This window comes from Arvicanthis niloticus, chromosome 26, assembly GCF_011762505.2.
Source record: "Arvicanthis niloticus isolate mArvNil1 chromosome 26, mArvNil1.pat.X, whole genome shotgun sequence".
In the NCBI taxonomy this organism is placed as follows: domain Eukaryota; kingdom Metazoa; phylum Chordata; class Mammalia; order Rodentia; family Muridae; genus Arvicanthis; species Arvicanthis niloticus.
The window spans coordinates 1,506,657-1,635,000 of NC_133434.1; the positions used below are offsets into that span (position 1 = coordinate 1,506,657).

At 41.7% G+C, this 128,344-nt stretch overlaps 1 protein-coding gene across 1 annotated transcript; it reads right to left on the minus strand.

The window, feature by feature from the left end:
- Positions 1 to 46,325: 46,325 nt before the first annotated feature.
- Positions 46,326 to 115,037, minus strand: Barx2 (BARX homeobox 2). Its single transcript, XM_076924590.1, has 4 exons — positions 114,468 to 115,037; positions 59,919 to 60,231; positions 55,121 to 55,205; positions 46,326 to 47,058 (listed from the first exon to the last, which is right to left on the minus strand). The coding sequence occupies exons 1-4, from the start codon at positions 114,652 to 114,654 to the stop codon at positions 46,792 to 46,794; spliced, it is 852 nt and encodes a 283-aa protein (XP_076780705.1). The 5' UTR covers positions 114,655 to 115,037; the 3' UTR covers positions 46,326 to 46,791.
- Between the last annotated feature and the right edge of the window lie 13,307 nt (positions 115,038 to 128,344).

Consider the following 128,344-nt stretch of genomic DNA (forward strand, 5'->3'; position numbering starts at 1 on the left):
TATACTTAAATTAATATTGATAATACCTAATGTCACATAAGTGCTGTCAATCTCTCCTTTCCTGTATCATTCAGAGAATAAGTTAAGAGAACAACAACAAAAACCAACCAACCAAACAAACAAAAAATCAGCCTTCTGTGTTCACTACACATGTAATTTTTTCTGAATATTTCCCACCTACATTTGGTTAACTCCACAGATAGTAATATACAGACAAGGGACCAGCTGTGCATGTGTTTATTCCTATGAAGCATAAAAGGGTCAAGTGAGCTCCCTGGAAAGCTGTTGTCTTCTGGCTTCACATCAGCTTAACAACTACAGAGGGCCTTTCTCACAGATGGCTTGTGGGGCTGAAGTGGCCCCTGTGGGTTTGGCCTTAACTCAGGGTTACATTTAAGTATCAGACCTGAAGTGTTCTTTAGAAATTCACTAACCCCAGGATCTCCTTGCATCATTTTTGCCTTTATCTTTGTGCAGAAAAGGAGCAGAGAAAAAAATAAGTGGACAGACCACAGACATTTTTGCATTTGTTTATTTATTCATTATTTTTTCCTTGTATGTGTGTGCGAGGTGAATGCTAATACCAGCGTGCATTAGCCGGAATGGAGAGGTCAGAAGATAACTCTGTGGAGTTGCTATATTCCTTCCAGCATTTGCACCCCAAAGACCAATTCAAGTCTTCATGTTTGTCAGCAAACACCTTTTGATCCACTGAGCAATCTCACCTGCCTGCCCTTTTGACCTTTTGCTTTTTGGGTTTTTTTTTTTTTTGAGGCAAGGTCTCTTCATGTAGCCTAGGTTGTCAAACTGATAGTCCTCCTGCTTCAGCATCCTAAATACTGGAATTACAGGTTATGCCACACCCAGCAAACCCATGAATTAGGTTTAAGTCTTGATTCTAATATGACTAATCTGATCTTAGCAAGCTATTAAACTGTACCTAGTTCCTCATCTAAAAATGGGAATATCATTAATCTTCACAGGATTGCCAGTCATTCAGTATTATAACCAAGATAGTCTGGTGATAGCTAGTCACAACAAATGCTACCTGTCATTATTGTCTCACAGCATGAAATCTGTTAAATAGGAAACAAAGAATATCATTATGAACAAAAGTAGGGAAAGTTTGCTTAATGAGACTCAGAGAGCAGTAGCTTGCATGAACTATTTCATGACTAGACCTCACCAAGATGGAAAATTTCTGCTCAAGAAAAGAACTACAGATCAGGAGAAAACACTCACAGCACACACACACACACACACACACACACACGCACACACACCTACACATACACTCACATACACATTCACATAAACACACACTCACACACAGTCACATACAGAGACACTCATATAAACACACACACACACATTCACACAGACATTCACATAAATACACACATACATTCATACTCACACAAACACTGACATACATGCATACTCACACAAACACACATAGCACACACACATTCACATACATACTCACATAAACACACATTCACACACATACACACATACAGCACACACACAAAGACACATTCACATACTCACATACATACTCACATAAACACACACACGCATACACACACTCTTACACATATGCACACACACATTCACATACATATACACACACACATATATATACACACACACTTGCACATACATACACACATACTCATACACACACACAACTCACCACCACACCTGAAAAACGGAATCATACTTCAATTGTCTTTGATGGTTGAAGACCCTGCAGATTTCAGTACCAGTACACTTGATGTTTGCTCTCACTGTGGACCCAATTTAGGTAGAAACTCTGAAAAGGTGTGTTTAAGTACCTGAGAGTACCGTACTGCCCAACTCCAATTGTGTGCTTATTTTTGAGAAAATGTCCCTCATTTATTTCCCTTCCTCGCTATAGAAGCTAGAAGGAGCCTACTTAAAAATGCATGCCTGAGGGTTTTGTTGAACTAGTTAGGGTTTGTATTTACAGACAAGATCCACCCTGGCTGGCTTACACAAAACAGAATGTGTAGACTTGGTTAAATAACATTAGGTAGACAGCAGGATATCCAGGACAGCCACAGAGATGGATCTAGGGCTGGACAGTTTTCATATGGAGAGCTTCTCTAGAAAAAAAAAAAAAAAAAAAAAAAAAAAAAAAACCTAAACATTGTGCTTGTCATAAATCATGGCTGGAGCCAGATGTCAGAACCCAGGTCACAAACCTCTGAACACAGTTGCCTTCCATCTTAGAATGGTGATCTTCAGATACAGGAAAATTGAAAAATATAGGAGGGCAGCTGATAACGCTGGCTGCCAGGATAAGAGAAGGTCATTCACTCTTCTTCTACAGCAAAATCTAAAAAGCTAAACATGGAATTTCTTAGGCACCTTTGTAACTGTGATCCAGAATGTAACTCAAGACTCATCAGTCTGTTGAGCCTCCATGTGATTTTGAAGCCAAGGTGGAGGTGGAAGCTATGATCTTGCTGCTTTAGCTGCTTTAGACCTAGCATCCTCTGTGCATCCTGAGGGGCCCTTTGGTTATTTGTTTGTTTGGTTGGTTGGTTGCTTGGTTGGTTCTTTGGCCAGTTAGTTGATTTGTTAGCTGTACATATTTGAAAAGAGTTTGTCATCCTGCTGTGTCCTAGAAATGGCAGAGTATCAGGATGCCACATTGCTTAGGGACTCCACGTCCTCACTAGTTTTCTCTTTGCTTTATCAGTTGTGGTGTAGCATGTCTGTTTTTCCATAATCACCATAAATTTGCCCACATCCCTTTAAGTTCTATCGAATTTTACTTTCCATATTTCAAATAATGTTTTTTTAGATTTATTTATTTTATGTGTGTGAGTGTTTTTTTGCCTGCCTGCATGTATACGTGTGCACTGTGTGCCTGGTGCACAATGATTTATTCACTCCTTAGAGGTTGCTTCAAGGTTTATAGCATACCTCACTGACTCATTACAAACACTATTGTGCTATTTTATAGCAAGTACAGAAACAATATCAACTCTTGTCTCTTAAACTTTGTTGCCATACATATCACACATTTTATCTTTATGTTGTAAATTACATAATGCATTGTTATGATTTTGCCTAGTCAGTTATATTTTTAAAGTAACTTTTATTGCATTTGTTCTTTGGCAGTCTCATAAAATGTAGAACATGCACTCTAACTAGCATAGCCCCCTACCTGTCTAGTCCGCATCCCACTCCTATTACCCATCCTAAAACAAGTCCCTTTCCCACACACATCTCTTGTTTTGGCTTTTATTTTGTTGTTGTTTGTTGAGACACCGAGTTTAACTAGCATCACCTGTGTGACCCTGAGTGGTAGAGCTATCCATGGGAGCCTGGTGGGTTCCTCACTGAGTACAAAACTGAAGACAATGACATGCCTGTCTCAAGAACCCTAGAGAACTGATTGTAGGAATCTCCAAAGTTAAGAAAGTCAGTTCCAAATGTTTATTTTTTCTGTTATTAAACTTTCCTAAAGAAGGTTGATATATAGCTGAATAGTAGTGTTTGCCTAGCATTCATTATAAAGGACTAATTTTGATCACTAGCACCACATACAAAACAAAACACATCCGTGGCCTGTTCATTTTCCAGTCACTCCTTATGAAGATCAAAGCCCAAATCAGGGGTAGGTTAGTTGATAACTTAGGTAATTATTAAATCACTGTCTATCCTGTTATCCCCAGATCCTAGAATCCCATCCTAAAGTGGATCGGTCATTATCTTGTCTTTCAGGCCATCCATGTGTGATAACTGACCTGCTGTTCTCCATCCCCTTGAAGATCCATTGTTGAAATTCATTCCCAGTACCAATTATGCTGCTCTGCCAGGGTCTTAGATGCAAGTAGCAGAATCTAGCCTAAAATTTTAAGCAAGAAAAATGACTCAAGAATATTAGATAACTCATAGACTTTTCTGAAGGCCAAGAAATCCAGACCATGTTAAATGGACAACCAGCAATGTTGGTCTTGTAACTGTTTATTGGATGACAGAAACCCACCTCTGCCACTCCCAAGGCTACAGAAACCCCTGCCACTACACATGCTTGGAGATCAATTGGTTGTGAGTGGTCAACTCCATACATTGCTTATTTCTGAATTCCTCTCTTATTAGGGGCAGTGTCTGACTGCTAGAACCTGACTTGCTGATTGTACCACATTCACATAGGATTGCAGTTGTCAGTTTTATGCCTCTTACCTTGGAAAAGAGAATTCATAATATGAAAAGTTATGAAGCACAAGCCAGAGTTTAAAGCTGTGGGATTCATAGCCACTTCAGTCATCAATAGTATGAGTGAATGCACACAGATACACAACTCAAGTTATCTAGTTCTGAATACTAGGTATCAGTAAGAGGGCCCATTTACATGTCTCCACATTGTCTCCACATGCATTGCTTTTCTTCTGTTAAATGAAAGTACAAGTGATATGGAATGCAGCTAAATTAGCTTGTGGTCCAGTCTTCCTTGGAACAAGAAGCCTGTATCTAATGCCAAGAATGCCTTCCCTGCCCCTTGAAATACCATCACTTTATAACTGTGTGATATCCCTCAGTAACCCTTGCTACAGTCTTGCATACTGGTCCCTCTATTTATAAAGCAGAATTGCTGGGTAGGAGATCCTTGGCAAATATGAGGAAGCCTCTCTGCCAAGAGAGGATTAGGGTTCTCTGCATCTTGGTCATACCAAGTGCTCTTAGAAGGGACAGAAGGTTGGAGATAAAATTACAGGGTCCAGCCCCACCTGACTTTTAGCAACCAATCCCATCCTACCCACATTTGGAAAAGCTAATGTTCCCTACCCTTCTAAAGGTCGGGTGGCTAAGGACAACAGCCAGAGCTCTTCTGATAGTGATGTGGAAGTCAAGGTTAGCAGTGGCTGTAATGTCCACTGGGATCAAAAGGTTGCCACCTCTTTAAATTTGACCTTCCAGAGTTATTAGCAGGTCATTCTTTGGCCCTTTCTTCTACCATTCTTCATTCAAGATGTAATTTGATACCAAGAAATAAATCTCTGTGTTCAGGAGTCTTCTCTAGCAAGAAGGGCTCTACAAGAAGATCATTTAGCAAGACACACTCATCAAATACTTTCTCACCGAGCTCCACTCGGACTCTGAGAAACAGAAGCAGGAGGCATGGCCCTTGGCTCAAGGACATGGAACTAAAGACAGATATAGGGGCTTGGACAAATCTGTAAGGAACAGACATGTGATGATGTTCATGAGGCAGCTGACACACAGAAAGACTACAAACTGTTGTACTGGCATCAAATCCTTTGTGCTCAGCCCCTTTCAGGTCCTCACTACTTCATCCTGAATCTATGTGAATGTCCCTCACCATGTGAGACCTCCAGTGGCTCTCTTCCTGGGTCTACCCTGAGCATGGTATATTGCTCAGAGACTACCCTCTACATCCCCATGTCTTTCTTAACCTTAACTTAAAAAGAAAATGAGAAACAGAGTCTTCCCTTATCATAAAAGATTATAGTCTCATGATTTTCCAAAATAACCAAAAGCTAACCATAATCCATGAAATTTTCCATTAAGTTGTATTTTATTACTCCACGCAGTACCCACCTTCCTTCACATTTAGGTGGGACCTATGTGTTCTGCCTAAAGACAATTGACTTTCTTTTACAGGCCCTTTATCCTCATTGATACACAGCTCATTTCTAAGCTTCTTTCCCAGAGTCCACACCTTTGCTCACAGTTTGTCCTCTGAAAATCACTTCCTGCCACTATATGATTTCTGTCCTCATGTAACTAACCCCCCCCCCAGTAATGTAAAGCATAACTCAAATACTTCACAGGGTAGTCTGTGCACTGTCAATAAAAACATGGGTTTCCATGGTTTTCACCTCACAGTTCATTGGTTCTTGGTTAGGATCAGGAATTATATTTTTATTTCCAGGTCAGTAGACAGTGAGAGATGGTTAGCATAATACATGTGGAGAAAATTGACTTCTACCACTAAGCTAACAACATTTAATGAGGTGATGGCAAATATCTCATCAAGAAAGAAGCAGCTGTAAAACAGAGAGAAGGGCAGGTTCCTCATCTTGAGGCTTTGGACATTTACAAAGAAATGGCCCAATGAACTTAAAGAGAATAATGCTCATATGATGCCCAGGAAAATACAAACATAAGCCTGCTGATGAAGACAAGTTAGGATTGAAAACTAGAATTCGATAAAGAAACAGAGGACAGTGGTAACATGTGCCTTTAGTTCCAGCACTCAGGTAGCAAAAGCAGGCTGATCCCTAACGAGTTCAGGGCCAGCCTGGTCTATAGAGTGAGCTCCTGAGCTCCAAGACAGCAAAAACCACACAGGGAGTCTTGAAAAAACAAAAACAAAACAAAAACCAGAAAAAAATTGAAGAAGACTCCAGCTGAAAAAAAGAAGGAACAGAAAAACTCAATAGTCCAACTAGAAAACTCAAAGAGAAAGTCTTACAAATAAGTTGAATCAAACAAAAGATAGAATACCAGAATATCATGTCTCAAAGATAAACTAGGGAATAAGCAAATAAACAAACAAATACACAATTTTTTAAAACACAGAAGTGAAACATTAAGGAAACATGGGAAATTGAGAGGAAAAAAACAACCTTCAAAGGACAGGCATGGATGAGGGGGGCCTATCCCAAATCAATGGCATAGATCAGCTCTTCAACAAGATCATAGAAGAAAACTTCCCCAAACTAAAGAAAGATATACCCATACTGATACAAGCAGCACACAGAACATCAAACAGGCAATGTCAGAGAAAATCCCCATGGCATATTATAGTTAAAACTTCTTAAGTATAGGGAATGAAAAAGTGTATTAAAAGCTACAAGAGAGAAAATACAAGTCACATACAAAGGAAAACTTATCAGAGTAACAGCTGATTTCTCAGTGAAAACTATAAAAGCCACAAGAGTCTGGAGCAATGCATTCCATGTCCTAGATGACTATGATTGCTAAGCTAGACTAATACACCCAGCAAAACTATTTACCATTGTTATTTGAGGAAGAAAAGCTTTCTACAATACAAACAGCCTTAAAATATATATACATACAAAAAACAAATCTAAAGAGAATACAGTAAATGGTATTTTGGGCATAAGAGAGGAATGAGCCAAAAGACTGTGTAAAGAAACATGAAGTTATGATTACTAAAACACAAAATGCTATTGAGAATGCAAATAACAGCACCAAAAACAATCAATACATTGATCACAATTAATACACACATTTCAATAACTCTGAATAGTAATGACCTCAAGTCTCCCATCAACAGATACAAACTGATTGAATAGATCAAGAAACAAAATCCATTTATTGTCTACAAGAAACACATCTTGCTGGGTGGTGATAGTGCATGCCTTTAATCCTAGCACTCAGGAATCAGGAGCAGGTATATCTCTATGAGTTGGAGGCCAGCCTGGTGTACATGGTGAGTTCCAGGCCAACCAAGACTACACAGATAAATCCTATCTCAAAAAACAAACAAACAAACAAAAGAAGGAGGAGGAGAAAAGAAAAAGAAAGAAGGAAAGAAAGAAGAGAGAAAGAGAAGGGGAGGAAGGGAGGGAGGCATGGAGGGAGGGAAGAAGGAGGGAGGCAGAGAGGGAGGGAGGCAGGGAGAAAGACAAAGCTTTAAATGTAGGCACTACCTTAGAGTAAAGGATAAAAGAACTTCAATCAAATAGGACCAGGATGCAAGAAACATCTCTATCCTAATATCAGACAAGATAGACTTCAAACTAAAGTGAATTGGAAGAGATGAAGAAACTTCATTCTAATCAAGGGAATAATTAACCAGTGAGACATTACTATCCTGAACATGTAAGCAGCAAGCCCTGGTGAACCCAGTTTCATTAAAAGAAAGAAGGAGAAAGAAGAAGAAAGAAGAAGGAGGAGGAGGAGAAGGAGGAGGAGGAGGAGGAGGAGGAGGAGGAGGAGGAGGAGGAGGAGGAGGAGGAGGAGGAGGAGGAGGAGGAGGAGAAAAAGAAGAAGAGGAGGAGGGGGAGGGGGAGGGGGAGGAGGAACTGGATTTAAAGACACAGATCTAAAAATTTAAAGACATCAACCCCCAAATAGTAGGTGATTTCACTACCCTACTTTCTCCAATACAAAGGCCATCTGGACAAAAATTCAAACAGAGAAGCAGAAGGAGCAGTCCTAAACTACTTCTTCAAGCCCAGTATCACTTTAATCTCAAAACCAGGTAAAGACAAAACAAAAACAGAAAGCTGCAGGCCAGTATCCCTGATGAACATTGATTCAGAATGTTTTTTAAAAGATGGTAAAAAGTACCCAGTGTGGCCTGAGATCACACTCACCTGGTGCCATGGGGCCCTGGGTGGTCAGAAGAAGAAGCCTGAGGTGACCCTGAGCCCAGTGCAATTAGACCTGGGCAAGCAGACCATACCCTAGACAATCCCTGCCTGGTGACACACAGAGGCCCTGGGTGCCACTAACATGAGCAAGTAAGTGGTGGAGAGATAGAAGAAAAGGAGATACAGAAGGATGAGTACACAATGAAGAGAGGTAGAACCAGAGTCTTGAAGATAGTGAGGAACAGCCTGATGTGACTAGCCAGTGATGACACCTAAGGCCATCTTGAGGTTCTAGCCCATGCTTTCATCACGTTTGGGTCTGTGTCCCTGAGGCAGTGGAGGTCTGTTACCACCAAAGGTCAAGTGGACATACCTTGTCTGGGCTGCCACCTAGGGCCATATTGATGTCTGAAGGCTGTGCAGAGCAGGTCCCACGCCTTACCTGAGCATCGTGGTAGAACTGCCTTTATGGCATCAGAGCAGGAGAGTTGACACACCCCAACATCTACCCCACCTATAAACTGTTAGAGCATGTGAAGGGCTCAGTCTTGTGAATCCAGAGCTGTAGTGTCTCCATGATGCAGAACAATAGAGTGTCTGAGAGGAGTCTTGATGAGGATCTAGTATTGATGATGTTGGTGGTAGTGGTCAAAGACCTGAAGATAGATCAATGATGACATTTGCAAGTAAAGAGGTGTGGGAGGCAGGGGAGGTATTCTGTGGCATACACTGTGGTACACAATATCTTTCACAAAAAGATTTTTTTTTTCCTTTGGGGTAGAAGTTGCAGGGGAAAGAGGGCGGGTGTGGGGGACAAGGGGACGAACATGGAGTTCATGAAGAATGTATGGGAGGTTGAATTTTAAAAATACCTAGTTTGTCATATGTTTGATATACGTATTATACTGTTGCAAGTATTTGATCACATTGTGAACCCCAGTATTGTAAACTGAAAAAAAAAAAAAAAAAAACCTTGTTGTCGTGTGGTTCAGCCTCAGCACACACTTTTAATCCAAGAGTCAACCCTAGGTCAAGAGGTGGAGCAAGTGCTAGGGTTCAGGAATCACCACACAAGCTTATGGATACGAATCTCAATTGAAAAAGAATATTTTACTGATTACACACCCAAGACTGATCAATCAGACCACAAAAAAGGACTCAGGAGCCTTCTTCTTAGAGGAAAAACCAAGTTCAGAAGCTCAGAAGGCAAGGGTGAAGGCAGTACTAGATTCTGGCTTACTAGACAAAGTAGTATCCACTGACTTTTAAGCAATTTGTTACTAAGTGTGAGATAAAAGGGGTGATGGGTGGGTGGTTTCGGAGCATTGAGATAACAGAGCATAAGTAATACAACCATAGCATTATGACCTTTCGGGAGAGTGTTTCAGTGTCAGCTATGGAAGTGGAATCTGAGAAGCTGAACTTAATTTCACTTTATAAGCAAAATGGAGACTAAATACAAAATACAATACAGTTATGTTAAAAGAAGCGGGTCTCAACAGCAAGTAACCAGCTGACAGGGAGTGAACACAACAGAGTAGGAAGGAAGAATGTTGAGTTCAAGGGTATTTAAGAAAGAGTGAACTAGAAAGTAGGGACATTGGGTTCAAGGGTATTTAAGACAGAGTGGAGAAGAAACTTTCCTTCTGGGACGACAGCGGAGGAGGAAGGTCAGCTGGGTGTCTTCTCAGCCTCTCTGAGCTTTCAGCCATTCACCACAGAGTCCAGCTCCTGAATCTTCATTGGTAAAATCTAATAGCTAGGGTTTTTGTTTTAATAAAACAACATTTTGGTGTCCAACATGGGGTACCAGACATAAAAATATCTTTTATTCACCTAATGTAATTTTTTTTCTAGAGGCTTATTCCCTCTGTCTGACGAGTCCTGGAAGGTTCTAGCCTCCATACAGTCTTATCTAGGCCTAGGATGTTTTCAGCCTCTGAAACTTGCTGCTGAATAAGCACAACTTTTCTATTTCTTTCTGAGCTCTGACTGGAGGCTCAAACTCTGCTGTTCTGACTCAAAACTCCTCTCAAGCTGACTGATTCAATCTAGTGTCTCTCAGTTTCTTACTGAATTGCTCTGCTTAGCGTCATACTAACTTCGACAATCTGTTCTGATCTTCTGGCTCCTTCTCCTTCTCTGACTCATTCTGTCTTCACCTGTGTCTAACTTGTTCTCTCTCTCTCTGCAACCTGTCTCTGTACAAACGTCCCAATAAAATTGCCTTTTTTTCTCTCCTTGTCTTCATTACCCCTAAGTAGCTTCCCTTTTCTTCCTCTTCTCATGAAAGTTGTACATATCCTATCATGTCAAATCTTTCTCTGATTCATCACTTTGTCTGAGACTCAACTAGAAATTACTTTCAAACATGGGTGCTTCTTTCTACAAACTAACTTTACCTTCAGCGTTTGTGATTAAAAGTATATACTAAGGACATGCCTATATTCCAGACAGAGGGATTAAAGGTGTGTGCTAAGGGCTGAGCCACACCACAACTAAAAATCATTATTTTCAGTTAATAACACAATCTCAGGGTTCAAACTATAATCAAATATCCTGTGACATTCCCACCTTTTTGCCTAAACTAAAGATTTTTACACAGTTTAGCTTTTTCAAACAGAAACAATTATTGATCCCATAAACCTAACAGTCTGAATGTCCTTATGAAGATCTATTGATACAACGATTCTTCATAACTGCAGTCCTGATCATCTGTCCTTGGCAACAGTCCACTTCAGTATCAAGGTTTTCAGTCTGCCAGTCTGATGAATGATTTGTCCTTCTTCAGATGGTTTGTTGAGCTGTCTCCATAAAGGCAGATCAGCAGTTGCTGTCTTTCTGCATCTCTTCCTTGAGTCCTGCCATTCATGCGGAAGATTCTCTGACTCAGATCAGATCTTTATCAATTTTGATTGAACACCTAGTCTTTCATCAACTGTGGAAATACACACAAAACCTCTTCCCTAACATAACACATTCCCTGACTTCTCTTCTGATGTTAAAACATCTTTAAAGTATACAGCTTGATCTACCTCAGCAGTTTATTTTTCTGCAATCCAGTGTCTTTCAGCTATTCTTTATTCCCCCTTTCTGTTTATTAAGGAACAATTAAAGCTTTATGAATCCACACAGAAACTAGACATTTAAGCATATATGAGGAATAAATAAACAAACCACCCAAAAAATGGGTCTGTAAACTGGACAGAGTGTTCTCAAAAGAAAAACGGGAAGTGAGGAACTAACCCCAAAAAAGCACTCTTTTGAGTTGTTGGCCAGGGTTATCTGAGAGCCTCCTAAAATATAAGCTATTGCTATTGTTTTTTATTGCCCCCCCCCCAGAAGGGAGAAGGTACATCCCTACTGCTGAAGACACTATGCACTTCAGACACAGGGCCCAGAGGCTCCTCAGCTGGAACTGACATAAATGCATCCTCCCTGATGACTTGGTTTTATATTACCAGAAGGCACCATGCAAGCTTCCCAAGGAGGGAAACAACCAGTGGTTCTACCCAGCTATGATACCTATGAACCACAATAGCAACCAGCATGGCAAGATGGCCCTAGGGGGGCAAGGGTACAGTAGTGGCACGAATATCCTGGTGGTAACCAACAGCTCTCTTATTGGACTTAAGACCCACTCAAAAGAGAGGAAATTTTTGTCTGGTACCAGAAATCTAGCCAATAATCCAGGGATAGGAAAGTCAAGGATCTTGGAAGAGGACCTATAACCACTGCTTTATTAAGCCAGCATAATCCCTATCTACATTCTAAATATTTGTCCTCACAACTAGGTGTAGTCCTCAACCCTCACCAAGGAAACTTCTCATTGCAAAGGATCACAGCTAATTTAGAAAACCACAACCAACCACAATCAAAATGTAGACTTATGGAACTCAGTCCCAACTGATACATCTACAATATAACTCCTGCACCCAAGGTTCAGGGATCATTGAAGAGGTAGAAAGACTCCAAAAAACAGAAGAATAGGAAGTTTGCATCTCCCAAGAATCTCAGAAGCTACAACCATAAAGTCTCTGCAACATGACTACCTAAACTTGACCTGGACAAGTGCAGTATCAATAGGCAAGCTAATGTAGAAGGGAGAAAGATTCAGGAGGCCTCAGTCATACAGAAGGAAGTACAGGCAACAAAGAAATGCTAAGAACAGGAGAGGTATTCTTCCCCACATGAACACACACACACACATTTGTATGTGTGTATATATACATATATATGTATACACACACACACACACACACACACACACATATATATATATATATATATATATATATATATATATATATATATATATACAGCTGATGAAAAAAGAGGCCATGAGGTTGAAAGAAAACAAGGAACAAAGGGAGGGAGGAATGTTATAATTATAATCTCAAAAATATAATCTCAAAATAAATAATGTCAGAAGAAAGAAAGAAAGTTACAGAGCAATCTATCTGTCCCAAAAGCAAGGATGAAACCATTCCCCCCCCAAAAAAACCTTGCAAATCAAATGCCAACATATTAAAAAGATTATTCACCATGAGTACATTTGTTTAACTCCAGAGATGCAAGTTTGGTACAACATGTACACATCAATGAATGTCATGTAGCATATACACATACACATATACATATACATCACACGCATATGTATATGCATATACATTAAATGAGCATGCATTTTCATGAAGGTAAACAAAAGACTAGTGAAGTACATGATTATAAGGTTCCCTACAGACAGCCAGACAGACGTACACATGTGTCTTATAAGGCATTACAAACTGGTGAAAACTGGATTAGCTATTTAATGAATGACATATCTGTACAAGAGCAAAACTGTATCTTACTTTATGTGATACACAAAGATAGCAGTAGTTACAAAAGAAACCTGGGGATTGCAGAAGAAAACAGAAGGTGAAAACAAACCACTTACTAAAGTTTTGAAATTTTCGTAATCTACTGTATGTAAGAATAAAAAAATACAAATTTAAATTTAGACAAAAACTATTTTCAGATAACTCATAGAGGAAGAGCCCTAAATGACAAATATGTGAAAGCACGCCCCCACCTAATAAACAATTAAATACAATTTCATGGCAATTAGATTGCATAAGAGTGACTCTGATAACTTTCTCATTTTCTCCTGCCTACTGCGCAATTTGGAGAATCATTTGGCTCGGTCATTGTAAATAGGATAGAACTGTCTGCTAGAATAGCTATTGACTAGAAGTTGTGAATACAGTAGACATTAGCAATTCTTCCTTCTCTGTGTGTAGAGATAATCTCTTGTGCACTATGTAAACACACTCACCCGTCAATAAAATGCTGATTGGCCAGTGAGCTGAGGGAAGATTGGAAGGTGGAACATCCAGCAAAAAAAAGAGAAATTCTGGGACTGAGTCAGGTGGAGGAGATTGGCAGGACACAGAGGAAAATGGTCTCATGAAACTGAGGACCAGATAACCAGCCACATGGCATGACTTAGACTATCTTATTAGGATAATGGAGTTATGAGCTAGTTGGGTAACAGGCCCAAGCTTATGGCCTGAGCATTTATTCATAAATACATTAAATCTCAGGGTTGTTATTTGGGGAATGTATGTGCAGGTAGAAAAGCCCACAGTTATGTGGGTATCAGTTCCAGAGATTCACAAATATGCTGTGTACCAGTTTTGTAGATTCTGTGTTGTAAACTTCAATGACATGCCCTAGTGTTCATCTTTCTTCATCCATGAGCTAGATGACCAGCAAGCTTTTCTTTGTGTGTGTGGTGTAGAGATTGAATGCAGAGCCTTATGAATTCAGGCAAGTGCTCTACTACCCAGCTAAATCCCCAGGTTGTCTTCAAACTCAATTAAGAGGGAGGGGCACATCTGGTGGCAGGGGAGGAATTCTGGGAAAAAGTTAGAGACATGGGAAAGATTCACCTCGAACTCCAGAGGGGATGGTTGCATAAAACTGTAATCAGTTTTTTAAAAAGTAACCACCCATGTGGCAGAACTTAAAATATAGTAAATGTGATATTACATTACAAGCTAATCAGAGAACACACTGAAGCTGTTGGACTAGGCATTTATTCATATAATAATTCAGTCTCAGAGACACTATATTGTGATTGACTCAATTCTTTAATATGCAGGCATCTCATTTTCCATTTGCTGTTCAACTTCATCTCTGTTTTAAATCTGTCATAACCCTGGAAGTAGCTAGTATAATTTGGAAAGAAATTGTGTAAGTGTGTGTTAATATTAAACACAAAGTTTAAAGTCATAGACACCTCACTTCTTCTGTAGTTGTGTTTATAGCTAGATCCTTTCTATGGTCATATTTTTATCCTTCTTCTTTCATTCTGAACAAACCAGTTAAAGAGATGCCTTTCTCTAGAGATGTCATGGAGGTGGCTTTAACTAGAGAGGCCTACTGAATGACTGGTTACCAATATTTAAGACTTTGCTTTACCCAATCTACCCAAGGCTTGGATTTCTAAAGACATGCTTTGGAAGTGACTAATTTTTATATTTTCAATCTATGGTGGGTGAAAGACATAGCTCAGTTAGGTGACTGTTTGTCTGGTATGAACAAAATCCTGGGTTGAATTACCAAGATGCCATAAAAATAGATAAAACCAGGAATGTAATACATGTCTGTAATCTCAGCACTAAGAAGGTAGAATCAGGGGGATCAGGAGTTCATGACAATCCTTGGCTATATAGTGAGTTCAAAGCCAGCTTCGGATACAAAAGAACCTATCTCAAAAAAAGAAAAAAGTGTGGGTTACTTAGAGTGACCCAACCAAGACTGAAAAGAGGAAAATAGTGTCAGAGAGACAAAGATGGACTCTATCAACGTCCTATCGAGGGCCGCAGACCTTAGTAGGCCCCAAGACTTCAACATAACTGACTCCATGTTGGAAGTACCATTCAGGCTGTAAAACTGAGCATGTAGGCAACACCACCTGCCAAAATTAAAACAAAGACCTAATCCACCAAAGTTATGGGAAAGTCTTTAAATGTACTAGCCTTGCTTTTTGGCTTCTATCGTTCCAATTCTGGCTAATTGTTCTTGCTAACCGAAGTGTATCAACCTGGGACCTGGTTTTTGTGCTTAAAAGCTCTCCCTGAAAAAGACTCAGGGCTACACCGAGATCCTGAACACCTAGTACAGTTGCTGCCTGACTAATAAAGAGTTTCTATTGGCTTAAACCCATGTCTGAGTAGTCTTCTCTGGTGAATACCCTACAACATTAGGTTGTGTTGCTGGAAGACCTGCATAAATAATGTTTTAGTATTCCTAAGTATTATTTTTCCCTTAATGTTACAGCATTGGGATTATCCTGTTCTTTTATCTCTTTGTGAAACCTGTGTTTGATAATGGCACAGGGCCCATTATGGGGTCTTAATAATCTGGCTCTACATGGTTATCATTATATTCTTTTATCGGTGGTGTTCTTGTCTCAAAGGATGGTCCCAAAGAAGGAAGCTATTAGCAAAGCTTGATACACTACATTTGTTGTGAGGCATGTGAGCTGGCTGGGGGTGAAGCAAGACCTGATTTCCCCCCCACTTTTTAAAGTTTGGTTATTTCTACAACAAAGAAGACCCCTCCCCAACACTAAGTCAAACCAAGCAATAAGCCAGCACCGGGATGGTTGCCAATCTGCCCAAGGTCACTGTCTCAACAGTGAGATTTCTAAGAACTTCTGGCCATTCTTTCACCCAATTTCATTGCAACTTCTTCAACATCTTTTCCTGATCTACTGTCCTGTCCTTTTTGCCACACTTTAAACCAGGTACTTCTCAGCAGTAGGGTATTTCCCTAGTGTGGGTGAGGCCCTGGTTCTATCTTTAGCATGCTGCAAAAATAAAAAGTCAAACTGACTTATGGCCATCTTTTCTCAGTTAAAACTGCATCTTTCTCTCACCTCAACCGCTGCATTGCCTTCTAAAGGAGAAAAAAAAATATCAAACTTGTATGAGCTAGTATCTCCCTCCTTGGGTCTTCTACCTTCTGTCCTTTTCCCATCTAAGTGATTCACAGCTGAGCCTTGTTTATTTCTTCCTTGTCATTCTGTTACTAGTCACTGAAACACAACAAGAGGGTGAAAATGGAGCCTCCAGACGAGCTGTCCCAAGCTTTAGTTAATAGATGAGGCCCCAAAATCATTTACAAGAAGAACTGTTTTAAGCAATTCATTGATAAATAGCAGGATCAAAATTGCTGTGTGTGTCCTGCCTGTCGACCTGCCCCAGGCTTCTTTCTGTCCTGTGAGTCACTGGATTTAGAAGGGTGGGATATTCTGGTAAGTGTGGGAGGCTCTTCTCAGAGCTCTTCCCACACCCCGGCCCAAAATAATTCACCATTTCTCATCTTACATCAACACAGCTTTTGTTTTTAGCTGAGCATCAGTGTCACCTCATTTCAGCCATACATTCATTATTCATTTGGTGAACATCTTCAGGCACCAGGATCGGCTCTTGGGAAACAAGAGGACCATGAGAAATGTTCTTTCTCTCAAAAAAGCTTATGGTCTTGATGGCAAGGAGGAAGAAGACATCAACATAAATTATCATCAATGAGACATTAGAACCAGGAAGATATTTGAGACAAATTTAGTATCTATGGAAAAAAAATATCCAGAAGCAACTTAAGCCTGAAACTCTAGGGTATAAAGGAAACTCCAGATAGCTTATTGTGGCTGGTGTATGTAGAGGAGTCTTAAAGACTGGAAGAAGTGTGTAAACCCAACAGTGCAAAGTCAAATCATGAAGGCCCTGTGGGCCATGCACAAAACTCTACAGATTGTCTTTCGACATAACAGGAACCTTAAAGGTATATAAGCTTGGGAGTTAAGTGTCTAGACATGTACTTTTGACTGAGAAGGAAGTGACACCAGAGACCAGGAAATAATTTGACAGGTTGTTGTCATAGCAAAAGTCAACAAGGGCCCACGTGGATTCACCCACCAGCAGTTTTAAGAAGAGTTGGCCCCAAGTTGGGTATAGAAGCCTAAATAATGAGAGAAGATTTAAGGATAGCTGTCAGGATTTGATAAAGGTGATTGAATGAATTGTGGTTCGTTTTATCAAAAAGCAGACAAAGGAGAAAAGGTCAAAGGTGAGGCTTGGAAGGGAATGATTGTAAGACGGCTCAGCAATTGAAGCCCTAGGAGGGAAAGACATTATCCAGTAGACGGAAGACTGTGCAAAATCTTAGAAGATGCCAATACTAGGATGGAAACAGAAAGGGGAGGGGTCTTAAAGACAGACTCAGAAGCTGTTGCTAAGTAGTGAAGAGAATAGGCAGTGGAGGTCATAAAGGACACACAGGGAGAGCTCAGGAAGCCTATTCCATTGATGTCCACCCTAGAGAGGTCAAGTTATGTGCTGTATATACATAATGTAATCATATCAGCCATGAAGAAGAATGAAGTTAAATCAGTTGCAAGAAAAAAAATGGACACAACTTAAAATAATCCCATTAAGCAAATTTAGTCAGTCTCTGAAAGATACATGTTACACGTTTTCTCTATTTATGGACCCTAGATTCTGTATAGATACATAGAATTATATACATTTCTTAGGGTTTCTATTGTAATAAAACACCATGACCAAATGAAACATGGATAGGAACGAGTGTATTTCATCTTACAGCTTGTACACCATCATCCAAGGGAGCCAGGGCAGGAACCGGGAGGCGGGAGCTGATACAGAGACCTTAGAAAAGCTTTTTTTCTTGTGATTTGTTTAGCTTGCTCTTTCATAGCACTTAGGACCATGAATCCAGGAGAGGTACCACTTAGAGTAAGCTGGACCCTCCCCGTTAATCACCAGTGAAAACAATGCACCACAGACTTGCCTACAGGCTAACCTGGTGGGGTCATTTTCTCTTTGAGACTCGCTCTTCCCAGATGACTCTAGCTTGTATCAAATTGGCATAAAACTAGGCGTTGTGTCAGATAATACAGATGACATAAAAGTAGAAGTGACATTGTCTACGGGGACAAAGGAACAATGAGATATAGAGAGATCAGGAAGGAGAAAGCAACAGAGACTTGGGGAAATATGCCAAAAGTACATTACACACTTATATAAAAATAGCCTTATGAAATCTAATTACAATAATAGAAACATATTTTAAACAATATTAATATATGCTCCAGAAATCATTTTGGACATTTATTCAAAGCAATTGGAAATAGGTCCTCACAAAAACCATACAAATGACATGGTCTTCGTAATTTAACAAAACTTGAAAGCAAGCAGGATGTTCTTCAGTATATGAGCAAACATCCTTCAGAAGATAGACAAACTAGGGTCAATCCAGACAGAGGACTACTTTGCCATCCTAAAAAGTATGACTTCTCAAGGCCCCAAAGCATAGGAAAGAACACACCCTACTAAAGTATCTGATCTGAAAAGACTGCCATCATATGGCTCCAACTGTGTAATGTGTAAAATAAGCAAAACTATAAAGATGGAGCATTATGGTTGCCAAGGGTTACAGAAAGATAGAGGAACAGGGAAGCAAACAGAATTTCAAGGCAGAGAAAGATCTCTACAAGGTGGTATGGGTGGATGCATTCACGCTTGTGTGTGTTGATTGGGGGAAAGGCCATGGTTCCAGTTAACTGCTTTTCATTCCTCTACCACTCATAACCCACTTTGGAAACTAGCCACGAGGATTAGATAGACATTCAAAAATAGAACGAACTTTACACAGAAGGAGAGAAGTGCAAAGGCCTGGCAGCTTTGCCTTGGCACACACAAATGGGCAGGTGGGTGGCTCTGCACTTCCTGGTATTAGTGATGGGTAGGTGGGAGGGCTGAGGACAGATGGAAACAACTGAATGGTGGTTGTGTCTGGAGAGATGGAGACTTCCTTACCATTAGGAATTTGGTGTCAATACAAGACTTGTCCCTGTCACTGTGAAATTGATGCTTGAGAGGAGCTATAACTGTAATTACCACCTGGCTCTTGTTATTAAGGATGGGTCCTAAATTCTTACCCATTCACTTATTCAAGAAAATACCAAGTGTCTGACATTAGTCAGGGAGGTATTGAGGCTTTAAAATTATAAAGATAAGCAAAATTAGGCAGTACCTCTACCACTTTAGTACTTACAGTCCAGACAGTGAACAGAAGAAATTATATATATATATATATATATATATATATATATATATTTGCAAACATGCTTAGAACTTCAAAGCCAAGATAAGCAGCAAAGAAAAGTAACTACTGAGCTAGTCTAGAAAGTCTGTGATGATTGATTCCCTGAAACCAATAATGTGTGATGGGAGAGGCAGAACATTGAGCAGAGCTTAACCAGGAAGGGGGAGGAGGTGGCAGTATTTCAGGAGATTGGAAGAGCACAAGTGGCCAATGAAAGACAAGATGATGCTCTCAAAGAGCCCAGAGAAGGCCGATGGAACTGGAGTCCACAGCAGATGGAGGGAGAGTAGAGGGAGAAGGAGCCGGGAAGGTGGGCCAAGTCACGTCTTGCCAGACAATAAAGGCCCTCATAAAGAAGGGGAGAAGGAATGGAGTCTCAGTTACTGCATATTTAATAAAGCTACTCACACAGGCGCAGCAAACTCTCCTTTTCTTATTTTGTTTTACAAGAAGAATGAGCCTGGGAGGATATTATAAGTTAATTTTGGGATATAATGAGCTTTTGATGTATTTTTTTCAGCCACTTAGTACACATGCCTAGCAGATAGCTGAGTTCTCTTTGAAGCTATGTGTTATAGGAGATAGCTCCTATACACATAAATACACATAATATATAAATGTAGTAATAAATACACATAATAGAGAAAGCAAGAGGACATGCAGAGAATCTAGAGACAGACAAGAATTAATGACCATCATAGATGGTGACCTTTCAAAGGGACCCAAGAGAAAGATGGGAGAAAAGATGAGTCAACAGAGAAAATCTAAGAGTGACAGATGGCTTATATGTGTGGAAAAAGTAAACAAGATTGGGCCTAAAAACTACTCCCAGCTTTAGAGATGGCTCAGTATTTATAAACTCCTACGAAGATGTGATGAGCCAGAATCCAGACTGGAGCTAATAAAAGAGAGGAAAGTAAAGAAATCTCAACTTTGAATCCAGACAACTTTCCCCAGAAGTTATGGCTGCAAAAAAGGCAAGAGCTGTAGCTAAAGATAAAAGCATACTCAAGAGGGTATTTTATTCCATGTGTTTAAATGCTAATAAAAAAAGATTTCTGTTCTACCTGTGATGGAGTAACAGAGACCAGATTTACCTTTCTGCCTGATACAACAGCATCAACACTATATAAATGCATGTTGAATTATCTTGTATATAAAGTGTTCTGGACCAAAAGTGCTTCAGATTTCAGAGATTTATAGATTTTGGAATATTCATATATACATAATGAGATATATTGTGAGTGAAGCTTAAGTCTACATGCAAACATCATTTATGTTCATATTAATTTATACTCATAAGCAGAAGGTACTATCACAGAATATTTTCTATATGCCTGTGTTTTGACTGTGTTTGACTTGGCACATGAGGCCCAATTCAACACCATTTCAACACCTTAGTGTCATGTGAGTATTCCAAGGAGTTTAAGTTTGGAATTTTTGAATTCACAGATTCTGGATTTTTAGATTAAGGATACTTAATGTGTATATGAAAAACAAAAGGTTTTCTTAGACACTGGACAGAGAAGAAAAAAAATGACAGATTTCAGAATCATGGATGGCCACAATTTATGACCTTGACTATGTTTCCAGGCTGTAGTGAATGGCAAGATGGTGCATATGGTGGACTTACATTGAATAGACAAAGTCAAGAGCCTAGAGAGACCAATAGAGCCAAAGTTAGCAGCCCAGAAGAGAAAAAGGGACAAAACTTTATAGAAGGGGACTCCAGAAAACTGTGGAATACCCTGATGAATATCCAGCAGAATACCAACAGTTTCACAAATATGAAATACTTAACAGATAAATCAGACCAATGATATGAAAGACCTGCATGCTAAAACTGAAAAGCATTATTGATGGAAACTGAAGAAGGCCTAAGTACACTTGGGTGGAGAGAAATGGCTCTAAAATATCTATCTATGTGCGTTAGTAACTCTCTATTGCTGTGACAAAATACCTTTTAGAAGCAAGCTAATGAAGAAAAGCTTTGTTGAGAAAGAACAGCTGGACTGGTTCTGCCCACGGAGGCAGGAGCTCACAGAGTAGCTTGCTATATCCTGGTGAAGAAGAACTTAGGAAAAATCTGGAGGCAGGTGTAACCTTTAAGACCTGCTCCCTAGTGGCCCACTTTTGCTAGCTGGGGCCAAGCCCCCAAAGTCTACAACCTAGCAAGCCTAGCACCCCACCAGCTTTGGACTGGGTGTTCCAACAAACAAATTCACACACAACATTTCACACACAAACGTTGACATTCTACCCTTGATCTTCACACGCATGTGGCCATCTCATAATGCAAAATGCACTTAATACAAACTCGGAAGAACTTCTCACAGTCTCAATACTGTTCAATGATTCAAATATTTTTCGGAGCTTCGAGATAAACTCTTACCTGTGAATTCCTGTAAAGCCAAAACAAAGCACATGCTTTCAATATACGATGTCACATAATGAATATTTAGATCCCCAAATGGAGGGATCAAGGGAGAATAAGGATAGACAAGACCAAAGCACACTAAAAATACAACAAGGTAGACATCAAAACCAGCATGTCACATCCAGTGTCTGAGGCTCAATGCGGCATTATCTAGGATATGATGGACTTAGGTAACTCCATTTCTGTTCCTTGCAATACACATGGCCGCTCTCTTGGGCCTGCTCCACTTGATGCCTGCAGCTTTCACTGGGATGTGTACCACATGCCTGATATTTCCAACACTCTGGGGTATGTGATGAAACTTGAGATTCACTCTTACAGCTTTATACATCTGTACTGTAGGGTCTTTCTTCGGAGAATCTCACCCTACTGTTGATTGCCAGTCACCATTGCTTTCCTTTGCTGGGATCTTGGTGCAGCAATCAGTGGCCTTGTAACTATTGTGTTCTGGTGCCTGCAAAGAGAGCACTATAAGAACAGTGTCTAGTTCTGCTGATAGCTTGAGAAGTAGCCTACCCTCTTTAATGCATGATGCCAATGGCCTATGAGTTTCTATGTGGACAAACCAGGAAAAACACTTCTACTGGTACCCCCTGTTCAAAAAGGTGCCCTGCAGGCTCTCTTTGTCCAAAAGACTCCCCTTTCTAATTAATTCACATTTTTTTACACCTTGGAGACATCATGGGTGGGGTCTTACCCTAAAGTCACCTTAGCTGTTATCCTAGTTAAGTCTGAGGTGACTCTTTAACAACACTAATCTGTTTAACTACTACAACCAATTTGTCTGCTCTTTTAAATGCCTGTGTGTTTGTTTCCTTGCCAAACTCCATGTCTTTTATATTTTTATGCTCCACTTTTTGCTTTGAAGTCTCGTGATCAATCTGACTGGGAATAATAGCAAGTAGGAACTTACCACAATCTAAATTTGTGCTGACTTAAATTTTTCCTCTGCCAAATTAACTATTTAATTATTTTTTTTAATTAATCTCAAAATTTGAGGTCCTGGACAGCATAAAAATTTCTTAGCATAATGTAACATAAATAGCCTCCACTGAATTTCCTTTTAAACTCCCTGCTTCTGCCTGAGAATGCTAGCACAATCTTTACTGTCCTCATTTCTATAGACATTATATTTTTCCAGACTCCCGCTAGAATGACTCATTAAACTCTAGCTACATTTCTGCATCCCTCCTGTCAATCAGCTCTTAGAGACGTAGGAATCACATACTGTTGTGCATTGCAGCAATGGTCCCACTTCTGGACACCAATTTTCTCCCTTAGTAAGTTTTGTGCCACTGTGACAAACACAAAACAAAACAAAAATGCCTGAGAGAGCAATTTAATGAAAATAAGGCTTTTTGGATCATAGTTTTAAGATGTGTTGTTTCATTCATTGTGGTGGGAAACTTATGTGGGCTCAGGTGGCTCTGTCCATGGTGGTGAGAGCTTGCCACATGGATTGTTATATGGGGCATATGAGGAAGCAAAGAGCTTGGGAAGAACTGAAGACTGGTAAACCTTCAAAATCTGTCCCCAGTATCATACGTCTTCTAGATATGCCAAAATCTCAAAGATTCTGTGGCCTCCTAAAACAATGCCACCAGCCAGAGACCAAGTGTATAAACATCAGCCTACGAGAAGAAATTTCACAATCAAACCATTTGACTACTTCAATTTATCTGTATATTAAATGTCATTGCAGTTAAACTCTTACCAATATTGTATAAATTAACAAAGCAATACTAATACATATATATATTCTAATATATATAATTGGATTTTTTTCTCAGAAATCTAGACACAACCCAAAATAACCCTATAACTCTTATATGCTGGTGCCCTCAAAGCAAGCACTACATGAGCAATACCTATTTCTGCTCACAGATTAAGAAGTAACCTAGCATCTTTGTTGCATGGTAACAACAGCTTCTGAATATCTATGTGGATGAACCAGAAATCACTTCCATAGGTAGCTCTATTCAAACAGGATCCTGCCCTGCACTGTAGAAAAGCTTCAAGCTCTAAATGAAGCTGACCCAAGAGACCATATATGCTTCAGGAATCTCTGAGTACACATGTGTGGGTGTGTATACATACAGGTGCATGTGCATGTACATGTGGAGGCCTAAAGTCAATGTTAGGTACTTTCTTCAGTCCCTTCCTCCATCGTTCCCTGAGGCAGGTCTCTCAACTGAACCCACAGTTCACAGACATGACTAGTCTAGCTCATCAGATTGATTCAGGGACCCCTGCCTGTGCCTCCTGAGTGCTGAGATTACAGGTAAGCTGATACATGGACCTAGCATTTATTTTGTGGTGGTCTGAACTCAGGTCTTTATGCTTGTACAGAAAGCACATAAACAGCCATTTTCTTGTTTAAATGTTAAAAAGTCTTAAATACAACCCCCCCGCTGTAAAAAAGAACAAAGAGGTGCAATGCTACCTTAGTTCAATGCTTATTATAAAACTAGAGAGACTAACACAATGTGATGTTGGTACAATGATAGAAAACAGACCAGCAAAACAGAATAGACACTCTAGACATGTTATGGACAGCTGACTTTTGAAAAAAATCTAAAAGCACTTAGTAGTCACTGTAGGAGGAGCTAAGGTGGGAAGAGTAAGGAGAGGAAGAGGAAAAGGAAGAGGAAGAGTGAGAGGAGTGGAGGGCAGAGATGTAGGAGGATGAAGAGCCACGCAGGTATGGAGAACAGTCCTGGGTAACAACTTATATTTAGGTTAGCTAATTGGGAAACAACTCTAATTGTATGGGCATATTGTTATTGAGCATTACCAAACATATAAAGCCCTTGATTAATATTTAAACATTAGAGTCTCATTTCCTACTGGACCCACATGGATGGCAGGATGGTCTGGGCAGAGCCCAGCCTTCAGAGACAGCATGGGAGATTGGCAGAGCCATCTCCCACGCTGGCATCTCGTGGGTGGCAGGGCCGGTGTCTCTGGCCACCTGAGTAGACAGCCTATGCTGAGCAGCAGCAGTAAGCTGCTTCCACTCATAGCTGCAGGCCTAGGCTTGTTGGGAACATGGCGGCTGATTGAGAAAAGCCAGATTGGATGCAGCTACTTAAAATACCTCCTGCTACAAGTAGTGCCTAATATGAGGCATGAATTCACTAGAAATTTAAGTCTATTTCACCTGAGAGTAAAAGTTGTATTTTTAAAAAAAGAAAGAAAGGAAGGAAGGAAGAGAGGAAGGGAGAGGGAGAGGGAGAGAGGGAGAGAGGGAGAGAGGGAGAGAGAGAGAGAGAGAGAGAGAGAGAGAGAGAGAGAGAGAGAGAGCACAGAGATAAATCACATGACTCCTAGTGTGGGCACACTGAACAAAAAAAAGTGCAGCTGAGCTCTCCTGCTGTGGGGAAACTCAGGTTGCTTTTTGTTAGGAAAAGAAGAAAGTAGCTGACTCTAGAGTAGAGAGTACAGTGTATAATTAAAATTGAGATTATTAGTTTTTAGGAAAGATTTATAAACAGATTTGTCCAAATCATGTGGGGATTATCGCCCGTGGTTTGGAACTTAGATAGGGAAAATTGTCACTGGTTCTAGAGTAAAGAGTGCAGTATGTAAGTGGAAGCTGCTTCGGGGTACAGAGCCAAACAGATAGATGGTATAAATAAAAAGCTGTTCTAGGCAGAGAGCCAAACAGAAAGATAGTGTAAGTCAGGTGTATTCAGACAATATAAAGTTATTTTGCCTCAAAGGAGACTCAGGTTCTGTCTAATGTGGGCCCCACGGGAAATCTGGGTTCATTTCCTGGTTGGCAAAATAGGGGAGGCCTAAAAAATAGGCACATACACTATTTTAGTTATTAAATTGATTTTATTTTCAAGATGGGTGTGATTTTCAGTTTCGTGGTTATATTTTTCCTCTGGGAAAAAGGTCAAGATAAAGGTATTTTCTGGTTATTGGCTCAAGGATATTCTGTTTTGGGAAAAAGTTTTTGTCTGTGTGTTTTCAGAAGACACGATTAAGTTATTTCTACCTCCAAGAATTATATGGATTAGACATGACAGAGGCAGGCTGCCAGAAGACTAGATTCCAGAATTTAAAAAAAAAATTATCTTGATACTAAAATTTGTTTTGAGAATTGTATACTGCAGAATACACAGCCTTGGTGTATCTACTTATCAAACAAGTGGAGCAGACCTGCTTGAACCTCTGATGTCCTGGAATTTCAGCTGGACGCAGTGAAGAGACTTATGCAGACACCAGAGGCTTATCAATTTACCCTTCCTCCCCACCCCTCTTCTAATATGTCAATGCCCAAATTCAACTTGAAAAAGTTAATGAAGAGTCGGCACCTCTATTCCCTGGGCTTGGGGACTGAGGTGGTTAATATTATGTTGTCCTTCTAGGGAAAAGTAATGGTTTTTATTGGAACAGGGAGGAATACATAGAATTAACTACAAAGCCATAACCTATTTGGTAGAAATCTGTATAATTGTTATTAAGCTAAAGTTATATTTCTTAAATGGTATAAAATTTATTTTGATTTCAAATTCAAGGGTTTCATTGGTATATTTTCTTCTATTAAGACAAAATTTGTGGATACAAGGCTTAGACCTAGTCCTGCTTTAATTTTTTTAACTGATCTGAGATGTTAGCCTGTGAGTTAAGGGCCTATAGCAAATTCATGGCTCTGAGTTTATTGTTAGGGTGTTTCTATATTTTAATTAGAAATAGTTGAGAGGAGTTAACAGACAATAGTCCAGATTGCCTTACATGGATAGTTGGTTTTCAAAACCAACTATCAGAAGTCCACAGAATAGACGTTACAAATTTTTCTGTATTAATGTTCATTTTGACTAGAGACCAGTCTGCTCCTGACAGCATCCCTGTCTTGGATCCTAAGAAGAAACTGAGCATCTTTGGAGTTACTCCAGTTGTGGTGAGATAGCCACTAGGTAATAATTGCCTCTTTTCATTTACAGACAAATTACTGTCCAGAAAAGGACACACTTGCAAGATAGTTGACTGATTATATCTGCCAAGACAGAGTAATCACCTCTTAATAATTCTGCATTACTAGGTCTATCAGATGATCCTGGGCCAGAAGGCTGAAGATCAGATGTTCCAACGTTTTGAAGTATAGGGACTGTCCAGGTGTTCAGCAGTCTCTATAAATTGGCTAAGTTTTAGAAGCTATGCTTTGTGCTTCCCATAATTTCAGTTAATCCAGTCATTCTGAATTTCTGACATGGTTGAAGACTTACAGTCTCATAGCCAACCCAGGCTATTTACTTTGAGAGAATAGATTTGAGAGGATGGTTTTCAGTTGACATTCATTCTAAAGCCAGGAAAAAAGCCATGTTCAGAACTAAGTCTTTTAGTTAGGAGAGATGATGGAGGTTCTGTTTAGTTGGCAAAATTAATGAACTGGGTATTAGGTCTATTTTGTACCTTACTGATTTAAATTGGTATAATGGTACTCTAATTGTATTTTGAAAGAAAGTTTTTTTTAACAGGAAGGGTGATAAACTTTATAACAAACAGTTACTGAGCAATTGGATATTAATATTCAAAAAGCGAAAGACTAGAAACTAAGAACTTTGATATCTTCTTTGTACCTTATACAAAATCTAACTCATAAACAGATATAAGGCAAAATGTAAGGTCTATGACCTTAAGATTCCTAGAAGAAAACATGAAAAAAAAATCTTTGTGACCTTGAGTAAGACAAAAGTGTTTTAGATTTGATATGAAAGGCACAATCCATAAAACATGAGGCATCTGTTTATCAAAAGATACTGGTGAATAAATGAAAAAGATAAAAGTATTTATAAACTATATAACTCTTGAGCACAGAATATGAGACAGCCTCTAACATCCTAATAATAAGAAAACAAATCAGTTAAAAATGGACCAAACATTTTACAAAGTAAGATATACAGATAGCAGATAATCATCTGAAAGAAATTCAATACAGCTATTCATTAAGGAAATGCATATTAAAACTACATCAGGAGTCCTCTAAAGACTCCAAATGTAGAGAGAGAGATTGTCCAACTGGAAGACCGTTAATTCTCATGTACTTCAAGAAGAGGTTTCTCTGATGAGGGTTAAGCAATGCTCTGTTTATGGGTGTAACAGAATGCCATTGGAAGTCAATTTATAGCTGTGTTTCTGTAGCCAAATAATAGCATTATATTTTTCTTTAGGCCAGTGATCTAATAGGTCTGTTCTCGACCCCTTTAGCAGTGTCAAAGATAGGTTCCATCTCATGAAGTGGGCTTAAATCCAATGTTTAAAAGTAAGTAGCTACTCCCATAACATGTGTGCCACTGTTACATCAGTCTAGTTTACAGGCAGGTCACTGTTACAGGTATCAGGGTTTGTATCTGGGTGATATTGACAGTTACCTTTCTCCTCCAGTAGCATGCAGAGTACCCCCGAGCACCATGAATGCTAATAAGAGTAAAGCATCTAGTTAGGCACCAGTTTGGCTTCTCCTTGTTAAACTATATAAATAAGTGTGTTCTTCAGCAATAGGGTCTTAACCATCATGTTGTATAAAATAACCAACAGCCATGGCAATAACCTGTGACGTTTGGGGTATTTCTGAGACCCATTTGGCTAATACCTCAATAACGTGTAATCCATTCCTGGCACTTGAGGTTTCATTTGGCTTTATAAGATGTCTAGTTGAGGCATTGACTTCCCTATTATTTGATGACTCCTTACGTGTGTGTGTGTGTGTGTGTGTGTGTGTGTGTGTGTGTTTTCTAAAGTAGTAGATTTCTATGTGGTTTTTCAAATGTCTGTTAGTATTAGTTGCTTCTCCCAATATTCCCTCCATTATCCTTCTTTCTCACCCCTTCCCCTATTTAAACCTCCTATTTCAGTTTCTCCTTTATTTCTCCATAACACTATATTCTACTTCCCCTTCCTTGGGAGACTCCCCTATTTTTCCTACTCCTTTACCAGATACGTCATCTGACCCTTGGGGTTATTCAGATTGTAGCTTACATCTCAAAAGCTCAAAAGCTAACATTTACATATAAAATATGCAATATTTGTCTTTTGGGGTCTGGGTTACCTCACTGAGGATGATTCTTTTATAGCTTCCTTCATTTACCTGCATGTTTCATAATTTAATTTTTCTTAATAGCTGGATAATATTTCATTGTGTAAATGTACCACATTTTTGTTATCCATTCCTCAGTTGATGGACATCTAGACTGTTTCCAATCCTTCAGGGATCAGGGATCTATGAAGAACAGGAGACAGAAAGATTCTAAGGGCCAGAGGTGATTGAAAACTCCAAAGGAACACTGTCTTTCATACACAACAGGACTGGAACACATATGACCTCATGCAAATATGGATCCATGCATAGGTTCAACCTAGGTGGGGTTCTAGCACTAAAAACAGGAAGTAGAAGCTATTTGCAACTAATACTTCTGGTAAAGGACAAAATCAGTTTCCTCCAATGGAGTGTCACTGGGTATATCAACCACACTTTAGGGTAGGAACTATGCCCAGGAGTAGTTGATCAACATAAAATTACCTTCATGGATTTTGGGGGACAAATGCTTTGTTTTCTTTTGTTTGTGTATTTCTTATCTTACTGATGTTTTCTTGTTTATTTTGATTTCTATTTTTGTGAGATTTTTCTTATTTTTTTGAAAGAGAGACAGAGATAAAATCGATAAAGTTGGGTTAGTAGAGAGGTAGAATGTATCTGAAGGGAGTTGGGAGAGGGAAAATGATCAGAATGTATGAAAATTTCAATTAAAAATAATAAAATAAAAGTATGTATAAAAACAAGCACACAGTAATTGGGCCAGGTATGGTGACATACACCTTTAATCCAGCGCTCTACAAGTAGAGCAGCCATGTGGCTCCTACTTTGAGACCTGTCAGGACTACATAGTAAGTTCTAGACCAGTCATGGCTTCAAAGTGAGACCCTGTCTCAAAAATAAAATAAGATACAAACTATGATTATAAAAAATAATACAGACTTATAAACTACAAGTAGAAAGAGTGACTATGGTGTGTCAGTGTGACTGCGGAGGGCAGGAACTCTCACACTGTTGATAGGAATGAAAACTAGTACAACCACTTTGGAAAACAGTTTGGCAGATTTGTAAGAAGTTAAACAAGAAGTTACACAATAGCCAGCCATTTTTAGGTGCTTACCTATGAGAAAAGAATGCAGGTGGTAAATTAATATCCATACAGGCTTCATCCATAATGGCATGAAAATAGAAACACCTCCGGTGTCCATCAACTGGTAAATGGATAAATTAATTTTGTTTCTATATACTTTACAGTGTTACTCAGCAATAAAAAATGATTTATTATAAACAACATGAACCTCAAAATAATTACGCTGACTTAAAGAAGCCGGACAAAAAGTACATAAAGCATGATTCACTTCTATAAATCTTTAGAAAGCAAACTAATCTATAATGACAGAAGACAGATCAGTGGTTATTTGAGGATGACAGGCAGGGAGGAGCTAGAGAAAGGGATTAAAAAGGGGCATGAAGAAACCTTTTGGGATGTTGGATATATTCACTATCTTGATTGTGGTGATGGCTTTTATGCATATATGTCAAAGCTTGTCAAATGATACACCTGCAATATTTACAATCTATTGTATGTCAATTATCCCTCTGTAAAACTATTTAAAAATAATAGTTCTGAAGTAGGCATAGTGATTAAAGGGGAGTGAATTAAAAGTTGTAATCTCTATGGTAAGTTTCCAAAAGTTGAGAAAGGGGCATCCAACACACAGGTGGAAGAAATAGTTTTTCAAAGAGGAAGAACTCCTTTTAGCAACAGGAGCGGGGAAAGAGCAGGCAAGCGGAGATAATGCCATGTAGATTTTGAAACAGGAAATTGAAGGAGTCCCATCTATTTTTTTTAGTGAAGAATTATAAATAAAATAATCTGCTGAACATGAGGTGTGGCGTGAACTAGTCATTACAGACAGAAGGCAAAGTTTTCTTAAGCAAAAACAACAGTGTTCGGGTGTGGCAAAGAGGATCGTCGTGAATAGGTAACTATGCCTGCTCTTTGTGTGATTTTCTCCAGAGCAACCAGACTCCTTCTGTAGACAGTGATGGCAAAAATATAAAAGGGGACAGCAGATCATATACCAGCAGGATGTAGAGTCTAAGATAAATTCAAAGCAAAAAGGACAAAGCTTATTATCTGACGAATTCACCTATGGATGGGGTGAAGGTTCCAATGATCTCTGAGAATGGCTATAGGATTTGTTAAACCCACTGCTACTTCATAACAGTCATTTTGAATTCTTATAAATTACAATGTGAATATTTTGGGATAGAGGTTTGAGAAAGATTCCAAATTTTTGGATGTTATGACCCGTAAGATGACAACCACTGCTCTAGAATACCGTGATTTAAATGTTTTTATTCAAAAGACATGATGCTTGAGGTGTATGCTACTAGTTGCTCTGGCCTTGTCATTCCAGAATAAAGATAAATTTGGAAAAAACATTGTTCTTATTATTTTTTAAAAAACCTATGTACATGTGTTCATGTGAATTTATGTCTGTGACTGTGTGTGCAAATGTATGTATATACATGCATTATTTTTAAAATAAATCAAATTACATGGGGCTGGGTTACAGAAACACTTTAAAAATGGAAAGAGTTAAAAGTCATTATGAAACTATTCACTGTTGCTCCACTCACAATAGCCAGAAATTGGAAACAACCCAGATGTCCCTCAACCAGAAAGATGGATAAAGAAAATATGGTAGATTTACACAATGAAGTATTTACTGTTTTAAGAAAATAGCATCATGAAATTTGTAGGTAAATGGAGGGAACTAGAAAAAAAAATCACCCTGAACGAGATGCCCTAGACCTAGAAAGACAAATATCATATATATTCACTTGTATGTGGATGTTAGCTGTTAAGTCAATGATAACCAAGTTACAATCTGCAGAGCCGCAGAGTGTAGGCACAGAGTAAGGGACTAGACAGACCTTGCTAGGAAAGAGAAATAGGATAGTTATGGATGGATGAGGGGTGCTAAAGATGATTGAGGGTGGAGTGGGGGAAGAGAGGGGACTGATGGAGGGAATACAGGGGAGAGACATCAAAAAATAAGGGCTATCTGAAGGATAGTGTGAAGACCTAATACAGCAGAAGCTTCCTAAAATATATACATATATGAAGCTGATCCTAGTGAAGCCACCAAATAATGGAGAGACAGAGTCCTGGATAACCATCTCTTGTCACCAAATGAAGTTTCCAATACCAGGATTGGGTTACATCTAATTGAGTTGTTGGCCAAGGGGGGTTCATGTGAATCCCCAAACAACCCTGGCTGTTGCCAGGACTGACAGCAAGTCTATATTTGTCTGAAGACAACATCGACAATACTCCTTTAACATGACAAAGTCAAGCCTGTGCCTACAAAGAGCCTTCACCCCTGCATTCCAGTATCTTTGACACACGAAGGTACTCAGCACATGACCAAAGAAGAAACATAAACACCAATCCAGCCACAACCCCTTTGATCATTACAATAGTGTCCTCCCTGCAAAATATGGCACCAAGCTGGTGGGAATAACCAATCAATATCAAATTTGACTTACGACTCACTCCATGAGATGGAACCCATAACTGACACAGAGTGGGTGACCAAGAATCTGAGCCTAGATAGCCCTGGAACCTAGGGTGAAATTAAAATCAACTGTTGAGAGAGAGAAAGACAGAGAGAGAGAGACAGAGAGAGAGGGGAAGGCAGACAGACAGACAGACAGACAGGTGGTAATAGAATGACTTCTAATGACATTCTTCTATACCCGATGCCTTGCTCAGCCATCATCAGAGAAGTTTCCTCCTGGAGCAGATAGGAACAAATACAGAGACCCACAGCCAGACATTATGCAGAGATTGAGATACCTTGTTACACTCAGCCTTAAATGGGAAGTCTCCATCAAACCCTCCCCTTAGGGCTTAGGAAATCCTCCATAGAGGAGGAGACAGAGAGCATGTAAGAGACAGAGGAGACAGAGGCCACCAAGAAAACATGGCTTTCTAAATCAGCATGATCATAGCTCATTGAACTCACAGGGACTGGGTAGCATACACAGGGCCTGCCCAGGTCTGCACCAGGGCCTCTGCATATATATGGACTTCCAGTTGGAAATTCAATCCCCAATTCAAGTTCCACTGAACATTTAGTGGTATGGAAGTGATAAATAAAACTTTAAAAAGTAGAGGCCACTGTGATACCTGATCTCAGGCCAATGGATTTGGGCCTCTGATTGGCCTCTGGCTTCTTGTCTGGTGATCTTTTACTCCCTGCCATCTTTCATTTGTGGTAACAGAGGCAGGGGAGTCCCTCAGATGAGCCTGATGTTTGTATTTCAGCTACCAAAGCTGTAAACTAAATTTTATTTATTCACTAAAAAGCCCATGCAGTGTTTTATTATAGTAACAGAAAAGAAACCAGGCCAGACATCAAGGATGAGTTGATCTGAGAGAATGAAGTTATGAAAGTCTACATAAAATATGTTATTAGAAAGGCTGTCTGGATACTGCAGGCCATGTCTTTGGAGCCTGTTTTAACATCCTTTTATATTATATATATTGACATTTCTATCTAGAAGTTTGATCAGATTTCTCGTTTGGTTTCTATTGTGCAGGAGTTCTTTATAAGTAATGTTGTATACTTTTGCTGGGACAGAGTTAATGTCTGATTATCTCTCCATGGCTCTGATAGTCTGATAGTGGTGGTTACTGCCCACATTATTTCTCATTCACTTAGCTTCTCCAGAGAACAGCTCTCTGCAACCAGCTATTTAGCTATAGAGAAGGACCTTTCATAGAAGACAAATGCCTCCTGTTTTCTCTTTATTGGTTCTCAAAAACATGAGTTAGTTTCATATCATTGATCTACAGGGGATGAATTAATTTTACATTTTAAATTCTGGACACACGAATTTGTGCATATCCAGTGTACTTCAACTCATGGTTATAATCATTACTGTTTCAACTCACATCATCCGCATCAGTCAATGACAGCCTCTTGAATCCAGCTCCCATGTGCCCCATTCCTTTGGCATGACCTAGTGGTATTTTACAACCCCACTGCTTTATGGCCTAACAAAACATTCCAAGCCAGACTTACAAAAGTCCAGTCCTAGATTTGGGATGAGACATTTCTCTAAGACTCCTAGTTATTATTTGGAGGGGAGATATTTTAGGGAGGACACACTGCCACCAACAGTCAATGGTTGAAGCTCATACATCCATGGAAACAATGCATCCAATTCACAAATCAATTAGAAAAGGACTGAAGAGACAATATGGAGACATCCACAGATAAAAAGAAACATAGAGGACATAGTTGCTCTTAAGATCAGGCCAGTTCTTTATCCCAGGCCAATACTAGCTATATTTTCCTAATCCACCTTGTAAAAATTAATCTTTAGGATCAACTATAAATGGAAATACCACTTAATTAAACCTTTGGAATCCAAAGAAGGTGTTGTAAGAGGGAAGTTCATAGCTGTGTCAAGATTAACATGTCAGGTCTCATAACTTAATGATGCATCTCTAAGACTTAGAAAAATAAAAGCAAGCCAAATTCAAAATTAGTAGATTTTAAAATATAATAAGGATGTGTCAGAAAGTAATTAAATAAAACAATAGAAAGAATCAAGAAATTGGGTTTTTAAAAGATAAATGAAATTAATAAACTCAACAGATCCAAACTGATATTAAGAGACAAAAGGTGGGTATTATAACATGCCAGTAAAATACAGGACATTTTTAGGGAATATTTTTACTTTAAGGAATTATATTTAATATTATATATAATATTTAAATATTTAAATAATGTTTTAATGTTTTTAATATTAAAATATTTTAATTTTTAGAGAATCTTTTACATTATATTATAATAATTGAAATACCCAGAACAATTTAAAATGTTTCTAGACACACACTTCAATGACCACACTGAATCAAGAAGACATTAACAATATAAACAAACAGTAATGTAGCAAGCAATAAGAGTAAAGCATTAATAAAATGTCTCCCAGCAGAGGCCAAACCAGGATTGAATGAATTCACTGCTAAATTCTTTAAAAAAGAAGGAGCAGGAACAATGCTCCTCAAACTATCATACTGCATACAAGTGCAAGAAAGACTTCTGAGCTTATCCTGTGGGCCAGCATTAGTGACACCACAATTAGATAAAGATACAGGCAGGAAAGGACAGAGGAGAGAGAGAAAGAGAGAGAGAGAGAGAGAGAGAGAGAGAGAGAGAGAGAGAGAGAGAGAGGAGGGAGAGAATGAAAAAGAGAGAGAATAAAAAAGAGAGAGAGGAGAAAGGAGAGAGAGACTTTAGACTAATTTTTTATTAACACAAACACAATACTCAATAAAATATCAACACATTCAGAACACATGATCAAACTGCTTTCGTTATGGAAGCAAAGACAGTCCAGCTTTTGCAGATCGATAACGTAAAGAGCACACAAACAGAATCACAGACAAAAATCACACGATCATATCAATATATGCAGCAGAAGTCTTGACAAAATTAGTACCCAAGGACACTAGGAGGAGGAGCACCTTGCCTCAACATAATAGAGACTGTGTATAGCAAACCACAGTCAACATTGTACCAAATGGGGGAAAAACTGAAAGCATTTCCTATAAAACCAGTAAGGCGGTGTCTATTCTCTGCACTCTTACTGAACATCCTAGTTAAATTCTTATCCAAAACAGTAAGCTGACATAAAGAAATAAAGGGAGAATTAATAGGAAATGAGGAGAGTAAATCCTGTTTATTTCCAGGCATTAAAATCCTATACTGAAAGGATCCTAATATCTTTACCAGAACACACAGGTCTAATGAATAGTTAGTTGAACTAACATAGTAGGATACTAAATCAACACACAAAAAAAATTAGTGGCTTTTCTACATACTAGCCACAAACAGGTTGAGACAGAAATTGGAAAATTCATTTCATTCACAAGAACCTAAAACACAAAAATAAACTGGGAATAAACACAGCCAAGGAGGCTAAAGACCTCTATAAAGAAACTGTAAAGCACAGAGGAAAGAAAGAAGGCACTGGAAGATAGAAAGACTATTCATGTTCAGGGCCAGTCTTCTATAGGAATGAGTACCCTGACATAGCATGCAATCCCAAATGGCCATCCCTAAACATATAAACATATATATAAGAACAGTGATAAACAGAATCAGTAGGATGTGTATGTGTGTGTTGTGTGTATTGTGTGTGGGTGAGTGTGTATGTGTGAGTGTGAGTGAGTCAGTGTGAGTGTGTGTGTATTGTATGTTTGTGTATGTGTGAGTGTGGGTGAGTCAGTGTGAGTGCACGTGTGAGTGTGTAAGTATGTATGTGTATGAGTGTGTGTATGAGTGTGTAAGTATGTATGTGTATAAGTGTGTGTATGAGTGTGTGAGTGTGGGTGAGTATGTGTGAGTGTGAGTGAGTCAGTGTGTGTGTGTATGTGCGAGAGTGTGTATGAGTGTGTGTGAGTGTATATGAGTGGTGTGTGTGTGTTTCTAAAAAATAATTATAGATACGGTCAAAAACTTAACAGGGGGTTGTTTGCAGAAGACCCAAGGAAAGTTAGCAGGCAGAGGTAGAAATTCTGTAAATACAGTACTTACTCATGTATGAAATTCTAAAAGAATTTAAAATTTTTATTTTTAAAAAAAGTAATCAAAAAGAAGGCTGAATATGTTGCTCAGTTGGTGGCACACTTGTGAAGAATGCATAGAGTTCAATTCTTAGCATCATATAAACTGGGCATGCTGGTCCATGTCTGTCTGCCCAGAACTTGGGAAATGGCATCAAGGAGATTTTCAGCCGCGTAGTAAATTTCAAGTGATTTTCAGCCACATAGTAAATTCCAGGCCTGTTTCGAATGCATGAGACCCCAACTAAAAGACAGTGATAGGAATGAACACAAGGCCAGGGAAATGGTTTACCAGCTAAGAACAATTGCTCTTGCAAAAGACCAGGCTTTAAGTCCCAGCACCCGCATGGTGGCTCTCTCAGGCATCCATAACTCACATTCCGGGAGGAGCCGACGCCCTCTTCTGACCTCTTCCAGCAGTGGCCACACACATGGTACACAGACATTCATGCAATCAAAACTCATACATATAAAATCAATAAATCTAAAACAACAAAAAAAATGTTTAAAGAAAAGACAATGAATCAAAAAATGCTTTGTTTGGAGTGATCCTTATCACTGATGATTAATGCAAACGGTTACAGACACTGTGGAAATGAGTGTGGTGTTTCCTCAAAAGCTAAACAGGAGCTGGATCCTGATCTCAGTCCATTATTGAGGAAGTCAGGGTATGAGTTCAAACAAGGCTGCTTGCTAGCTTGCTCTTTATGCTTGCTCAGCTTGCTTTCTTCTACAATGAGGGACCCAAGGTTAGCACTGCTTACAGTGGACTGGACCCTCCCACCATCCATTACTAATCAAGAAAATGTCATCACAACTACACCCATCATGCAGTTCTCTAATTGAGATTCCCTTTTCCAGCTGACATCAGTTTGTGTCAAACTGACCAAAAGCTAACCAACACCCTGCTCTCACAGAGGACCAGGTTTGGTTTCTAGCTCACAACCACCTGTAGCTCCACTTCCGAGGGATCTGATACTCTCTGGCTTCAGAGAACACGTGCACAAACAAGATGTACACAGACTGAAGCAGACAAACATATATACAAACTTATACACAAATACATCCATTTTAGAAATAAATCTTTAAAGCTAACAAGAGCAATGTATGTCTCCTGCTGCAATCCTTGTTATTCACCCAAGTGAATCAGTCAGCATGAGGAGTCCCCTCATACCTGTTTATTGTGCCAGTATTGGCAATGCCAGGGCTATCAGATCAGCCTACATGTCCATCAACAGGTAAACTGGTAGATAAAAATGTGATATATACATAATTAATTAAATATTATTCAACCATAAAGAATAAAATTCTGGCCTTTACAGAATATTAGAAGGAACTGGAAATCCTCAGAGTTAACTGAATAAGCCAGACCCAGAAAGGCAATATTATGTGTTTTCTCTTGTGTGCAGAATCTAGATTTTTAAAGTAAAAACATGGGAATAAAAAAATAAATGTTTAGGAAGAGACAGGGGGACAGAGATGAGGGGAAAGGGACAAGGGAGGGTGGTAGAGTCTGAATACACTCACCAGCATTGTGTACATATATGAAGGTGTCATAATAAAACTCCCAGATTGTACCACTGTCCACTAATAGAAACGACTGAAAATGTTTTAAAGAAAATTCACCTGAACTCAGCTCACAGATCCTTCACTACCCTGTTTCTGTGAATACTTTATACTTTTTAGTCCTCATGAAGTGAGAAACAGGCTGCCTTAGGAGTCCTGAGCTGGTGTTTAGCATGTTGTTTGATACTAAGTCTAAAACTAACCTGATTCTGGAAAGCTCAGTTTCCACAGTTGCCTTTGTGTGAAGACACCTTTTTTTTTTTTCTTTTAAAGAAACATGTTCTCACTGAAGTCTTTGGTTCTGGTGACCACACAGCAATGTCCCAGGATGCAGACAGACACAGCTGCCCTGATAACAAAAGCCAGTGTTTGCCATCCTAGAAAACAGAACAACCAACTCCCACACATCTCAGGCGGCTGTGTCCCTGGACAGTCTTCCTTTTTGCACTGGGAACAGCTGTTTTCATTGGCTGCTGCAGAGTGAGTGGTTCATACTGTGTACCGTGTTTGCCTTGAATACGAACTGAAAACCAAGTTCACATGAAAGCAGCAGCTGAAATCAAAACTGAAAAGCCAGTGGACAGAGGCAGTAGACAGTGGGAGATAGAAGAAAGAGCCCTGGGGTGACTGAGAGACAGGGACAAGATAATCCTGGGAGTGGGACCAGGACACTAAGGCTGGTGGGACCTCAGAGGTCACTCCAAGGATACCTGGAGAAGAATGACCTCTGTAGCTATAACAAGGGATTCTGTATTTTAGTGGTCCCCAGGACAACATCCAAAGTCCCACACTTCCTCACACATTTCCTCCCACCCTGGTGTAAGCTGTCACATCCTTGAACATTAAGAGTAGGCAAGCCTACTACAGAGCTTCAGATATGTCTCCTCCCTCCTTCATCCAGATGTTAAACACCTACTTCCAAGGTTCCTGAGAATGACAACCCACTTCAGTGCCCCTTAACACTTTTAAGCCTCTGGATATACAACAGAAGAGGTGAGAAGCCAGGCAGTGGTGGCGCACGCCTTTAATCCCAGCACTTGGGAGGCAGAGGCAGGCAGATTTCTGAGTTCGAGGCTAGCCTGGTCTACAGTGTGAGTTCCAGGACAGCCAGAGCTACACAGAGAAACCCTGTCAAAAAAAAAAAAAAAAAAAAAAAAAAAAAGAGGTGAGAAAAAACCTGGACATGTCATTTGGAGGGGCAGATTGTACCCCAACCTATGAAGAATAATGCCTGTATATCAGCTGTGTGGGAGCAAAGGCAAGGGGTGTTTGTAGGAAGGGCCAGGGTACACAGATTCTGCCAGCCCCTATGCTTTGTCCTGGGATCAGCCTTGCTCAACTTTGTCCTAAGAGCGGCCTCCTTATAAGCAAGCTGCCAAAAGCTAGAGTGGAGCAAGAGCAGAGCTCCAGCTACATCAAGTAGCTGTGCGAGCTACCTAATCCCTAGCGCATTGTCGGGGTGCATTAAAAAGTCAGCAGACTTGGACATTGTTACTTTCAGTCAAGCAATTTGTATGAATGAGAATCCAGGTGCTTGGGAAGAAAGGCCACCTGAAGGAGAGAAAGCCTGAAAGAACACTGGGAGTTTGGATCAAGAGAGTTGGTTTCTGATCCCAAAGGGTTGAGGATTCAGCCTGACATGTCTTGAGGTTCTTGGCAGGCATTTTTGAGCAGGTGCACAGCCAACACTCAGCCTGTCTCAAACTGTGTGCTCTCTAACAGGCAAGACAAAAGAATGAACTCTAGACCCCAGCATCCGAGGGAGAGATGACACATGTCTTGATGAGCAAGGTAAATCCAGGCACCTCTGAAGGCCCTTGTTACATTCTTGAGCTGTAGGAGGGGCCTCTGCTTGGGTTTCGGGTGTTCTTGGCCTCCTCACTGACCTGGGGCACTATTTCCTCCTCCTCTCCCCTGTGCCTCCCCCACCTTCTTTCAAAAAAAAAATTGTTTAAAGGGTTTTGTCCATGAATGATCTTATTCATGAGGCAGGCATGATGACAGTTTGCAGAGTTAAATGGGCACTTTAACTGTGTATCTAATAAATCCACAACCAAAATAAACACACTGAAAGAGGGTTCGGGAAAGAAAGGAATCGGGCAGGCTGGCAGGCACCAGTGGAGCCTGACACACTGATTTACACAGCCCCTTAGAAAGCAGGCTGTCCCCGCTTCCCTCCCAGGCCTGGCTGACCTGAGGGCCAGTCCAAAACAGCCAGGTAGAGGCCAATGTCAAAGCACACCTTGAGGGACTGTGAATGGTGGGTGGGAAATGGAGCAGGAAGGGCCATGCTGTCCACTGCCTGTCAGAGAGACAAGAACCAAATACAAGGAGGCAAAACCGGACTGGTGCTGAACCACTGCAGGATCCACACCCAGATTACAAATGGCATCACCAGACTCTTTCTGCCCACTCCAAATCACCCTCCACCCAGGATTTGGGAGACAAACTGGGATTAGAAACATATTCAGGTGAACTTGACAAACACTTCTTGCTCCAGAGCTAATCACAATTCCAGGGGCACAAGGGGCCCACCTAAGACCTTGACCCTTTCTTAGCCAGCCTAGCACGCTAAGGACATGCTTTGGGGTGTACCTGCCATGAATCACCTTCCTTGCCCAGAAAGAACGCCGTCACACAGGGAAAGGAAAATTCCTCTAATATTTGAATAGGTTTGAGGGTAGAGGCAATCTTCCTTTTCCCTCGTTGTCCACCCCTACTTGCTGCTATTTTAGGACGAGGCAAAACAAAACAAAACAAACGTTAAAATGTTTATTGGTTTATGGCTATGGCCTACTGCACCTGGCCCTCCAGAGCCTCAGATGGCCTTGCTTCTGGTTCTCCAGGCGCTGAGACCTCTTTCAGATGACTGTTGTCTCTAGCACCTTCTACTCTGCAGAATTATCTTCACACTTCAGTCCTTGGTATTACAGGCCACACAGCCTCAGGACCCTCCCCTCCACCGGCTATCCAGTATCAGTTTGTCCTAGAATGATTTTAATTTGGGTTTTAGGTAAATACTCAGTAGGCATTGTCTTTCCCCAGGCCACACACTGCCTGATGCAAAGCACTTTGGGGATACCTTCAAAACCCTGTCCACACTTTCTCCAGGAGATAGCACAATCAGTGACCTTTGTCCTTGCCCCCAGAGACCTTCAAATGTGGATTCTCTGCCTCCCTTCTTTATGAATAGCTTCCTCAAGAGAAAGTGATCCAGCATTATTTTCTTGGGTTCTGAGAGAATTTCAGTAAACAATGAAGCTCTTTTCTTCGTCTTCTTGTCTCTGGAAAAGGTACACAACCCCACAGCCCATGGACAGACCTGCTGCTCTGAGGACGGCTGGGGTCCAGGAGAGGTACTTTGTGATGAGGGGCTGGGTTTCGTGGAAGTAAGCAGTGCAAATTTCTGTAGAGACAACAACAACAACAGTAACTAAACAGGAAGCCAGGAGAACACAGACCCTCTAACTGCACAGCTGCAGACCTTTGGAGACCTTAGCAGAGAAAGAGGAAGTGCCAGCAGCCTCTAGCCACTGAAAAAACAGCCTCAAGGAAGTTATGCTCTATTAGGGGAACAAAAAAGAATCCATGTCCTTCTTGGGAAAATGGCAGGATGCAGTCACAAAAGGTACATTAAGAAGAGGTGAGAGAAGAATGAACAGGTTGGACCAGAGAAAAGGCAGGGTTGTTTAGGAGCACTCTTAAGAGAAAGTGGCTTCCCCCTGTCTTAAGAGGAGATGTAAGAGAGAGGAGAAAGGAAACTGTCTCTTGGGCACAGAACCCATTGGTATCCAGAGTCTCAGAGACAGAGTTGCCTGATCCAAGGAAGAAGGATGTCTCTGTGCCTGGAAGGAGTGCAACAAGCCACAAACAGAACCCAGCAGAGAGCAGTGAGGATCTCAGAAGGGGATCAAAAGTCACCAGATCCTCCAGGCTTTAGACTGCAGGCAATAAAATGTGTGGAAACCCCAAAAGGGGAGTTTCTGCACACAGTGCATTTCAACTCTGCCCCCAACACATTCTGCCCCCCTCTCTGGTTCCTTTCAAATAGATGGAAGGGTAAAAGTAAAGAAGGACCTACAGACAATTTTGAAAGGGTTTGCTCTTGACCTAGCCATAGACTTAGGCAGGAGAGAAAACTTCAAACTTGTCTGCTTAAGACTTGTTTCTGATAAGCCTATTTAGATGAGTTTGAGGATTTATAGCTCATACTGTCAGAGCCGATGCATTACTGAATCCTGTGTGGTTAGGTCCATCTTAGCAAACCTTTAAAGATAGAGTGGGAGCCATGTGGCACACACAGTGACCCAGAGCACAATCACGTGCTTAAGTGGACACTACTGACAGCCTACAGTGGGTTCTACACCAGGAGTCTGTTTTCTACCAGAAAGAGTGCCCAAGGTGGGAGCGAGCCAGGGAGACCCCCTAAAAATCCTCACTGGAACAAACAGCCTGCCCTTGACAGGTGCTTGTCAGAGAAGAGAAGCCATGCTTATGAGGAAGACTCTGCAGGGGCTGCTAGGTCCTCAGTGTGGCTCATGAGCCATGCAGGACCCAGAAAATGGTATTGGTCTTTCTCTGGTTAATGGGCTTATATAAAACTGAAAGAATCCACCCACTTCACAGTCTAATTGGACAGCAGTCAGAAAAAAAAAAAAAAAATTGTGTGTGAATTGGCTCTCTCCAAGCTTGCCAGAGCAGTCACTCGACTAAGCTCTTTTTCTTCCTCTGAAAAAACTTCAAAAATTGACCAGTGACCATCTCTTACATTAAAATCTGAACACTCGGTGGCCATTGTTGTGTATTCCAGAGAAGGACAATGCACTCACTTAGCAAGGCCTGCAAATGGAAAAGCATGGAAGAAAAGAGTCACTAAGAAATGCCAGGGGGCGGGGGCCGGGGGCGGGGGGGGGGGGAGACAATGCCAATGCCAGGGGAATTGCTCAGTAATTCCTTCCAGAGTTGCTTAGAACAACCTACCTACTGTGACATTCCTGAGGAAACTTGTGAAGCTGGTACCTGGATGCTTATCCCAGGGCACAGAGAAAGATAAAGCTGCAGGAAGAACAGGGCTGGGTGTCCAGAAAAGGCATAAGCAAAAGGCCTAACTCTTCCCTTCCCACTGCTGGAGAAAGAGACATTTGCATGGCCACGTTCATGTCGGCACTACTCACAATAACAGAGATGGGTATCAACCAAAGGCTCCAACTGGCAGGTGGATAAAGAAACTGGTACATGACCACTGTGGAATACTACTTGGCACAAAAGTGGAGGAAATTTTATTATTTGAGAGAAAATAAATAGACCTGAAGGTCAACATCTTATGTGGGGACAGATACACAAGACGACCGCAATGTATTCTTACTTGGTATGTAGCTGCTGAGGAAGTTGAGGCTATGATGGAGGAGAGTATAGCCGTGGTACATGTTACCACATGTTCAGGATGGGAGACTAGGCCTTTAGAGAGATGCTGGGTAAAACATAAAAGGTTTCATGGGGTTGGAGAGATGGCTCAGTAGCTAAAAATACTGGCTGCTCTTCCAGAGGACACGGGATCAATTCCCAACACCCACATGGCAGCTAACAACTGTCTGCAACTACAGAGGATCCCACACCCTCATACAGACATACATGCAGGCCAAATACCTAGGCCCATAAATTAAAAATAAACATTTTATTTAAAAATTTTCAGTTATGATGACTAGGTTCAATAGAGATCTACTGTACAACTTGGTGATTACAGGTTTCAGAGTATTATGTGATCAAAAACTGCCGAGAGTGGGTTTTCATATTCTGACTACAAAATAGTGGCATATGAGATAATGCAAAGGCCAACTTGTCTAATGTAGCCATTCTACAGTGTGTGCAGATTTTAAAGTATCAGGTATGCCTTAAGTGTGAATAATTTGTATCTGTCAGTTAAAAAAATAACAATGAATGCCTAGGTTGGCACATCTTTGATTCACCAAAAAATAAAGAAAAGGATAAAAGAAACATGCACATCTTAGGTTGGAGGATAAGCCAGGAGATTGCAAGTGAAGGTACTCTTGGGCTGGGCCTTACCAAACACAAGGAAAGATAATCCCAGGTCTTAAATCGACCAGTGAAATGTCTTCAACCCCTCAAGGCAAGAAACAAACCAAAGAGAATGGGCCAAGGAGTAAGCTGGAGTCAGAAGCACCAGGAACCCAGCACATGGGAGAACCCACATGTGTGTGCACAAACAGGTCCATACTGTTACATCAGCTGTCAGACAGTAAAGACAGTAAAGAACATCATGGGCATGTAGAACAAAAGACCCTCATAGATCACAGAGAGAGAGAGAGAGAGAGAGAGAGAGAGATCTCAGTTGCAGACATCTCCTAGAGTGAGAACAGAACAGCTCTCAAGAGTCAACCTGGCCCCATGCACATACTTACTCTAGCCATTGTACGCCTTCTTTGGTTTGTTGTGACACCGTCTGGTAAAATTGTACTGTGAGGTGGGCAGAGGTGAAGGAGACAGCTTTCTGCACACTCACTATAAGCCATCTCACACAGGCAGCTGGGTGTAGTCTACACAAACTGGTTCTCAGAGGCCAATTCTTAACCCCTTTGTCTATTCACAGGAGTACAAAGAAAGACGTCTCACCCTGCTTTTCTCAGCAGCAAAGATGTGAGGTGGGCCTTGGTGGCGTCAAAGCTATGTGGTTGCCCTGACTGCTTGTCAACAGAGAGAAGCAGGAAGCCAGATGGCTTTACATGGGTAGATTTTTGTCTGTTTGGCTCTGAAATGTGTTGTATGTCTGTTTCACAGAGACAGTAATCAGTTCTGCCTCCTACCTGGGGCACTGTTAATAGCTGGCTGCTAGCTTCCAAGCCTACAGCTTGGTAGAGGTGACAATAATGGATAACTGGACAGATACTAAGTAGGTGTTGTATCCTGAAGGGCATCACAGAGAGGCAACCTTATCATTGACCCTGAGAAATCAGGCCTCACAACTAGAATGTATGAGAGCCAGATGAACCATCATTCCTTGTGACATTTGGTGCCCAAAGCTTCCCTGGTCTTATTGAAAATGAAGATCTATACTATCTTTTGTTTTTCTTATGTTCTTCCTCTGATGCTGAGATTATGGAGCCCAGACCCCTTTCATGTAAGAAAGCACTTCCACTGGGCACCAGCCCCAGTGCCTTAGCACAGCTGGGTAGTCCACTTTTAAGTCTTCTTCTCTTACAAGTTGGATAACTAATAAAGAGAAGCTGGGGGACAAATGAGAAACCAATACAGAGGGTTGGGCTTAAGGGTTTAGATAGAAACAAGACTCATCTTTATAGTTTTGACCTTAAAAAACTCATCACTAAATTAGCTATTCAAAAGGACCAGCCTGCAAGACGGCTGATGGGGTAAAGGCACTTGCCTCCATGTCTGATGACTTGTGTTGAATTACCAGGATCTACACAGAAGGATAGAACTGACTTCCGTAATCTGTCATCTGGCCTCCACACACATGAGCGTGCACCATGCACACACACATGTGAAAATAAATTAAATAAGTATATTTTTAAAAAAATACCACAACTTTTAAAATTGGAGCCCCCATCTGTGCAGCTGCTGGCCATGGAATAGCTTGGGGGGACAGTGCAGCTGTTCGGCTTCCTAACCTCGTGACCACTGCAGCACTTCTGTAGCCCCTGTACTTAGTCACTCCCGGTGGGACCCAGCCTTTTGTTTTGTAGCTGAGAAAAGAAAGGTCCAGGGAAACTGACAACCTCCCTTCCCATAGGACACGTCTCTAAAACAAACCAACAAATGAACAAACAAACAAGACAATCCTCTTGAAAGATTTATTTTTAATTAAAAAATAAAAGTTATCTTAACATATCTGCATTTGCAGCTTCCGGGATGGCAACTTCATGAAGCAGGGAAGCCAACGATCATCAGGTCTGTTGGCACCTGACCATCTTATAAAGGCACAAAGACACACGTGTCTCCAAACGGACAAACAGGACTTGGAGATGTCCCTGTAACTCACAACTCCCTCCAACTCCTTTTTTTCCCCCTTTTTTCTTTTTTTTTTTTTCTTTTTTGTCTGCCTTTAACAGCTTTCCCCCACCCGACCCCACCCTCAAAAAAAAAAATTTCAATTCTCTTAAAACTACAGAAATAAGCGCTGAGTCAGCAAGGAGCCTGGGCAGGTCTCCCAAGCACTTCCTGCTTTGCTGACCTGTTGCCCAGAGGGGGGCAGGGAGGGAGAAGAGCAGCCATTGCCCCAGGCCAGCCGAGCCTGTCACACTAACAGGCTGCTGTAGCCAGCCCTACAGCTATCACCAAAGCCTGGGCAATCAGATCCAAGGCGCTATCTCCCTTACTGAAAGGTATCTGTGGCTAACACAGCCTTGCAAGAAGGTTAAGTCCCACACAAGCAAGTCTTCATCAAATACTCCAGATAAAAATGGCGCTGGGATGAGGGAGACCGGAAGTGTTCCTCTACCCACGTTACTTGTCTTTAGAGGTCTTCTCTCCTTCAGAGTCTCCTTGCCTCTCTCTTCCCTTCTTCCCAGTCTCCCCCTTACCCCCAAAGAACTTTACTTTAGCTTAATGGTGGGGGTTCAGAGGAAGCTTCTGGCAACTCCTGGGGCTTGTGAATCGGTTCTGCCACCTCCAAGGGGACAAGGCACGCTTTGGGCTCCTGGGTATCACAGGGCTCCTCCTGTCCCTGCAAGGATTCCAGCGGCTCCTGGCTCTGGGCCTGGCTGTTCATCTTCTCTTCAGCTTCAATCTCTTCTGATGTGGGAATGGAGTTCTTCTTGGGGCGCCCCTTAGGTTTTGTGGGTGCTTCCTGTCCACCTTTAAGGACCTATGTGGGGGAAAAAAAAGAAGAAAAGTTATTGAATCCAAGAAATCCCTTCATCCTGCTTCTGGTCCACCCTCACATAGCACTGTGTAGTTTTCCCTCTATATAGCAAAGCCGCAGGGTATTTTAAGGCTATCTCCCCTCCCCCCTGTAGCCAGCTTCTTCCATGTTTGGTGGGTTTTAGTCAGCATCGCATACTTTGGCATTTAATACCCCAATCACGAACACAGAAAAAATGTCACCTCCTCTAGTAAGGAAAGAAATTAAAGTTCAGATACTAAGGAGCTAACGATGGACTGTCAGATTAAAAGAACTGAATCTATAGCAAGCAGGGAAATAAACACGCATGTGTGAAACGGAGCCTGGATTATCTTTTCAAGACAATCTGAGGATTCAAGTTAAAAGCTTTAAAATGTGAACCCTTAAAAAAAAGAAAGAAAGAAAGAAAGAAATGCCTCACAATAAATTCTCAGCACTCGCTTAACGCTTAAAAAAAATAGGTTGATCTACAAAACATATTCAACCACACCCCAAACGGCCTATGTTGGTATAAAATATTTATATAGTTGTCCCATTTTGTGATCTACACAAGAACCCCCATGAGACAGGTAGGAATTAATGTTTTCAATATTCACAGTTTCCTTAGTAAAGATAATATACAGTCCTTCCTCCGCCGACTCCAATCCCTGGTTCTGTGTAGTTAATGTTCTGGGCAGCTAGTGTGAAGAGCTTTGGGACAGCTTGGATTAAATAGAGAAGGGATAGGAGATATTTTTGCTACTTTCTGTATTAATTGGGTTCATATCTCTGGGGCATGATATCTGAGGTGGATACATCTACCTGAAGGAACAGTTTATTTTCCTTCACAGGTTAGTGGTTTTACTTCCTGGTTGGCCCACTACTTTCGGACATAAGGTAAAGTCAGTTTGTCCTGTGGGAGAATTGGAACAAGTTGTTGGTTTCATGTGATCAGAAAGCAAAGAGAAACAGGAGAAGCTGGGGTCTCAGTGTCCACTCGAGGACACTTCCCACTGACCTAACTTCCTTCCAGTGGGCTTCACTTCTTAAAGTCTCCATTATTCCCCCACCCCTGACAGCATTACAGGCTAGAGATGGAGCCTCCTTCCTACACATGGACCTTCGGGGCCACTCTAGATCCAAACTAGAGAACATCTCTAACTTAACTGCTCCTCTTCATTTGTACAGAAGCTCCTTAAGGACAAATCTCTTCTGACCAAGACCTTTCTATGTAGTCACTAGGTATTTATTGACTCTGTTTCCTTCTTCAAAACAGGAAGATGACCTCCTTGGGCTGAACTTCAAGAATGAGTAGAATAACTCATCAAACTTAAGTTCTTATTAAAACAGCTTTGAGATATAATTTGCATTCATGCTTCATGTATTTAAACTGCCCAATTTAATAATGCTTAGCATAGTTGCTAACTTGGGCAGCTATCACCTCAGTGCAATTTTGGATCATGTTTCCTCGTTGCCAATAGAAATCTTATACCCACTAGCACTAAATCACTGCCTGCACCTCAGCAATCAGCAGTCTTTTCACTAAGAAGAATCATAAGATATGGGCTGTGCTTGCTTCACTCAGAACCATGTCCTTAAGGTCTACCTATGTTGTAGCATGTATCAGAAAATAATTTTCACTGTATGTCTGTATCAGCTTTCTGACTCCCTCATCAGCTGATAGACACTCAGGTTGCACCCACCTTTGGGCTCAGTGAATAACGCTGTCATGAGCATGGGTGAACAGACTGCTTCAATTTTCCCCTTGGACCTCTTTCAGGTCTGTAGCCAGAAATGGAGTTGCTGAATTGTGTGGTGACTCTATGATTAACATTCGAGGACTCTTGCTAACATAGCTGTACCACTGGACATCCCAACCAACCACGTGTGTGGATTTCAACTCTCCACTTCCTCAGCAAGGTTTGTAATCAATCCTTCCTGATCATGGCCGTCCTAGCTAGGGCAAAGGAAGGGCTTGGTGTGGTTTTTATTTGTGTTTCCCTAATGGCTAACAATGTTGAACAGCTTTTTGTGTGTTTATTGGCCTTTCTTATATCTTTTAAAAATAAATTTTAATTAGAAGATAATTATATCATTTCCTCCTTCCCTTCCCCCAACTGTTCCTGTGTGCCCCTCCCTACATTGCTCGATATCTCTCTCTCTCTCTCTCTCTCTCTCTCTCTCTCTCTCTCTCTCTCTCTCTCTCTCGTCATGGCTTTCTTCTTTTTCTTAATTGGTGATATACAGTTTACCTAAGTATGCAAGTACAGCCTGCTCAGTCTGTACACTGCATCTTTTGTGCATATGATCTCAGGGCAGACCTAGTGCACATCAATGTCTGTTTGAATTGTCTTCTTAGAATATAGTTTAAGAGATTTTTTAAAAAAATAATCTAGATTCATGTTCCTTATCAGATAGAACACTTAAAAATATCTGTTCCTGTTCAGAGAGAACTCTCTTTCCAGTTCTCTCTCTCTCTCTCTCTCTCTCTCTCTCTCTTTCTCTCTCTCTCTCTCTCTCTCTGTGTGTGTGTGTGTGTGTCTTTCCCTCATCTTTTCACTTCGTGATGGTTATCTTTCACAGCACAAAAGTTTTTATTTCTCATAAGATCCAACTTAATTTTTCTGCTGTTGCTAATGATTTTTGTGTTGTATATAGGAAGGCCTTGTTCAATCCTAAGTCAAGAATATTTACTTATGTTTTCTTCTAAGGCTTTTATGATTTTAGTTCTTTTGTAGATTTGTGATTTGCTTTGAGTTAATTTTTTGCATACAAGAGCCAGGAAAAATGTATAGTCTCAAAAAAACACCTCTTTCCAGCTGCAGTTCTATTTGACTTATTCAAACCCATCCAGACAGCTCAAAGGGAGGTTTAAAGTGACCTTCAACAAGGTAAGGATACTAACAGAAATCGCCTCTGGAGAGAAGACACCCGAGTTCTTTCTTGGGTTTGTCAGTATCTGATTTTGATGTCAGTGCTTTTGAAAGTGCCTGGCTGTGCCAAGACAGACTCTCCATGTTGCAAGCAGCTCCACTGGGTATGAAAGAGGTTATACAAAAAAGCAGTTGCTCCATGCAGTAATCAAGTTAGAAAAGGGCAGGTCTAAGGAAGCCATCTAATTGGCAAAAGAAAGTCCAGCCCAGCAATTATAGAACACCACCCACACAGCTTGGATCTACCCCACCTGGCTGTTTTCCTACAGTGTGAAAAAAAAAAAAAAGTCAAAACAATCAGACCATTTTCTAAATGGAATAAAACATTCCAGTGCAAGCAATAATTAGGAGATAACTACCCTCCTGGCTGCTTTCCGCATCGACCTCTGGCCCCCTGCCTCCCAGCGCACCTGAGACAATTATCTGGAACCCGCCCTGCATCAGGATTGCACACTCAGAAGCACCCTGCATCCCTCTTTGGGGGTTTGCTTCCCCGCCGATTCCTAGAGATAGGTTGTTCCTTAGTCCAGAGGGGCCAGGCAACCCACTGGGCATGAGGTCACATACTTCTCTCTGTCTCTCACAAAAACACCTAGAATATGGTGCTTCACTAGCTGCATTTATCAGCAGTCCTCCTCTGGACCCTAAATCTAGGCATTTGGTTATGGATGAGGATATCAAGATGGCTCTTCTTGCTTTCTTCCTGAGGTGCTTAGATGGGGTTCAGGCCTCAGAGAGAACAGGATGACAGTGTAGAAAGGTGTATCTTCTTTCCTTCCCCTTCCAGACAGGAAGCAGTTGACAGAAAGTGTTTGCAGGGATCAAAGTGAGCCAAGGGGGAAGCTGGACTTAAATGTAAGACTCCAAACTTCTCCAATCTAACATTCTTACCAGCATTTCTTTCTGTTTAATGTGCAGGAACACATAAGCCTTGCCTGGTCTTACTGCTTCCTATTCATCTGCACTCACTCACGGGAAGCCAGGCTTGCGAACTTGGGGAGTGTTTGCTTCTCTCTCCCCTCCTCCAACACAGTTGGGACCATAGCCTTGATGATGCTGAGAAAAAAACAGTCTGGGCTCTCCAGCATGAATCTCTCCCACAGCACTGCCGATCTCATTAGCTATTTGTTCCAGCCTGACTACCCAGTGTCCCATTAGGCCTTGAACTGTGTCCTTGTGCCAAATCAGAGGACCAATTACTCAGGACTCCTCTCAACCAAAAGAGAACTTGAGGGGTCCTTAGATGCCTGTAGAATTTACTTTCATCTTCCTATCAGGGCCTCTAAAATTTCAGATTCTTTGAAAACATGGATTTTGTTGGCAATAAACTCTAAAAACCACATTGGCTAATATCCCTTGTCTGCATCTCACGTGACAAGCACAATCCTAGGTATTTTATGGATGTTGTCTCAGGTAGCACAGCTCGGTGAAGTAGATGTGAGACTTTACAGAGGAGATACACAGTAACCTCTTCATGGTCACAACTGGTAACACTTCCAGTGTTGACTGTCTAGAGACAATGCAAAAGCAAGTGGCACCCATGTGTGACACTGTAGTCTTCCCACATTCTGGAGGGCATTTGGGTCTGCTTTCAGAAGAGAACTGGGCATTAAAACTGCAGACCACTAAAAAATGAGACGTTTTCAGCCAGATACAAATGCCGTGGATCCCCAGAAACAGAATATGGGCTAAGCATTCCATCTAATGTGCAAAATTAAATTTACTCAACCCGCTATAGGTTACACATGCTGACCAGTCAAAACTAGTTAGAGATCCTATCTGGCTCTTGGCAGCTTTGCCCTTGGCAGCCTCGAGAGCGAGTCTGAGAATCAAATGCTAATCTTTTTCCAGTTCCAATTAGGTTACTAGCCTTGAGACATCTTTATTACCCAATTATCTTTTTTCTTTCCTTCTCAGTACCTGAAGAGATAGCCTTGAAAGAGTTTTTAGCAGGGAAATATATGAGGCAATCCGGAGCTCAACAATGCTCCGCTGTTCTGGGGGAGTCTGAACTCAACGCGTAGAACTGTACGCCATGCCTTGCGTGTGGCTCCCGCCATTCTGAAGTTCCTCTGCCCCTTCTTTCTGCCTGAAGCCCATTCCCCACCATCGTTGAACACATTCCTATCCATTCACTGAAACCGTCTTGAGGGTGCCTCTTCCACAACGCCCTCCCTCCTCTTCTCTGCTCCTGAAGCAGCATGACCACCCTTCCACGGTTGCCTTGATTACTCTGTATAACTTAGCTTTCAGGTCCGTCTCAATGACTCAACTGAAAATATTACCATGGCTTGTGTGTTATGTGTTTTAATTCATGTTTCTAATTAGCATATGAAGCATTAACTTCATTAAGTATTTTCAAACATCATTCGTTTGTCACGGCTTTCCTCCCTTCCTCCATCTCTGCCTCCCTTTGCACCCCTCACTTCATCCTTCCTGCCCCTGCAACATCCCTTTCTCCTCTCACAGGCCTTTGGGTTTACTTACACCCATACTCACAGCCACCACGGGAAAACACAAGTACCTCAAAACGCTTTTAAGGTTTTAAGGGACCGCCTCAACTTGTCACTTCAACCCTGTTACCTGATGCGAACTAACTGGTCCATGTGCTGTTGCTAACGTGAACCGAACTAAAATCTTGCTTCCTTCTCTCCTGAAGGGACCTGAATTTGGCTTGCCTAGAAGGTTCTCTGATGTTAAATCTGCTGTGCTACTTCCATTTTTAAGTGTACAGCTGATAACCATCATCGGGTACATCTGCAACTGTGCCGGCAGTAGAGTGGCTCATGAAAAACAGGTGATGTCAGAACCCAGGGTGCACAGGTTGTCCCACGGGGGGAACTGGGTGGTGCTGGCCGAGAGCATGGGTTGTCAGTTCGTTATTCATATGACTCATGCGAAGATTGCTGATAACCAATTTAAACAATACTCTGCTGCTCAGGAGACATTGATTTCCACAATGATGATTGGTGAGGAAAGAGGAAGGTGGTGGAACTTAAAAGAAGAAGAACCCAAGGGACGTGCCCCAGATGGGCAGGGAGGGCCGCCCAGAGGAATGTGGCCCAACCCCTCTCACTCCCAAACTCAAGTTCCTTTAGAGAACAACACTCCCCCCCTCCAATTTCTACCTTAAGTTTCATATGTGTAGAAACTTACAGAATATTTAGAATGACTCTATCTGAATTTCATTATCCTTCAGTTTTTAACTTCTGTCTACAGATGTCTTCACTACCTCATCTCTAAACTCTTTGCAGGGGTTCAGGGGGTTATCTCAAACCAAATAACTGAGTCATTCTGCATGCCCTTACTATTTCCTGGGCCTTCTCTCTCCACCTACAGAACAAATTCCACAAGAAGCAGAGGTTATGTTTTATTTTCATCCCTGCGCTGCCCACAACAGGCTGGGATGGCTAGCAGAGGAGCAGCGATGTTTAGTTTGGATGTGAAGTGTGTCCACAGCATCCTCCCTAATGTAAAATGTTCAAAGGTGGCACTTCAAGAACGTGACTGCACTATGAGAGCTCTGGTGTCACAACAGGCTCATAATCAGATAGGCCACTGAGAGGTGGGAGCCAGTGGGACTTCCGGGAGCATGCTTCAAAATAACCTGGCCTGTCCCCAGCCCTGCCATGGGTCCCTGAGATCAGACTTCCTGGGAGGAGAGCTTATCCTGCTGCCCAGTGACTCCGATGCCCACCAAGTTTAAACACTACTGCATTCAAAGACACAGGCACAGAAGCATGTGTCTTTCTTAATGACTATTGACAGAAGGTACTTAGCTATTGCTGGGAGGAGAACGGAGTTCTTAGGACGTGCTAGAAGGTGGAGTTCAAAATAGTAGCTGAGAAAGCTGATAGGTTTTCCTCTTTGATTTCTAAAGAAACTGGTTAAGAAATGAGGCCAACCAGAGAGGCTGGGCAACAAGGAGGACTTAGGTGGAGGATGTAAGGACCTACCTCCCCCAGGGAAGGGGAAATAGAGTAGATTTCACAGGTGAACTACAAATGGGTAGGATTGGGAACAGGCATGAAGGAAGGAGAAAATACCGGGAGAAATGATTGGAATTGGGGGACATTTCAGTAGTGAAGTGGAAACTTAGTGCAATGGAGATTCTATGGGATCTATGAGAACAACCCTAGCAGAGACACCTAGTAATGGAGGACACAGGGCCTAATCTGACCATCTTTTGTAAGTAGGCAAGGCCTCAAGTGGAAGGATTGGGGCACCAACCCAGCCACAAAACCTTCTACCTGCAGATTGTCCTGCCTAAAGGGTATGCTGGAACTGAGAGTTCAGCACAATCATCATGAAAAAGATGAGAGAGACTCTATCCAGCTGCCAATGGGAGCAGATGCAAAGTACCACAGGCAAACATTAGGCAGAGCTTAGGGAGTCCTACAGAGGAGGAAGGACCAGAGGGGTCAGGGACACCACAAAAAGACGACCGATAGAATCAACTGACCTGGAATTTGCAGAGATTGGGGAGCCTTCAGGGGTCTGACCTAGGTCCTCTATATCTATGCTATGGCTGCATAGCTTGGTGTTCTTGAGGGAATCCTAACAGTGAGAGCAGAGGCGGTTTCTGACTCTTTTGCCCTGCTTACGGAACTGTTCTCTTCCTACTAGTTTGCCTTTTTACCTTGATGTGATGGTATATACTTGGTCTAATTGTAGCTTGTTTGGTTGGTGTCCCTGGGAGGCCTGCTTTTCTCTGAGGAGCAGGGTGGGGGTGGAGAGTGGATCTGGGAGAGGGGGGAAATGTACAGGCAAAGGGGAAGAGAAGGAGGGGAAACTTTGATCTGGATGTAATATATGAGAGAAGACTGAAAATGTTTTTTTTTTTTTTTTTAAATGAGGTCAAGTTCAAATAGCCTTCCTCCACAGGCCTCCACAGGCCTCCACAGGCCTCCACAGGCCTCCACAGGCCTCCACAGGCCTCCACAGGCCTCCACAGGCCTCCACAGGCCTCCACAGGCCTCCACAGCCTCGGAAGACCTTCCCTTCCTATCTTGAAGCCCAAACTACCAGAGGTCCTTCCTGCCTTCCAGCAGCCTCAGACTGGAAATTCTTCCCATTAGAACAAGCCCAGGTTTGCACTCCTTGCCCCTTCTTACCATCTTCTTCCATTTCATCCTGCGATTCTGATACCAAGTCTTCACTTGCAGCTGAGTGAGTCCCAGAGATTGGGCCAAGTCCAACCTAGAAGGCATGAGACATAAAGGAAGGGAGAGGAAAAAGGGAGTGAGCAAGAAAGAAAAGTGGGAACACGCTGGCTAGCATCTGGCACTTGCTACTATATCTAGGACTGCCACCATTAACCCAGTTCATCGCCAAAAGGAAGAGTGTCTCCCTTCTGAGAACACTGTGTAGGACTGGAAAACAAAAATAGTGGGCACATGTGAGAACATGGGCAGAGACCTCATCCCAGGTCCATTCTCTCTCTAAAATGAACCTGAAAATCCAAGCCTTTGATCTTCACCCCTGTACTCTGTAAAATGTAGGTTCCGATCCCAAAAACTAGAAATAAAAAAGTAAAGCTGTACTTCTATGGGAATTCCACTCATCACTCTAGATTCACCTCTGGTAGGTGAGCCTCCCAGTTCCCATAATTCCTTTGACTCAGCAGTCACCCCAATGGACTGTGTTGTCAGCTGTCTCCAGAGTACAGGTTACTTCTGCTTCCCCAGCTCAAGACCAAGTCTTTCACTTAATTTATGTCTACAGTACTGCCTACTACATTACTAAATCCCAAAGCAGGACTCAGAAATATTTTTCCATGTGTCTGTGTATATGGTTAATTGCATGCATGTTTGTGTGTGCTGTGTGTAGAAACCCAAGGTTGATGTCAAATGTCATCTTCCATTACATACTAGTTTATTTATTGAGACAGGGTATCTTGGTGAATCCAGTGTTCCCCCATTGTCCTGGGTATCCCCTGTTTTTGCCTGCTAAGTGCTGGGGTTACAAGCAGCAGCCACACCTGCCCAATTTTCATGAAGGTTCTGGGGATCTGAACTTCAGCCCTCACACTCGTGAAGCAAGTGACTCATGCACTAAGACATCCCTTCAGACCCAGGAATTTACTGTAGCTGCCCTAAATTATTACAGCGATTGGAATGTACAGCCATAAAGAGTCCAGCAAAGCATTAAATCCATAGTCCCTCCTGCTGTCTATGCTCACTGTATTTCTACTTTTCTCTTTAGCCTTTTGAAAAGCCCTAAGGCCAGTTTTATAGTGAGAAGTAATTCCAGTGACACAGCAATCATTTCCAGAGCGTGCCAGCATCCCAGACACACGCTGAGCCCCTGACCAGTGCTATCTTGTCACCACACCGAGCTTGGTATGATTATTCCCATTTTACAGATAAAAGACTTAAAGCTGAGGGTGATTAGAATTTTCTCAAGGATATGGCCAAACTCTTCCTGACCCTTGCTTTTCTGTTAAATAAAGTCTATTGGAACACAAGCAATCTTATTTGCTTTCGTTGCCCATGGCTACCTCTGTGCTACATCAGCAGATGTGAGTAGATGGGGAAAGACTATGTGATACAAAAAGAGCCACCTGAAATAAACACTCTTCTGGCTCTGTTTCTGCTGACTCCTGGATCCTGGAGCAAGAGTAAAATCCACCCATGACTGACTGGTACGCCACCTTCTGTGTGAGGTCCCACCTCACGACACAGCTTCACAAAGCAGAATTGTGGAGGGGAAACAGAGATTCCACAGCCTGAGCAAGGACCCAACTCTCCAAACTGGGACTTGGAATATTTAAGGGGAAGTTAGTCAGGTTTCTATCCTTAGTTCTCAAGGCCAGGGACATATATGGTTACCCGGGTACCGCCTGGGGGGGGGACGTGAGATCCGAGAAAACCTGAGCTGCCTGCCTGCAACCTCCCTTGAGCTCCAACACTGCTCAGTGAAGCAGTTCAGACTTGTACATCAGCTTGAGCTGTGGCCACCAATGCTTGAAGGTCACCACGTTCTGAGAACTGCTGCTTGCAGATCTAGGGCCCACTATTTCTTGCAAGCCTACACAGGCTCAACCCTAAGCCACAGGCAGTCCAGGTGCAGCAGGCAGTCCAGGTGCGATGCCTCGGCTGCAGCTTTCTCTACCTGAGGAGATCTAGCATTGGCACAAACACTGCCATTGACCCTGATATCAGCCAACTCTTGGTGTTTTCATACACAGCTGGTACCCAGGACTCCCACTCTGATTGGGGTACATTAACTAAGCCTCTAGTAATAATTTTTAAAATAGAATCTGCCTTCAAAGGACTGTTGAACCTGTCTTAAAGCTATATCCACATATAAGTGGTCAGCCCTGTAGAGGGGCTACTGGCTACTGAACATTTTATTGCAAGTGATTAACTGACCAAAGCAATAAGCGTCCATTGCTAACAGCACTTAGCTCTTCTTTTTAATGAAGCACTATGCCCTAGGGAGTCATTCATTATGAACTGATCCAGGGTGATCCAGGGCTATCCCACAATTCTGGTCCCAGAGCCATTCTGGGTTCTGGTGGTACTAAGGGTGCCTTCAGACTCCTGCATGATTTTCCTGAGCCTGGTTCACCTGATGCCATCAGGTGCATTAGTCAGTGGAAGATTCACAGTTCCACCACAGCCTTGGCAAATGCTGTTAGCTCACTTTGGAAAAATGCATCCTTGACTCACACACTGGCTGCAGAAAAAATCTCACTGTCATCAGCTTTCTCTCATTACCTGCCACCGTTACAAATTCTCACTTCCCTGCATATTCACTCAAATGGAGTCGCCTAGGAAACCTGGGAAACAAACAGCTGTGGGAGGAGGGAGTGCTCATGGCTCTGGTCACGTAGGGAGGTAGGGAACATGGAGAGGGCGGACTGGGGCGTCAGCTTCAATGCCAGCCAGATGGAGTCCTCCTCCCTATGCAAGTGAATCAGTTCTGTGTGGGTCATCTGAGAGATGCCTGGGCAAGCATCAGGAAGCCCCAACAGACTTATTAAGAACTAACCCCCCTCCTGTCTCTCTGTCTCTGTCTCTGTCTCTGTCTCTGTCTCTGTCTCTCTCTCTCTCTCTCTCTCTCTATCTATCTCTCTCTCTCTGTCTCTCTCACTCGCTCGATCGCTCGCTCAGGTTTTCTGAGAAATAAGCCTAACTTTTACCAATACTTTCTGGAACCTCTTAGACACACAACCATACAACTAAGAATGATAGCTGCTCCATCTGGCTACACAAGTCCATGAAACTCAGCTACCTGCAACCTGCGGATCATGTGTATTAATTCCCAACTCACAGACCTGTCTGCCCAAATGTAACCACAGTGTGGATGTCCAAAGCAAAGCTCACTCTGCCTCATCAATCCCAGCCTGTCCTCAGCCCTTTCGGCTTCCATGAAGAGCATCCTTGTTTCCTAAGGGCTTGCCTCATTCAACAACTCCTGCCCTTCTTCCTCACCCAGGGTTGGTTCTTCCCATTCTGTTTCCATTTTAAGGCACCCCACTTCTCCTCTGTGTTCCCTGCAGCCATCCCTAGATTCTTTCATGGCTGGCTTCACTTGCCTATAATCCATCAGTTGTAGCGTTACTGAAGTGATGATTCTAAAATGGATCTTATGGGCCAGTGACTGCCTCAGCAGCAAAGACCCTGTTCCTCAGTCAGGCAGATAAGGTCTTTCCTACACCCATCCACACCCTAAGTAGAAACGCCCATACGTGTAGTTCCTTCAACATGTCTAGTGAGACAAGAGTCTATGCCTTTTAGGGATATCTCCTCTATGAAGGATGCTCTCTCTTCTGGGATTAAAGGTCTTCTCAAAGGCTTTCCTGCCACACTCAGCAATATCTTTTGGTTTCTATGGCAACATATGGTACCACTGCTGGCTTACTCTGTAGTCATTCTTCCCCCCTACCCCAGACCCCCATGATGTCCATTAAAGCAGGGCTCTGTTTACTACAGAGTATTTTCTGCCATCCAGACATCCCACTTTGGAGCACCCAAGAGACCCTCAGCAAGCAGCTGACTTGTGGAACCACTAGACAAGTTCTTTCTGAAAGGGAGCCTTGCAGATTGCACTTTCCCTTCTAGTTCGTTTTCTAAACAACTACTGAATAGCTTCAGGCTTTCAATTGCAGTTATTTCCTGTTCTCTTTCATAGGACTGGGGTCAACCTAATAGAGACAAAGCACTTAGCAATTAATAATAATAATAATAATAATAATAATAATAATAATAATAATAATAATAATAATAATTTAAAAGATCTGGAAAGGTTTCCCAATAAATAGGCTCATCCCTGTGTTTAGCCACCTCAGGGTAAGATAAAGGAACAGGCATATTTAGTAATTAAGATACTAAATTAAAGACAGAGGGCTTCTAGGGAAAGTAAGGGTTGCAATCATTCCAAACATGAATTACAAAGGGTTTAAAGAGGAGACTTCCCTCCAGCTTCTCAGCGATCTCTGCCAAGTACCTCTGCTTTAATCCTGATCAAATGCACTAAGGTCTCAGAAACTTCCTCACCTAGGTCAATCCAGGCCTTTCCATCAAACTGAGTCAGCAAGGTATTCAAGATGGCAAAGAAGGGCTAAAATCACAGGTCTAGACCACTGCATGTGACGCTAAATGTCTGGGGCTTTAAGAACCAAGCCAGCTTCCAGGCAGTGTGATTTTTCTTTTCTTTTGCAGAGGTTTATCAGAAACGTAGGAGAGACAGCGGAGAAAGCATCCATTCAGGCACTGTGGACTGATGGCATAGATTCAGGTGGGTTGTCTCTTCTAACATAAAGGTGACAGGACTTGAGCAAACGAATAAAATCTGGACCAGAGTGTAACCCAACATTGAACATGCCCTTTGTGAATCCACAACCCACAGAGCGCAGAACTCTTCTCCGGGTGGTACCCACAGAGAGCGCCATCCTTTGGTCCTCACCTGTCTGGAGTAGACAAATACTTCTGCTTCTGGAATTTCTTCTCTAGACCCATGAGCTGCAGCTCCGTGAAGATGGTGCGACTCCTGCGTGGTTTCTTCTGCCTGGGTGTGGGTTGTTCTGTCTCAGATTCGCTGCTGGCTAACGCCTCACCACCAGGGGTCTCAGCAGCAGCAGCAGCCTCTGCAGCAGCAGCGGCTGGATGGCGAGGTAACACTGGGGTGATTCCCGGGCCAGTGGGAACCAGGTGGGAGATGACTGTGGGCTGCCGGGTGATCACAGACAGGAGAGGATATGCCCTTAAGGAAGGAGAGCCTAGAGAGCAAACAAGAATCAAGTCACCACAAGGTCCGGAGAGACCAGGGACAAGGAGCCCAAAGAGAACCCCTTGCTAAGACCGGAATGAATGCAGGGCCTCTTGCACATCAGACGGTACAAGTGGAGCAAACAAAAATCAAGAAAAAAAGCGGCTCAAGATCCTGAACTGCGCTCAAGATCCTGAACTGCGGAGTGAGCCCACTACACTGAGCCTTGCTCCAGCTTGGGGTATGAGGCCATTTGTGCTCCACTTAGCCAAAAATGGCTTCTTGCAAGTCCCCTCATTTAAGTAACTCCCTTTACCCTCTGCAAATGACTAAATTCTGGTTTCAGTGATAGAGAAAGGTTAGAAGCATGAACATCCGAATTCCAATAACTGATCTGTAACGTGCAAGTGTTCTGAAAGAAAACAAAGCAAAGCAAAACAAAACAAAAGCCTTCTATGGTCTTCATCAAAGACCATATAAGTTATAAGAAAAGACTTTTCTTATAACTATGAAAGTCACAGACTCAAAAATCTCTTTGCCTTAAATCATAAGGATGTTCAGAGACAGAGGATGTTTAATGATTATCCCACTTTGACTCCCTCATTTCAGGGAAGCTAGTCCCAGGAAAGTTAAATGACTCGCCTAATACAACATAACCAGGAAAAGCAAATTGAGGGGTCAAACCCACAATCTTCTGGCTTAACACCCAGGGCTCTTAGCACTGGGTCATGAGTCACACGTTTGTAAGGGAGGAATAAACATGTTTAATTCACATAAAAACCTGGCTCAATTATGACTAGTTATCTACCCGAAGCACTATTTAAAGAGGGTTCTCAGGCTGGGTTGGAGCTTTCTGAGGTTGATTAACAATGTCTGCCATGGACAGGTGGTAGGGTGCACAGGTTCAGGAACATATATACAGTTTTTCTAATGCTTATTAGGAATTTCAAAGCAAAAGTGCTTTTGCATCTAACAATCTACATGTGTAAGTGCACATTTTAAAAGTCCACTTTCTGTTTACTGTTTGTAGGCTGAAGTTTAAAGTGTCTTTGTCTTTCTGGTTTCAGTTTTGTCATCTAGATAGTAAGAGTAGCTAACTTCTCAGAACTCTTCAAATTCTGTCATACTGATGCTACACCCAAGTATCTCTCGGCCCACATTCGACAGCCGATGAAACCAGAGAAGACTGGGGGCTGCCCTTTGAACCTCAATGCAGGCCTGCCAGCAGCCACAAAGGCAGAGCAAGCAAGAGCCAACCAACATTCACACTTGTCCTGGGCTGAAACCAACTACATCATAGAAGCCCCCAGGTGCTGCTTGTGAACCCAGCTCTCACCTGGCTTGGCATTACTCTCTGTATTCATTCCTGTGCCTGTGTTCTGAATGCCAGGCCTAGTCATTAAAACAGATAACTGCTCTCGTTCTTTGAGAACACTCTAGTGAGGCCCAGTAGAAACCACAAAGTTGTTAAGAAACAATAAATCACCGAGTGCAACAACTTCCAGGAACCCTAAAGCCAACTCTAACGCTTGAGGGTTTGTGTTGTGGGATTCATTTTAAGGAAAAAAAACAATAAAAATCTGGGCTGGCCCAATGGCTCAGGGGGTTAAGAGCACTGCTGCTCTTTCAAAGGGCCTGAGTTTGGTTCCTAGCACCTGTCACAGCTGCCTGTATACATATGTCATGCTGGTAAAGGTGGGGGGGGGGGTGATAGGCACTCATCTACCATTGCTGGCAACATTAGAAGATTAAAAAAATAGAAGAAAAAAATAGAAGAAGAAGCATTTTACATGCCCATTGTCAACATCTGCCGAGTCACTGACAGAAATTCCAGGAGGAGTTCTTTCATCCGTGTGCACAGATTTCTGTGTGCCACCATATTCACTGCAGCCTTGTTGACAGTAGTGGGATGGGGGACACAATCCACAGACTTATTAACACGGCAATGAGCCAGGTTTTATCTACGGTGTGGCCTAGCAGTATAATCTGATAAATACACAGATGAATGGATGAACTAATTATCCAAATCTATATTAAGTGAGAAAAACACAGTATGAAATTTGTGTCATCAGAAAGCTGTGTGGCCACTTTTACACATACATTTTGGCTTTGGGGAATCTGAAAACCTATTTACCTCACAAATAATAATAACAACCTCTAGGGAAAGGCAGAAGTAAAATAGACTAGAAAGGAATCTACTGGTATTTATCTCTGAGCACAGACTATGGGCCACTGGTTCTGGAAGCTTCGGTTACAGCTGTGAACCAAACAAATTCCACCTTCATTGATACTCACATTTCCACAGAGGAGGCAAGCAATATAGTGACAGGCCATGGTGAGCTCTCCAGAGAAAGCTACAGCAAAGAGGGAAGATGGAGCAGGTATGGGGAGGCCTCTGAGGAAAGGTGGCCTTTCAGAGGATAAGTGTGTCTCAGTGTGCTAGTCTTGAGAAGATGCAGGGTTGCTGAGAGCCTCAAAGCACAGAACCAGTGTGTGCAATCCCTTTCAGGGCAACAAGCTTTGACTCAAAGATAAACACCTGAGGTGAGAAGGGCAGAAAGGTTCAGAGAGATCTGCTGGGGTCAGGTCATAAAGAAATGTGATTCAGAATGATGAAAAGCCATCCATGAGATTCTGCTGGGCAGGGGCAAGATCTAGTCATCAATGATCTTTATGGCCACTGTGCAGAACAGGCTCAGGTGCAGGTGCAGAGACTACAAACCCAGTGAGGAGTAGAGGCCATATCCCAGGCCCTAGAGACAACATTAGTGGCCATGGTGCTGTCAGATTCTGGGTATATTTCATTGATAAGGAAAAAAGGGCTGATAGAAAGTTCCAGAGCAAGGGTGAGTGAGAAAAACCAAGACTGCTGTGGTAGACCAAGTAGCTGTTAGACATCTCTGATATGCTGAGGTGGCAGCTAGGTAACCTAGCCTGGGGTTCAGGGGAGCAAGAGACTGGAGGAGCTTTGACTCATATGTGGCATTTGAGCCATGAGATGAATGAGGTCACCAAGAGAGTGAGTGGAGGAAAGAGGAGATCTGAGGACTGAGCCTGGGGCATACCAACATGTGAGGTCATGAGGAGGGAGAAATGCCAGCCCCAGACAGCAAGGAAAGGACAAAGAAATAGAAGCCAGCATCCTCTGGAGCTCCAATACCTAAGATAATACTTCTGTAGCCTGTACAGTCTGTCGCATGCTTGTGTTATTTTTGTAAAACTGGAAAAGGAAGAATTTAGCTAAATGAGGCTTAAGTTTCACTCTCATTCTAAAGTTCGGGGTTGGTTTTTTTTTTTTTTTTTTTTTTTTTTTTTTCCAGTCTTTTTCGAGCTTCTAAAAAGCTGGGCAAAGGAAACTGACATATAAACTATGTTTAGTTTTGTGATATTGTTGGAAAGCAAACTGTGGGTGCTGTCTTAGGTAAAGGGACCCTCCTCATCACAGTCAGGATCTGCATAACTTTTTCTCTTTATGCTGGAAGACATTTGAATTTATATTCTAGATTAAAACACATTCTTTCCTTCAGAATAAATGTCATTAAATGTGGAGAAATAAGAGGTCTTTATACAAGTGAAAGAAAAAACTGGAGAGTCTTAGGTCAAGTTTTAAAAAAAAACTGTGCTTACTTAAAAGTTTACTTGAAATAGATCATAGATCCCAATATAAACACAGAGCATCTCATGGCTTTGTTTGGGCTGAGAATTCTTAGTAGTGGCACCAAAAATACAATGCATTTTTAAAATGGAAAAAGAAAAAAAAAGATGATCCTTGTCAAAATTAAATCTTTCATACATAGCACATTTTTTCATATGCGGAGTCTGGATTTATATTTGCATACATAGGATTTATATCTGTGTACATATGCCTGTGTTTGTGATGTGCCTGTGCATGTGCTCACGTGTGTGTTCGTGTGCACAGAAGAGATGGAAGGAGAGAGGGGAAAAATTAGAAAGTGACACAAGAGATCTTAAGGGATTGGGAGACGGATAGTGGGATATATTGACACAGGGGATGGTGTAAAGGGAATGGGGGAGGGAAGGCAGAGGGGTTGAGGGAGGGAAGGCAAGGGGGAAGGGGGGAAGGGGGATGGGGGAAGGGAAGTAAGGGGAATGGGGGAGAGGAGGCAAAGGGGATACGGTGCAAAAGGAATGAGGAGGGGAGGCAAGGAGGTCAGGGGGAGGGCAATGGGGGAGTGAACTGACTAGGGAAGTATAGTGACATACATATATGAACATTCCACACTGTTCTGGGAAATAGCATGCTATAGACTGGGAGAGGGAATTCACATATAACAATCGATCAATGATTTGTATGTAGAAAATATTAAAGATTGAAACTTTAAAAATTATTTTAAAAAATGATCAAAAGTAGGCAAGGAGTGTGGTACATATCAGTAATTCCAACACTGGGGAGGTTGAGGCCAGAGGTTGTTAATTAGAGGCCAGTCTAGACTCGATAGTGAAACTTGTCATACATTTTTTTTAAAAACGAAGAATTGAAATTTTATATAGAAATTTCATCAAGCCATCATCAAAGGTGATTAAAATAATGGATTAGTCACTGTGAAGATGCAAAATAAGACCTGCAATTCCACCATGCAGGGATAGGAATGTCCACAGTGTTTTGTAAGCTGACACGGAAGAGGAGCGACTGGGATTATGTACTGCTGAATGGCTTGTCTTCTTTGGAAATAAGGCTGCCAGTTTCTCATAAAGTTAAACATACGGACACCATATGACCCAGCAAAGTACGTTCCTAGGTGTTGATCCAAGAGAGAAGAGCACACAAACCTACAAGCCAATGCTTAGAGTAGGTTCTTAGTAATTGCAGAACACTGGAAACAACCCAAGCACCCCTGAGCTACAAAGGGACAAAGAATGTAGTATTCACGATGAATACTCCACACTGCTCAGAATTCAAAAGAGAAGGCACATGGCATGGGGAAACCTCAAATGCATTGTTCTAAGTCAAGCAGGGAATGTTGTGTGTTGATTCCACTTTCTTGACATACTGGTCACAGAATAACTACAGGTGGAGAATACACGGCCAGAAACTGGGAACTGGGTGAAGCTGACATCAGAGGGAACATGGCTTCAGGGAACTGAGGGGACTGAAACTGTTTGGTACCCTGAATTCAACAGTGGTTATACAGCTTTCTGGTTTCATCAAGACTCACATCCTTATATATAAAACAATGAAATTTTACTGAATGTAAATTAAAAGAAAAATCTTAAAACATGGAAAACAGCTTGGGATTTTTGGGGCTTTTTAATCCACTTTCACTTTCATATATTTATATTCTCAGATACCATGGACCTGTACATAGGGTCCACCTACCCTAAGCTCTGGGGAATTGAGTCAGAGGCCTAACATATGCTAGGCAAGAATTCTGTCACTAACCTACAGGCCTATCTTATAGTAAGTTTTTGTTTGGACTGGAGAGATGGCTCAGCCATTGAAGGCTAGTCTCACAACCAAAAGTATAATTTTTTGTTATTTTGGTTGTTGTTGAGTTGGGTTTTGGTTTGTTTGTTTGTTTTAAGATGGGGTCTCACATATCCCAGGCAATCATCAGACCCTCTATGTAGCTGAAGGTGACCTTGAACTTCTCATCTGCTTTGCCTCTACCTTCCAAGGGTTGGGATTATGGGAGTGTACCACCATACCTGCCTGTTATAAATATTTTAATCATTTTTTATTATCAAATGAGCACATATTATTTTAGAAAGAAATTCAAAGCAATTCAGGAATCTGTAAGTTAGACGATACCTCTTCACTGTTTTTAACACCAAGTCTAAGACAAACACAGAAGTGCTCCAGTGCACGTGCAAACATATGCGTACCAAGTCTAGTCACTCTGAAAAGGTTATTTCTTTGTCTAGGTGCATAATCGACAACTCTAACTCCATAATATTGGCTATTTGATGATAGTTTTAAATGCCAGGTTTAAGATTTAGTTAATTTCCAAAGAAAGAAGTTGGGAATCTTTGTTCATCAGAATTCTGGGAGCCTATAAGGGAATTCCCACCCCCAGAAACCTGAGACTTACTTCCTAGAAAAGCAGCCAGATTGGGGAAGAGATTACCCTTCCCAAGGTGACCTCTACAGAGGGGTCACACACAGAATACAAGATGAGGAAGGAAAGAAGAGAAGGCTATGATGGGACAAGAGTTGGGGACATGTTTTGAAGGGTTGGGGATCTGTAACTTTGATGAAAGTAGAGGCTATAAAAAGAGTGATTCTAGAAGGGTGTTGACTAAGAGGTATACAATATAACTCCATGGAAATTTTGAATAAGAGCTTCCTGTCCAAGACATTGTTTTTAAGACAAGGTCTCTTGCTGTGTAGACCAGGTTAGCTACAAACCCAAGGGCCTCCTGCTTTAACTTTCCAAGTGCTGGGACTACACCATTTCTGGCTCCATGACAAGCCAAAAAACAAAAACAAAAAAACAAAAAACAGATTTCTATTGTCTTTGACTGTAATTCTACACACACAGTGGGCCACACAAGGCCCTAGAGGTGGTTCATTCCTAGAGGAGTTCATGTATGCCTGCATGCTTCTGAAGTCTACTATGTTCATTTCACTTTAATTATTGCTCGACATGGTAGCACATTCCCAGAATTCTAGAAGCAGAAGCAGGTTGATCTCTATAAGTTCAAGGCCAGCCTAGTCTACATATCAAGTCCTGGGCCAGTGAAGGCTACATAAATAAATCTACGTTAACAACTGTGGATCCCTTATGACATATTGTTATCAAATAGAATAAGATCCCCCCTTCTTCTTTTCACAAAATTTCCTGACTGATGTCATTTATTATTTGTCTAATTGAACTTTATAATCAACTTGTTGGTCTGTTTTAGGAAACAACACCTCCCACCACACACACAAAAATGAAGAAGCAAATACCACTGATGATACCCTGGTAAAAATTGTGTTAGCCTCATAGATTAATCTAGGGAAAGAGAACTCTTCTAATGATCTTACCTTGTAAAGGAGATGGTTTACAATGATTTGTAAAGTTTGCTCAATGAAGACTAAACTCATATTTTAAATGCTTCATCTATCTATCTATCTATCTATCTATCTATCTATCTATCTTTCTATCTATCTACCTATCTATCCTTCCCTCCTTCTCTTCATCCCTCCTTCCCTCCAACTTTCTGGTGGGACATTTTTATGGCACATCAGAACCACCACAGTCTATAGTATAAAGAATCTTAACTGAATATCCTAATGCAAATTCAGTGACAAAAATTACATCTGGCTACCACCTGAGAGGACTTCTAAGTTAGAGACATACACAAATGGAAGACCAGCACCATGGTGAATACAGTTGCAGTGAGACTTCGGGACCTGGGTATTTGACGTATATCTTTAAGGTTAGAAACATGGCTGGGCTAAGAGCTAGTGGGTAATGTATGTGCAACGAAGCCCTGTGTCTCTCAAAGGATAGATCCACACACAGAGAAAAGTAAAACAATATATGCTCAAGTCAGCTGCTTCTGTCTTTTCTTATATGTCCTGATTTTCATCAAAATAGCTCTGCTCCGAGCTTTATTTTCACTAACTAGTTGCGTGAACATTTCATATTCCCATCAAAGCACTGAAATAGATTAGTCATATGCCTACAACTTATTTAAAAATAGGGTGCAGGGGGTATTTACAAATTAATGCATAATTCTTAGAAATTATCACTAAGAATGTTGACTAAAGACAGCTGCTGGCCTAGCCTGGATCCTTCACATGTACTTGTGAAACTCAGGCAGTTATCTGCCCAAGAGGTGTGGTGACTGTAATAAACCAGACAGCCTAATTAAACAAACACATTTTTAGTTGACAAATGGAGTGTAAGCGTGACCACACTGGGTGCATTTTTCTAATGGTGTTTTTCTTCAGCTTAAACAGGTTTTCCCATAGGATGGATAGCACATTAACTGTGTATCCTGTATCTAGAAACACTTCCCTTGACAAATGTTTGGTCTTTCTGAGAATCTGCCCTTGGATTCTAAAACTTGAGTGATTGACTCGTGCCACAGAACATCCAAGGATTTTGAGGGGATGGGTTAAACAGAGTAGTCATAACTCTAGAGTCATGGATTTGGGGGTTCAACATAGGGTTGAAAATATTTTTTTACATTTTATTGATTCTTTGTGAATTTACCCCAAAACCATTCATCTTCCTGTCCCTTCATATCTGTCCCCACTCTTGCAACTTCCCCTCCCCAAAAGAAAACAAAAAGTTAAAATGAAAAAAAGAAACAAATAAACAAAAATCTCACTATGGAAGCTGCATGTGTCACAGTGTGTTATACAGTATACCCCCTATTGCCCAAACAGCTTTATTTGCAAATGTTTATTGCAGTGGTTCAGTGGTCTGGTTCGAGGCCTCTGGCTTCTGCCACACTATCAATACTGGATCCTTACCAAGGCTCCTCTCAGATATCCTGTTGTTTCCCTGCGTCAAGGAGATCCTACAGCTTTGGATCTGCTAAACCAGTCCCTTTACACGCCTTCAGCAGTTCATAGGTGACTTGATATTGGGGTGGGCCAACTCAAAGACCTGGATCTGGGCCTTGGGGGTAGCTGAGTTAGTCAGCTGACCAGCTCTCCCACACTCACACCACCAGGGCCAGTTCTCCAGCACTGCCCTGACTAGCTCACCCAATGCCATAGCTGGCAAGAAGGAGTAAGCCAGGTCTATCCTTCTCCAGCTCTCAATGACTTGGAGTCCAGCTCTCTTGGAAAATATTTTTTAAAACAATTGAGTCTGTACTGAATATGTACACTTTTTTATCATTGTACAAACAATTAAGTGTAACCACTATTTCCATAGTGTTTTTACTGGGTAGGGTATTAAAATCATCTGGATAAGGCTTCAGTTATCTAGGAGAAAGTATGCCATTTTATACAGGGAATCTGTTCATCCATGTGTTTGCAGATTCACCAGGGCAGGGTGACCTAGAACCCATGCCCTTGATTACTGAAAGATGTCAGTACTTCTAGATTCCACACTGTACATGAGCTCACATGCCAGGGCCAGGCATGGACACTATGCAGCATTGCCAACTCCTATCACATCTTACCTGCAGCCATGGCTATATTTGAACTCTAGGGCAGAAACCTCAGACAATTGTAACTGCTTCTACAAATCTCCTGTGGGCTTCTCTTCCTCTCTTCAGCATACTAGTTCCCAAACTGCCTCTCCACACCCACATTTCTGGCTGACACAAGCAAAGGCCAAAGGTCAGAATGAGTAAGAATCTCTAAGTTGCTGATTGACTCACTTATGTTCCAAGAATGTGTGACCTACATATGAGTAGAATATTCAGAGCAACCCAAGCTGCACACACAAACACAAGGAGACAGATGAATTCAGGCAGCCTGAAAGTGACTTGGTGGAACAAGTGGGTAGCAATAGCCGAGTTACCTGAGGAAGGGTTCCTATAACCACTTACAACAAATAACTACAACGGCTTTTGTTTCTCTCAACTAGCTGGTAAATTTAGAGTTGAAGGAAGGTGGGGCGTGGGTTCTACCTCTGACTCAGAGTAATCTGGAACAGATAGATGGTAAATATTCCTTTTGTAACATTATCGTCTATAAAGTCAAATAAATAATAGTTCTTCACCTGTGTGACTGTAAGAGTTAAGTGAATTAAAATATGGGGAGCACCCATGGGTACCAGAAGCACCCATGTGTACTGAGTTGCTCTTAGCCACCTTTGTTTCATCCCTTAACTTAGATACTTGCGATTGGGCCACACTGAAGGACGAGGGGTTGGTTTTCTTATTGAATGAGCAGGCTTAAATTTGGCTTGGGTTATAGGCCTGTAGTCCCAGCTAGTCAGGAGACTGAGACAGGAGAATTGCAGGTTCAAGGCCTGACTATTCTGGGAAGTATTGAAACATAGCTGTTAACTGTCATGGAGAGGTGTGGAAATAGCTCAGTGGTAGAGAACTTGCTTAGTACATATGAGGTCCTGGGTTCAAACCTCAGTATCAAAAATAAGAAACTAGATATGAACAAGGTACACATCCCCATGACCTCTGTGCATTCATACACAACGTAAAAGTCAGCAGACCGGAGTCAAACAGTTTCTCTTTGCATCATAAAAGACTTCAAAGGCCCTTGCAGCCATATTCTTGGACTGACTACAACCACAGCACAAAGAAATCAATGTAAACTGGCTAGAAATTCTCTAAAAACATCCTGGAGTTCAGAAATATTTGATTTTACCAATCTGTAAGAGGAAAAAAAAAAAAAAACACAGAGCAGGAGATGCAACTCAATGGCAAAAATACCTGCTTAGCATGAAGTAGTCCTGGATTTCATCCCCAGCATATCACACACACACACACACACAAGCACACATGCATATGCCTCGTATGCATACACATATACTCACACATACATATACACACACTCATTCATGTACACACCTTCACTCTCGTACTTTCTTGCACACACACAGAACAGATACACACAGAGAATGCACACATACACATTTCACTAAGCAGCTTGAACATACCAACACATAGCTCTTGTCGGGACAATGGGAAAGGAAAGATGAATTTCAGGGTACAACAGACAAAACCCCGAAGTCAATTTTTATGAAGTTCAGGAAAGCAGTTACAGGGTAGCCTAAAGTACTTTGTGAGGAGTGAACTGAGGGTAAACAAGGACTGGATGTGAAGTCCAGTGGATGTCAGCATTGAATGAAGAGATATAAGGAGGAAAGAGAACCTGAGGAGGCTCTAGACAGCCATTTAAGGCTCCAACACACTGGGTTTCCAGCAGAGCACAGTGAATGAAATAGGTCATTTCCCAGGTCACAACTTTACGTGGCTAAAGAAGAGAAGCTTTTTTGGTTGGTTGGTTGGTTGGTTTTGTTTTGTTTTGTTTTGTTTTTTTGTTTTTGGTTTTTGGTTTCTGGTTTTTCGAGACTGGGTTTTTCTGTATAGCCCTGGCTGTCCTGAAACTCACTCTGTAGACCAGGCTGGCCTGGAACTCAGAAATCCACCTGCCTCTGCCTCCTAAGTGCTGGGATTAAAGGCGTGCGCCACCACTGCTCACCCAGCGAGAAGCTTTTCTTGAGAAGCCAACTCAAAAGCCAACAAAACATCTTCCCTGTTAACTCCCTCATTAAAGGGGGGGCGTTGGCATTTAGTGAGGTAAGTGTAGATGAATTTGAAACATGGAAGAAACTTATTTTCAAAGATCCACATGAGACAGCCATGATGTAGACTCTAGAATAATCATCTATGTGGACATAAAGCAAGCCAGCAAACAAACAAACAAAGGTTCATAAAGGTTCGGGGCGGTGAGGGAGGAGAGGCAGGAGTGGGGGGAGGGGAGAAGTTGAGGAGATGTGGGAAACTGAAGAGAGACAGGGAGGTGAGCAGACACAGAGCAACCCCGGGAGGCTGGTTGCATCACCACCAGAACCATTATGCACACAAGCTCAGTCTTGTCAATTCAACCTGCAATATTACCAGATCTGTAGATACCCACAGAATATCAGGCTGAGCTGAGATCAATCAAGATAGCCAAGAGCATAGATTCCTGGACCTTTCTAGGCTGCTAAAATGCAGATTGCCCCACCCCACCTTCAACAATCCTCAGCTCCCTCTGCCAAGAACACCCTGGAAACAGCCTGGTCTTTCTTCCCTCTCCCTGCCATCCTACAGTCTTATGTACAACCACACCTGCTCTCATCCTCTCCTCACAAGCCAGCATTGACAGAACGCTGCCCAGAACAGCTGTTGTTTATTACAAAGACAGAATTAACCACTCCTCCCTTCATGTACCCACACCTTTTGTTCACGTCCTTATTCACCCTTACTTAATTCAAACCTTAAATTACAAGGCAATTTATTTACCCATCTGCTTCTCAGCAACTTGCAATTTTTTTAAATCAGAAGATAAGATCAAAAAGACTATCTTCATAGAACCTGGACCTCCACTGAACTTATTTTACCAGAACCAAGAGATTCAGTCCAGGGAAAATCATTCTGACCCACTAAGTTCTGTGGCTTTAGTCAAATCCTACTTCACAGCTCCTATTTTTCTCTGTTTCTGGAAGTTCTGAGCTGTTCAGTGTGCATGCTGGGAGCTGAACTTGGGTCCTCTGTGAGAACTACAAGCACTCTTAACTATGGAGCCATCTCTCTAGACCCCACTGGCAGGATCTTATTAAAGATGATAGAATTGTTCCTCTCTCTTTCTCTCTTACTCAAGCAAAGGGGTACCCCAACTGTGAGAAATGTGTGTTACATAGCAATACTTCCTCGTGTTTGAGGCCTACTCTTGATGGTGTACATCATGCTAAGATAATAATGATATATTGTTACATCACCATGAACAGCAATTGTGAAGACATGGTACCCAAACAAGACCAAAGACAGCCACACCCTCCCACCAAATGACTTTGGGTTTACCCTACACTGAACCACATTTTGTGTGTTAAGATTCATCTCTGCCTGCAGCAACTCTATTCAGTTTGCTCAGCCTTCTCTTTCTCTGAATTTTCTCTTTCTCTGAATTTTCTTCATCTGTAAATAGGGAGGTGGATAATTTTTTGGTACCAAAATGTGATGGTTTTATTAGTATGTTGTGCTGAGAAACAATGGTCTTTCTATATTTCTCAATCTGATTTGACGCCTTTGCTTTATATTTCTATCTGCTTTTATATTAGACTTCTCATAGAAAATAACTAAACAAACACTAGCTGTTAGACAGCCAGTCAAAGAACATGAATATTAATACATGCAAATCAACTTCTCCAGATCTACTTGGTTCACAGGAAGTAGGTGATAAGCTATTTACTTATCTAATATCCCCATAGGTGATCCTGATTAACTACTGGAGGCTAATGACTCTATCTGCATAATTCTCAACTTGCACAATTAAGACTTTGAGACTCTGTAATTTATACCTAATGACATACTTGAAACAAAACATGAAGTTATTGTTTCCTAAACCAGCCTTTGCTGGATGAGGCAGCAAGCATTGAACACAGCTATACAGACAGTCCATGTCTGAACTCAGGGACCAGAGCTCAGACCTCTGGAGGAGAGGACAGGCATCTGTTCATCTCACGGGATTGTTTTTGTAGATAAGGGCCACCAAGCACTGAGAACTTCAGCCTCTCATTCTGATTCAGGTAGTCTATCAGAAGCCTGTGTGCTACAGTGCTGTCGCTAATAAACATGTATATTACCAGTGTATAAAGTCTGTTAGGAATTCCCTTAAGATCAATACATATGTAGGAAGAGGGGTAGAGAGGAGGGATAAGCTCCTGGTCACTTGACAAAGCAGCAGGACCCATACTGGTACTATTTTGTTCACCACAAAATAATGGTGAAAACTACAGTCTCTTGCAGGGTCAATCTCTCCAAAAGAAAGGAAGCTTAACAAGCCATTCAACAGACTTCATATTTCTTAAATAAAGCCCCTAATCTAAAGGCAGTTGGCATAGAATGAAGAAGAGGAATCCCATCATACATATTTCATTGTCTTGCTCTCAGGAGCATCACGCAATGACTAGAGCACACATCTGGGATTTGAACATAGCCTTTTCAATTAACAGACGGAGCTTGCAAAGTTCTAACACAGCTCACCAGGAGTTCTCCTTCCTGACACTCAGTGTGTCTTCTGGACCTTGTTATGACCCCTTACTTCTTCAGAAGTGCTCAGTAGCTATGCCAGGTGTTAGCTTACATTGCTTAAAACTGGTCAATATTTGTCTCAAGGCCTTCATGGTTTTCCTGACATGGTTGGTACCCAATCCCCCAAAGAAAGTCAAAAGATGCATTTCCTTTCTTCTAGATGAAAACTGTTTCACAATAGGCAATGATTTATTTTTCAGTGAGGAGAAACACAAAAATATGCATCCCCCCCCCCCCAAAATATGTATGTGTGTTCTCACATACAGAAAAGCTATCAAAGGTCATGGGTTTCCAAAAGATACAGGGGGCCCAACATGGAGAGGTTCTTCCCTGTCCAGGAGAATGATGGCACTCAGGCTCCAGTTCTGGTAAAAAGAGGACAGATAATTGTGTTTCTAATGAAACAGCTTGGGTTGGAATCATATGACTTCTGAAATCCATCTCTCACAGAAATAATGACCCCACTACCAAATTCAGAGAACTGAGCCAAGACACACACACAGGCAATAAACTTAGATTTGCAGCCAAATACTCTGATATTTTCTCATTTCCCCTGAGATATTTGCCCACTGACCAAGCAAGAATGTTTATTGCTTGAGGTTTCCTTTAATTAGTCAGATCTACTTCTTAAACCAGTAACAATCTACTAAGTGCTTCAGAAAGGCAAGTACAAAAACTAACGCTGAAAGGAGTGTAATCTCCAAAGACTGACTTGGGATTGTAGGCTCAAAAGTCGTTCTCCCAACAGAAAAGAAATAAGATTAATAAACAGCAGGGCGGGAGAGATGGCTCAGCAGTTCAGAACACTAGCTGTTCTTCCAAAGGACCTGGGTTGGATTCAAAGCACCCGCATGGTAGTAACAACCATCTGTATCAGTTCCAGGGATCTGATACCCTCTGCAGGTATCTATGGGCACCAGGTCATGCATATGGAGCACAAACATGGACAGGTAAAACACCCATGCACATATAATTAAAAACAAATCTTTAAAAGGAAATAAATAAATCACAGTGAAAAATTTTGCCGTGACAATTTCAAAGTATGTGTTTTAGCCAGGCATACATAGTATACACAGGTAATTCCAGCACTCAGGAATCTGAGGCAGAAATATCACAAATTTATGCCTAGCCTGTCTATAAGAAGCCTATCTTGATTTAAGTATATGTATATAATATAAATACATATTATCAATATATAAATATATAATTATGTAAAATAATTATATAATAAGATATATAATTTTGTATCTCTTCTGTCTTCTTAGTAAAATGGGTGTTAGAAAAAGGTTTTGAGTTCTGTTATAAAAGGGAACTTTATTAAGATGATAATTCTGTAAATTTACTTCAGAGGCACTATTGTACGTGTGCTACAGTTAAGGGAGTTAATTTGATTATGAAAAACTGAAAAAGGAAAGAGCACCACAGATGTAAATCATCACTATCATCTGTCAGGGACCTGTGTGTAAGCCCAGTTCTCCCCAAGAACATCACCCTTCCTGCTGTTGGCATCAGAGAACCCGATTCCCACCAAACATAACTAGTGCATTGACTCCTTCTGACATGAATATATACATACCCGTAGACCTCCAAAAACTATTTGAATCATTTCTGCAATTTCAACCAGCATAGAGGAGGATTTTTTTTTTATAAGGATAACTTTCAATTGGGGATGGCTTACAGGTTCAGAGGTTCAGTCCATTATCAACAAGGTGGGAGCATGGCAGCATCCAGGCAGGGCATGGTGCAGGAGGAGCTGAGAGTTCTACATCTTTATCTGAAGGCTGCTAGTGAAAGACTGGCTTCCAGGCAGTTAGGATGAGGGTCTTAAAACCCACACCCACAGTGACACACCTACTCCAACAAGGCCACAACTTCTTTCTTTATTTATTTTTTGACTTCAAATCGCTTCTTTATTTTTTATCTTTTTTTATTAGTAACTTTTTTTAAATGTTAATCAAGGCTTTATAAGTTTGGTAATGCTCAATAATAAGATGCCCATACAATCAGAAGTGTAACCCAATACCCAACCTAGGTATACCAACTATCTTTGACTAGAGGAGACACTCGAACATCTGCCTCCATGTTTCTCTCTCTCTCTCTCTCTCTCTCTCTCTCTCTCTCTCTCTTTCTCTCATCTCCTATAGCTCCTCCTCTCCTCCTTCTCCTTACCTTACTCCTTCTCTTTCTCTCCTTACTCTTCCCACCTTAGCTCCTCCTACATATCACCCTTCCTGTTAAAATAAAACTTTTCTTTCAAAATACAATTAGAGCATAACTATACCAATATGTATCAGTAAGGTACAAGATAGACCTAATACCCAGTCCAGTCCATCATTTTGTTGCCTAACCCAGAATCTCTGTCATCTCTCCTAAATAAAAGACTTAGTTCTGAACCTGGCTTTTTTCTTGGCTTTAGAATGAACGTCAGCTGAAAACTATCCTCTCAAATCTTTTCTCTCAAGTAAATAGCCGGGATTAACTATGAAGCTATAAGTCTTCAACCTTGTCAGAAATCCAGAATGACTGAATTAACTGAAATTATGGGAAGCACTAAGCATAGCTTCTAAAACTTAGCCAATTTATAGAGACCGCTGAACACTTGGACAGTCCCTATACTACAAAACATTGGAGCATCTGATCTTCAGCCTTCTGGCCCAGGATCATCTGACAGACCTAGTGATGCAGAATTATTAAGGGCTGATTACTCTGTCTTGGCAGATATAATCAGATAGAGGAGGATTTTTAAAGAAAAAAAAAAAAAAAAAAAAAACCTCTTTCCTGAGCCCCAAAAGAGAGAGTTTAAGTACAGGCACTGCAGGTTGTACACCCTGAACTGGGCTACCACTTTCAGGCTTTCTATCCATGCTCACTGGGCCTTTGAGTACAGACCCTGCCTTGTGTCACTGCACATCTAAGAGCAGAATGGAAAGTTATTCCAAGGGCTGTCTTTCTCTGTTCCGGGGAGCAGAGATGAGAGGGAGTTGGTGCAGAGCGGGATTTCCCTTTCATTGAACTTTGCCCATGTTTTATATCCCATGACTCATCTAAGGTCTGGCAGAGCCAAGAGTACTGCAGCATCCCCTAAGATGGAAACAGACATTGGATATATGCACTCCGAGGATATTCCAAAAGACTCCAGCAAATAATCTCCAGTAGCAGATGGAGTATGTCGCACTGAAATCCAGGTAGATACTGCCCATCCCTGAGGAGAGGAAGAACCAGTTGGTCTTTTACATTTTTATGCCTATAATGAAGTTAGTGAAGGTTGGAGTTGCCAACATGGTAATTAAACAGAAACTGCCACTGTCAACTTGTTGGCCCATCCACTCACTGGTTAGGACTTCTATCTGGTCAGAGTTCAAAAGAGAGACAAGAGTGTTGAGAGACCACACAATTACTTAACAGTTTGAACTGGTGAGGCGCTTTGCAATTCTTCATGTGAACATCCTTGGGGGATCGCAGACAAAGGGAATAAGCCAGACATGCAAAGCTAAGTCACTGCCAAGAGTTCTTGACTGAGAAAGTTTCTGTAAGAAGAGCCAGCTGCCTTGTCTCCATACCCAGGCCCTAGCTTCCTCCTCCTCACCATGGGAGTATCAGCTCGCCTTTCTTAACCATTCCACTTTCATCCCAAACCACACCCTATTCTCTTGATATCCATCTGAATGTCACCTGTGGATGAAAAAGACCCAGGTTCAGAATAACCAAACACTGTAAGATGCAATGACGGGTCTCAAGGGTCAGGGTATAGAGACTGAAAAAGTTCATTCAGATGTATCCTAAGATCCAGCCCCAGCTATCAAACTATCTGCAGATTAGATGTGAAGGTCCAGTATTTCCAGCGCTTATGTGGAAAGAGCCCACTCACCCAATTAATCTTTCCTGTGAGAGACAAAGATAGACAGGGGAACAGATTTATAAAGAAATCCCCACCTCTGAAACTATGTGAGTTTTTCTGGGGATGGGCATGAGGAGCCTAAGATGGAACATAAAACCCAGACTAACAAAAAGACATGGAAATATCGCCATTCCTGAGGCCGAAGCCAAAACTAACTTTACAAATACTTAGGATCATCCATCACTTCAGAAGACTCACCATAGAATTTTAACACTTTTTTTTTTCTTCTGGAAGAAAGGTACAAAGAAAAATTAGAGAGGGAGGAAGAGATCATTCTGGAAAGAAGGATCTTTTTAAATTAATTTAACAGACATAAAAACCATACATATTTATGGTATGTGCCACTTTATGTCTCCCTGTGTGTATGACTATATTACACATATGTTGTATAATACTCAGATCAGAGTAAACCTGTCTTATCTTCTCAAACATTTATTGTTTCATTATGGTAAAAAATATTCAAAATCCTTTCTTTTAGCATTTTGAAATATATATATTATATATAATATACATATATATTATATATATACTCCTATTACTATCTATTGTCACCCTTCTGTGTGATGCTACTACTAATCAACTTCTCACCTCGCCCCTTACTCTCCCAGCCTCTGCTAAACACCGTGCTATTCTCCACATATAAACAAAAAAAATCCAAATAAACAAAAACAAAAAATGAAGCTCATTTGTCAGAGAGGCTTTTGTGGCAAAAGCAGGCAGAAATCTATATGTTCAAAGCCAGCCTGATCTACACAGAGACTTCCAGGACATCTGGGATTACACAGAGACCCTGTATCCAAATACCAAATACCAAAATAAATGGGGGAAACATTTGTACTCTTGTATTCACTGTAACGCTCTTCATGGTTGCTGGGAAATAGAAAATACCCATCAACTAACTGATAAATGGATGAAAAAAATGTGGAACATGTATATAATAGAATGTCATTCAGCCATAAGAAGTGGGGTGGGGTGGGAGGTAACTAGTGGGATAGTTCAGTGGTAAAGTATTGCCCAACATGCACAAGGTTCTGGGTTTGATCCCCAGTACCACACGAGAAAACAATGAATAAGATCCTGTCATTCATAACAACACAGATATAAAAACTACTTGGTAAGAGTCTTGTCTAAACACTTCGTATATACTAAAGGATGTGCTCTTCCTTCAGCATGTAATTCTTATAACAATTTAGGCCTGAAAAAAAAAAAAAAAAAAAAAAGCCACGCGTTTCTAGAACTCCATCGTGGGCTAACAGAACAGACATTCTTGTTTCTCTTAATTCTCTAGCCAGCTACAAGAAAGCAAGCTTGTTGCCTGGGATAGTTCAGAAGGATCCTTCCCATGAGTTCCTGCAGGCTTTGCTATAGAGGCAGGAGAAAGCTTCTCCTGATGCCTTTGAGCCGAGCGGGGCAAATCACTCAGAAGAGAGCAGCTGGCCAGGCAGAGCCCACATAACACAGTCAGAGAAGACATCAAAGAGGCTGTCCTATTAGGCAATAGGCATACGCTTAAAACTCATCATTATCATCAATAACACCGTCAAACCATCTATTAAGAACCTAATTATGGGGCCTAACACAGGGAGTGAACTAAGGAAGTTCCACAGTATGGAAGCTACAGTTACTCACAAAGCTTATAAAGGGGAGGGGAACTTAGGGGTCCTCTACTGTTTACACGGCAACTAAATAAAAACAAATGAAAGTTAGATCAAAATTGAAACAGCAGTATTAAGTCACAGTATGAGTCCCAGTTATCATGAGATGCTTGGTGCCTGGAGCCAAAAAGGACAATGAACTCACTCATACAATAATTGCTATCTCATTATTCGGGCGTGTTGTTGACAGTGCTATTGTTCACTTTAATTATTTTTGGCCTAAACTCTTTAGCCCTTATGAAAATCATTAGTAAGAATGCATTTGAATTTCTCACACCTAGCCCAGGTAGCCTGTCCACATAGCTTTGATAGGAATAATCAAGGTCCAGGGTCTTTCTCAAGCTAACACATGACTAGAGTATATAAGCACACTCTGATTCACTGCCTGCTTCTCCCCACTGAGGTAATTTGCATGCCATGCTAATATGATGTAAAGGCACGGATGAGCTAGAGAAACACAACACCGTGTCAGCTCAGGGATGTTTCTTGCAAGTGTAATAAGAATTTGAAGATGATTTGCCCATGTTTCTAAAAAGCTTCTAGTTGTCCGTCTAATTTGAGTTTTGTCATAAAGAACTCCAGGGAATTAGCTTAATAACTTAAGCAGGGACCAGAGAGCATTGCTCATTCCCAGTCTTCCAAGACTCGGAGGAGATGGCATTTGGCAGAAAACAGTTTGGACTTCTAAAGATTGAGGAGTGTTTAACTTGGTAACTATATCTAATAGAAAAGAAAAGAAGGAAATAAGAAAACAATTTACTGGCCTGTTGAGAAATATTGTCAGAGTCCGGCGTCAGAATCTGATTGTATTTAATTAATGTAATCTCTTTATCTCAGATAGGTACTAGAAGAATCTAGATACTTCCTAGATAAGGCATATAAAATAGCTTAGTCACTAAGGCCAAAATTCAATTATATACAACACTGAGCTGAATCAAAGGTCTTATAGTCCTGATAAGCCTAGAACTAAGACAGAACTTACACCAGTTAAGAAAACCCTTTTGTATTTTTCTTAAAAGTCTGTGAATATGTATTCCATACTCTAAAGCCTCCCTTTTCACTGCAACATAGAGAAATTCACACTGATGCTAACCTCATGCCTGCTGCATGAACCTTTCCTTTTCCCCACATCCTGCCCTTCCATTCCCCGCCAGCTCAGCGCTCCACTTTCATGCTTTTGCTCCTGAGATAGCTTTTTAACCTTCCATGACCTTCCAATATCTTTTCAACCTTCCGTGACCTTCCGTGTCCCCAGGATTCACTTTTTTTTCTTTTTGTCTTTTAAAGGCAATACTTTCCATCTTTGTGCCATCTCTCAAAAACCTTCAAGTACTCCACAATACCCAAAACATAAAATTAAGTTCCAGAAAATGGTAGTGGAAGCCCTTGACCAACTGTCAGCTTGGGAAATGTTTCAGCATGTAAAGTACATGCCATACAAGCATGGGAATCTGAGTTCAAATCCCCAGCACCCATGTAAAATTCCAGGTGTGGTATGTATCTGTAACTGTAATGCAGGAGCAGGGAGCTGGGAGCGTAGCCAGCTTAGACAATACAGGTTCCTCGAGAGACCTGTCTCAAACACTAAAATGGAAGTATCTACTGGCTCTAACTAGCCACAGAGGCATTGTTCAAAAAGTTCATGGTCCACACTGGCCTCTCCTCTGCTTACTCTGACAAGCCCTGCAGGAGAGCCACACAGCCCCATTTCAGAATCTAACTCCAGCACTGAACATTTCGTGTGACGGCTGATCAGCCTTGGCTTTTTCCTCCGGAAAAGCAGAGATCATAATGCTTGCCTCCTAAGGACAGCATGGAAGTAAGAGGTATCCTTTGTAAATGCTTAGCATGCTCCCAGGGAAAGAACAATGCTCCCTGGTCCCTGCTTAAGTTAGTAAGCTATTCTCTGCAGTTCTTTATGAGAAAACTCAAATTAGATGAGCAACTAGAAGCATGCCCAAATCATCTTCAAATTCTTATTGCACTTAAAATTTCCAACATATTTTAGCATCAAATTTCTTGTCATTGTCTCGTCAAAAAAGCTTTGTCATTCTTATTGTCCTCAATCTAAAATAACAATTTCTTCAGAATATGGATTGTTGTATTCAGTCAGACCAGACACAAAACAAGCCCTCAGTTAAGAGGCACTATCCAACCATTCCAACTCTAGAAACTGCTCCCTGTTCTAAGCTTTCCCCCCTGATATTCCCTATGGATATTTTTCCTAACATTTGTTGATTTGTATGTATGAAGGGGTATTGCCACAGTGTATGCATGGAGGTCAGAGGACAGCTTGCTGGAGTTGGCTCTCCCCTGCTACTACACGGTTCTAGGGACTGAACTCAGGTCATCGGGCTGTATGAACAAGAGTCTACCAGCTGGGCCACCCCGACAACTCCCATATTACATTTCACAAGCTACTTACTATGACTTATAGAGATCTCAAAATATAACTTAAATTCCAATTTAAGTTAAGAGTTCCAACGTATCACCTTAAAAGCGGTGTCTATCTACTAATCCGATTCTTTTTTCCTAAGACTCTTACGAATGTCATTCTAGTTGCAAGTCAAAATGACCTTAAGAACTTTTAACAAATAGTAATCCCCAGGCCTCACACCCAGGAGTTCTGATGAACTGGCCTGTGGTGGGCCCTGCTGATTTTATTGTGCAACAGAGCTGAGAAGTAGTGTCTCATCAAGCACAAAGCATACCGTTCTTGTTGAGAAACTGATGGTAAGCTTGTGGATGGCAGTGAAACCTGTCCTTCCTGCCTCTGTGTTAGGGAGCTTACTCTGTAAACATACCCTTGAATGGACTTTATCTCACCCCGTTCTTTTTCCCTTATTCCACCAAACACATGAACCCACAACTCAACTACAGACTTGCTATCTAACCACACTCACCCAAAAGCCTTTGGTGCTACATGCTGGTCACCACTTCTCATCCATTTTATCCTCAGTTACACCCCTCTACATGTCTTTGATACTCTTCTTTATATGGCATGCACCAAGAGACTATAGGATCAGTATAGCACAGACTGACTTCAAGCCTATCCAAGAATGTACTTGGATATGATTCAGACACGTCTATGATGCAGCCCCGCCACTTAGACTGTGAAGAGAAGGGTGCTCTCAACATTCCAGAATCCATAATGTCTCTAGACTCTACAGAGGAAGGTAAAGTGAGAGCAGACAGGTTTGCTGGAAGTCTGTGTGCAGAACCTTAATAATGAGCCCTTCTGGGGCTTGGCTCTTCTAACCCTAAAAGTTAGATTCATCTCAGGCCATCTTCTAATAGAAATTAAAGGGACCCTTCTCCAAAGAGAAAAAAGTAGCCTTGGCCAAAGATCTACTCACACTGATAATTCTGTGTGTCCCCCAGTTGGACTGCCTTCCCCCTGCCTGGACACCCCATAGGGAAGCACACCTGTTGAGGGGGTGTGCACACAGCCAGTCTTGTACACTCACCCTTCCCACTCAGTGGTTTAGAGTTCCATTCTGATATATAAAGACACAACCCAAGTCATTAAACATTTGAAGAAAGCCGTGAAAAAATGAAAGTCAAAAATAAAATAGGGAGAAAAAGGGAAATTGGTGCAATTAAAGACTATTCGGGGAAGGAAAAGGAAAACTTAAAAGAAAACTCGTTAACAGCCTCAGAGAAATGAGAAAATTTTCATATTCATGAAATAGGATGCAATTTTATTTATAGAAGGAACTATTAAGTCAAGAACAAACTTTTAGAACACAGGCGGGAAGGGGGGGGGGGCAGTGAGACGGCTCAACAGGGAAAAGCACTTGCTGCCAAGCCTAACTTCCTGAGTCCACTCTCCAAACCCACACAATAGAAGGAGAGAGTATCCACACAATAGAAGGTCCCACAGAGTATCCTCTGACTTCTTCACATGCGCCATGACAAAAGCATGTCTCCACATACAGGATGGATGGATGGATGGATGGATGGATGGATGGATGGATGGATGGACATATAGATAGATGGATGGATAGATACATAGATAGATGGATGATAGATAGATAGATAGATAGATAGATAGATAGATAGAGTTTTAATATGATTTCCCACAAAAACCATGAATTAGAAGATGGAGTTGAGAAATAAGCCAGGCATGTTGGAACATGCCTGTAATCCTAGTCCTCAGCAGAAGGAGGCTGGAGGATCACAAGTACAGGACCAGCCTAAACTATATAGCCAGACTGCATCTTAATAATAAATTGGCAAACAAATACATAGGAAGCAAATTTAAAGCATATAAATATCAAATACACTAAAATAAGTAAAGCAAAAGGCACATGCTGGAAAATCTCAGCAGCAGTGCTGGGCATCATTCAAACATTTTATTGTCCTTTGTAAACACACTCCGGTGTCATGTGTTGGAGGCTTGGTAACCAGCTCTTGGCACTATTGAAATGTAATGGAATTTTGGAGAAATGGGAACCTGGTGGAAGCTTTTGTGTCCCAAGTTCTAACCAAGGTATTAGACTGAGGAATGTTTCCCTGGCCCTATTCCATTGCAAGTGAGAAGGAAGGGGTTTTCTTTGTAATTAGGGAGCATCTTGCATGCATTTTCATGATAGCATTCAACGTGATATTTTGGTAATTTCTGTTTGTCTTTCCTATTGACCTCAACTTGAATCTAAAAACATACCTTAGTCCAGGGATATAATTTAGAATAACAGTGCATAGTAAAAAATTTAATAGTTCATAGATACCCATGGCTTAGTGGATATATATATATATATATATATATATATATATATACACATATACATACATATATATGTATGTATACATATGTATATATACATATATATACATATATGTGTGTGTGTGTGTGTGTGTGTGAGAGAGAGATGCAATTTGGAAAATGCCTTAGCAACTGCCTGTGAAGTGCAGATGGGTGAAAGGTAAGATTTGGGATGATTATAGTTCAAGAAAGCCACAAAACAGGTGTGGATTAACATTATCAAATGTGTTCTGTGAAGGTGTTTGGGGAACTACACAGGGAGATAAGCTAGGATCCTTCTCCACACCAGCTGCACACAAGCAGAGGCAGCATCCAGCACGATCCTCCAGTAGACAGAATGCTAAACCAAGTGACTTCTTGTGGTCCACGCTACAGGCTCTAGAACTCAGAGAGAGTCCTCAACTGAGGACATGTGAAAGAACACACGTGTGTAGAGCAAATCCAAGAACATGCTCCCTGTAGACACTGTCAGCTTTCTCTTTAGAAGCCAGCTCAGTGTTTCTCTGGTTTCCTTCCACTGCTTTTTTATAATAAATGTAATATGGAAAATCCCTTAACAGCTGCCTGTGGAGTGGAGATGAGTGGGGGGTAGGCTTTGCCACACACAACAAACTGAGGGTTCATTAACGGCAGGGAAAACTCATGGTTACATTTGTCAACGCAATCTTCAATAGAATATATTCTATTTATTCTTTGGCAATTTATATATAACACATTTAATACTTATGAGTGTTTTGTCTGCCTGTTCATCTGTACACCACATATGTGCCTAGTGACTACAGAGCCCTGTGGTGGGTGTCAGAGCCCCTGGAACTGAAGTTACAGACATGTGTGAGTGTCCATGTGGGAGATGAGAAGCAAACTCAGATCTTCTGCAAAAGCAACAAATACACTTAACCATCCTCTCCAGCCCCTTAACCTATTATCTTTTAATTTACAAAATTTATAGACATATTTTTTTACCCTTTCATATGGTCTCTCAGCCCATCATCATTTATTTCATCTAGGCCATCACTACCACACCCCCTAGTTTATATGAATCCCAAAACTGAAGGTTAGTGTCTCGGGTGACTGTGAAATACAGGTTTTCCTCTGCAAAGACCATGAAGAGGGATGGTTACAGGTGGATTCGTGTTGGTGACAGACAGCACAGCACAGAGAAGAACTGTGTGTCCATCCTACACAACTCCTACTCAGCTCACTGGTGAAATGTCTTGCAGTGTCCTCTTCCCCAAGGACTTTTACAGCAGGCACCTCTTTTACAGAGGCTATTGCTACAGTGGAATTTGTAGATCCATCTCCACCAGCAGCCTGAAGGCTTCCTGGAATCACTACCTGGGCATTATCTCCTGTGTCTCTAGATGGCTCACCTTAAGAAAGTACTGTTCACCAGTCCAAACATTGTTTTGGAGTTAGACAAACCTGAGTTCAGACTCGAGCACCAACAAGTTGGATAGCTCTGAAGAAACTGATATCTTTGAGACTTGTTCTTCTAAAATAAAATGAGGGGGGAAAGTAACAAAACAAAACTATGCCATAAGATTATCGTGAAGATTTATATGATTCTTATTAATAAGGCTGTCTTTATATCTTTGCTTAACATTATGGTCACAAATAATTTTAGATGGATATGTGGTTATCATAAGTTAATACCATCTATTTACTTTTTTGTTTGGTTGTCTGAGACAGTGAGTCACTCTGTGGCCCAGGGCTGACTGGAACTATGTAGCACAGGCTGGGCTTAAACTCATGACAATTCTCCTGCTTCAGGCTTCTGCATTCTGCGATTAAGTGACAGTCGCGTAAGCCAAATCAGGAAATGGTAAGTTTTCTAGATATTCAACAGAAACGGTGAAACCATGTACCCAGAGTGTCCAGGTAGAAGATGGTAAATGAACTGGACTCTGAAAAGATTTTGACCAGCAGACAAGGCATGAAAATATTCCAGGCAGAGGGGACCTCACAGTGGACACTAAAATTAAAAAAAGAAAAGGAAAAAATCCATACTAGGTTAGAGAGAAAAAGTCACTAAAGATAAGTGAAGACTTGTGTCAAGATATATATCTAATCTCTAAGTTTTCAAAATACTCGAGCTTTTGAAAGTCAGAGCTGCTTCTAAGATCTCCCGAGGCCCTAAAGGGCATGCCTGAGCTCTCCACCCTATCACATGCTATCCCCAAATTCAATTCTGTCTATCATCTTTCAGTGTGAGGATAGATCATCCATTATCGTGCCAGACCTCGTGACGATGGTCTGGTCTAAATTATCAGAGAAGCAGCACAACTTTTTTTGAAAATAAGAAAGTCTACACAGCCTATGAAGACTGGAAAGAAAAAGAGGGTAAGATAGAAGAGGGTGCCTTCTCTGGGGCTCAGTGTCTGTATAAGGAAGCAAATGGCAATCCTATTAAGTCAAAAGAGAGGGCTCCCTGAGAGAGGGAAGCAGGAAGGGAGGGAGGGAGGAAGGGAGGGAGGGAGGAGGGAGGGAGGGAAAGAAAGGCAAGTTTGGGTTCAGCCTGGAAAATTCCAATTCATGTACACATTCACCACAACCAGAAAAGCACATAAAGCTTCTGCCCTGGGTTTGGGTAGCCTTTTGGGACATTAAAGATGGTCCCATTGAGAAGCTCCTCAATTTATGAGGGAGTCCTGTCCCAATAAACCTGTTGTGGGTTATAACAATGCAGGCCAAAATAAATTTAACTTAGATAACCCACCTCCGTTATACTCAGAGTGCATACGGTAGCTTACCGTTGTGCAAAACCATCTAAACCCTATTTGTAAGAATAGATCCTAGATAAAACCATTGACAACCGTGGGCCTTCTGTAGCTGTAACATCTCGGAATGATCCACGTCCAGGTGAAGTGCTGCTGCCCCAGTGTTCTGAGACCTTGAACCGCTCAGATCATAAAAGAGCCTGGATTTCCCTGCATTAGATAGAAATCTCCCTCAGATCAAGGGATGATCCCAAGGAAGCAAAAGACAGATCGAGAGCATCCATGGACAAATGTATATACAACCCACACACTCTTTGCATACTTCCAAACTGCACTGTTTATGCAGCTGTCCACAAACTCAGCTTGTCTGTTTATTTTCGTCCTTAGAGGAAACAGAGAAGAGAGATCTGCCTATTAGGCACAGGCAGATCAAAGAGGCCCCAACCAGCCTGGGAGAGAGTTCCACTCCAGCCTTCCATCTAAGCAAAGATCAAAACAAGGCAGCGGCCCTGGCCTGGCTCCCCAGCAGAAAGCTTGTGGCGGCACCTGTTGGGACCTTCCTCTCACTGCTCATACCAGATGGACATGCTTCGGCTCTCCTGGGAGTGAGCCATGGAGTAACATTGAAACTCTCAAAAGAAAAAGCATTTCACACCGGCTTTATCGAGGCCACATTACTATCTCAGAGCTTGTAGTGCTACACTGCTTTATGAAACAAAAGGGGTGGGGTTTAAAAAGGGGGAGACATACAAAGGTCAATTGCCAAACTAAAGGTTATCCAGGCATTTACTTGTAGGTAGACTTATGAAGGTGGCAAATGCTGGCTTTCTCTCTCTCTCTCTCTCTCTCTCTCTCTCTCTCTCTCTCTCTCTCTCCTATGTCACCCTCTTAATTGGCTATAATCACCTAAAGCAAGACTGTAGGGTGACATTTATATCCATCACCATTTTGGTTGGCTCTGGAGACAGGCATGCCCTTGTGTACTGTGAATGAATGGTACATTGTTCATCTCACCTCCCCGCGGCATCCCCACAGCCCTCTCCAAGCTGCCCAGGGTTTGCTTGGAGTCATTGTAATAGTCAAAGCAATCAACACCATAACAAAAAAGCCTGCATGCCAGCAGGTATGACGTTGGGTCTTAATAGTTCTTCTCCCTTGGGAAATTTCCGTGAACGAAAGGACAAGTTGTCATATGACACAAACTCCATAACCATGGAAGTGACCAAGGACTGTATCAGCAAAGAAGTAGGGTGACCACTAGGTTACTGCTTTCTTAACTAGGCTCCAGGAAGTCCACATGCAATCCACAGCAGGAAACGCCTGCTGGTGACATGGTAACCATAAAATGTCGTGCACTATGGAAGCCGAGCCCGGCACACCTGGCACAATCCAAACCAGCAGGGAAATTCTCCCAGAGTGTTCAGTAGGGACTGTGGCCAAAGGTGGTAGGACATACTGAGAAACCAGAGCTTCCTTGTGAGGAAGCCTGTGGTGGCATCCAAAGCAGATCCACATGAACCTTTCAATGTGACGCAGCACATTGAAACCCCCCAGTCTCCACAATAAAAAGGAAGCTTACCACACTGCCCTCCTGCACCTGCTGGTGTTCTATTCGCCACTTAGTACACAGGGAAGAAGTAGAAAAGACTGCTAAGTAAATGACTGGCGACAATTGCAACTAGGCAGCTACGGGGGTTGAGCAAACCATTTGTACCACGAGCTCTGCACGGCAGCAGAACAGAGGGATGGTTGCTTCAACTCCAGACTGACATGCTGCACCTCCTTCCAAGGATTTTTTTTTCTGTGGGTCAGTTTCTCCACAGACACCTTTGCTCAGAGGGGGCTTTTCAGCAGTTACCGTTTGACTCTCCCTTAGCCTAATTCTCCTTCCTAGGATCCCTTTTGGTAAACCTGCTCCTTGAGGACAAGGACTTGAAGCAGGGAGTTCTTGTGTTTGCTGGTTGTTTTGGTTCTTCCTCATGAACTATGGTGGTGACATATATAAGATAGGCATTGAGTTAGCAAGCTGTTGTCTGACAGGTCTTACAGAGAACATACTAGGAAGCTGAGAAAAGGGACTTAAATGTCCAGTTGACCCTCTCACCACCAACGTCTCAGTGCCTACAAACTTAGTGAACATATTCCTTCAGCTTCCAAAACATTTCATTGTATAAAAGTTCTTTTCATAAGTAGCTCATTCTCTTCCTTATAAAATGGATAGATTGAAGAATGCTATCATGAGCCCCTTTTGTGGAGCTGGGGCGGTTGTGACATTCCAGTATAAGTGGCTGCCTAGTCTTCCTGCGGTTTTTGCATTCACTCACACACCATTCAAGCAGCTGTTGGGCATCATGTTTGTGGGTACTAATGTGGCACACCTGACAGTCTGCATGCACACTTGCTCATTTAATCACCATGGCAATCCCGCGGGGTGGGTATTAATATGCCTTTTTTAGATATGAAGAGACAAATGCTCAGAGTGTCTAAGTCATTTGCCCACTTGATCGCATGGAGAGCCAGATGAGGCCTGTCCCTCTAGAACTGCAAGCTTTATTAATGTATGCTGATGCCTCCCAATGCAATGCAACCCAGAGCCAGGCCACAAAGCCAAGCCTCATCCCTGTACAGCAGCAATTGCAATGATTCATACTTGTTCACACACTCCTATGTGTGAGGCATGGCTCTTCTGTATGTTTGCTGTTTTAGTCAATAAACAAAAATTCCACCAATCCCATGTGCTAGAAATTGGCCATTATTTCCTGAAGTGATGATTGTAATTATTACAGACCTTTACATACAAGGTGTCTTGGGCAATTTGGGTCAAACACATCAAGTTTGCATTAGCTACTACATATAAACTTCTGGCTAGAGTTAGTTACTGTTTCTTGTTTTGTCTCTAACTGCCTGCCCTATGTCAGTCTATAATCAATATGACCACGTCTGAACTACAGAAGGACCAGAATCAGACTATTGAAGGCTGAAGTCGTTTTAATATAAGTGAAGCCACTTTTATTGTCATCTTGATCTTGATCCCTTGACATTCAACATCCACATTCTTTGAAAGCCTCAGATTCTCTATTTTCCTATCAACTAAAAGCAGGTGCTCAGCTGTCATGCTACAATGTGTTTTCTTAACTGATATCCATTTCTCACAAATGTCTTTCTCCTGTGCTCGCCAGGTTTCTCAAGACTAGATTTTATATATATATATATATATACATATACATATATACATATACACATACACACACACACACACACACACACACACACACACACACACACACATATATATATATATATATATATATATATATATATATATATATATATATATATATATATGTTTTTCGAGACAGGGTTTCTCTGTGTAGCCCTGGCTGGCTGTCCTGGAACTCACTCTGTAGACCAGGCTGGCCTCGAACTAAGAAATCCACCTGCCTCTGCTTCCCAAGTGCTGGGATTAAAGGCGTGTGCCACCACTGCCCGGCTATCTCTACTTTCTTATCCCAAGTTTTCCCTAAGTTTTCAGTAATGCTGCCTTCATTCCCAACCATCCCAATGAAATGTCAAGGTCATTGGCAAGGTCATTTCAAGATAGTTCAAGTACCAAGTATGGAGCATGAGTTTGCAGTCTTTACAAGCCTCTGGGGCTGCTGAATCCTGAACTACAGGGAGGGTGGTAGCATCAGTTCTTAGCCAGCCAGGCCCTGACACTTTACTGACTTTCTTTTTATCTCTCTAGCTGGCTTTGCTCGGGGCTCCCGATCTCTCTTTCTTGTTAAGAGTTAGAGTTTGGCTGCCACCCTGGATCCTTATCTCTTGTCAGAATGTTGGTAAGAGTCTGCAAATGCCTCCAAAATGGAGTCTCCCGTCTTCACATTTGTCATTGTCAAGGTCCTCTTCCAAAAAGAATTTTCCTCAGATACAGCTCCAGTCATATTTTTCTTATTTCATGATTCTCCAGAGTCTACACAAGGAAGGTTCCCATATCCTGGGCCCCTCCTCTCCAGCCACACTCTTCAACATTTTCTCTTTATACTTTGAGTTCCATGGACTTGTCCAGAGTTCCAAATGCATGTGCTGCTTCAAGTCACTTCACCTTTGGTGACATTTTCTTTTCTCAGAATGCTTCCTGCTCTGCCTCATAATCTCATTCCCTTCGCTAATTCTTATTCATCCTTTGTTATTCAACTCTGGTTTTCTCATCCTGAAAACATTCTAAAGCCTTTTCCTTCTCCCTTCTGCACACTTTGGGCCAAATAATGTCATGAGCTACACTTCTAGAGAGTCTGCAGAGCTGGGGAAAGATACAATGTAACATTGCTGGGCTAATGTAAATAGGTATGGACTGATGGGAAAGATACACTGTAACACTGCTGGGCTAATGTAGACAGGCATGAGCTAATGGGAAAGATACAGATACTACTGGGCTAAAATGGATGAGCATGGGTTGATGAACAAGGTTATCATATAGTCACCTATCATATTTTTTAAAACTACAGAGTAATGCTTATGGACATGTGTGTCTCTTTGACAGTATCTCTGGAGTTGAATTACAATCCTATATGGTAGCTTAGGGAGATGAAGTAGCACACATGGTTTTCTCTGAGCCACTGTGTTATAAAAGAACAAGTTCACAGCTAAACAGACCCCTGCTCTCACCTCATCACAGTCAGGTAGTTTCCTGTGGAAATAGTATAGTGTACTTATACAAAGACAGCTACTATATGGCTAGGAAACACAGCTGTATATAGAGTCAGTCATATGGGAATGGAACTCACACTCAGCTTTTACCAACAACTCTAAACTGCAATCTACACATATTCAAATGATGTGACGCAAAATCAAAAACACTCAATTCCAATGGGAATAGCAATAATATAGAATTTTTTTATTCATCAGCTGCAAAAAGGATTTTGCTTTGCTTTGCTTTGCTTTGCTTTGCTTTGCTTTGCTTTGCTTTGCTTTGCTTTGCTTTGCTTTGCTTGAAAACAGAGTGTCTCTGTGTAGAAACTGTTCTGGAACTCACTTTATAGACGTGGGTGGCCTTGAACTAAGAGATCTGCCTGCCTCTGCTCCTGAGAACTGGGCCTAAAGACATGCATCACCATGTCCAGCTTGCAACTAGGATTCAAATTCTTTGTTTTAAGTTGTGAATTTTTAAATTCTCACATTTAAATCAGAAAACTGAGCTTCTGTTTGAAACACCTAAAAATCTGTAGACCCCTATTTTGGATTTTTCTGTTTCTTAGTTGGTGTGTAAGAATCTCCAGGTCTTTAGAAATGAGGCTGATATCTCCATATAAGACAGGAAACAGTTAAAAGAGAAATAACCTATCCACGCCTCTCTAAAGCAGTGGTTCTCAACTTCTTAATGCTACAACCTTTTAATACAGCTCTTCATGTTGTAGTGACTCCAACCATAAATTATTTTCATTTCTACTTCATAACTGTAATTTTGCTACTACTATGAATCATGATGTGGATTATCTGATATGTGACTCCTGTGGGGGTTGCGACCCACAGGTTGAGAATCTCTTCTCTAGGACTCATTACAAAATTATAACTAAATCTATATATCCCATGAGCCTCTCTGCTCCTGGTAAACTACAAAGCTATAGTTCCATCAAAATATATAGATCCTCCAAGACATCCATGTCAAAAAGGGAAAAAAATGTTTGAAATTCATGAAGTAGCAATAGGATTCAAACACGCATGGCTCACTGGGTCACATTGTCCCACAAGTATTAACACAAGCTCACAAACATACCTTGGAAATACACATTTGCAACTAAAAGTTTACTCATATTTTTTTTAATATGGGACGTATACGGCACTATATAAAGACTAGTGATAAAAAATAAAAACCTACTATCCCAAAGGCATCGAGAGCCTCAGCCACTACAAATGTTGATTTACATTAGTTATCCCAAAGAAAGAAAGAGCCTGGGTTTAGAAAACTTCTACCTCTCTTGGAGCACTCCTTTCAACCATCCTATCCATTCCACAGCCCAAGATTCAAGGCTGCCTTCCCTAACTGCTCTAAGTCCCAGTGGCCCTCAGTACACCCACCTCCCAAACGCAGGATCTGTAGGTAGCATTGACATGGTCTCTTCACACCCATTTGCCTGCATCTCTCATGAGAGTAATGGCCGGACTTTGATGCTAATGATACATTTCTACTCCTTGTACAATGTGGCCTGGTGGCAAGAACATTTTTTTTTTAAGTTTTAGTTGAAATAATAAAGATCATTAGCTTTTAATTATTTTAATCAAGAGTCCAGCTGCTCCATCATTTTGGGGTTAGATTCAATTCACTAAGTTCTTCTCATGTAGCCATGGGTTAAGTGTCACTTATCCAGAATGTTTGGGACCAGAGGTAATCCAAATTTAATATTTTCATGGAATTTACCAGTTGAGCATCCCTAACCCCCAAATCTAAAATCTAAAGTACCCTAACATCTATTATTATTGTTATATTTATTACTTATGTGTATATGTGTGGTCTGTCTGCCTGCATATTATATGAGTGTGGATGCCTTGGAGGTTATAAGAGGGCATGGAGCTGGTACATTATGATCAGCTAAAGCCACCTGATGTGGGTGTTGGAAACTAAACTCAGGACTTCCAGAAGAACAAGTGCTCTTAACCTGAGAGTTATCTCTCCAGCCCCATAAACTACTCAACAGTCTTCAAGTGCTTGGATGTCACGTCACTTCTTAAAACTCTCAGGTTCTGTGCCTTTTAGACTTGAGGTTTTCAGAGTAGAGAAGCCCAGCCTGTACCATAAGTTCTTTAGTAAAACCCTGCAACTCTCAGACAATTTTTCACAAGTTAAAAGAGGCAAACGAGTTCAATAATAATTTTATTTCCAAGTGGGTTAGCACTCTTAAATAATGCCATGAATTTCCCAGGGAATTTTCCACTATCTGCCAGCAAAAGCCAGACTCTCTCACAAAACCATGCTTAATTGCAGTTACACACATTAGGCGAGGAGGGTTTTATTTTTCTCTGTTTCTTTAAGTATCTTGTCTCTAAAGGCTTTAAAGGGTTCTGTCATTCTTTATAGGACATTAAGGAGATACCAACTATACTGCTGTTCCCTTCGAAGTTTAACTTAAGAAGAGAGTAGACTAGATACAGAGACAGTATATAAAGTTCCATGAAGAAGTACCCCTGCTGACAGCTCTACCAGCCTTGCTTCTAGGGCACCCTGGGGTAAAGGTTCAAGAGTTCTGTTCTGAGACACAGTATGTAAGTTCAAATCCCACATCCTGAAGCTCTCTGGGCCCTCATCAAATTTCAGCATATTCTATTACTCCGATTTCTTTTTCATGTTTAAGCTGTTGTGAAGAGTTGCTATGTACCAGTTAACAGCTGCCGCTCCCGTTCCTATTCCCCCACACACACCCAAATAGGTTACACTTTAGTCTTGTAGATTAACTTGAAATGAACTATTATCCCTCAGGATGAAATACAATCAAAATGAACTTAGAGAATTTAAACACACACACACACACAGAGAGCCAGCAGACACTTTAATGTCTATAAATAAGGCCTTGAATATTAAGGATTCTAAAGTTGAAGCAGAACATTCCAGGCAACAACTCCAGCTGCGTATTAAAAGTACTTCATCCAAAAGGAAAATGAAGAGGGTGGAAACAGCATATGAAACCTGTACATGTAGGATCAGAGGAGTCTACAGGCCTGGGAAAGATTCACAGGGACAAAGGAAGCAGAGGAAGGCAGGAAGAGAAATTACAAATTGTTCATAGCAAGAAAGAGAAGGCCATGGACCATAAGGCAAACTTACCAAGGCTCAAACCCACCCAGTTAGGACTGAGGACAGAGCCCTGAGAGAGAGCGCTTGCCTCGCCAAGGCCAGCTCTTCCCTCGATCCCCAGTACTACAAAACAAACGGCAGCAAGGAAAACAGATTTTTGTGTCTAGGATTTTCATGTCTAGGTGCCAAAATACAGCCTATGCCCCACAGCAGCAGTTCTCAACCTGTGGGTCACGACCCCTCCGAGAGTCTAGTATCAGATATTTACACTGTGGTCCGTAAAAGCAGCAAAATCACAGTTGTGAAGTAGCAAGGAAATAATTTTATAGTTGGGGGGACCACCACAACATGAGGAACTGTATTAAAGGGTCGCAGCATTAAGAAGATTGAGAATAGTCATGCTAGACACAAAAGATGAAGAAGGGAGGCCTTTGACCAAAGAAAGTTTAGCTTTCCTGGCAGCAAGGAGCCCATGAAAGCCACCACATAGTGGACTGAAGAAGCTGGTGCCACCTGAGCTCAAGCTGTGTGTATATGGGTCTAGCAGTCAGCAGGACCCCTCGTTTCTTGCCCACTCTGTTCTCTGACATTCTCCTGTGGAAATCTAAGGAAGTACATGCTTTTTTTTTTTTTTTTTTTTTTAAGTTATTTTAGAGGTGAAATGTTTTGTTCGCAGAAGATTGGGGGTATTTAACTCATTCAATGCCTGCAGGAAGTCCAGGAGCAAAGGTGATATCGCATCTTTTGCTTTTTAATTTTACCTGCAAAAGTGTTCTGCCTGCACATATGTCTGTGCATCCTATGCATGCATGCCTGGTGCCCATGGAGGCCAAGAAGCAACACTGAAGAAGAAAAAACGCTACTAATCTTAGAGCTTCAAGCATCATGGCTGGGTGTACTCAGTGAGAGGCAGAGCTGGAAGCTGAATCCAGGGAGCCCATCCCAAGCACAGTTGCATTCCTCTGGTGTTGTCGCTAAATAGATTTTAAGCAAGTGGAGATTTCTCAAGGAGAAAAAAAGGTGAAGCCCACCCCTGGCAAATGTAGGGTGCACCAGCTCCCGAGGGATTAAAGGAATACATTTCTTCCATGCTGAACCACAGCTATTTCAGGAAAGGGGCACTGGCAGAGGGTGGGAGGTGGCCCCCTGGGTGTGACAGGGAGGGACAGGGGATGTCAAGAACATGAAAAGCTTCACACCCAGCCCTAAATGGAGGCCCTCACTTCCCACTAACACAGGCTAATCCAAGTGGCCTCCTGAAGATCTCCCTCGCAAAGCTGCCGCTTCCTTAAGTGGGAAAGCACCTGCACAGCGGGTGGACAAACTGTCTAGAGAGGCCTGTGCCTTTGTTGACACAACAGGCTCCTTCATGCTCAGTGCTCGCCTGGAATACCATTGGTGGCAGGCAAGTTGTAAGACAATGGGAATATTGTCACCACCAGGAAGCAGAAACAGGCGAGACCCCTGCAGGCTCAGCACAGACAGCAGTATAGAGAAGACTTGGTATAATATTCACACTTCCAACTGTCAGAGATAGACTCTTGATGTTCTAAAATAATGTTAAGTATTCAAATGAAGTCGCATAGAGACAAATACATGTATATGAAGAAGCTTGTGGCTTTGAAAATTAAAAATGACAGATTTACAGAACTGTTTTAGAGGTGTCTCATTTAAAAGACACATAGCAGGGCTCCTGGAGGTCTTAAGTGACATCATTACCCTGGACAATGTTCTCTTCTCCAGTAAAAACAAACCGGTGAATAGGTTGTCTGCCCCAACTCAGCACTTCTGCATAACTCTATAGATTATTCTAGAATGGTTTTAGGGTCTACTTTTCTAAACTGAAACAAAATGTGGAAAAAATAAAATTTTCTTTCCCAGTCTAAATGAACAGTACAGAGATCATCTTCCCAGTAAACAGCAATATTGTTGTCTGTCGCCTACATGGAAAAAACTTTCTCAATGTTAAGTTTTCAGAAGAAAGTACATCACTTCTACCATGTTTTATTTTAAGTTTATTCATTTTATGAAATATAAACATCTTAACATTGAATACACACCTTCTGGTGTTTTTTTATTTAATCATAAATGCTTTGATTTACTTTAGAAAATAAAACACATCATTATTCAATTCTGGAAAAAAAATTAATTTATGAACCAACTAAAAATAAACTTTTTTAATAGGTAATCTGTGCCCCAAATTAAAACTACATCTTTATGTTTAAGGAACAAAATAGAATTATGGCAATTACGAACTTTAGGAAAAATTATTTAAATGGATCTTCAAGATCAGGAGATGGGGGAATTTAACAAGAAATTTCAGGCAACAATATCTACAAAAATAAGAACGGGAAACATTTCAAAAGTCCGCAATGAGATGAGGAAATAAAGTGTGGTATATTTATGCTCCATACCTGGTAATGGAAATGTGTAAACTACAGTTGCACACAACAGCAAAAAGGAAGCTTAGAAACACAATACTGTGTAAAAGGTGAGTCCCATAAAATATGTTCAATGACACTAATATGGCACCCAAAGTGAACAAAGTGAGATAATACAGGACAAAGACACAAGCATGTCAAAACCACAAAGAAAAGCAGCCATGGCAGAGCACTGAGACACGGGTAACCCCTAACGGGGACAAGCATCAGGCAGAAATGCTCTGCTCCAAAGAGGTTGACAGGCATATTGTTGCTCATTTTATAGTTATTCTTGATGATCTATATGTATTTTATCAGTAGTTTTACCTGCTTGACATGTGTGTGTCTGTGTGCTCACACTTAGAATTGAACCCAAGGCCTGTATGTGATAGGTACACGCTCTACCCCTGAACCCCGCCCTCATCTCAACCTTAAAGCAAAACGACAATGATTTGAAATGTATTTAATCATTTGCATCCTAGAACAGTACCTAACTAGCAAAGCATAATGGAGAAAATGGAACAGCATCCTGTCTCTAACTTGCTTGGCAAATTTGGCATAAAATACATTCCTAGGACCTCAGCTGTATGAGATCTGGATGGCACTAAAACAAGAAGAAGAAAAGAAGAGAGAGGAGGAGGAGGACCAGAAGAAATCCTTTTAGGGATAGTTTGATATGTCCTAGAATTTTAAAATCAGCTAATACAAGTCAAATCAGTAGCAATTTAATTAAAAGCAGAAGGGCTTCCAAGACATCTCAGCAGGAAAAGGTGCCTGACAGCCTGAACTCAATCCCCAGCATCTACACAATAGAGAGAACAAGCTATTCTCTGGCCTTCACACCTTCACTATAATACTCAAGAGAACACACACCCACACACCCGTGCACCCACCCATACATTTATACTTGCATGCACACACACACACACACACACACACTCACAATACTCACAATGTCCCTTTCAAACATGGAAAGTTTCAAACTGTATGTATTGCTGAGGATCCACTATTTTCTACACAGCATTATACTTTTAAAAATAAATTTTTTAGATGACCAAGATCTAAATTGGGCAGCAGTACCCTCTCTGTGTGTTAAGGTTTGAATTTGTCTTCTGTCCCTTTACCCAGACTGTTCAGAGATTTTCCTTTCCTTTCCTTTCCTTTCCTTTCCTTTCCTTTCCTTTCCTTTCCTTTCCTTTCCTTTCTCCTTTCTTTTCCTTTCCTTTCCTTTTGCTTTGCTTTCCTGTCTTAGCACGGCAGAAACCTGAGACTGCCGCATGTCCAGCCTGGAGAATTACTTCTTCTCTTTGACCCTATCCATCCCAGATGGGAAGAATTACACAAGCCTATATAAAACATTCAGGTAAGCATATACAAGTGTCCATTGTGATGCACGCTTGTCAGTAGTATTATTTTATGAGCTTCACCTTAGAGTGACTAAGAAAAATCTGTACTTAGGAGAATTTTACCCACTGAAATCTACAATTTAGTCCTGTGAAATTAATTGGCCTTACGACTCCCCAACTCCTGTTTAATGGTAAAAACTAAATCTAGAAGCTTCTCAGCCAAGCTATCTAGACTTATCCTATAAGGCAATGGCACATATAGAAAATCAACTTACTTTCACACATCTTGTTCCCTAAAAGGGCTTTGCTCAAAGGCTGCCTCGTCATGAGCAAACATTCTAAGGAGAAGCAAGGGAGACCTGGAAGAGCTAAAGGATCACACTTTGTCCTTCCTGAAAGAAAAAAAAAATTGGCAGCTCCTGTCCTAGGCATTTGGGAACCCACAGGCACAGAGAGACAGAGACATCCATTCCACTGCAAGCTGGACGACCACAGTCAACCGCCCCAGCCTGTCCTGCATTCTTTTTCCAGCCAGAGCTGTGGTAAATGGCTACATAAGTTTTATTTGTATTTAATATTATTTCTAGGGATAGATGACAAGTTAAAAGCAATTAGGAAGCACAGGAACCATCACCAAATCTCGCTGAAGCCATCAGTCACATTGATACTCCAGCCTGTCCTCACTTGTCACCCTCAGATTCCCTCTAGGAAAAACAGTGGGGGCCGAAACAGCAAAGGGAGGAGCCTAAAGATAATTTATTAAACTCCAACCACTTTATTGTGGTTGAAACTCAACCACTTTATTGTAAGTATTGGGGGGAGGTGGAGAATTCAAGACGGAGTTTTTCTGTGTAGCCCTGACTGTCCTGGAACTAGCTCTGAAAACCAGGCTGCCCTCAGACTCACAGAGATCCCCCTGCCTCTGCCTCTCGAGTACTGAGATAAAAGGCGTGCACCACCACTGCCTGGCTTGTAAGTATTGTTGAGTGCTTTCTCTAGAATTATTTCTAGAGTATTTTGGGAAGTCCTCCTAAGAGCCCAAACCTGATCTCAATGTTAAGAATCCTTGCAAAGATCCCCAGTAAACTGTCACCTTCAGCCTTTCACGTGCCAAAGTATGACAGCAGCACTGGCCCGTGATGGATCAAAAGAGGTATTTGTGTGGCTTGGGATGACGTCAGATGTTTGGATCAGTAACCACCTTATTTCATAACTAGGAACTCCTCTGCTAATAGCCTGTGTCAAGGGTTGGCAAAACTTTCTGGAAAATAAGTACATATGGCTTTTGTGAGCCACACTGTCTCTATTATATCTACCTGCCTCTGCTGATCATCACGAGAGATGCCACACATGATACGGAAACCAGAGTGCATGGTGCGTGGTTAAGCTCCGGTGACTTTTTTTTATACATGGATACTAGTTAAATTTCATATAATTTTCACAGATCATGAAATATTCTACTGCCGTCTCTATGACTAATTATAAATGTAAAAGCTATTCTTAGCTCACAGTATCAAAAATAGATGGTGGACCAGATTTGGCCAGCCCTTACACCCACCTGCCTACAGAACACAGAAATGTATATGATTCCAAGGATCATTTAGCTTCCCATATGCTTATTATGTTTTTATTCTTTCAGAGCTAAATTAATGTTCCTCAATCAGTCATTTTTTCCTAACACAATGGGAAGGTGGGGCTTGTTTTATCAATAATAGAATGCAAAGTGTTCAAACATTATAGTCAGGGAAGGTCTACAGAAAACAGGCATGGGGGGGGTGGTTTATTTTGGTTTGGTTTGGTTTGGTTTGTATGCAGTGCTACAGATAGACCCGGGACTTCACAAATGCTAGGCAAGCAGTCTACCACTGAGCTTCGTCCCCAGCCCAGGAAGAAAGGTGGTTTGGGCAAGATTTCCACCTTGATCTTTTTTTGCACACTGTCTGTGTTCATCAGGTACAGAGTTTCCTGTGTGGCACTGCAGGAATACTGTGGCCGTGTTAGAATTCAGGTGTAAGGATCTTCCGTGATCCAGGATGATGACATTTTTTAATGCATCATTAATGTGTGCAACAATTAGGCTACATGTGTGGCTGGGCAGGCTATTTCCCCATCATAAGTCAGAGGCTACTGTGAGTTAGCAGGAACGCCTCTGAAAGAAGCACGTATTCACAGTACTCACAGGGCTGTCTCCAAACACACAGGATTGCAGTGTCTTCTTAACATTTGTTTTCCTCCCGAGGACAGCAGGTGCTGAGCAAGCATCTCGGGGACCCTGCTGTAGTCCACTGGCTTCTTTCCTCATGCCTGACTTTTTCCATTTGTTGGCATTCTCCTACTACCCACCACCTCATTCCTGCTTACTGTCCTCCCATGAGAACACACACACACATATACACACACCCATATACACATGTGTGCCTTGTGTGCACACACACACGCACAAACTATATATACACACACATTTTATTTATCTGGATCTACAGGTCTCAGAATATTTTTTACAAGTTGCTGCCGATCCATAAGTTGAACTGAACCTTGTCTCAGCCCGTCAAAACACAGACTATGACTGAAGACCCTTCAGAGACTCAACCACTCTCCTCGAAAACTCCATCCACACTTGCCATGATGGCACACCATGTTATACTACCCTCTTGCTTCCTCTTGCCCTGCCGCCCCACCACCATGAATGTGGGAGAAGACACTAGATCTTGTTTATAGGACTCAACATTCGAACAGTTGGACAGTTGTGCTACCCTGTGCATAGGGTTTCCTTTGTGCCTTGGGAGTTAGAACAGATTGTTGGGGGACTTTTCTCACATCACGGGGAATCACCAAATAAAGTATCTCCAGCAGATGCGAAAGACATTTCAAGATACTAATAATCCTCTGAGGTACGATTCAAGAGACCCAGGTACAACTCTCATTTATGGAGACCTACCACAGAACAGTCTGTCATCACTACCACCAAAGCACTCTCCAACAACTCAAAGTTATCAGATGGTGCTCCATACAGAGTGCACCCCAAATCACACCCAGAAGTAAATCAGGAAAGTGATTCACCCTCAAACTGCTACTTTCTTCCACAAGTTAGTCCCTCCTTGGTACTCTGAAATAGAAGAACATGAATTCTTACCCTCCTCTGAAAGACAGTCGCTAAACTCTACTCTGATGAAAGAAAAGAAATCAAACTCCTTGAGAGGTTCTTCTATTTTTCTAATTATGTTCTGGAGTTCCTAACACCTTCGTTTCCTGCAGGAAATTAATTCCAAGAAATTCCCTGGGGAATAAAGCAACAAAGATCATTTTGTGAGGCTTCGGTGTGGATCTGCTTGTACCGTTCATTTAAATTTATAAAACTCCAATTCCCATTGTAGAACAGAATGGTGGGAGGAGTGAAGCAGACCTAGCCAGAGGACCTGAACTCAAACAGATTACAGACCACCCACGTTGCCTTAAAAGGCATCCGGCACAGTGACGTAATCCAGAGGATGCCTAGTGGAGGGTTTTTTTGGTTTTTTGGTTTTTTTTTTTTTTTTTTTAAGAGAGTTAATTTTGCTTGAGTTTAATTCACAAATAATTATAATCTTTCCCTAAAGGGCTGTGCCTCAATCAACTGAAAAGACATTCTTTTTATAAGATAATTATTTTTAATAGGAGCTATCAATTACTGGGTGCTTTGTTTCCAGGAACTAGGCTTAATAGCTTTATAAACGCTATCTTATTTAACCTAGGCGACTGACCTTATTGTATAGTCATTATTATCTCCATTTTATAGATGAGGAAATTGAATGTCAGAGAGGTTAAAGTAGTTTGCCTAAGGTCACATAAACAATAAAATACAGACAAACCCAGGACTGTCTAACTCAGAACCAGTACACAGCATGCCTACACTAAATTGTTTCATGTACCTGTAAGTGTGGGACACAAGTTACATCTATCTTATCCTTAAACAGTTATCCCCAATCCAGGGATTTATAAGCTTCAGTGTCCAAGACATCTTTTAAAAATAAAGATTGTTAGGCTGGAGAGATGGTTTAGTGGTTAAGAGCACTGGCTGCTCCTCCAGAGTAACTGTTCAGTCGCTAGTACCCACATGGCAGTTTTCAGCCATCTTTAATTCCAGTTCCAGAGGATCTGATAGCCTCGTACCAAAACAGCACACCCACATAAAATAAAATAAAATGGTTTTTAAAATGGGGGGGGGGCGGAGAATCTGTGCAAGAGGGTGCTGGAAGGAGACAGGGTGCTGATATTAGGATATAAAGTGAATCACTTAATTAATTAATAAAAAAAAAGATTGTGACAATTCTTTAATTAGATCTTATCATTCATAGCAAAGTGAATGGAACCAGAAAGCAATATGTGAAGTAAAATAAACCAGGCAAAGGAAGAAAAATTATATGAGTCAATTGGAAACATAAATACATACATATATACATACATACATACATACGGGAGGATGGACAATGGGTATCAAAAAACCTGGTTAGATGGAAGGTTAAGCACTTTTATTCTATAGCACAGTGAAGAGCTGCTGTTTACAACGACTGATGACATATGCTGTAGCTCAAAACACAGAGAAATACACGCTCATGGACAAGGAGATGATAATTACAGGTCTGAATCATCAGACACTGCGGTGTGGCATTTTGAATTATCACACCATACCCCACATGCGTGTGTGCCAATTAAAATGGGAATAAGTGGAGACTGGATCTCAGTTGTTAAGCATTTTCTATCCAGTTCATAGCAATGAGGGAATATAGATTCCACCCTTGAACCTTCTGTGAACAGCTTTACTGAATGAATCACAGCCCAGTGATGCCCAGGAGAGACTCAGTGACTGTCACTCAGAAACAAGTGAGTCACAGAAGCAGATGACAACAGATCTGAAACCTCCCGATGATCAGATATGCCATTTCCCACCTCAAATCCCATTGCCTCACTGGAATCATTGAAAACCTCAATCACAAGAAAAACTGGACTTCGGTGTGTGCGTTACACACACACACACACACACACACGCAAATATATATTATGAAGCCTACATAAAAGGGGACAGATTTGAATTCTAATTTACATGCCTACTAATCACATGAACATAACTTTACATTGAAAGAGACGCATGGTCCAATCTCAACTCTAGCACTGACCCGTCATTTTCCTTAAACAGTGATAATGGGAACTACTTCATACAGTCTCCATTTAGAATTACCCTTAAGCCCTGCAAGTTCTTAGCTCAGAGCCTAGCACATGGCTGCCTTTTATTTTTCCTACGTCCTACAAAGCAAAATGCATTGTTTAGTTTAAAAGAAAAACAAACATAACTAGTCCTTTTACAGCGTCATGCTATGATCTGAACAGACAATTTGGAAAATAAATTTCCAGTAGCCCCAGCTGTCTAATGAGCTAAGAGTGTTCATGAGTTACCGTGAATCCAGGAAAAACAAAATTAACAACACTCTCCAAATAAAATCTCCTTGGAGGTGACATACCAAGTTTTTCAATAAAAAAATTTTTAATCATGGAAAGGAAATAACATAGATAAAATTCCTTGTCTTCCCCTTGGTGAAACCCTGAATATCCTACATTTAACATGTTTTTATTTGATGATTTGGTTTTTGAGACAAGGTAGTCTTGACGAAGTCTTTCTGTGTAGACCAGGCTGGCCTACAGCCTGAAACTCACCGAAATGTATGTGCCTATGCTGAGATGGGGGAAATTCACCACCATGTTCAGCTCAATGGTACCTGTTTAAAGATTTGTTTTGATTTCCCATTTACATGTATATATGTGGAGCAGAAGGGGCCTAAGGGGGAAGGGAAAAGGCATCAGATCCTCTGGAGCTGGATTTACAGGAAGTTCTGAGCTGCTGGATGTGAGTACTGAACTGAATTCTGGTCCTATGAAAGAATGAGTCCTCTTAACCACTGAGCCACCCACCCCTCCAGCCCCTGACCCAGGTAGTTTCAACATGAAGATTCAAAAGCAGAGCTATCAGATGTGGTGTCAGTGTGCAGACCTTCATAACTTGCAGCACTGTGTCGCCTGCACTTTTTCCCATGGACATACACATGGCTGCTTGGAAGCTCTTTGGAATTCAGTCATCCTCCTTACCCTTACCCAAAGATGTGTTTCTGCATCTGCCATGGATAGATTACAGTGTTCTAGGACCAGTCCCTGTATGTAACACTGGCTTCTTTCCATACATGTATATTTATCGCAGAGCTTAATTTATTAATTAACTGCAGTAGGTAGCTAATAATAATAAATAAAAACAATTGTAACAACATACTATACTTATGTAAGAGCGATGCCCCCTGCCAACATTTTATTGAACTGTTCTCACCCTTCTTGCAATGTTGTGAGGTATTAGATGTATCTTTGCTCATATATTTGTTTGGGCATAAAGGAGTAGTCTTGGGAACAGGGTTGGGGGATGCTTGGGCCAATTCAATTGTACCAACTGCTTCACTTAAAGGAGGGCAGGGCTCTCAAAGGGCTATACTTTTGCCAAAATGTCTAAAAGCAGTATTTCTAAATTAGACCTACCATAGAATGGTAATTAAAATGTCTGGACTGTTAAGATAGAGGAATAAAGCAGCTGCCACTACACTTGTCATTACAGAATAATGTCGTTGAGATTAGCACCTCCAAACAACATGATGACTGCTTATTACTGGTAACAGACATCTCTCTGGAGATCACCATGGTTACCTTCATCCTTTCCAACAATCCCTGACACCACACATTGAACAGTTTTTAAGTTAAAATTTTAAATGGTTACAAAATATAAAGGAAACTTACACAATGTGCCAAAAGCCTTATCCTCCTTGCTGAAGAAACTACAATGTAACATTTACGTTCTCTGATATTTAATCTCAACTATCCTGGACAATTTTTGAAAAGTAAAATATCAGTGCTAATGAGCCACTGGCCAAAAGCCAAGGACAGCATATCACCATGTCAGCAAATATTTATAAATTTAAGATGCAAAGCAAAGGCAGTTTGTTATGGCTTTAAGCATTGTTAGGAATAAGAAATTCTAATAACTCAGACTATATAATTGTTGATACGTGTTAGAAAGGAGCAACAATTAAGAGTTGTAATACTTCCTTCGGGAGCTCAGAGTTTCTTTGATTGAATGCCAAAGCATTGATAGGGTAGAACAGTTACTGTGGAGAGAAATAATGCTGTCAACCAGGCTGGGAGGTGGGGAGCATCCCAAACCCAGCTTCAGAAGCCACAGTGGCTGTTAAGTGACCTTGTGTCCCCACTGTGAAATTGCCGACAAGCTTTTGTCTCAGGATGGAAAAGCTCTTGAGAATGCCATCAAAAGTTCCACAAGATTAAGAGTTTTGTGGACCTGTGTGGTCCCTTATCCTATCGCTTTTCAATGTTTATGTTATAAAAAGTTTCAACTATACAGACAAGTGCAAAGAATAATAAAATGAACATCTGTGTACCCACAACCAAGTGACATACTTATAATGCTTAGATGGAGTTGCCATAGGGCCTTTTTAATGATACATAGTTATATAGTAAAATAAAACTATGAAGGTAACTCTCCCCACTTCCATCCTCCTGCCTGCTCGCATCCTGTACCAGCCTGAATGTTTTCACTCACTCTGTAAATAGCATCAGACTGTACACATCAATCTACAGCTTGTTCATCCCCAGCCTTTTTAGTTCTGAAAATGATCCATGTTGACACAAGCACATTTAGTTCATTTATTTTTAATTACTACATGAAGTTTATTGCACAATTATAGCACGTGTTGTTTTATTCCCTGAAAGGCTGGTTAAGTTGTTTGTTTGCTTTTAATTTTCCCTAATCTAAAAGACACGGAAATGAGCAACATTCTTGTCTGTGTCCTGTTGCACATCTACTGTGACTCCTCGAGGCACAACTTCCCAAGGTACTGCATTGCAGAGTGCACACATCTGCAGCACTGCCAGGAGTTGCCAGATCTTCTCCACAGTGATCTAAACCAAACGGGAGTCCCAACTCAGCCTTGCACAAAGCCCCGGGTTTGATGCCACCACCAAAATAATAAAGTCTGAAAATCCTCCCAAAGTCATCGGACTAAACAACTCTCTAACCATTGGCACCTGGGGTTTGAGGTCTGTTTCTCTACAGCTCCGTTCTCAGCTGAGATAGCCAGATCCTCTGCTTTGCCTACCCAGTGACTGTGAGACAAGATGGTCAGGCTGAGAATTCCTGCATTTCACTGGCCATCGAATCCTTCACTTCCATGAATGGTCTGACTTCGCCACTGGTAATGTGACTTAAGTTCTTAAGTTCCTCACTAGCAAAATGGAGATAATAGTAGCCCCTCTCTCAGAGACGTTCAAGAGCTGATTTTAAGAGCAATTATTCCAGTGCTATAACATAATACACACACACACACACACACAATTATTATTGGGCCAGCTGGATGACTTAGAAAGTAAAGGTGTTTGCCTCCAAACCTGACAAGTTTCATCACTTGGATCCATAGAGTAGAAGGAGAAAACTGACACACACTAGCATTACTGTGCTTATGCCTGTAAATAGGAAGGTTGAACACAAAGTAGTTCTGTCATTTCTCCCAAGTTAATATGCTTCTCTAGATGATGACTACAAGACTCAGAGAAAAGACTCTTTGCAATCCCTCTTGCTTAGTGAAGCTAATTCCCCAAGATAAGAAGCCATACTGTTTCTGGTGCAGTCAGCAACCCAAGGTATTATGTAAACTAAACCTCAATCCATGGGTGACTGCCACCTTGTTTATGACAGGATCATTAACTTGAATATCAGCGATTGTTATGTCACAGAGTGAAGGAAGCTCCAAAGAACAGGGTGGTGGAGGCTGACAGGGACTTGCTGTGCCCAAGTGTTTCCTGGAGTAGAAATCCAGCCAAGCCTTCGTAAATTTCCCTAGTCTCGAGACAATTCCATTTCTCCCAAGGGCTATGATCTTGAATATGCAAATGGAAAAAGCAATCATAGCATTTATCAAAGAACTAAGTCTTGTGTTATAAAAAGTAGTAATCAAAAGTGTATTGAATCTAGGAGTGGTGGCACACACCTTTAATCCCAGCACTCTGGATGCAGAGGCAGGCAGATCCCTGTGAGTTTAAGGTCAGCCTGGTCTACAAATAGAGTTCCGATCTAGCCAGGGCTACACAATAAGACCCTGTCTCAAAGAAACAAAGTACATTGAGCAGGCGTGATGATACACAGCTACCTTCCCTCACACAGACAGCTAAGATAGTCACATTTTAAGTTTGTTGTGGACTTAAGACTACACATTTATAGATCTAATCTAATATAGAATAACATAGTTCTAAAAAAAAATGTACACTCCACCTTGACTAGTGACATATTTAATGTCCTATGGTCAATTGCCTCTGGAGTTTTTTTCACTTGCATCTGACCTTTCCTCGGTGGATAGCCGTGCTTGCCTTTGCACCCTTAGTCGGCGGAGTCAGGAAACATACACAGCTGCATGCCAGACCTATCGAGTAGTCCTGACATCAGCACCTTCTGGTGACTGACAGGGATCTTCTCAGATGTGCTTTCATATCAGCTACAGTTTGTGATTACTGGCCCCTGTAATCAATTTCAACCGGATTTGGACACCAGAAACTCCTCAGTAACTACACTCGGGTCCCCTTGCCTCTCCAGGGTTGACTTGAGACTCAGCTGCAGCCCAAATATAATTAGACAGCCTTCTGAGACCATCTAGGTGCAAGACTTTCCTCCTCACACCAGTGCCAAGTTTCCACATTCAAGAACTTAAACTGCCCTATAAAATGCTCTTGCAAGGATGAGTAATTAGACACTGTAATGGAAAAGTAACTGTGTTTTTATTTAGAGCACTTATTTTAACAGGACTTTTCTTTCTAACTATTATTAAATTGCAATAAAAATAAATTAAATCCTGAGAGTTTACAAAGACATTCTGTATTGAAAAAAATAATAATAAATGAACACTCTCCCGGAGAGTATTTATTTCGTAATGCCATTAAGTTGGTGCAAGGTCCTAATTCAAGTCCTAATGAGTCCTCATGCTGATTCTGTATCTGCCACACGTACTATAGAGAGACAGCATTTGCAGATCTCCAACAGCTAAAACAGTAGGTGCTGATGTGTGAGTCCCCTCGAAATTCCCTCAGCCCTTAGTCCTCTTTTCTCCTGCCCTGTTGCTTTCAGGAGACATGTACCCTTGTAGCAGAATGCCTTGTGAGCATTCTACAAACATCTGCGGTTTTAGCAACTTCATGGGTAGAAAGGAGAATGGCTGGCTAATCTGGCTGTGAGCTCATCTCAAGAGACAGTCTAGAAATAGCTGCTCCACCCAAGTGAAGTGGCAAGCAAGTGCTTCCTAAGAGAAGATGCACGCATCCCGTATCATCCAAATCCTTGCAGCCCTTCAACCATATTCCAGTCAAGAGTTGGTAAACTGGATCGGCCATGAAACTACAAATTTTACTCCAGGACAGGACAAAGGGCAATAATGGGAGAGATGACTCCTCCACTCCCTCCTAAGGCCACAGGCCGAGAAGAGATGAGTGAAACTTGGGCTGTCTGAGCTGCCTCATTTTTTGTCTGTTCCTGCTCCTCCAGGTGTCTGAGCATTGAAGAAGAGATAGACTCTCAAAATGCCTTGGATATGACATTTCCCCTTATCCCTGCCATGGATATTAAATGATGGGCAGTACCAGGCTTCAGGGGACTTAAGGTGCCTACCGTGAATCTGGGTAGAACCGATGTTAGCTGTCTATTGTCTGTGGACAGTGATTTTAGAAGCCACCTTTATTTCTGTACAACAAAATGCTCTAAGACATCCTGTGTGGTACAAGACTGAGTCTGAGTATCCTCAAGATTTAACAGAAAGCCACTCTTTCTCTTTTTCTCTATTTTCTCCTCTTCTTTTCTTTCCAATCTCACTCTAAAATTTAAACAACTATTTTCAGTTCTTACTGCTTCTCATATAGACAGCTGGGAAACCTGCAATGTGCTAAAATTAACTTTAAACTGTCTACGCTTGCATTACAAATTCAGTCTTCCATCCCAAAGAATAAATAGCCTGCATATTTGTAAGACATTGGCCTTATAAGTGGGCGTATATATTCCAAGCAAATATAAATAATTGTTTAATTAAATTATCAACTTCAATGATGTCAGGGACTGTAGACATTGGCAGAGGAATTTTAACTCTGAGCAAAATTTCTAATCTTTTTTCCACCTGCAACTAGAAAAATCGGCAGCAGCAGAGCTGCTCTTAAAGCCAATTCCCAAGGAACCCCTCACATCACAATGTAAAAAGAGAATTGTAAAACTTAAGAGGGGGTAAGTCACCAGCTCCTCTCCGAATATACTCTGACTCTGAGCAAGTCCCTCATGAAGTCCCTCAATGTGTTCACCCTTCAAATGGGAACAGGAGAGAGGAGTGGGAGTAACCGCTAATAAAAAACCTGCTCGCCTCTGGCAGCACTCACAATGACCACCGTTTTCCCAGACCTTGATTTCTCCATTAACATTCCAGGGCCGGATTCTCAAGTTCCCAATATGCTACAGGATTTGGTCTCCAAATAAAAAAGCCAACATTTGGGGGAAATCGGTAGAGCCAGCTTCATGAAGCACTTGTTCTCCCTCTCTCTCTACAACAGCAACAGAGTCATACACGTCTGGGCCTCGTTTAACCTTTCACTGGTATGACATCCAGTCTTTTTGATAAATGTGCCCAAGGACACCACCCCAAAGAACTCGTTTCTCATGGACCCACGAGAGGATAAAATGTTCTCAATGCCACCTCCCTGTCCCAAATGCCCCCCTTTTAATTGGCTGACTTGTCCCCTGGGTGTTACTGCGCCCAGGGAGTTTATCCAGGGTGTGTAACCAAGATACAACAGTCTTCCTGATTTCTGAGAATCCCGACAAGAATAGTGCTGTAAAAAGTAGATTAAACTATGTCAAAACATTAATGTGGTGCTTTAACTTTATGATAGATAGATAGATAGATAGATAGATAGATAGATAGATAGATGATAGATAGATATCATCCACTTGGGAAGATTAACCCCCTGACCCTTGCAAGCTCTAAAACCATAGCCAAACCTAAAGGACTGACACCACAGATAGACTCAGTAGAACCATCCTGCCCAAGAAGGAAAACAGAGCTACACTATATAGATTCTACTACAATAATAAAATGTCGCAGGTTATAAAGTGTCTAAATATCTGTGTCCTTCTCCCGCAGGCAAGCATGCGGAAACGTAAGATCACTCTATGAGCAACAATAAATTATAAGTAATACTGTAGGCTTGTTTTTCAATAATCTCACGGGAAAACCCTCAGGGTAAACTGCTGCATGTTTATGTACATGGAACAAGCTACTTGCTTCCTCTGAGTGCTCCTCAAATTTAGAAACTCTGACTGCTTCTAAAAGACTTAAACATAAAGGCAAAGCTTCCAAAAATTAAAGCACCCATGGCTTTACAATCTGGTCTGTTGTGAGGAGCCAGTTTTATTAAATGACTTGCCCTCCTTTTGAGGGGTTCTGGCTCCCCCTATTCCCACTTGAAGGGGTTAGTGATGACCCAAAACATATAACACCAAAAGCCGCACTGTGTTTATGAAATCATAAAGTGTACATCGTTTGGGTAAACTTTCAATCACTGACACCATTCTAATATTCAAGATATGGTTACTGACTTTCAACTGGCAGTGTGATATGATTCTGTATGAGGATTACTGTTTTCAGATTTAAAGATAAGGCTTATGAGTCACATACTCGGTTAAGTGAAAAAAAATAATATATTCTACACCTCACTGAGGATATGAGCGGCAAAACTTGTTTAAATGGAGGTTTTCTTTAGGTTGTTGGGTTTTTGTTTTTTAATTTGATGATAAACTTTCCTTTAGTTTGGCTTAAAGGGAATTCTCCTCGGTATTTATTAAAGTGATTTAGGAGAAAATACTGGGAAACAAGAACATTTAGAAACCACTCTGTAAGAGTAAAACTGTTGTGTTTTCAATAAAGGCCTGTTAAAATGAACAGTACTTTTCTGATGACGGAGTATTCCATCAAGGGAAGAATGTTTAGTAATGAATTACTGCCAGGTGATTATCTGACTAATGAAAAAAGATTTCCCTTCCTCTGTTTACTTAAATATACACTCTCCTGCCTGGGGAGGTTTGATATCATGCATTGCCACTTGGATTACTAAATCTAGCAACACGGACTGCTTAATTAGGTGGAAGTCTTCTAAATGTGGCGTTTGTTCTGCTCTTATCCTGCACGCTTATTGAACGTGCTGGTCAACAGCAAAGTAAACTGTGGAGAAAATTTTAGTCTTAGTTTTCAGTATTTTGCCTGACCAAGTTCACTTCTGTCACAGTTATTAAGGCTGGCGGAGGCATGCACACTTGAAAGAAAGAAAGAAAGAAAGAAAGAAAGAAAGAAAGAAAGAAAGAAAGAAAGAAAAGAAAAAAATTGGTAACTTTAATTCCAGTGTAAATTTTCACTTGTTTTGAATTTCTCAGATAGTGCTTCTGCCATGCATGCTGAACACATTGTGTCTCTATCCAGAACGATATATTCCTGTTTTACTATAGATGGCAGCAACTTACATTTTTTTTTAATTTTTTAATTAATTTTTAAAAGATCGTAGCTAAGTGTTCTTGACCCTGCTTTGGACAGTTAAAAAGGACAAGAAAGCTTTGAAAGAGCATGAAACCCCGGAGAAGTGTCTAATGGGTTTCCCATGCTTTCATACACGTAAAGCTTTCTCTGTAATCGTAAACCCACCGAAGGCTTACGATCTGGAAGTATCAACTATTGTAACCAGTTTTTATGAGTTTAATTCCACTAGCAAATCCTACTTTCTATATTTTAAGTCTCAACTAGAGCAAGTCAAGCACATTTTGAAAGAAAACGATCCAGTGGGGAGAATAGAAAGAGAAGGCAAGAAAACCACCCCCCAATAAACACTTCTGCTGCAAACCAAGAACTTCTAGGAACACAAGACAAGCCTGAGACCATGTCAACTCACCTTTAACACTCACAAAACTGCCTTTGAATCATTGCAGTGTGCCTGTTTTACTTCCCACACAAGGCTCCATAAATCATGGAACTAGCCTAGACTGACTTCATAACAACTTTCTGGGCCATCCCCCCACCCCCTATTTTTCTAGCATGTTTTCTTGCATGACCCAATTCTGTGACTCTCACAAGCCATGAAAAGTTGCCTTAGAATTACAGTAAAGCCCCTGAAAGTCAGCTGGTACTAAACGGCCCTGGGTCCTCAGGAACTGAGCTTTCATTCCTGGAGCCTATCTTCTGGGTAGTGACTGAACAGGGTACATTGAGAATTGTCACGGGGGGCTGGGGGGGGGGGGAATCCTCATTGGGATTTGTATTGTTGTAGCAAATAAATGTTCTCCAAAAAGAAGATTTAGCCTGCTTCCCCCAGCCCTACATATTCACAGTACCTCACCAGATACTCTCCATATAGCAGACGAAATGCCAGCAGGGTGGGTATCTATCTTGTTCCTCAAATCTCTTCAATGTATATATGTTATTTCCTTGTTTGTAAAATTCAGCATTACAAGGCTTATTATAGTATGTCAGGTTTATGACAACCTTGATGACAAGAAGTGTAATATTCATAGTATGGCCAAGCAAATGTAGGAATAACCTGATTGATTTTGGAAAAATTGATTTATTACTGTATTTTAGTCATTTAGGTTTTTAGTGAATAGAGCCAAGGGAGAAACAGGATTCTAAGCATTACGTTTAAGCAGCTTTTTATCCCGAAAGTTCCTAGAAGAAATCTCTGAGAACCACTACAGTGAGCACACACACGTCCATTTTTCAATATATAATTTCATGGACTTACTTCATAGTAGCCATACATCCAGCACAGAATCAAAGGCCCAGAGCACTAAGTGTTTTAAAGGAAAGCAGGGTCAAGAACTTCTTTGAAAATACTTTTTTTTTTCCTTCAACTGTTTTTAGCTACACTTAAGCTTTTTTGTAGCCTGATCCCCTTCATGTCAGAAAACTTTGTAACCCCTAGCTTCTCTTAATGTGCATTCTCATAAGATACAATGTCTTTGGGTTGATTTTCTACATATCTACTTTTTTAATGTAATTACTAAATTCTCTGTCTCCTTCCTAGTGGTCTAGTTTTTGTGGACAAAGGAAACCAGGTTTGAGGGGTTTGTTTGTTTGTTTGTTTGTTTGTTTTTACTGTTACTAGTGTTGGTTTTAGTCACCTAAGACAAACAAGGAGTTGATCCTGTCTGCTTGTGTCAAAACTCAACATATATAATTCAAATGGTATAAAAGCCAAAAAGGAGGAAGGGGCATGGGATAGGGGGTTCTAGAGATGGGAAATGGGGAAAGGGGATGACATCTGAAATGTAAATAAATAAAATATCCAATAAAAAAATTTTAAAACCTCAGCATACTTCAAAACTACTTTCCTGAGGGCAATCATTTTAAGTAAAGTTTGATGTATTCACAAGTTTATTTTGAAGCCCGGGAAACAGATTTACCTGTAAAATTACAAAAGAGGTTGGGCAATCTAACTCTAGGTAAAAGATGAAATCACCAAATTCAAGTTGAAACCGACAAGCTCACTGCGTGAAACCACCTAAGTGCTGAATCTGTTCAAGTGTTTGAAGTTTCTCACTAAATCCACCCCCAAACCCCCGTGGTGCCAGGGAGGAGGGAGCTTTCTTCAAGAAGCCTGGACAGTTATGTTACATTGGAGTCCCACTCCAAGGGCCACTTGGTCTTATCTCCTATCCAGGGAGCAGTACCTGCTCGGCCCGGTTGCAAACGCTTTTGAATGTCCACCGCTGGACTGTTCTCTTCGCAAGGACGCAGGAAAAGAATCCCTTGGTCCCTCTTGCTCTCGGGTTGGAAAGCAGAGGCGACCACACCCGGGCAAAAGTACAACAGCCCACTATATCTCCCAGCGATTGTCTTACCGGTACAAGAGTGCAGGGGTTTGGGTCGTACCACCAGCGATGGGCACACAGAGTAGAGGGAAAGTTTCTCAAAGTAGTCGCAGGTCTCCTTGGAGAGGATCTCATCGATCATGAAAGTCTTGTAGCGCCGCCTGGCTGCTTTGAGTTGGCCGGGTGAGCTCAGCCTCAGTTCCGCGTGGCAGTGCATGGTGAGCCGGGACCAGAGCCTGGCGACCTGAGCGCTGCGAGCGCCTGGCCGTCCGGGACCGCAGGAGGTGGCGCGCAGGCTGGGGCCTGAGCCCCGCTCCTCGGCAGCCAGAGGGGCGACGGGGCCGGGGGAGGCGCGCGAAGCAGAGAGGGCACGGGCGCGCCTGCTGCGTCTACACCCACCCGCCGAGCAGCATCTTTGACTACAGCCTTTTTGGGACACCGCAGCTGTCAATCAGCGCGCACTTCCTGCAGGGCCAGGTGCGGAGCGCGAGCCGAGGGGCGTCGGCCGCCACCCCGCCCCTGCGCGCCCGTGCGGCTGGGGTGCTGACCTGCGCACCCCGGGTCCGACCGGCTCTTGCTCGCGGCCTCCCGCGGATCCGAGAGTCGAGCGCTCCCCAGGCTGGCTCTCTATTTTAAGACACTCGCTCCGGTTCTCCTCTCCCCCTCCCCCAGCTCCAGGTGTGCGTACGGGTGTGTGCGCGCGCTCGTGTGCGTGCACGCGCGGTACGGCCGGCGCGCGCCGCCTTCTCCAGCGGCTCAGGAGTCCAGCCGTCGCTTTTCCGAGCCGCATCACCCCTCTGTCCTCCCTTAGAGCCAGTCCTGCTAAAGGGGACACAGCTCTCGGCCACCACCACCACCACCCCACCCCACCCCCCCGCCCCGCACGCGCCCTTCCGCAACCCTGTAGGCATCTAAGTCCACACCTCTTGCCACAAAGCAGCGGCATCTTCGTCCAGAATCCCGAGGCTCCGGACCCCGGAGCACGCGCTTCCCGAAGACCACCGAACCTCACTTGTTCCCACGTGGGCCATTTCCCAATACCACGGTGTCCCCTCTCAGCCCGCAGCTCCCAAGTCCGCGCTGTACCGATGCGCTCCCGGGGTGGGACATTTGCGCCAAGGTTGCAAACTTGACTGCCTCACTACGACCCCAAACTACAAATGAATTTAGCACACTCCGTTACCTCAATAATAAACTGGGGTAGAAATGTGGTGTGTGTGTTTAAATTCTGTTCACACAACGGTTTTCTTTGCCAGAAAGGGCCAAAACAGCGGGATAGCGACGTGCCCGAGGCCCTTCCACAGTCCAAATTCTGGCTTTTCCTAGCGCCCAATCCCCTTTTCCATTCCGGGGTATAACATACTTCAGGTATTTGGGGATTTGCCTCTTTCTTCTTAGCGTCCCAATCTCGGAATCTGTCCCTAACAATGTCTGTACGAACTTTGTTCTCAACCACGATCCTTGTGTGTTTGGGTCCGGCCGGCACGTAAGCGCCTGGGACAGCTCCTGTCCTCAGTGACTCTCATGGCCTTGAGAAACGACCTCTTGGTGCACTCCTAGCCCCTAAGACTGTGCCCCTGAAGCGGTGTGTGCGAGCTGGAAAGGAAACGGACGGGGGCGGGGAGTACACAGGATCTGGGACACAGACAGCCGATGGTGTTTCCCCAATGCTCGCATGGTGGGACCGATCCAGACTGCTCTGCGTTGCTGCACACTTTGAGCATGGCTAACCGCGGAAGCAAGTTGGGACGCGCTTCTGGGCCGGTGGTTCAACTCGCTAAGGAACAAACTTGCTGAACTAATGATTAAACACTTAAAGAAAATAGGCATTAATAGACTGAATCATAGTCGAGCGTTTGCTGTGGCCAACAGCTCTTATTGACGATCTTTATTTCCCTTGTGTCTGCCTCTGCTTGATTTCTCTTCCCTCCTTAACTCTTGGGATTGCTTTTATTTCTTCTGATTCAGACACAGGCGGCTAGCACTGCAGCTAGGTACCCCAGCGGCTGTGTGTTCCTTGTTTTTATCCCTGGACTCTGTGGCCTGTCTGCTGTGGAGGACGGAGGGCCTAGGACCTGTTTGTCCCTGATCAGTCTGGGCGCTGCCACCGGTCGCCTCGACCCGCTGCGCGAGGAGCCGGGACCAGGGACCCGAGCGCAACACTCGCTGCTGGGGAGCTAGCTACTCTCTTGAGTCACCAGGACAGTGCCGCGCTGTAGGCAGCCAGGAAGAAACTAAGTGCTTGGCGGGATTATGACCGAGTATGACCGAGGCGACAGCGAGACCGGCTTGCAGCGCTCGGAACCCGACATCAGAATGGCCTCAGGACCGGAGACTGAGTTTGCTGCCGCGCTTAGGCTAGCAGGCTCTGCAGTGATCGCACGGAAGGCGTGCGCTCTGGGTCACTCTGCTGGGAAGACTGTCTCTGTCCTGCCCTTCTGTCTTTCAAACTTTTTTCTTTCTTTTTCTTGGCTTTTCCCTCTTCTTCTCTCACTAACTCTTCTTTTCCCCTTTCATTTCTCCCTTTCCCTCGTTGGTGCTCGCCTTTGGGGCTTCTAAGTTTGGTCTCCTTTTTCTCTTTCCTTACTTCTGCCCTTCGTTCTGTTCTCCCCCCAAAGCGCATATTTGTTTCTTTTTTATTCCTTTCTCTTCTTCCTCTCCACTTTTTCTCTTTCCAAACTCGGATCAGGAGTAGCATTTGGGAACCTATACCCACAGAAGTTCATCAGCAGACCCGGTGCTTGAACTCCTAGCCCAGCTGGCAGGAATCAGCCCCTTGGACTGGCCTCCGCCCTGTGACACGTCTTTTCCAAGAAGAGCATCTTTCTGTGGTCTTACTGCTCACTTCTTCCCACAGAGCCCCAGGCACAAAATTCACTTAAACCCTCCTGTAGATTTGGCTTGAGACCTAGTGAATTTTGATAGCCAAATAAGTAGAGCATCCCCTTACAATTTCTCTCTCTCTCTCTCTCTCTCTCTCTCTCTCTCTCTCTCTCTCTCTCTCTCTCTCTCCCTCCTCCTCCTCCTCCTCCTCCTCCTCCTCCTCCTCCTCCTCCTCCTCCTCCTCCTCCTCCTTCTTCTTCTTCCACTTTCTACTAGGAAGGGGTCTGGAAGAACAAATTCCCAAGGAAGGAATAAGCAGCTTTGAATCTCGGAGTCTAGTCTTTGGCTCTCCTTTTGTATTCGTTCCCTAAACTGACCTTGGCTTTGCATTTCCAAACGGTAATCCTAATTTCTACTTCACAGGGTTGGCCTTTTACAAGCTTTGCCTTTAATTGGGATGCCCTGCCATCCCTCCCCTCCCTTCTTCTCTGTCCAGAAAAAACTAGAGACACATCCAAATACAACCTCCTCCCAAGCAGCCTTGTCTCATCCCCAGGCTTGTCCCCTACTTTTCCTGCCCCTATCCCAGCATTTCCATCAGCCTGTCCATTGTGTGTTCATTTCACCAGATGGACAATGAATTCCTGGTGGCTGAAACTTTATAAAACATTATTCACCTCCTACCATTATATATAGCACCTGACACATGGTCCCGTCTCAGTAAATGTGTCATGAACAAGTGATTGTATAGAAATTCTGGAAACAAAATTATATAATGCGTTTGATGGGGCATCAACTCTTAATTAGTTGTACTAAATTTGTCTTTCTCTCTTTAAATGAGTCTCTCCCCTTTCCTTGTTAATTTTGAGCTTTGAGCAATGGCATGTAGCCCAATTTCTTTTCCTTTCTCTTTACTTTTCCTTCAAGCTCCCCTTTTTCACCCTCTCTATGCGACTCCTAGACTGCAAAGCATCTCTACAGGAAGAAGCACACCCCAGCTGTCAATCACAAAGTGGAACCCTGGTCAGAAGAGTCAGGGGGTTTTGTTTCCAAAGTTAATGAAGTGGCTGGAACAAGAAACATCTGCCAGAGAGACCCAAACCTTCTCCAGCTGCTGGAGACTGGCAGACACTCTTCAGCGTCCCGGCATTATACCCAGGCGGTGTCTCCCCTTGCGACTGACCCCGACCGCAGAAGAACACACATGGAGAGGGACAGATTGCTTTCACTGAGCAGTGAGCATACAAGGTGAGAAAAATTCACACCCTGAAGGACAGGTTTCAGAGGATCACACTCCCCTCCCCCAATTTGGCCTCTGATTCCTAAGACAACTCAGCATGAGAGAAGGGAATTGGATGAAAAGTGGGCTGGGTGACTTGAAAAATATCTTTTTGATTTTTATCTTCCACTCACCAAGAACCCTTGAAGTTTGATGAAATGATTCTTCTACCCCCCCCAAATATGACACTTAAATTTCATGTAGGACCCACCTTAGGTGTTATCGCTTTGACTCTTAGCTAAGCATCCTTTTATAGCCTTGATTATACTGCAATCAGGTGTAATTACGACAAAGACACCAGTTCGTTTCTCAGCTACCTTTTCTTCAAAGGGGACCCAGAGGGCAGAAAAGCATTTCTTACAGTCCAGCCACGTGTATTTAATAACTTGTATTTCAGCCGCTAAGTTCTGAAATAGTTTCAGATATGTAAAAGCAAAACAGGGAATGCCTTGTAAGTTAATACTCCCCTGGGCCCCAGATTCATGCCAAAACCTCTTGCTGTCTGTGCAGCCCGACCGGGCAGCTTCGAATAACAAGCTAAAGGTGGTATACAAGGAGGCCAGCTTATTTTCTAATGATGTTATTAATTTACAAAATTGTGCTCATAGGCTGCAAGGCACCTTTTAAAGAGTGGCCACAAATGCAACCCATTTGGCCAATGAGCTTAGAAAGGATTGAGTAGAGCCATTGAGCAATTCCTAAAAGGCAAGTTCAAACTGGAAAAAAAAAAAAGATAATAGCTGTATCTATAAAGCACTAAGTATTAATAACATGATGAAAAAGTTCAGTAAATTAGAGGAGGGGGGGAGGAAAGGATGTGGGAGGGGCTGAGAGGAAAGGAGAAAGAGGAGACCATGGCCGGAGTATAAAATAACAATGGTAAAAAAGGAAGGAAGGAAGGAAGGAAGGAAGGAAGGAAGGAAGGAAGGAAGGAAGGAAAAGAAAGAAAGAAAGAAAGAAAGAAAGAAAGAAAGAAAGAAAGAAAGAAAGAACAAACTTAGTCAATCATCCAGGTTGTTCCAAATTGGAAGGGTTAAGTATATAGATTAAGATTAAAAGATTTTACAGTGTGTGTGGGGGGGAGGGGGCATGTGGTGTTTGTTTGTTTGTTCGTTGAGATGATGTTTAGTTTCATGTATCTAGGATTCCCTTGTGATTACTATGTTGCCAAGCCTGGTCTTGAACTCCAGATCCTCCCACATCCATCTCCCAAGTGCTAAGATTATAGAAATACCTGGCTGTTTCTCCTTTTTAACTGTACTGTGCTGATATCATTTAGACATGTTTCTGGAGATGGCTTATGAGCTTCAGTTATCCCAACTGTTGTAGCCAGGGAACAAGAAATTGGCTTTTATCAGACTACTGCACCAACACCCTAGAAGCCTGGAGACTCGCTAAGGAGGCTTCTTTTCTACCTGTTATCCCTTCACCAAGGACGGGCCCTCGAAAGGAAACAGCAGCAGTTTGAGACACACAGTGGAACTGCGTCTGGGGTAAGGAAACTTTAAACCTTTACATCGGGCCAGTGTGGGTTCCATTCCTAGCTCAGACACTGAGTAATTCTCTGACACCTGGTCTCCAACCACCTGTGTATAAGGAGAGCCAATGCAAGTCTCACGGACGATCTGCAGGGCTCCTTGTACCCAACACTCACTCAAGAATTGCTAGTCCCTCTGCCACCTTCACCGTTTTAATAAAAATATGATTTTCACCAAACAAAACTTAAAAGGAACAAAGGCCTGCCTGTCCTGTTTCGGATGGTTAGCATTAGATTTTCACAGTGTTCTAAGCCCAGAGCCAAATGAGACATGAAGAGAGGGAGACGGAAAGGGAATATAGCACAGCTTGTACAACACCTGCCTGGGTTCAATTCTCAGTGCCACAGTAAACCAGATACAATAGTCCATGCCTGCAATGCCTGCTCTGAGGCAGTATAGACAGGAGGATCAGGAGTTCAAGTTTATCCTTGGTTACAAAGCAAATTTAAGGTCAGCTTTGAATACACGAGACCTGATTTCATCTTTTTTTTTTCTTTTTTAATGAATAAAAATGAGCTGGCATACAGGGCAGGATTAAAGTCAAGAAATAGCCTTGGCAAGTACACATGGAGGGACCCATGGCTCCAGCTGCATATGTCACAGAGGATAGCCTTGCTGGGCATCAGTGGGAGAGAGGCCCTTGGTCCTGTGAAGGCTCAGTGCCCCAGTGTAGGGGAATTCGAGGGTGGTGAGGTGGGATTGGGTGGGTGGATGGAGGAACACCCTCATAGAAGCAGAAGAGGGGGGATGAGATAGGGGTTTTGGAGGTGGGGGAGGCACCGGGAAAGGGGATAATATTTGAAATGTAAAGAAAGAAAATATCCAATAAATAAAAAAGAAATAGGAAAAAAAATAGCCTTGGCTACCTAGGGACCCTATCGATTCATCTGGCCCTACAGCAACAAACTCAGCACATCTGCCAGCACTTTCCAAGAGACTGCACCACTTATGATTGTTATGTTCGATCATGCTCACACTGGGAGGCATCTCATCCAAAGCATTTCGTCAAATATGCTTTTCTCTTCTTGCTTTCAAGTAGTTTTGAATTAGACCGTGTGTGTGTTCTCTGTGAGCTTCCTTAATCCAGGGCAAGAAGCCAACCAAGAGAGATGGGTTTCAAAGAGAGCTAGTGGACCATTAGCGCTGGTTGTTATCAAATACAGAAAGCTCCTGTGTCAGCTAGCACAGGGAAGGACTGGCGGAGCCAGTCTGTCTTCCGAGCACATGAAGAAAAACAACATTCACAGAGAGCATTGGGTGATTAAGGAAATCTGCTGGCGGGATTATTACTGTGCTAATACAGAACAATATTTACCAAGAACACTGGCTGCAATATGCCAATCAAAGAGTGTAATGGTCTCTGCACTCCAGGGCCTTAAGAAAGAGGAAGTTTGTACAGAGTCCTGGACACAGGTGCTAATCACTTACTTAGGTCTAAGTGCAGAGGGTGTGTGTGTGTGAGTGAGTGAGGCTGTGTGTGTGTGTGTGTTTCTTTCTCTATGCCCACATATGGTCTTGTTTCATTAGATTTTTATCTGTCTATTCTCTCTCTTTTTCTCTCTGTCTGTCTCTTGTCATTATTATGGTTTGGTTTTGTTTTTTATGAAGAGAAGGGAAAAGGAAAGAAAAGACATTTTATGTTGTATTTATTAAACAATTCAAGATTTTCAAGCAAATTCAAGAGAGCTAGCCTATACTACAAGAGGAAACAAGAAAAAAAAAACTAAGCATGTTCAACAATTCAAAGTTTCACATTTGAAGCATAGAAGCATAGTTCTATGGAATTCTCAACCAGTCTTTGCTTCGTGTAAATAAATGTAAACTGCTTCCATTTCTAAGATCTATTCATAAGAAATATTCTTTATTATCTGTAGAGATGATAATATAGCAGATGTACATTACAGGGAAATGTAGGGAAAAATGAGAAGTCAGAAGTATGAAATTTTCTGGCATTAAACAACATCATGTGAAATAATCCAAAACCAGAAATGCTAAAGTATCCTTTCCTAGAAAAGCAGTTAAAGAAATCCTGGTTTTGTTATCCTTTCCCCTTCCTCCTCCTCCTCTTCCTCCTCCTCTTCCTCCTCCTCTTCCTCCTCCTCTTCCTCCTCCTTCTCTCTTCCTACTCGTCCGTCGCCTCTTCTTCCTATTCCTTCTCCTTGCCCTCCTCCTCCTCCTCCTTCTCCTTCTTCTCCTCCTTTTTCTCCTCCTCCTCCTTTTCTTCTTCTTCTTCCTCTTCTTCTTCTTCCTCCTCTTCCTCCTTCTCTTCTCCTCTTCCGCCTCCTTTTTTAATCAAGTGATTTTTCTGCAGATAAATATTTTATTTAACTTCCAACAGATAGCCTCAGGACAATTTTTCTATTTCTCTGATGTTATGGATTTTCCTTCATTTCTTTCAACAGCTGGAGAAATGTGAAGACCTAAACAGGCTGTAAATTACCAGAGTAAATGAACAAGATGGTGCCAGTCTCTCTATTCATTTCACTTATGAAAACTGGCTGCCTTTTTTAAAATGGAATTCAAAGTTATTACAGAACAGAAAACCCCCTGATTTCACTGCCAGTCCACATTCTGATACGTTTACTTAAATCAATTATTGAGTTCCTTAGATATGTCTCCAGAAGCTGCCAAAACATCTGGTGGTTTCAATCAGGTCAAAAAGAGATCGTGCCAAGTCAGGGGAGGAAATTAGTCTGATTACTCATTTGTATAGGCAGAACAAGGGGTTGTTTTCTTCCAGTAGACGGTAAGTGGATATAGCTCACAGGTTTTGGTTTTCTCTTCGGAAGCCAGAATATAGCCCATAATTCCTGAAAGAGGTTGTGATTTTTATCAGTTAATGCTTGCAAAGTTTTCTGACAGATCTTCGGTCCAAAATGTAATGGGTGTGAAGCTGACTTATTCATGTCTGAGAGACAATTCTGTGCTCATTTGAATTCTGTGTTCTGGAAGTTGGAACCAAGCCAATGAACTGATGCTGTTTGGTATTCCCTAAATGCTTAAAAAAATAATAAATAAATAAAAGTCACTGTGCTAGCAATCACAGAAAAGTGTCCTCGATGAAACAAAATCCCACATATGATTTTCATTGCCTAAAGCATATCTATCCAGGGCTTTTCACCGGAACCTTCGTGCATAGAATGCTTCTCTATAAGATCTATTATAATCTGGGATCAACAGAGAACTTTGATTTCTTCAGCACTCTCATATGACATCCTCAACTGATACTTGGAATTTCAAATCATTTTCTTTATGAATCATATGGCCACAGCCCCAAGAGAAAGAGAGAGTCCCGAGAGCCTGATATTCTGAGGACATTGTCTTGATTTTCCTTTTCCATATGTTACTTGGGGAAGAAATATCCTGTGATTTGTAACATTCTGTATAAGATTTGGTTCAGAAATCTGCATGAGAATACAGATTCTCCTTTGAAAATACACACTAGAAAAGCCATTTTCGTATTGATTTGTGGTGTTACAGACAGATTACCTAGCTGTATCTAATTTTTATAGCTTTCTTATCTGCATATAGTTTTAAATTAAAAGTGAAAGCCAGAGATGATTAGGAACGATTATTGTTATATTGTTTGACATAAACTTTGTATGAAGGTCGGAGGTGACTCACTTTCCTACTGAATATTCCAGAGCACATAATCATTTACGCTGATGTCTGTGCAGAACTTGCTGGATGTCTGTCTGTAGCTTAATGGTTCAGAGTTAATTGTTAATGAACTAGTTTTCTGTTTTGTTTTGTCTAAAGTACTTCTATCTCCTAAAGGGGAGAAAGTAGTTCTTTGCTTCAGGGACAATGAACTTTAAAGCAACCAATTTTTTTTAGTAGAAGGAAGGAGGAGATTTTTGGTGCAGGGCAGGGCAGTACTTTTTATTTAGAGTCTCAGTATGATAGATACTTGCTCCATTTTAAAAATAAATAAGGACTGGAGAGATGGCTCAGCAATTAATACCACTGGCTGCTCTTCCAGAGGACCTGAGTTCAATTCTCAGCACACACATAGTGGCTCATAACCATCTGTGTAATGTGTGTGTGTGTGTGTGTGTGTGTGTGTGTGTGTGTGTGTGTGTATCATATAACATATATCATATATGTTTGGGGTTTTTTTTGTGTATGTAGCTCTGGCTGTCCTGGTACTCACTTTGTAGACTAGGCTGGGTTTAAACTCATAGAGATCTGCCTGTATCTGCCTCCCAAGCTGGGATTAAAGGCATGCACCATCATGCCCAGCCTGAGAATAATATTCTTGAACAGGCTTAATTAACAAGCAACTCCTAAAAAGCTCAGAATTACTAACAAGCAAAATGAAAATGACAAGCTTCCAGTTCAGACATGAGAATAACCTACCTGCCTGCAGCCACACGGAGGCGAGCAGCCTACAAGTGAGGTACTGTCCTATGACAAACTGAGAGAGAAGCCATTTACAAGGTCGTAGTCTGGAGCACAGTGAGACACACATAAAAGAGTCTTAAGTGAATCACACCCTGTGTGTGGGCATGTGGCTTAGTGTGACACTTCTGGAGGGCAGCTTGGCGTCATGTCAAAGTCAGAGACGATTCGGCAATCTCAGTCTACCTACTGAAACCAGAGCTGGGGTTCTCAAGTGTGATAATGTTCCCGAGGCTCTAGGACAGCAGCTCTCAACCTGTGGGTCTCGACCTCTTTGGAGTCACATATGCATATCAGATATCCTGCATATCAGATATTTGCATCACGACCCATAACAGTAAAACAGTTACAGTCATGAAGTAGCAATGAAATAATTTTATGGTTCAGGGTCACCACAACATAAGGAACTGTATTAAAGGGTCACAGCATTAGGAAGTTGAAAACCACTGGTCTAGGAGAACCTTCCTGAAAACTGTCAACACCTGGGATGTGAGAGTTGACCTTTCTTTGATTTTTGAGGTGTTTTGTTTTGGTTTGTTTATTTGTTTTTGGTTGGTTGGTTGGTTGGGGAATTTTTTTTTTTTTTTTGGTCTGTTATTTGGGTTGTTTTGTTTTTCTTTTGGTTGTTGCTTGAGACAGGGTCTCTCTAGGTAGCCTTGGTTGTCCTAGAAGTCACTTTGTAGACCAACCTGGCCTTGAACTCACTGAGATCTGCTTGCCTCTGCCTCCAGGGCCTGGGATTAAGTGCTACCATGCCAGGCAAGAATTGACATTTTTAAACAACACAGTCCATTCTTGGTTTTACAATAAAAATGGGAAGACCATGAGCAGAAAGATATACGTTAATAACGGGATTCATTTAAATCGCGGAAAATAAAGATTTATTCTGAGCCTCAGTTCTCTTGTGTTTTACACACACACACACACACACACAGATCTCTTAAATCCCTTGTGGGATTTAAAAGATACACATTTAAACAGTGCCCGACATAAAGACAAACAACTGTTAATTATTAATACTGAATGAAAAAGTCCATTTAAATAATATAGTCTAAAATACATTCACTTTTTGAAATAGTGTTCATGGACGTGCTTGTCCATGCAGACTGGTCCCAAAGCATATTTAAATATTAATTGATAATTTTTACTGGGGGAATTTTACAGGATTTTTCTAGCTTTTCTGAAGTTTTAAACAATATTTCACTATTTTACCTTATATTGCTTATATAAGGTAAATATATAATATATGTAATACAATGTATAATTTCTCCCAAAACTATACAAATTTTTAAATATTTAGACTACTTAAATTTTAAATATAAAAATATTTTAAAATATTTAAGTTAAAAAAAATTGTATACTTAACAGCTGGGCATAGTGGCACACACCTTTAATCCCAGCACTCTGGAGGCAGAGGTGGGCAGATCAATGTGAATTTGAGGCCACCCTGGTCCACGTAGCAGTTCTAGGCCAGTCAGAACTACATAGTGAGACTTTGTCTAAAAATAATTTTTTTTAAAAAAAAGCAAAAGTTGTATACTTAATGTAAAGTGTACCTTAATAATCTTTCATATTTGCATAACACATTTACGGAAGTGTTTTGGAAGCATTGCTTCCGTCAAGCAGTCCTATGTATTCAAGCCAATAGGTGTACCTACTACTACTGTTTTACACTGAGGAAAATAACTCACCTGCTTCCCTTAGGCTATCTACAGACAGCTCAATTTTTAGAGCTGAGTCCCAAATCTAGTTGTTGGGGTTTTGTTGTTGTTGTTGTTTCACTTTTGGTTTGGTTTTGTTTTGTCTAAGTTCAGAATATCCTCTATTGGACAATATTTTCTGATTAGTACCAGTTACGTTTTTAAAAAAAGAAATCTAATTTCTACTGTTCACTTGTCTGCCCCATAGTTTTCTTGTCTTTTTATCCATTAAGCCATTGATAACATTGAGATTTATTTGAATATTAAGAAGACTGGCAGGAAAAGGTATATATAGAAAACTTAATCGTCTCATGGGCCATGAAGCCCATTATGAAGTAATCGAAATATAAATAGTCCCAATTGCATTTTAAAATCAAGAGAAATTTCATGAGCAATAAAAAGGTTGCCAACTGGATTGCTGTGAGCTCCTCTAAGCGCTCTCTGGCCAGCCGTCCAGCGCAGAGCCTGGCCCTGACAGAGATTTATCAGCAAGCAAATTTAGCTGTTGACTCTGCTTTGGAACCCACAGGAGCCTGAGGCAGCCGCAACACCTCAGAGCAGCAGTTACTGCCTGCCCTCTATCGGAGGACAAGGACGTTCACGCCTGTGCGGTGGAATCACGGCTCCCTCTATTGGCAGGACACGGGAATGCCCCTGAAGACGGCCACTGAGGTGCTGACGTTCTGTTCTTCAGTGACCCTTGGGGTTGGGGTGGGGCAGACTTCAGCACTGTGTCAGAAGCATCACTAACCACTGCACTTCCCATATCTGGAACCAACTTTAGATGTGGCAAGGAAGGCAGCTTTCTAATCTTACATTCATCAAGGGCTTGAATATGCACCTAAAATCATTTAAGCGACTTAACTCTACTTTGTAACAAGTATATTGAACAAAAGATGTGGGTGCAGACCATGATACAGGAAGAATCTTTACAGTACCTGACTCTGCAGCCCTGGCTGTGCCCTGATGCTAAGGAGTGAGACCAAATCCAAGCTGCATGTATGGACCTCAACCAATGCTAAAAGCCCACTGGCCTGAGGTAATTAGCCTTAGAGACTGCATTAGCACACTCAGCAGATCTCTGATGTGATTACAGTGTATTTTAGTGTATGTGTGCCTACTCCAGGCCCTATTTTAACACATCTAGCTTCTGTGGATTGGATGCATTTAACATTACCCTAAACTTACAAATACATCTATTCTCGTTTAACTATGGCCATAACCTTCTGGGAAAAGGAACAGAGAGTGAGGCTGAAATCAGAAAACGTAAGGTACAAAATGTTAATAACAGGATGCCCGTAAAACAAAGCAAGCTGAGAACAATCTCGGCTTTTCTAACCTGAAGAAACAGCTCTGGCCTTCGAAATGACTAAGCCGCTGTTGACTTGGCAGCAGTGACACGACCTTTTCACGTGAAATGCCTGTTTCCTTATTCTCCCTGCCCTGCAATAGGACATTCCAAGCTAACCAGTCTGGCCAGGCATGAAAAGCAAGTTTTTATGTCACTACAACCATGCAGCCCTGCCGAACATTTCAGAGCTGAGTTCCAGTTCATGTGGCTGGCTGAAACCAGCACAAACTACAAAGCACTGTGGATAATCATTAAGAAGTTGGCTTGGGTACTGCATTCCTAGTGGCCACTTAGCCAATTAGATAACTGGGTTTGGGAACAGGACATTGTTGTTTCTTGATATTTGATAGCACATTGTTCAATACGGCATTTTCCTTTTACACTGGGTCGCCTTCTCACAAGCATGGCTGTGCTGGAGAAAATGCACAAAAATCGAATATAGAGGTAATTTACTTAATCCTTTGTTGAGCATCAGTTCCGTCCCAGAAAACGTAGGGGTGGGGATATGGGTAACATGGGTAAAAAGTGGACACTCCTTCCTTGGAATAGCAGACAAATGAATCAGCAAGTGGCTACCTATGCCCAAGATAGTGTGTTTGAAACTAGTCCAGTTATAGCTCAGTCTTAGAAAAGATCATGGAAGAATCTCAGAAACAGGGACCAAAAAAACCCACGTTTGCTTCCAAGCTAAGGCCTGAAGGAAGATTATGAGTTATCAGGATGTGAAGGAAATGTGAAAAGTGTTCAAGGAGGACAAAAGAAATATCCCAAGTCTAGAAGCAAGTGAAACAAGCTGTCCAGTGGTCTGCAGGTGA

Coding starts and splice junctions, on each gene's coding strand:
- Barx2 (XM_076924590.1), bottom strand. CDS start 114,654: ATGCACTGCCACGCGGAACTGAGGCTGAGCTCACCCGGCCAACTCAAA. Junction 60,232..114,467: donor ACCCCTGCACTCTTGTACCG/GTAAGACAATCG, acceptor TTTGCTCTCTAG/GCTCTCCTTCCTTAAGGGCA. Junction 47,059..55,120: donor GGATGAAATGGAAGAAGATG/GTAAGAAGGGGC, acceptor TCCCCCACATAG/GTCCTTAAAGGTGGACAGGA.